This window comes from Malaclemys terrapin, chromosome 12 (genome assembly GCF_027887155.1).
Source record: "Malaclemys terrapin pileata isolate rMalTer1 chromosome 12, rMalTer1.hap1, whole genome shotgun sequence".
In the NCBI taxonomy this organism is placed as follows: domain Eukaryota; kingdom Metazoa; phylum Chordata; order Testudines; family Emydidae; genus Malaclemys; species Malaclemys terrapin.
The window spans coordinates 25287279-25409507 of NC_071516.1; the positions used below are offsets into that span (position 1 = coordinate 25287279).

A 122229-nucleotide genomic window follows, 5' to 3' on the forward strand; every position below is an offset into this window, starting at 1 on the left:
CTTATGAAGAGATTTAGCTCCTACCTTAAGTAGTTTACAATCTAAAATACACAAAACAGCCATAGGGGAGGGGGGAAAAGAAATCTTCTTATCCCCATGTTATAGATAGAGAAACTGAGGCACAGAGTGTTTAAGAGACTTGTCCAGGATGTCTGTGGCAAAGCTAGAAATTCAATTGAATTGCTATATCAGTGCAGGACAAGTTATCCCTTCTTGGGATGGAGGTAAATTAGGATGGTCTACACAGACAGACAGTTGGAAAAATTAATCTGGATTACCTTTAAAGTGCAAATTCAAAGTAGATTAGTTAAACTGCATTAAATCCCTACGTGGGTGCTCTTCATGAATTAAAGTGGCCTTAATTCAGTTTAGTTTCGCTTCCAAAGTGACACAATGGTCACTAGACACATACCCTGGTCTCTTATTTTGGGCTGAAATGTTGCATTTTCAGCCACAGGTGACTTTGGTAGCAGTGACAGTGTCCCAAGCCTGGCATGATCAGTAAAATGGTGCCATTCACAAGACAAGTGGTTCTGGATGCACTCTGGGGTATCTGGGATTGCAAATATTTGGGGTGGGAAATAGCCCTGTCTCAAGCCATGTTTCCTTTTCAAAGAAAATTTGCAGCACAAGGAGCTACCATAAAAAACTGGCAAAACAGAGGGGAACTTTTCTGTTACATTTCACACAAACAGTTTTCCTGTTCGATTGCCGTGTCCAAGCCTCCTATGGCCCTGGCAGTCTGGGAAATGCTGGTGTTTCACTAGCCAGAGGCTGGTTTTTGAGTGAAAAATTCAGTGGGTGAAATTCAGCCCTGTGCAGGAGGCATAGGAACCACCGAGGATGTGTGTGTTTGATAACCATTCTAGGGGGCAATACTGCCACGCCCTCATGGAGCTGTAAGAATGCAAAACAAACACGACCACAGTTTCCGTGCAACACAAGATTTCAAGCCACACAGCAACCGGCTCACAATAGAATTGCTACTAGGTGCGGAGCAGCCATGGGAGCCCCTGGCTCATATACCAGAGTGCAGCTAACCGCTCATACCCCAGTCCTGGGCATCCTCACTTCACCCCCATGCATGGGGCTGAATCCTCCCAGACGCACACTTCATGTCTCTCTGGTCACGTGGAAGTTCCTCACATCTTGCAGCTGGGGACCCAAACACACATATTGCAGGAGTCCCCAAACCTGCACAGAGCAATCTTGGTAAGAGGCCCAGTTTTCTCCCAACCCCCTCTATTCCCTAGCATTGTTTACCGACCCGGACCTCTGCAGCAATAGCCACCTACAAGTGAGAAGTATCGATCCGACTCCATAGGCATCAGCTTGGAGCCAGAGCCCAGTGTGTATGGAACACAAGAGACATCTCCACTTTCCAATTAAAAGCTAATTGTCTTTTCATCATTAACCTGCCTGTGCTTGCTCATTTTCCCCAGAATGTGTCTGGCACTAGATCTTCTTTAATAAGCAATAAACACTTGGCAGCACACCGAGCTACACGGGGATTGATGGTATTAGAAATGGCATTTCATACTTTTCAGGCTTACAATCCTTTAAATGCAGGGCCAGCTCCAAAACATGTGAGCCCAGATTCTGCACGGATTTACACTCCGGCCAATGGCGGCAGCCCCTGGAGAGGGCCCTTGGCTCATATCATTCTGGGAAAGGAAAAGCAATTCAGCATTTTGTTTTGCAGGTCACCCAGCTAGGGGATCCCCTGGCACCAGAGACAGGCATTTGGAGAACACACTGTCTGTCTGTCCCCAACCCCCATTCTGTGTGTTCCCATGAGAAGTTTAGGAATGCCTCTGTTTTTCCTTCCTGAAACAACCTATCATACGCAAGTGAGGGGCCATCCAGTCCCCAGAGCAGAAGGGTATGGGGGGGGGGCATTACCCCAATATGTGACTCACCATCCCAGAGCATCTCCATGTAGCATGATGTGGCATTGCAGTTGTTCTGCCTCAGTTTCCCCACAGCAATCTTCAGCCTACTTCCACCATAGAGGTATCTTGCCCTCTGGCCAAGTGCCATCAAAGCCTTTAATCACATCTGGGTAACAGATCCCGTTAGTCCAGGTCCAAAAACATCAACATGAAAGAGTCCTCTCCCCTGCTAGGCTCAGCCTTCAACCCCCTTTCCGGCAGTCGGGCTCCCACCAAGAACAGCCTGCGCAGTCTAAGGCCAGCTCCTACACACACCAATCAACCCAACCAGCCAGGGCACGTCTACCTTTCTGCCAAGGACACAGAGCAGGCCTCAGCCGCTTAGCAGCACCAGCCCAGCTTTTTGCTTCATACTGAAGTAGCCTGTCTGCTCTCCTCCCCCAAAGCCTGCCTGGATTGCTGGGCTTTCCTCCTCTTCAACCAGCTCCCCCCCGCAGCTGTTATTCCTTAAACTAATTACCCTCTCTCCTCAGGGTGGAGCAGAGGACACTTCCCCTGGCTCTTTTCCTCAGCTAGTCCATCCATCCACTTCTAGCAGCTTTCCCTAGGTATTTCCCCTCGTGCGGCTTCTGTCCCACACCCTGCAAAGGTGTAGCAAGGGCAGGTTAATTGGCTCTAGGGTCCCTGGCTCTTAAAGGGGCAGGCCACCTGTGACTCCCAACACTGGGAAAGTTTTCACCCTTCTTTTACTTACTCGACAGAGCCAAAGCACCTTTAAATCAGCCACACGCTCCAGAGGTTGGACTAAATTAAAAGCCAAGGGTGCGATCCAGTCCGTTGGGAGTTTTGCGGTTGGCTTACACAGAGCCGGGATATCACTCAAAAAGATCTTGTCCCCCGGCTCCAAAATCTTCTCCATTTTTCATCCTCCTCTGCTGGTTTTCCCCACAACAGAGTACAGACTGCCTGCCCTCCCTGCACCTGTAGACCAAAACCTCAGGCCAGGAACCCAGGTTAAATGATAATGCTGCTGCAATAGGGACAAACTTCCTGCAATAGGGATTTGTGGTCCCTCTTTGGGAAGTGGGATTCTGAGGAGAAATGGTTTGTGTTTCAGCCAGACAGCCGCATGTGCAACACACACAGGTTTGCTCTCTCCCCTGCCCATTGGGAGTTGCAGATGTGGGCTTCTTGTCTCTCCAATGCCCTTTAGACTCCGCAGCGGAAGCTGGTCTTCCTCTTGGCTGCTGCCTAACCACACAGACCCCTAAACTCACTCAGCACCTACATTTCCACTGTAAAAGTTTCTTCTGTTTCCAACTCCAGGCATGCACACTGCTGCCTCCGTTTAGGCATCCAGCCCCCTCTCTCCCGCCTAAGCCCCAGAGCAGTCCACAACCTGGGGGCAACAGGCAGCATGCCTATCGCGCCAGCAGGCGTGCTCAGAGGCTGGCCAGCTCCACACAAAACCGCGACTCCCTCCTAACCTTTAGCCCAGTCGTTAGAGAGAGCCAGGTTCAGATCCCTGCTTTGCCTGACAAGCAGGCATTTGAACAGGGTGCTCCTGCCAGGCTATGGGAGAGTCTCTCAATCTCTCTTGGTGAAGCTGTTTCACTTTCAGCTGAACAATGAAATATTAATTGGGCCAGAGGAGACAGCCTGAGACTCACGCTCTAGCCCAGGGGTTAGAACACTCCACTGAGCAGTGGCAGATCCCTGATCAAATCCCTTCAACTCATCAGGCAGAGGGAGGATCCGAGCCAGGCTTCCCACAGCCTGGGCGAGTAACCTAAGCACTGGCCTAAAGGTTCTGAGGGAGGCCTGTTCCCACCAGCAGCCATTTTGTGAGGCATCAAACACCCGCCTAACTCATTCGCTCTAGAACCAGCATAGCTGCCTAAGCCACCTGCCTCCAGGCAGCTGGGTCCCAGGTGGGGATCATACGCAGATAGATAATTCCCTGCAGTGGGGACTTAGACCCCAAACTCTGAGAGTGGGGTGAATCCCCCTCTCCCCGGCAGCTCCGCGAGGATGCTGCCTTTTGTAGATTGCCTTGCCAGAAACCTCTCTCTCTGCCCCCATTCATTGTATAGGGAGCCTGGGCATCTAACTCAGGATCCCATTGTTGTTCCAGTGATTTTCTGGGAGCCTCAAAATTAGGAATTGCGACACTCAAGTCCTGTTATGGACATGGGCCGCTTAGACTAGGCAATAGCCAACACGTTTACACCCGTGCTCAGTCGCTTTCCCTGTGCTCCTAGTGTCATTTAACCCTTTAAATACGTGGTTAGCTAACCATGGCTGAATGAGAAGAGGAAACCAGAATTATTCATGAGCAGCTAGCCCCTTTTTAAGGTGTACAACTGAATCTACACTGGGTTCAGAGTGATGATTAGGGAATATTAATTAATACATCTTCACACCTGATCTCTTGTTCTAGTGTTGAGGGCTTAGGACTGTTACTGGAAAGATGGGCCAGGTCTGAGGTCTGACTCAGAGGCTACATCATCTTGTACTTTTGACAGTATTTAGTTTTAGGTGTGGGGTTAAGGCTGGCTACTCCAGCACAGCTGAGTTACTGAGGTTCTGTAGATTAAAGCATAGCTGTGTTTTGGATTAGTCCACACAGCGCTGGTCAAACAGAGGTTTCAAGCATCTTCTGTAAATAAGAATCCAACCTGGATTCAGTGTTACAGTGATTCTGTCAACTCGTGTTTGGGCCAAAATTTAGATAAGGGATGGGTGTGTTATTTTTCTTCCTGCACCTATCCTTTAACTACCTTGGTATAGTTACAGTGTAGGCAAGGCAGAAGAGAAAGTTTACATTCTCCCTTGCCACCCTATCTTTTCAAGTGCATGGGTGGTGAGGGGGGCTGAACTGGTTAGCCTTGGAGACTAAAGACCTCTACTTATTGAGAGGACAGATACAGTGAAAGTGGTGAGACACAGAAGCTTTCCCACACCTTGCAGCAAAGTCAAAACTGCACCAGGGCACATGACATTAGGCCAGGGTAAATGAAGTGACCATCCAGAACCACAAGTTCAGGAGTGAGTCAGAACTCCACTCTCCATTGCAAGTGGTTAACACCAGATGCTCAAAACTAATTACACACCTCGTTGTGTCATACTATGCTATGGAGGGGGAGTGGGTGGGTGTCTGTGGGTGTGTAGCCATTTCTTCCTGCGCAACACAGCAACCAGTTTATAAACAGAAGCTGGAGGGCTGAAGATCTTTGTAAATGTGACCCATAATCGCAGATGCTGTTTTCATGCCTGTGGCTAATTTTGTACTAAACACACGAAGCTCGGGGCATGGATGTATCTATATTATTTCACAGGTCACTGGGGCACTTTGCACAGCCACTAATGAGGTAGAGGACTTTCTCCAGAAGCTCAAGCACCTACTGTGGACAAAGCATTTAAATCTCCATGCCTGGGATGCAGGAAGTGATCATCCCCCTTTATGCGGCTAGGAAAACTGAGGCAGAGAGGTCCACCAATTTGCCTACAAATCACACCAGACTATTGTGGGTTCTGTTTGCACTTGTGCAAGATTTCCTGCCTCTTTGTCCTGCAGCTTAACACAAAGCTATCCTCACACTCCCCTCTCCGCAAGTGATACCCTTCACTAGCGCTGGGAGAGAGTTCTCCCAGGTACTCCACCTCCTGCAGGGGATTAGCTTAGAGCGCTCCCAGCGCTGGGGCACTGTTTACACTGGTGCGTTACAGCACTGTAACTTGCTGCGCTCAGGGGGGTGTTTTTTCACACCGCTGAGCGAGAAAGTTGCAGCGCTGTAAAGCGCCAGTGTAGCCAGAGCCTACATCTTGGTGCTGCAAACGCAGAAAGCCCATGGCCACAGTGTATACCAGTTAATCCGAAGCCTTAAGCAAAAGCAGTTCTCAGCATGAGAGACCCAAGCTGCTGGATGGTGGAGGAAAGCAATCCTGACCGTCTCTGCTGGAGATGCGGCTGATATATCCCCTGCACAGGAGCAGGGCGGGTGGAACACCAAAGCATAGAACCCCATGCAGTCCCTTGGGCTGCTGGCGTTTAAGGCCCCATCCTGCTCCGGTTTCACTGATCTCCTCCCTTCTATTTTGTTCCCATTCACACTCTCCCTAGAGAAGCAGGACAACTCTCCACTTGTTCACAACAGGAGAGATGCTGGAACTAACCCCCTGCTCTGCTCGAGTCAGACAATCTGCTATTGGCTAGACCACCGTTAGGCAGCGCGGCCTTCCCTGGAAAGGCATAAGCACTCAAATCCAATACAGTATGTGGACACACAGAGCATTGGACCATGTCTGAATAAAGTGGCAAAGTCAGGCTGATGAAGCCCGACAGGAGGCAGATTTATTAAAACATATAAAAGGAGAGGGCATTTCCCAGGGGAGAGGTTCTGGCCCAGCCCGCTGCTCTTATATAACGTATGTATCAAACGTCTGTAGGAATGATTCTCCTAGGGTCAGATGGGAAGAAAGCTGTTAGTTCAAAATTAGAATCAAACCATCCTGAAGGACATGCCCCCTCCGACATCCTTTCTTCTGCTGGCCTCTGTCACCCCCATCACCTGTGATGATGGAGAACACTCTCATCCAAGGAAAGCCAGGAGGTGCAAGGTGAAATGTGCAAGGACCTTACACATTGCTCCCAAGAAGCCAGAGCAGAATCCAACTCAGTCTATTTTCTGCACAGCAACATCTCCACCTAGGTTAGGTAAATGCCTTGTGTCCATTTCAGAGGGCATGGCAGAAAGGGGTGGTGTATGGACAGCTTATTTCTACCTCTGAAGAAGACTACGAGGAGGGGGTATCTTTCTCGTGTGTGGGGGGGTATTTTCCTAACCCCCCGCCCCTGGTTAAGTTTTCCACAAACAATTCCAAAACTTACATCCCACTTATCATCCAGTATTTAGCACAATTTATTAAAATATGGATCTAGCAGGGAACATGGAATTCAGAAAAGGAAAAATAAACAGTGTCTTTGCCAAAGAGAATTCTTCTTTGTGTTCTTTTTCCCCCTCCTCTACTTAAAAAAAAAACGTAAAGCAGAGAAAAACCAACAATCCTTCATGATAAGATCAATGTCCTTGACGTGTGGCTCTGTTTTAATGCACCTAAGATCTGCCGAGCTTTCTCTTGCATGATGAGCTGGTCTCGGGTTCCACCGCAAGCCACTACTTTCCATGCACTGGACATCTAGCGTGGATGGGGGAGAAGAGAGAGAGATTTTAAAACACGCTTGTAGATTAAGATTTGGATTGCTATAGATGCTCTGAACAAGAACCCAGCCCTTCAAAGCACGCCGCCCAAAGCTAACTGACAGCCTTACAACCCCCCCCCAGGGGTAAAGGAATCCCAGTATTATAATCCCCACTTGATGGAGGGGGAGCAGATACGGGAGTCTGCAGCCCGATTTTCCCATGGGAGCAGTGCCGCTCTGCGCCTCAGAAGGAGCCAGGTTCAGTGACTGGCCCCAGATCACAGAGCAAGTTGGGAGCCCAGTGGGGATCTGACCACAGCGGCACCTGTGTTCCAGTCCCTGGCACAGCCCAATGGCCCTCAGTAAAAGATTAGAGGATAGAGACTCAGGGTAAGTCGTGCTTGCATCTCCCAAGTACACAGAGGCCGATTCTCCAGGGTGCTTGAACTTTGCTCAGTGCGGGACCCAAGGAGGAGAAGGGGAAGGGGCTTCACATCCCCTACTCTTGGGCAATCCAAAGGCTGCAGCACATGTTAGAGGAGTCTGAGGGCTGCCCTAACTTGGGCTCAGCTGCCGATAGACCCAGGAGGCTGTTGCAGCAGCCAGAAACAGGCAGGATGCAGAGGGGTCAGTCATGCCCCTTACGCAGATGTCTGCCAGTGAGTGGCGTGGAGCGAATATGTTTGCTCTGTGCTACACAGGGACTCCCCCTCTAGACCACAGGAATTCCCTGGTAGCTGAGCCATAAGCTTTACAGCCCCTTTACACTGGAAAAACCAACAGAGAATCAGGCCCCATGAGGACGGCATTTCTTAACAGCAAAGCAGCCACGGCAGCACCAACAGCTGCTCATCATCCAGCTGTGGCTCAGCTGTCGGGCTAATTTAGTTCCAGCAAGTCATTTTACTTAATTTCCTAATCACATTATCTCTTACTGCTAGCGACTCCAAGGAGAGCACTGAAGTAACCCCCAAGAGCCCAATACTGCAGATGTCATCTCTCCCTTTGGGATTCCACAGACGGGATTTCACAATACACATGCAGGGGCTCACTCCTTCCTTCCTCCCGCCAGCCCTCCCATGCTTTCAAGACATTTTATTCCTTTCTGCACCTTCAAATCTTTAGCCAGAAGTTATTTATGCAGCTGTCAGTGGCGAGAGCAAGGCACTCCCACACCACGCTGGGAGAAGTGGTTTATAAAACGGACAAATTAACTGCAAGTGGGGGTTTATTTGGGGTGGGAGGGGGTTGATTTGCTGTGATTAAGGACTGTTCATTCATCACACAAAAAAGGTTTTACAACACACAGATCTAATCCAATTACAAACATCTGAGAAGAAAGTTATCCCTTCTGGCTGACGTCTAGCTGGAGACAGAGTCAGAGGTAAGAAGCAGGGTTGAGAAGTTAATCACTTGCACTTGTGCTTCTGGGAGCTTTCAGGGGATCTCAAAGCACCTTAAACACTAAGCTGTGCCCCTGTGAGATGAGTCAATAGTATAGCCCCATTGTACAGATGGGAGAGGTTCAATCACTTGCCCCAAGACCGATAGTAGCAGAATCGTGACCTGAACCCAGAAGTCCTGGCTCCCATCGCTAGATAATGCCAAGTGGGGGCTGGTAAAGGTTTGCCAGGTTGTCTAATGAAACATGTCCAGGGACAGAAGTACGTACTCTTCAGAGAGATGCCATCTAACGGGCACCCTCCAGAAAGGGGTAATTTGTTTAGAACTGATGTCAGCCAAATGTATAGCCATTAACAGTCCCTCCAAAGCTGGCTGGGCACTGGGAGAAAAGAAAAAGGGGAGCAAGCGAAGGTCTTTAAACTACCCCTTGCTCACTGTTAGCTAGACAAGAGCCCAGTCGCCTCTGCAACTGGGCACACGTTTGGTCACTCTGGCTGTGCCTACGCTTGCACCTCCAACTGCGGGAGCCTTCAGACATCTTAAGTCACTGAGTTATCCGGCCCTGCTCAGAACAGGCCTAGATGACACTTTGACTGGAAGCCCCTTGGGGCAGAGTCCCTCTTTTAGTTCTGTGTCTGTACAGTGCCTGGCGCAGTGGGGGCCTGGGTCCAGAACGGAGGCTCCTGGGTGCTACGGGAACACAAGCAATGGTGGTCTGCTGTTGCTACCACTGGTGGGACTGCAGAGGTAGGGATGCAATGGTGGTAAAAATAAGTAAATTGCTGGCATAGGCGAGACCCCTGCTTCTCTCTCTCGCTAAAGAGCTGGGGCAAGATTCCAGCGCCCCCCTGGAAATGTAGTGCGGAGCATCATAAAGTGATCATAAAGCTTAGTGTTTAAGGTGTTTTGAGACCCCCTGAAAGCTCCCAGACAGAGGAATTTCTCCCTAAATTCCTGCACCTTAGTCACACTACACTAGGGACAGCAGGGTACCTGCTTGCCCAGCAGCGTCCAGGGGGGCGTCACCGACGAAGAGCAGACATTTTGTGCTTAAGTTTATTTTCAAATAAAGTTTTCATAAAGAGAAAATGAAGCACAGAAATGGCAAACAACTGGGTCTAAGCAGTTAGAGTCTGGCTGGCTGCCTCCATCACAGTCCGAGCACAGGAATAATTCCCACTCGGCTGCTTCCCCTCACCTGGGACTGTTTCCGCCTCTCATAATGCACAAGGGTCACCCCCTCGGCCCCACAACCTACTTCACAGCTCAGTCCACCCATGCCAGCACGTGGCTCAGCTCCTCTCCCTCCCTCACCCTGGAATAGTTGGCTAATACCTAGGGTCCTTCCAAATTCATGGCCAGGAAAAACACGTAATGGACCGTGAAATCTGGTCTCCCCCCACGAAATCTGGTCTTGTGTGCGCTTTTACCCTATACTATACAGATTTCATGGGGGAGATCCGCGTTTCTCAAATGGGGGATCCTGACCCAAAAGGGAGTTGCAGGGGGGTCACAAGGTTATTTTGGGGGTCACAGTACTTCTGCGCTGCCTTCAGAGCTGAGTGGCCGGAAAGCGGTGACTGTTGGCTGGGCACCCAGCTCTGAAGGCACTGCCCCGCCACCAGCAGTGCAGAAGTAAGGGTGGCAATACCATACCTTGCAACCGTTACTTCTGCGGTGCTGCTGCCGGTGGCTCTGCCTTCAGAACTGGGATCCCGGCCAGCAGCTACCGCTCTCCAACTGCCCAGCTCTGAAGGCAGCGCCGCCGCCAGCAGCAGCGCAGAAGTAAGTGTAGCAGTACCACAACCCCCCCACAATAACCTTGAGGACCCCCCACCCCCAACTCCTTTTTGTGTCAGGACCCTTACAATTACAACCCTGTGAAATTTCAGATTTAAATAGCTGAAATCATGAAATTTATGATTTTTTAAAAATGACCGTGAAATTGACCAAAATGGACTGTGAATTTGATAGGCCCTATTAATACCCGTTTGGAAAGCCCCATCACGCTGCTGGTGCTATGGAAACAATGTATGCTTAAAACTTCCTGAAGAGAGAACAGAATCCCGAACTCTTCCCTCAGGGCTTGCCTCCCACAAGCCACGTTGCAGGCGGGAGGTGGGGGGACAGGGCAGGTTATGCTAACTGCTGCAGTGCTGCTCTCACGGTACTGCCATGCAGCCAGTTCCATGCATAGAGTTCCCTCCTAAAGTTTTCTGGTGTGGGACTCTCACGATAAGCACAGTCGTTAAAGCATCTCCTGCTATTCCCAGTATACTCACAGATCACTCAGAATTAAACCAAATATCTTTTAGAGATCACTAGAGGGCTGACATTTAAGCCTGCAGTTAGAACAGACCATAATATTCCCAACAAATGAACCTCCACACTGCAATAGATGGATGGCCCATCTAATCTGCTATCCTAGCTCTGACAGAGGCCAATGGCTGTTTGCAGGAAGGTGGGAACTCTCTAGAGTGTACCTTGCTGTGCCTGACCAACCGGTGGTGGGGACGTTACCTTCCCCAGCCAGTGATCAGTTTAGGCCTCAAAGCACAAAGATCAAGAGCTCTTGCTACGGGATATAAAGTGCATCTCTCATGGCTACGAGCCTAATCCGTTTCAGAAGCTCACTAAGCCATTTGCCTCGGTCTATCCTGAGTCTCCCACTGGAGAGAAACATCTGGGCCACAGCTACAGGAAAATCCAGTTCCTGCAGAGGTGTCAGTAGCAACTCCAGGGTTAGGCGAGCACTGAGCTTTGCACTTACAAAGCAGGATATGACTGTGTCTTGGAAAACAGAACAAAAACCTCCATGGAAGTGGGGGTGCAGGGGGAAGCAAATTGCCCAGCAAATCAGTGGCAGAACCAGGAGCAGATTGCAGGACTCCAGATTGCTAATGCCCACATCTAATTCACTATAGCACAGCATCCCTACTGCTGCCCCAGGGAAGGTACTTTGGCTGAATTCTTTAAGCAGTATCCATTGATTTTGGATGCAAGGCTGAGATGCCCTGGGCCTGATGGTGAGAGATGCTGAGTTGATAGCGTTTTGATGTGTACTTTACAGTACATTGGTTTCCTAGGACTTTTTTCCCCTTCCTTTCCTTGATCCCTCTTAGCATCACATCTCCCAGCCATACATATCCCCCATCTACCATCAAACATCCCCATGCCCCACTAACCAGGGCAGCCGGTCAGCTCCTGAAAGCCAGGGCCTAGAGACTTTGGGGGGAGTAGAGTGTAATCAAACTTGCATCTTCCCAACAGCCTTGTTTTACATCATTATGTAATAACCTTCCACTGCTGCAATTCTCCTCTGGCACAGAACTGCAGGGTCCCCAGCTTGGAAGCACCAAAGGGATCACCAGCATAAGCATGGTGATTAGCCAGTTTGTACTCCCCATGTCTGTCTTCAAAGGCCAGAACCGGATCACGAATAGAGCTGGTTGGAAAACAGATGTTCCAACCCACAACAATTTTAGAGATTTTGAAAAAAGAACAACTCCAATCAATCCTGAATTGGGGCGAAAAGCCAAACTTCCAAAGATTTCAGGAAACGGAATTCCGGATTTTTGATTGTTTCAAGTCAATCAAAATATTTTGTTTCAGTTTTGACTCTTGTGAATTCCTCTTCCCAGCCCTGAGATCCAGAGCAAGTGATTCTGGGAATGACTGCTCTGAGTGGCTGAATATGAGCGTCACGGTAACAAGGAGGTAGAGAGTATCTTGGTTAAGAGGGAAGAATGGTGCTCCCTTCAGCTCCAAGTCCCAGCAGATGGCACTGCACAGCAATGCAAGCTAACTCTCCTCCCACAGGCGAGGTAGGGTCTCTGTTCCTATCCCCTGCCCTCTCAGGGGAAGAAAGGGTATGTCTACACTTCACAGCACGTCCAGGGCTGGCCCAGGTCGTCTACACTGCAGTTTTATAGCCCCGCAACTTGAGCCTGCGAGCCTGAGTCAGTGACCCAGGCTCTGAGACTCATTGCTGTGGGGTTTTTAATCGCAGCGGACACACGGTGACCAAGGCAAAGCTCAGCATATGAAGCCTGGGCAGTGAGTGGCACTAGCATTCTGAGCTGTTGTGTTGTTCTCCAGAGACAGTGCTCTCTGCTGACTCAAGCTACCATCTCCCTTTCACCAGTACAGGAGGGACAGGGTTTCTGTAACCTCCATGCCTTTCGGGAGGATGGCAGTGCTGGCATCTTACCGGAGCGGGTGGTCTGAATTGGCTTGGGATCTTCCTGGAGGATGAAGTCTTCTCGGTCTTCACCTGCACCTGCACGAATCCCCTATTGAGCAAACCGCTGTCGTCCTTGCTGCTTGAGGAGGAAAGGTTTAGAGACCTCGAGAGGAAACTCACGGGCTGCAGGAAAAAAAACAAAAACAAAAACCCATACGCACTAAGTTAATTTGCTCCCTTACACTGGAAAATGCCACTTAACTAGATCCGTTCACTCGTGTTCCTGTATTCTCCTGTCCATGCATTTAAACTGCGCTAGCAACAGCATGTAAGGATGCTAGCAAGGTTCTACATGCAGGGAAGTAATCAGAGTGTCACCAGGCGATTAGTTTTTCCAGACCTGACGCAGAGCTCTGTGCAGCTCGAAAGCTAGTCCCTTCCACCAGCAGAAGTGGGTCTATTAAAACAGGGGTTCTCAAACTTTTTTTTGCTGGGACCCCCTTCGAAAATATTTCAGGTTGTGATGACACCTCCACCCCCAATACCAGGCCACCCTTACTTCTGTGCTGCTGCTGGTGGTGGCACTTCCTTCAGAGCTGGGCGCCTGGCCAGCAGCTGCCGCTCTCGAGACCACCACCCCCCGATAGTCTTGCGACCCCCTTTTGGGTCGGGAACGCTGCATTAAAAGAAATTCCCTTGTCCACCTTGTCTGTGTACAAGGGCATGCCTATATTGCACCTGGGAGAGAGCCTCCCAGCCCAGCTCCATAGACTTGGGCAGCAGGGCTTGCGCTGGCATGCTAAAAACATCTGTGTAGACAGGGCTTTGACACTGTGGCTTGGGTTCTAAAGCCTCCCTGTCCCAGGGTTCAGAATCTGAGCTCCAGCTCAAGCCACAACTATTTTTAATGCGCTAGCGGCGAGCCCCCTACTGCAAGACTGTGGCCCGAGGCTGGGAGGCTAGTTCCCAGAGGTAGTATAGACAGACCCTAAGGCCTAGCAAGCGGAAATCTTTCCATTACGTGCATTTAACAAATTCGGTTAAGTGTGTGTGTAGATTTAGAAACTCCCCTGCTCTTTATGCCATCCAAACATGACAGCACTGGGCTAGCACATGGGAGCCAGAAAATGAAACCGGCCAATCTATTTTCACTGTCCAAGCCAGGCGCAGTGAGAGGTAGCATTAACAGCATGAGTTCGATTTATCATTCTCCCTGTCATAATAGTCAGCGGGTTGTTTGCTGTGTGCACTATACTGTTGTGTTTTTAAAATACATGGGCTGAATTCATCCTTGCTGCAACTCCCCTGAAGTTCATGGTGTTACACTAGGGGCTGAACGTGGACCTAAATCTGTATCTTGGCAAATTTATTTCCCTTTAACAAGCTCCATAATCAAATGTTGATCATTGCATCAAACTTAATGGGGCACAAGAACACCAAAATGAATAAGAACTTTACAAGTCTAATTAAATACACGAAAGAGCCACACGTCTGACAGGCGCTCTCACCACAATGCTCCAGTTATTTTGTATCTGATCCTGTGAATAACCAACACAGAATGGGCTCTTTTCGCTGCGTTTCGTCGTGTGTTGCATTTAGTGTTCCAGATATTCAGTTCTTCAGGGAGGAGAGGTTTACAATGGGATCAGAAAGCACAATACGTAAAACATTAAGTTAAGGACACCCCTTCTCCATTACGTTCAGCACCATGTGCATGACCTAGCATGGAGGAAGGAAGTGGACAGCCAGGTTTAAGCTGCACCATCCATATGGGTGGAGAAAAGAGGAAAGGGGGGGCAGTTTTCCTAGCAGGTCCTTCCCTCTTATCGTCAGGTTTATCTCACTGGCACACCTAAAGCCCCAGTTAATCCAGTAAAGTCAATCATATTTCATAGCCGTCCTCTGACATTTCTGATTGTTCCTGTGTTTCAGAGATGTTTGCAGGGGAATCCAACTCGCAGCCAGTCTCAAGTCTTCCTCTACATTCACACAGACATGTCTCATCATGCAAGCACACTTCCCATAGCATCTGTGTCCAGCCCTCCCTCCCCACCCTCATCTGAGCATCCCTGACCTGTGCTCTTTTGAAGCAGATGGACCTAGGCATGGTGGACACAGTCAGCTTCACATCCTCATCCACAATGTCCAAGGCGAGAGACTTCCGGACCTTCTTGATGGGACTCCTGTGCAGCTGGGAAACACAAGAGAAGCAAAGCAAGCAACCATAAGCGCTAGCCTGCAGGGGAGACAGAGCAATAGCAATGGGGGAAATGGGGCTCGGTGAGCATTTTCTAGTTCCGTACAGAGAGGGAAGGGTCACCATCACACATAACTGTTTGGGCGTGAGGGGCTGCGGACCACGGAGACATTAAAACATTTCCTGTGAACGTCACTGTGGTGGAAGAGACCAGAGACTCACAACCCCTGGCGGCTGAACACCTGCCTTTACAGAGCAGGGAGAAACTCCCCAGCTCCATCTAACCATGGGGCCTCAGGCCTATTCCAGGGGTGCCACCTCTAGAGTGCTGAGTGGGGAGTGCCTTTCCTTTGTCCCATCCACTGCTTGGCCTCTCTGCCAAGAGGGTGGGGTGGCTCATGGTGGGACAATTCATGGTGGGGCTGCCTGTCCACTGAGACCCACCAGCGCGTTTCATGCAGGCCAGCCCCTTTACAGCAACACCTCTAGGGCTACATTGGGACAGCAACCCAAAAGCAAAAGGCCCCCATGTCCCACTACCAACCCCATCCAATCTGCCTGGAGGCGGATGTTTTGAATGAACAAATCTCTCTCTTCTGAGGGTATTTTAAACAGTCAAACCAATTGTCCCAGATGCAGAGTACAGATCCGGAGACGTAGGGCTCGCCGTTGGTTGTGAGCAAGCTGGGGTACCTGTGCCATGTGGGTGGCAGAAAGTCACATCATGTCTGACATCGACAGACAGTGTAAATAACACGTTGTGTCTTTACTGTGACCATCACAACCCAAGTGAGGGCACCCGCTCTGCCACGGCTTTTATTGGTATGATTTCTAGCATGAAGAACAACCGATTTTAAAAAAGAAATCCCGGCAAGTCTAGGACGGGAAAGCCAGCAGAACAGGACCGGCCAAGACAGAATTTGCCCAGGAGGCCTGGGCTAACGTTCCAAGCCCTGGGAGAAGTGCCTGAGGATCCTTATTCCCTGCAGTGCTCAGAACCTCCATTCTAAGTCTGAGCTGAGAGATGACAACTCCAGTAGCACATCATGCCCAGCATTATGCTGGGGCATTGGGTCAGGACAGGTTAGGCCACAATCCAGAAGCACTTTAAGCACGTGAGTAGCCCACTGACTCCAGCAGGACTGTTCATGTGCTAAAAGTTAAGCATGTGCTCAAGTGCTCTGCAGAATCAAGCCCTTAGCGGGAAGGGTGCGAGCAACTAAATCACCAACTTCCCTGTAGCACCTGGGCTTTCCTCCGACTCTCCCACCCAATAGTGCCCTGGCCCAACCCTGCACGAGGAACCGGGCAGGATCACAGCAGGGGCAGCAGCTGTAAGTTGAGACACTCACTCCTTGTTTCCTTTTCTGTTTGTCAGGCTTCACGTCATCCTCTATGATCAACTCGATGCCAGCTTCGCTCCGGAGCACTTCCTTCAAGTCTTCTTCCAGGTGAGGGGTCTGCGGCTGGGGTGAATGACATTGGGGGAGGAACATAGCACAGGGTTTACAGTGCAGGCTACATTTATATGTCTGGATTTACAGTGCAGGTGAACCTGTGCTAATGCTGCAATTATGTTGTCAGTGGAGACTTCCCCCCACTGCAACTCAGTCTGCAGGGCCATTGTGCATTTCTTGGTGTGAATGACACAAGAGCTCAGCTAGCCCGGCCTCTGCACAGGCCCTTGATGCAGCAAGGATACAGGACCCCACAGCAGAAGCTTCAGGAGATCAAGTGCATCAAGGATCTCATATACTTGTGTGGCTGGTACCCACAGCCTGACTTCCCAGCTGGTCTACACAGCATCACTGGTTATTCTGGAATAGGCACCAGGTCTCCACTCGATGGGGAGTCCCAAACAACTGCTACACCCAGAAGAAAAAATCCATTTGATTGGTTTCTTTTTAGGCTCACGAAGGAACCGAAAGCTGCAGCATGAACACGGGGGTTTATAAAATATCTCAGTCCAGTGGTCACGTATGGGACCATATTCACCATGCCATTTTAGGACAGTATTCCCCACGGCCACCCCATCTCAGCCAAAGAATGTGCCAACACCCAAGCACCCTGTAACGTTAACAATGCAAACAGAAATTCCCAAAGATTGGCTGATGAGCCCTTTTGCACCACATATCCAAGGGCCCTTTCACTGGCAGATCATGCCAGAATAGTCAAGGGTGAATAGGAGTTTTTGGTGAATGTTTAGATAGAAGCCAGGCAGGGGGACTTTCCTGGCTCTAGTCATTGGGGGTCTACAGGAGCACAGCGAGTAGCACTGGACAGTGCTAGGTGGGGCATGCATGTTGGTTCAATACACACCAGTGGCCGTATCGCGCCATACTTTTCCAGGGCGTTCTTAAAAGGCGTGGGCGTGTGGGGCGTGTTGTCTGCTACGTATTTCTGATCTGGGGTGACAAATCTGTCAGCAGAAAGGAAGAGAGAGAAGGTCAGGAGCAGAACATGACACGCAGGTGTCCCCAGAGCATTCCCACCACAAGAGAGGACACATGCTCTGGCCCTCCAGCCCCAGGCTGCACTGCCTAGCCTAGCACATGCACTTCAGAAACACCCTGCCACTCAAGACACAGGAACTGGGGTCTTACATCACAATAGCAAGGATGGTGTGAACCTCCCTGGCTGGGTGTGCTGCAGGGGCTTGGGTGGGGGAGAAAAGCAGGTGCTAAAGAGCGGAATAGCAGACATGCCTTCTGGCAGCACCACCCATGCCGCTCTGACAGAGCCAGAGGTTATTCAGTTATATCTCCAAATCACTCTTCAGTCACCGGGGTGGGTGAAACACAGATCCTCACCCACGGCCCTTCCCTCTCCCACCCACCCCCACCCCCCACTCTGGTCTTGGGCACACAACAATGCAGGAAAGGCTCTGGCTCAGACACAGCTATGTAATGCAGGCAAGGCCCTGTCTATATTGGGGAAATTAACCAGCACAGCTATTCGGCCATAATTCAGCTATTCTGGAATAACTGCCCCGTGTGGATGCTCTTCTGGAATAAAAGTGATTTTATTGTGGCACAATTACTCTGCTTTGTGAGTGAAGTGATTATTCAGGGGCAGTGGCATAGACAGCTTCTCAGTGCAGGGGGAGCAACCATAAAAAAGGCGCCCCCCCTTGGCTCCTCCTCTGGCCACGCCCCCTGGCTCCTCCTCCGGCTGCTCTGCGCCCCCCCCCCCCGAACGGGCTCGGTGGGGGTGGGGGGTGGGCACAGGGAAAGGGGTGGGGGGCGGGCACTGCTCGCTTCTCCCGGGGGTTGGGGGGAAGCGGAGCAGTGGGCCAGACAGCAGCTGGCGGCCAGATCCCCTCTCCCCGGCAGCTTCCTGGTTCCCTCGCCTGGGCAGCCCAGCACTTTTTTCAAAAGTGGAGCCTGCTGGACCGCCGCTGGGCTCCTGCAGGCAAGGGGGGCGGGGGAGGCAGCATGGCCGGACTCCGGAGGAGCCATTGGGGGGGGGGGGCACGGCGGGCACGGCCGGAAGAGCGAAGCGGCCGGGCTCCTCAGCTATCGTGCCCCACGCTCAGCACAGCCGCCTCCTGCGGCGGCTCAGGGCTCGGAGGCCGAGCGCTCCGCAGCTGGCGGGCAGATCCCCTGCCGGGGAGAGGGGATCTGCCCGCCAGCTGTGGCGCACTCTGCCGCCGAGCCCTGAACCACCGCAGGAGGCGGCCATGGCGGCGATGTTGGGGCCGTGCTGAACGTGGGGCGCGATGGCTGAGGAGCCAGCCCCTTCACTCCTCTGGCCGCGCCTGCCGCCCCCCCCGCCCAATGGCTCCTCCAGAGTCCGACCGTGCTGCCCCCCACTTGCCTACAGGACCCCAGCGGCGGCCCGGCAGGCGCCGCTTTTGAAAAGTGTACTGAGGGGAAGCGGCTGCTTCCCCTGAACCCCCCCTAGCTACGCTACTGTTCTGGGATAAAGTGACTTTTAATCTGGAATTGAGTATCCACGTGGGAGAGTTACTCTGGAACAGCTATGCACATCCGTTACTCTGGGTGAACAAGGCTTAAGAGGGAAGCATGCTCACAAACTCTCTGTCAGGCAGAGGATACACCTGTAGACACCACACAGTGGGGCAGAGTTACAGGGGTCTGGAGACTTTTGGCAGCCAGGTCCTTAGCCCAGTAACATTCCCCAGACAGACACGTACCCAGAAGCAAAAGTTCCAACCCCGCATAGACAGAGCAGGTTCTGCCAGGCACTCTAGCACCAGGACTGGGCACTCAGTCTAATCCACCAGCCAGGCACTCGGTCTAATCCACCAGTGTTCCTTTCCCACAGTGGAGTGGCTCTGGGGAAGGTGTGAAATATTTCCCTGCCTTTGAAGATGAAGGGTAGAACATAGCTATAGAAATGGTTCCCACCTCACCATTCCAACTGAATGCCCTTCTGATCCATATGAGCAAGAGACACACCCAGCAGCATTCAGAAGAAACTGCTTTGGGTAGCGGCACTTCATCACCAAGAGCATATCCCGTTGCTTAATTGGTGGGACGTTCCCCTTCCAGACCCAGCCTCTACAAATGTGTCTTGCTCACTTTAAATGCTCTAGCCCACTTTATAGTCGGACACCTTCGCTCCAGCAGGTTCGGCCCACAATTCACTATTAAAATATGTTACAATACAGAAGCCCTCCAGAAAAACAGAATACACTTGTGGGACTCGAAAATTAGACAAAGCCCACTATTTGCAGCCCCTTTCTTCCCGCGGGGGTGCCACAGCTACAGGACACCACTCCTGGGACGGTTCAGCCTCCCTGTTATGTGATGCAAGCTGGGATGAGGCTGGGAGAGTGGGGGATGACTTACGCTGAGTTTTTCTGGTGCAGCGGAGTCTTGTCCCTGTGCAGCGGGGTGGTCACTATCACCTTCTGACTGCACACAGGAGTGGAGGTCAGGGACGGGTTCTCCAACTCCAGTGTATCCTGTTTGGTCCAGAAGTTTAAGAACTGCCAAGCGAGAGAAAGAAAGAAACACAGAGAACACACTTCACATCCTGGGAAATTCAAGGCTGTCACTGACCATTAGCTTATGCTAGTTTTACTGAATTTAAAAGAGGATCGCTCACACTGACTGATTACATGTATTTTTGCTACCAATATGGCAGACAATATTCCCTCCACAGATCAGAAGACCCGGACTTCGCTCTGATCCACACACAGTTTTTGAACCAAAGTAACTATGTCAGTTCAGCGTGTGATTTTTTTACCTGGTACGGATGTAGTTATAACCAGTATAAATGTGCCTTATACCAGTGCAGCTTATTTCTCTTTGCTTATGGGGACAGATATGCCAATATAAGTGTACCAATACAGCTGCATGTATCGCTTTGACTATACTGATGCCGTTCAAGCTGTACGTGTGTGTTTAGCAAGGCTCCAGTGGGTGCATCTTCACCACAGGAAAACGAGTGTTGGCTAACATGCGTTAGCACAAGGTAAGTCCTAGTGAAGACGAGGCAGTTTGTAGTTTTCACATGAGTTAGCAGCTTGCGCTCCGCCATAGTCTAACTCAGCCTGTTGACTCATGTTAAAACCACACACTGCCTCCTCTTCATGACGATTTTAACCCATGCTCGTAATTCCCATTAAGAGCATGCTTTTATTCCTAGGGAAGACAAGGCCAGCGAGGAAAACGCCTTCCAGGTGCCCCCACGCTCTTACCCCACTCGGGGCAAGAGTTATTTTTGTTACATTCATCGCAGGAGACCGGCCTTGTGGTTGGAGGAAGAGCCTGGGAGTCGGGAGATCAGCTTTCTGTCTCAGCTCTGCCACAGACTCACTGTGAGACAGCAGCTTGTGATCTCTGTGCCCGTGAAAATGTGTGATACCGAACTACCTCCCAGGAGGGCTCTGAGGTTATAGGCTTTAACATTGCCATGGTACTGTACAGAGAGGAGAACGAACCCATCAGGGGCCATCAGAGGGGAAAGATCATGAGACGTTCTGCACCAAAATCCACATAAGCTAAAAGGAGTAACTGGCTCTTATCCTCTATGCTGGTCACAGACCAGAGAGCAGCACGATCACACACAAGATGTGCATGGGGAGGTTAAACATGGAAAGTGTGGTAGTGCCTGAAGGCCAATTGTCCCCTGCATTCCTCTTTAAAACTCTCCTTTGCTGTGATGCCTCCAAAAATACAACCCGACAACAGTTAGGCAGATGGTGTGCTGAGACCACTGCCTGCCACGCTACCCAGTACTGCCTCAGGCCTGGTCTACTCTACAGCATCAGGTCAATACAAGGCAGTTTACATCGACCTAGCTATGGAAGTATCTACACTTGAATTTCACTCCCACTGATGTAACTGCCCAGCTACACTTCATAACTCCACATCCACGAGTGGCGCAGAGTCAAGGTCGATGTAGTTAGGTCAACGCAGTGTCAATGTAGACGCTGTGTTCCTTATGTCGACTGTTATTGGCTTTCGGGAACCATCTCACAATGCCCCACACTGACAGTACAATGGACACAAGTGCTCCTGGGGAGGATGCGCACCGCCAACACAGGTAGCAAAGCATAGACACGCACAAGCAATGTAATTACCGCAGCGGCTGGATGCCGACGTAAGTCAGGTCAACTTAATTTTGTAGTACAGACCTGGCCTCATTGTTCCCTGGTACTCCCTCATCTGTTGTCTCTCGTCTTACCCTGCAAGGTCTGTGGGGCAGGGACTGTCTTGTTGTTCAGTGTGCGTACAGCACCTAGCACCATGGGGCCCCGCTCTATGACTGGGACTCCTCAGTGCTATGATAAACAATAATACAATTCTGCTAAGCTCTGTAGGAACACAGAATAGGCAACAGTCCTTGCCCCAAAGAACTCACAGACTAAGGGAATGTCTTCACTGCAAAATTAACTCAGGGGTTTGCATCACAGAAGTGTAGACTTCAGGTCCTGGCCTTGAACTCATGGCTCATGCTGGCCTCACAGCAGAGGTCCAGCAGGAGCATGGGTCAGCCTCTGGCCAGCTGGCAGCATGCTGGGAAGATTTGGCCACAGTCTCTCCTGTTCAAGTGCTGTGGACATGCAGTGTTGCAGGCACAGCAAGCTGCGAGCAAATGTACGGTTCAGACACCATACCAGGCTGTATGAACTGGTAGGTGACCTCTGGTTCACAAGCAGGGAGTAGGTAACATGGCCCAGGGAATTGTGGGAAGGCACTGGAGGACTCTGCACTCCAGCGGCTCACGCCTGCGTACACACAGCTGAGTGGCTGTGATAGCAGCATGAGTGCTGGCAGAACTCAGGGTCAGCTAGCCTGGGTAAAAGGGGACCACACTCGAGGAGTCAGGGTAGGGCCAACATTGGAGTAAGAACCTGAGTTAGGGCTTGTCCTTGCTGCACACAGCATTCTCCTTACCGCAGCATCTGGTGAGGAGGAGAGGGCTTGGATTACAACACCGGCCCAAAGCTTTTGCCCCTAAACCTGGCTGGGTGATAAGCACATCGATTGAACAGAAGCAGCTTCTTTGATGGCTTCGGCCCTCAGGGTACTCCCCTCCCCATCGGGATGAGACACATTGCGTACACCACAGTGATACTGTGCGGGCGGTCCCGCTGTCCAGCAATAGGCCGGGCAGCTTCTAAGCAGTGGGGGTGGTGCCCCAGTAATTCTCACCCACAGTTTAACTGTGGGTGAAGATCTGAATGTGTGTGCCTCCACCTACCTAACTGCAGGCACGTTCTGTGCCCCTCATAAAGGGAGGCTGGGTTTCAGTTTAGCTGAATGTGTACCCCATTATTCACGTGCCCCATCTCCCACGGCATGTCTAATCACCACAAGTGGCCAGAGAACCCCAGTTCTGTGATTCAGCAGGGGAAAGACAGGCACCCTACACAAATTGCAGCGAGACTGGCCAGGGTCCTCCGGGGGCTGGTCCGAGCCTGTGGAATGAACTCCCCCCAAAACTAAGGATCATCTCAAACCTCTCCATTTCCCAATCCAAGGGTATTTCTTTGACCTTACCTTCTCTAACAAAAAGCAACAGATATATTTAGATTTAAAAAAAAAACCCACAGCCTACCAAAGCAAGACACTCCTCTGCACCCGCTTCTCCCCCAGGGAGAGGATGAGAAGAAACCTGTGCCCGATGTCTAGTCACGTAGCCCAATGGGCTCCTGGAAGGTGCTCAGATACGACTGTGATGAGCAGAGAACAGAATTCCATCGCTATCCTACACACTGGCAGTGCCCATTTCAAGGCAAGTGGCATGATAAATATTAAGCAAACAGAGCTGATCAGTATTGACTGCATTACGGCCAATAAATAAAGTACCAGCACAGACCCTCTAATTCACTCACAGTGTCCCAAGCAGACAGCAACAGAACGAGCTTTGCCCGATTCCCATCTAGCGACATACCTGGGAGGGGGAGAAGGGCAGCGTCTTGACCGGGGTGCTCTTGGGCGTCATGCTGTTACAGGAGTCTATGAAGGAGTAGCTGGTGTTCTCCGTGACGGGCGAGAGGGAGATCTTCCTCTTCTTCTGCCTCTTGAGCACCGAGGGCGGCGTGCCAGAGCTCACCTCTGAGCGGGGGGAGATGGGGATCAGCTCGCCCTTGCTGCTTTTGCTCAGGTCTGAAATGGTGTGGCCATCCAGGCGATACTCTGTCACGTGGGGTACAGGAGCTGGGGGCTTCCTGGGGGCTTGCCTGACCGGGCTGTTGCTGCTGCTGTCGCCAGCGGCTGGATCCTCAGGCAAGTCGAAGTGACTCAGGTCACACCACCCGTCTGGGTCCTGCCAGACATGAGAGACGGTTAGAAATGGCCAAGAATGAGCAGCGTTCTGAGCCGCCACAGGACACGACCTCAGAGACCAGTGCACAGGCAGGGCCTAGCAAAGGGCAGCGACCCCCAAAGGCTGAACATACGATCTATAAAAGACGTGGGGCCTGAGTCTGTCTTCCACACCCTATGCAGTCCTTTACACCAGTGCAAATCAGTACAGCAGCATTTTACATCCACTTCGCACTGCTCGAAGCAACTGCACTAAGAGACTGGAGAATCTGACCCTTGGGGTTCCCAGGGCCAGCACTGCACCCTCTGTTGCCTGCAGGGACATTTCATTTACATGCTACGTAAGGTCAGGGCTACACTACAAACTTCTGCTGGCAGAGCTGTCGGCCCAGGCACGAGGAGGCGTGATCCCTGACCAACACAGCTGAGCCAGCAAAAGCCCCTAGTGTAGTCACAGTTATATTGGCCAAGCTGTCTTTTTGCCAGGATAGTTTGTTTCACTCAGGGGCATGGCGGTATAAGCTAAGTCGATATCAGCTGCGTTCACACGAGGAGCGCTTTGCTGGTATTCCTACACTGGTAAAGCACTCCTCCTGTAGACATTGGCCCTTCTGAAGGCAGTGGCATCCTGCAATAGATTTTAAGATCAGCAAGGCCAAGAAACTCAAAAATTAATTCAAATGAATCCCCCACAACTGACTTCAGTTTGGGGCTGCATTTAGCGTCCATGACAGTAACAGACTTAGTAGCACTAGAGACTAGGGGTACGTCTATACTATGGAGACTATTCTGGCATAGCTACGTCGCCAGAGCTACACCAGCATAACCCCATAGCGTAGACCAGTGGTCCCCAAACTTTTTACCTCGTGCCCCCACACCCTCCGGAGCTGAGTGGGAGCGGGACCACAGCTTGCTGGGGGGGGGGGGGGGGGAGAGTGGGAGGGGCGAAGAAGGAGACGACGGGGGGCGCAGGCAGGGGTATGGGGGCGGAGGTTGGAGCCATAGCTGGGGACAGGGTCAGCAATCAGGGCCAGCATCCAGGGCCCTGGAGGCAGAGCTGGGTGGCGCTCCCTCCCCGCCCTCCACAGGGGCTGGCTCCAGCCCCACCTTCCTGAAGGTTCTTCCGCATCCCCCAAGGGGACCTCTGGTGTAGACACAGCCTACACAGACAGAAGGGGTTTTCCCATTGGTGTAGGAACACCATCTCCCTGAAGGACGGTAGCTACCCCAACAGAGGCATTCTTCTGTTGACAACACGGAGTCTAAACTGGTCGGGGGCTGGCAGCTATGTCATCCGAACTTTTAAGTGTAGACCAAGCCTAGGAAAATGCAGACAGTTTCTCTACAAGGCTGAGATTTTCAAAGCTGTGTAAGAGATCTGGAAGCCCAATTCCCATTCAATGTAATGGGAATGGACTCCCAAACTCCCCAGGCACTTGGACAGTCTCAGCCCAAGCATCTTCCACAAAGTTCAGTCAACGCCCCTCTATTCTACCTTGCTTCCTCCCTGCTACTTCAATCTTGGTCCCCATACAGCTTTGCAAATGGAAAAGACAGTCCTGATTCAATCCTTCGCTTCTTGCCCCACATCTGTATGGATCCAAATGGGGCCACGTTCCCCCCCAGTCTAACATCCTCCGTGAACGGGAAGGTCAGTCAGAGAAGCCAGCTGCCTGGAAAGCTGAATAGGGTCCATTTTAAACAAGATGGCCAAGTCCCATTGATATTTTTAACCTGCCCCCTCTGACATGCTCTGTGCAGCGGCTGTGAGGCAGGCTGGCCAGGGCTAGCCAGTCAATCACACTCCTGTGGGAAGGTTTATGCTTTTGCTGTGTAATTGACTTCAGGTGGAAACAAACTGAGGACTAGATTGGGACTTGGAAGCATTCCCAGAGGCAGTGGGTTTCCGAGACACCCCTCACAGTCATAATTCCTCCCTGCTCCTGGATGGTAGTGATTTACGGCTGGCCTATGCCAGCAGGAAGTATTGCCCCCTGCGCTGGCTCATCTGCTCTGACTAGGAAACAGGGACAGAGCTACAGCTCTGCCTACTGCCCACCATGCCCTACCCTGCCCCAGCCCGTCACTCCGGGGGGAAGAGCGCCCTGCCTCGCTGGTTCCCATGAGCCTGGGCCCTAATTACAGGTAACCCCTGCAGGAGAGCGGGGGGGGGGGGGGGGGGGGTGGTTCTTATTTGCTGGTGCAGGCATGGAGTCCCATCTTGGGATTGAAAGCAGGCGGTGAGAACCCACAACGAATTGCCAGAGGGCCCAAGCCCGGAGCCTTTAATCACACAAGCAGCCCCACTGAAACCAACGCATCGGCAAGGATCGCTCGGGGGCTGCGGGACTGGACCACACCATTTGCCTCCCTCTCAGAGGTGTATATTAGGAGATGAGACATTGCTCCCCTCTTACCGATTCCATCATATCCAGAGCTTCCGTAAAGGCTGGTCCCGACGTCAGGCTCAAGTAGTTGGCAGTGTCAGCTGCCCATTTGTATGGAAAGGTGCCGTCCGGTGATGCGTCTTCAGGCGCCACGTCCTTTGGGGCCCCCTCGGCATTGTCCTCTGCCAGTGCTGCAGCTGCTTGCTCAGAGGGCAGCTCCTGGAAACCAGTTGCTTCCTCCTCACTGGCTTCTTCCTCCTTTATTTCCAAGGTATCAGCAGGCCAGCTAGCGTGTAGGTTTTTCTTTGCAAACAGAAACACAAAAGCCATATATCAAAAGAATGCTAAGGTTGAAAAGTCAAGCTCTCAAGGTTAGGGAATGCCAGGACCGAGGTCCCCCGTGCAACCTTAGTTCAGCCCCGTCGTGCGTATGCATCGTGCTAGAGTCTTGTTAGCATCATATGGGAAATCTGTGGCAGAGCCAGAAATATAACCCAGCTCCCTGGGCCCCAGTCCAGTGTCTTAACCACAACAGAAGTATTGGGAGCATAAGCTTTCGTGGGTAAGAACCTCACTTCTTCAGATGCAGGACCTGCATCTGAAGAAGTGAGGTTCTTACCCATGAAAGCTTATGCTCCCAATACTTCTGTTAGTCTCAAAGGTGCCACAGGACCCTCTGTTGCTTTTTACAGATTCAGACTAACAGAGCTACTCCTCTGATACTTGACAGAATTATCCTTGTTCTTCTTACAGTCCTCTTCACCAAATGGAGGAGTCTTGTAAAACAATCAGTATGTGATCATGTAATTAAAGACTATGCCATACTGTACACACACACACACACACACACACACACACACACACACACACACACACAGTCACTGAATTAAGGTTACACAGGCACCCTTACGTCAGGCATTTCCTAACTTTAGAGAGAGTGACTTAATGTTCTTTTAATGTAGATTTTTGTATGTAATTTCCAAGGTTTAAAAAAGAACACCCCTCTACCCACACAAACATACATCATCAGCAGGGTCTGCACCCAGGATCTTCAGATCCACATCACAGACCCCTCCCATTTGAGCTCAAAGAACCAGCCTGTTATCCTCTATATGGACCAGCACCAAAGGATGAAACATGCACTGTGCCAGTGGCTTACACAACTACTTTCTAGACAGGATTGGAGTTTCGGGAATCAGCATTCTTGGGTTCTATTCCTGGTTGAGAGCGTGGCAAGCTAGTGGGTACAGACAGCACAGCCAGGCACATAGCTTTGGGACATTCATTCTGAAGAGCAGCATGGCTGTGGATGAATGTCTCTGATCTGCATTAACAGAACAATGCACACCTCACCATCAACCAAAATGCAAGATCTTCCACTGCAAGGTTTAATCAGCCAGCCGATTCGCTTGGTGCTGTACCTGGTTCCCGGCACTCTGGACACTTTGGCTTTCTTCGCCCTCCACCTCCACCAACAAGTACAGGGACTCAGAGTCTTTTGTTTCACTGAGGAAACCTCCTGTGTCCACTTTCCGTTTGATGGTGGAGTTCCAGTGGTTCTTCACAGCATTGTCAGTCCTGGAGAGAAAAGCCACAGTCAACAGGCATTTTAGAGCTGATGGCTCCTGATGAAATTAAGAATCCATATTCTCAGCATCCCTCAATACAGATATCTCAACAGCCTATCTGACTCTTAAGGCATTAACAACAGGCAAGGGCCCTACCTCCCAGGCAGCAGCTTGGCAATCTCAGCCCAGCGGTTCCCCAGAACTTTGTGAGCCTCAAAAATGATTCGGTCCTCCTCCTCCGTCCACGAGGACTTCTTCACCTCGGGGTTCAGGTGGTTGTGCCAGCGTTCCCGGCACTGCTTCCCCAGCCTGCCTTTCAGGTATTTTGCTATCAGTGTCCATTGCTTTGTGCCAAATTTTTTAACCAATTCAATTACCTTTAAACAAAAGGAAAATGAAGTGAATGAATGGATGGATATCGAGTGCACTTGTTTTCAGGTTTGCTTTTTCCACCTTCAGTGTCTCTACAGGGACCCATGGATGTCACACTGAGAGAGTTCTGTCTAGAGGAGAGTCTGCATGAACCATCACTCAGACCCCTGGGCATGAGTCTCCTTTACTCAGCACCTTGCGTTGTTATTCACACCAGTGCCACGTGTGTGTAAAATGTTGCCATTCTGTACGGGCATCAGTGACTATGCCAGGGGCAAGGCAGCAGAGAATTGAGCTCTGGGTGTGGCAGAACTCTTCACGGTACAAATGTGGGTGATAGACTTTAAACCATGTGCCTATTTCTGATCAGGTGACAAGCTGACACATGTCCCGAGGCTCCTCCTTCCATCTGTACCATGGGAAACTTGACTGCACTGACAAACTCCATCCTCTTTCTAGCTCTCTCCCTGATCCAGCGAGACTATATCCGCAGCATGTGAATCACGTGAGCATATTTAAAACTCTGCACCCAGCTACAGTGCCAGTATGGGCAGCCTGCGCTCTAATCACAATTAAATTATGTTAACTTAAAACAAACCAACATAGATGCCCATGCTAGCTCCAAGTGACGATGCAATCTTGTTTTTCTCATCTTCATCCACCCTGCCCTGTGTTATATCTGTCTGTTGTTTTGATCCTCCCTTAGATTCTATGCACTTTGGGGCAAGGAATCAGTCTTTACTGTCTCTGTGAAGTGCTGTGCAAATTGAGAGCACTATATACATAGTAATAATGTAGGCTACTTTCTGTGTTTATCCAGTCTTCCTTGGCTGACAGATTGTTGGCAGATTTTTATTTTTATAATGCCAAGCAAGGAGCTTTATAGACCTCAGATGACCAAGTCCCTGCCCCAAATCGCTTACAATCTCGTATAGATAGGCAACACACCTTGCACAAGCAGTCACAACTCCCACAGAGTTGCTGGGGCCGAGATCAGCTGCAATGTAAAAGGGGGTGGAAGAACATGAGGAAGCAGGTATACATGGAGAAGCAGCTTCATTTACCCAGTCTGGTAGAGATAACAGCGGAAGGAGACAAAGGGAACGTCGTGGTAAGTGAAGACGGCAGAGTCTAGGACACACCAAGGGTCACAGCCAAAGAGGAAAGGAGAGATGCTGGCAGTAGTGGAGGGCCCTAGCAATGAGGAGGAGGAGTTGAAATGCAATGTAATGTGAAGGGACCTGGTCACAGATGCAGGAAAGACAGCAGATTTTCACAGTGACATGCAGGAGGAGCGTACAGGCAAGCACCAGGGTGCACAGAAAGGAGGAAGCAGCAGTAATCAGTGTGAGGTGAGAAAGGCACAGACAAGGGGTTAGCAGGGGAGTTGGATAGGAAAGGGTAGATCAGAAGATACTGGGACAGAAAAAAATGACACAAGGTAGCAACTGTCAAATACATCCTTTTCTCCCACTGCTAGCCCCCCAAGTCCACACCTTGCTGGATCATTGCTCAAGCAGTGTGGTATGGGGAAAGAGGCGGTCTTTCAGATGAGCAAATCCCAGGGCATTTAGAGCTTTACAGGTCAAAAACAATGCCTTATTATGCAGCTTAGAAGCAGTTCACTGAGTGCACAGAAGGGTATAGAGTGCTGCTTTTTTGGGCTATATGTAAAAGGACTTCCAGACTGCAAATCCAGCGCCTTTCACGTCCTCCACACAGAGCAACAAACCCACTGACCGTGACGCTGCCACCAAGTTACCTTCTGATCCTCTTCCTTGGTCCAAGGCCCTTTAACCAAGTCTGGATTCAACACCCTCAGCCACCGGTACTGGCATTGCTGATCGGTGCGGTTCTGCGCAAGGGAATTAAGAGCCATGAGTTAGAACAGAGGCCACAACTACAAGACCAACACAGAGCAACTGAGGGAAACCTTCCATATTGGACTGGCTGTTTTATTTTCAAAAGATAACCAGGCTAGGAGTGGACAGCTCAGGAGAGCGACGGGAAGGGGACCCTGCCACCATTCACCTCACATCAGTGGTCAAGAGTGGTGATTATGTGACGGCTGAGATTGTGAGAAATGAGATTAGCAAGTTCTCAGCCCCATTCCCAATGGAGGTGTTCACACCACAAACATACACTGGCCCTCTTTTGAGCCAGGTCAGTAGAGATGGGCCCTAGAGACCAAACTCCTCTCTCAACCTTACAGATGGTCCCTGCTGGGCATGCCTGGGGCACACTGGCACATACATGGGTGGGGGAAACCTGCTCTGACACTGCTGTCCTTGTCAGGTGGATAAACAGAAGACTCAAGTCTCCAGAGCAGCGGTTCTCTGCTGGGACCGCCTTTGAAAATATTTCAGGCTGTGACACCAACCCCTCCGCCCCACTCCACCAACCATGACACCTTTACTTCTACACTGCCGCCAGCAACAGTGCAGCCTTTAGAGCTGGGAGCCCGGCCAGCAGTCGCCACTCTCCCAACCCCCCTACAATAGTCTTGCGACCCCCTTTTGGGTTGGGACCTCCAGTTTGAGAAACCCTGCTAGAGCCACCAGCCAGCATTGAAATCCCACAAACGCAGCTTCACTCACTGCCTCTGCCCCCCGGAACAAGATTACAAACAACCCCCTGCAGAAAGAGATTCTGTCCAAACGTGTCAACTGTGTCATTAGCATCAACCCTTCAGAGCTTGCCCTTCCAGTTCCCAGAGCTTCAGCCATATGCTCCCAGCTCCTTTCTCTCCAGCACACACTGCTCCAGGGGTGCTCCCATCCCATGTCATGTTGGCGACTGGAAGCTACTCTGTCAGCTGCTAGTCACAGACAATGCCCATGAAAGTAGTCCCCTCCTAGCTTAGCACCTCCGAGCCTTGGAGGGTGAACCAGACTAGTCTGTGTGGGCAAGAATCAGAGGAGACAAGCAGTGGGGAGAGGAAAGTTGCTTGAGCCCAGATCCACCCTCCCTACAACCCATCTTGTAGAGGACTCTGCTTGCTGCAGGTAAGCCAACCTCCTTCCCATCCGGCCTGTGGTGCCCCACAGTATTGCTATTGCTATGGACAAGGCTGCTGGCTCAGCCTGCCATCCCAAGCGTCTCTGCTAAGGGACATCCCTCACCAATGCATCCCTCCATGTGGCCGCCTGACACATTCGGACTGGAAATAAAGTGTACATTTTTAACAGTGAGAGCGAATAACGTGTCAAGGGTTGTGGTGGATTCTCCAGCACTGACAGTTTTTAAATGGGATGTTTTTCTAAAAGCTTTGCTCTGGGAATTATTTTGGGGCCGTTCTCTGGCCTGTGTCATACAAGGGGTCAGACTAGATGATCACAATGATCCCTTCTGGCCTTGGAATCTAGGAATCTGTGATGAGCAGGGGGCCAAGAGAGAAGCTGGGAACCAGCAGTTCAAGAAAATGAGAGACACCCAGCACGGGGGGTGTGGGGGTGACTACTGACAGGGCCCCTATGCCATGTGCTACCATCTCTACAGGAAGGAACGAGGTTTGCACATAGAACCCACCAATGCACAGAACTCGAGCACGTGGGCTATACACACACACCTTTGCCTTATGCAGTCAGAACAGGGTCTGTATCCTAGTGCACCAAGCATGGAAAACTGCGACAGACATCCCTGAGTTCTTGTCGCAGCTCCTCCCCATTTCAGATGGGTTAGTTATTCTCCCACCCTGTAGGGCTGCTCCGAGGGGTCATTATTATTATTTGTGTTAGCAGAGCACTTTGGAGCCCCAGTAAGGGACCAGGCCCCATTGTGTTGGGTGCTGTACAAACACAACACTAGCTCACGGCTGCAAAGCGCTTTGGGCATAAGAAGTGCCAAGTATCCTAACTCGCCCCGTCCCGCCTGCAGCTCCACTTACGGGAAAGTGACTTGCCAGGAACTTCCAGTCGCTCTGTCCAAACTGCTTCACTAGCGTCTTCAGCCATTCATCCTGCGAAGAGCAAAGGGGTCAGCTTTCACCCACACAAGCACAAGATGCTACAGCCACGCTGTTGTACAAGGGACACGTCACTAAGTATTGCAGCTGGAGAGATAAGGGCTTGAACCTTTGTCCTGCCATTTATAATCATGTCAAAAAAAAAAAAAAAAAACCCAACCCAAACCCAGCATCACTCCAGCTGCCTGTAGCAACACCCAGAAGGCAGGATTTCTAACTTGGGCCATAAATGGCTGGCATAAGTTTTTACGCATACAGGCCCAGGCTGCTCATTGAAAACAAGCGTTCAACTGCTGTAATTAAATACTGCTTTGGCGCACCTATGTTCTAACATGGTTTGATTCAAACTGCATGGACAGGGCCAAACTGTGCTCCAGTCAGTGTGTTTTAGGCCCAGTAGAGACCTAGGCTGAGAGCCGGGCTATGCTGTTGGATTACAATGTGGTAGGCCCTCGACATGGCTGGGCAGAGAGGACTAACCCCCCACACCATGCTGCAACCCTGCCCTTGGGCACAGCACAGCTCAGGGAGAGCTCCTGTAGTGCAGACAGTTCACCCTACAGCTTCTCTACACAGGAAGTCCTGAGGTGCCCTAGAGAGCAGGCCTTACTCCTACCTCCTCCCTCCTGCCACCTGCAGCCACTCTATCCCCACACCCTCGAAGAGACAACACACGTTCCCTGTTGTCACCTACCTCTTCATGAGTCCACTTGACCTTGCACCTGTTCTCCCGCTGCTCTGGCACGTCCGAGTCTGTGTCCTGGTAATGCAGCTCATCTTGCTCCTCACTACACAAAACCAAGAGGGTTAGTTTTGTTTTATGAGAGATGCAGCAGCTGGAACAAATACCCCAGCACAGCCCAGAGCTCTGCCTCTGCTCCTGGGCCTTTTCACAAAGTTTTGGCCAAACTTCCCAAACACAGCTGCCTCACCTGAACAATCTAGGTATCAAGTAATTACCTGCAAATAGGGGTTGCACTCTCTGCTTAGGAGAGCATCTTTGCAAATCTGGCTCTGTTACTGGCAAACAGTATCAAGGAGCACAGCTCAACTCCCCTGTGACACAAGCAGCTCTTGATGCCAACTGGCAGAGGCCACAGGGATGCATATGGGTTACGGGGATCCCCTGGGTCTGGTATTTACAGATCAGTTCACCAAAGAGTATCATGTAAAGTCTCTACTGAAAGTTGGTGTCACACTGGTTGTGTTGCCTGTGGTTAGTAGAGGTGGGGAGCTGGTCCCTGGCAGGTCCTGGCACAACTTCTTCTCGGTAAAGACAGGTGGAAGTGAGGTGCCTCACAACCCCGGGAAGCGTCACATCCCCATCCACCGCAGGGACAAAGACCTTTTAAAAACTAAAAGAAGATATGCAGCTTTTTACCTTTAGAGAGGAAGGACGGCCAAGTGGTTAGGGCGCTAGCCTAGTACTTGGGAGACCTAGATTCTCTCTGCTGCAGACTTCTTGTGTGACCTTGGGCAAGTCACTTAGCCGCTCTGGGTATGTCTACGCTGCAGCTGGGAGCATGCCTCCCAGGCCAAGTAAAATAGCTTTGTGGACATTGCAGCGGAGGCTCAGGCTGGCCACCTGAGCTTGGACCTTGGGGGTGGGGTAGGCTTGGATTCAGATGGCTCGCCCATGATGGAACATCCAGAGTCCATGCCCCTGCGTTTGAGCTCAAATCAGTAGCTTGAGCTGCTGCAACTTCATAGATTTCATAGATTCTAGGACTGGAAGGGACCTTGAAAGGTCATCGAGTCCAGCCCCCTGCCTTCACTAGCAGGACCAAGTACTGATTTTGCCCCGGATCCCTAAGTGGCCCCCTCAAGGATTGAACTCACAACCCTGGGTTTAGCAGGCCAATGCTCAAACCACTGAGCTATCCCTCCCCCCCCTGCTATTTTGAGCACGCTAGCTTGGCTCAAGTCTTTCTACCCAGGCTGGGAGGCAGGCTCCCAGCTGCAATGTAGACATACGCTCTGTGCCTCAGTTCCCCACCTGTACAACAGGGTAGCAGCACTGCCCTACCTCACGGTAAACACATTAAAGACTGCGAAACACAGAGATACTACCATAATGGGGGCCATATTAAGTACCCAAGGAAGACAGGTCACAGTTCAAACCCAGCCAAGGTGACAGTGAGATGCTTAGGATCAGTGAAATAAGTAGCAGTTACAGCACACGGGTCACAGTCAAGTACTCTGTAGGCATTGACCACCTCTTCACGAGCTGCTCACATTGCCTCCATGACTGCAGCCCACCTCCCTTTCTCTCAAGCGGGTGATTACATGCCATCGATCTCCACGGCAGCTTCATAGTCACATTGAAATAACATTAGGGAAGTATTTAATATGACTTACTAGCTAAGGAGGAGCAGCCACCAGCACCATGTGACCAGACAGCTCTTCACAGCTCACAGTTTGAGAGCCACTAGCCCAGTGCAAGCCTTTTGCTTTGTTTTGTACCCACGTCCAAGCCCATGACACAGGCCAGTCTCCAGCTCCCTTATCCAGATAGGTAGAGCAACTGGACTTGATCAGATAGGCTTAAGAGCTGTAATTTTTATTGAAGGAGGGAGGAAACAAATTGAACTCTTGATTCCTTCTCAATATTTAGGGAGCAAGAAGCTTTCATCTAAGCACACAATCTCAGACTGACTATGGGTAAAAAAAAAAGGCAAGATATTGGGTAGGCTTGGTCCTTACACCTGGGGCATAATATTTGTTGATAAAACTACTTAAGTGGGTATTCACCCACGAAAGCTCATGCTCCAATACGTCTGTTAGTCTATAAGGTGCCATAGGACTCTTTGCTTCTTTTACAGAACCAGACTAACACGGCTACCCCTTTGATACTTGACACTTTAGTATAGCTTGGTTTGCCTGTATACTATTGTCTTCATCCCAGTAACACACCCAGAGGCCAGAAACAAGAGCAGGGCCTCACTGGGCTGGGTGCTGCTCCTACCATCTGATCAGCGACTGTCCTTGCCCCAAGGACTTTATAATCAAACTGGCACCTTTCACCAGCCCCAAACTGACCTGATCACTTGAGAGTCAAAAAAACTTTTTTTCCATGCCAGACATGGCTGCTCCTCTCCCCACCCTCACATTTTGCAAGCAGGCCATTTTAAAGCAGCACTTTAACCCAGATCCCAGGCTGCCCCCCACTCTCTGATCGTATCCCCTTCCTAGCAGTCGTGGGGAGAATAATTCTGAGCATTACAGATTCCCCTGCGTGCTCAGCAAGATCCCCCATAAAGGGGAAGGGAAATGGAGGGAGTGGATTCTCTCCCCTGAAATACCAGGGAGGGGGGAATGGGGAAGGGGGGGTGCAATGCAACAAACCCAGCTTACCCCCCAGGGCGGGCACGAAGCTCGCCCCATTGCATGAAACTCACCCGCGGGTCCTGCGAGCCATCCTGCCCCTTTGTGCATTAAAAACATCAATCGCGAGAAAATCAAAGCGGCTCGCCAGGGGGATGCCGCATCCCTTGGCCCCGGAGCCGGCTTCTGCCGGGGGTGCAGCCCGGCGCCCCCCGGTTAGCGCGCGCGGGGGGCTGGACGCGGGGGGAAGCTCGCGCCTGCCCGGCGTACAGCTCAGGAGGCAACTTTCCTATCTCGCGCCAACTCCACCCCGGGGTCCAGCCGAGCCTGCGCGAGAGCGACGAGAAGCGCAAAAATAAAAGGAGGGAGAGGGAGGAACAAAAAAACCGGGGGGGAGTGAAAGAGGCGCGCGCGGGCCGCTTGCAAAAAACTCCTTCCCTTTCTCCTCCTCTCCCGCCCCCGACTCTTATTAAAGCGAGAAATAATGGATGTGAAATACAGGCAAGCAAAGGACGGGTGCAAAATACAGGCATGCATGTCCAGCTAGGCGTGCAAAAAGAAATGCAATGCATGCATCAATGCCTCCGAACGGCAGGCACCCTGCATATGGGGGCATCGGGTCTGCAAACCCAACTTCTGTTTGTTCCTTAAAACTGGGTGCGGTCGTGGGGGTCACGGTCTCCCTGTCAGACTTGGCAGACCTGAATGTACTTTGCATGGTAAGGCACCAATCCTGAAACCTGACCTACAGAGACAGATCTCTGCTCCCAGGCAGAAGCCCCATTGATTTCGGGGGCTTTCATGGGTCTCCTCTCTCCCTTCCTGTTATGGCCAGGCTCATAATGCCTCCATGACACAGCCTTTACATTCAGTCAGACCACTAAGACTAAATTCTCGCAGGGTGCCAATCCCATTGAAGTGGACAAGCCACTGGGCTACAAGTCAGGAGACCTGGGCTCTGTTCCTGGCTATGTCATTGACTCACTCTGTGACCTTGGCCAAGTCACTTAACACCCGGTGCCTCAGTTTCCCCATCTGTAAAACAGGGATAATGATGCCTACTCACTTTTGTTAAGGGCTTTGAGATCTACATGTGAGAAGTGCTACATATGTGCTAAATTACAGTTATTCCAGGGCTGAATATGGCCCTTTGAATAAAAAAGAAGCAGCTTTCTATGCCAGGCAACAGAAGATTTTCTCCATTTGTTTGGAGGGACGTTGTAAGGATTCATGTTTGCCCCGTGTTTGAAGATTAGAAGTCATATAGAAGAGCTATTATTTCTATTATTACTGTTACCAACATATGTTATTTGGGGTAGAGGTGGATTTACAGAGGGAAGACCACTAAAGGGAAGTCATTTTATCTTCAGAGGCCCATGCCTGCAGAGATGCATTTGCAGAGATGTTTACCTGCATTTTGCTGGGCAGCACTGAAGAAAGAAGGGTAAAGAATTGCACTCTTCTACATACAACGTCCTACGTGTACCCCGAACGACTAATTAATCAGAGCAGTCACATCTGTAGCCACTCCAACAATACAATAACAAAGACAGCACTGGTGTAAATGTCTGTACAGACAAGTTCACAGACAAAGGCTTTGATTCAGCAAAAGACTTAAGCATGTGCTTAAAGTTAAACATGTGTTTAAGCGCTTTGCTGAATCGTGCCTAAGTGATCAAACAATGGAAGCTCCGCATTCCAGATTTGCAGCATGATGGGCGAATAAGGTTTAAAAGGAGAACCATCACACAGCCATATATAAAAGCAGACCATCATACCCCATCCTTCTCTGTCATCTCTAAACACCTATTCACAATCTCTGAAAGCAGTCCCCACTGCCTCCAACCAACCTGCTGGAAAGAGAGAAGCTCATAGGACATGTTAAAGACCCCCATGGCACAGTCAAAACACAAGGTGGAAGAGTCAGAAAGAGAAGCGCCTTAAATCCATGCAAGCAGACTAAAAAACACCCATACGTGTAAAAGGGAGAGGTACCTTGAGTGCTCAGGTATGCAGGACACTGGTTTGTTTAATGGGTACCCAGGATAAAATAATTGAGGAGAGGATTCACATTCATCACTGATGTAATTGCAGCAGCTCCCAAACTCTTGTCCATGGACCACTTTCTGGTGACCTTTGGAGAGCTGGCGGGTCATATGCTGCTGCCTCCTCCTCTTTGTTTCCAAGCCGCTACATCACACTGAAGACAGCTAAAAACACATCAAAATACTTTCCCCATGTTGCTTTTACATGTAAACAGCTGCCGGAGTTCTATGGGGATGCTACAGGATTGCGAACGGAAGGGAGCTGGTCTGCACCTTTCCAAAGGCGAGAAGAGGTGTTCACAAGACAATCTCTCCATTGAGATGTGGGCTCCCCAAGGAAAACGTTTGAGTGGCCTGGTGCTGTAGGTTTATCTCCTTTGGGAGCACATACTTACACAGAACTAACCATTGCCAGCAGATGGCACTATTGCTCCTCACAAAAAGAGTTGCATGGGCACAGTTATCTGGTCCAGAGATACTCCAGCAGCTGTGTGTGTGTTGGGTAGGGTTACCATTCGTCCGGATTTACCCGGACATGTCCTCCTTTTTGTGCTAAAAATAGCGTCCGGGGGGAATTTGTAAAGCACTCACAATGTCCGGGATTTCCCCCCTCCCCCGGCAGAGCGAGTGGCTGGGAGGGCTGCAGGAAAGTCCCGGGCTGGACTCCGGAGCAGCTGGAGAGGAGCTCCGCCCTGCATTCTGAGCAAGTGTCTCAGCACAAAGTGCAGCCCTCCCCTTTTGCAACTGGGAGCGGTTTCTGCCATGCAGCGTAGCAAAACGGGAGCGAGAGCACTTTGTGCTGATACAAGGGCAGCTCTCCCCTGCAACCCGGTCCGGCCGGCAGCACTGTCCAGGGCCAGGAACCGGGTTTTGTTGTGCAGGGCCAGGGACCGGGTTTTGTTGTGCTGGGGAGCGCAGCCACGTGTCTGGCTGACACAGAGCCCAACACCCTGTTCTGAGCAGCAGGGTAAGGGGGGGCAGGAGAAGGGGCAGGGAGGTTCTGGAGGGGGCAGTCAAGAAACGGGGGGGGGCTTTTGGGGGGAGTGGAGAAAGTTTTGGGCAGTCAGGGTACAGGTAGGGGGTAGGGTCCTGGTGGGCAGTTGGGGGGGGGTCTTAGGAGGGGGCAGTTAGGGGACAAGGAACAGGGAGTCTTAGGTAGGGGGTGGGGTTCTGGAGGGTAGTTAGGAGCAGGGGTCCCAGGAGGGGGCAGTCAGGGGACAAGGAGCAGGGGGGTAGGGGGCTGGGAGTTCTGGGGGGGAGCTGTCAGGGGGCAGGAGTGGGGAGAGGGATCGGAGCAGTCAGGGGACAGGGAGCAGAGGGGTTTAGATGGGTTGGGAGTTCTGGGGGGGGGCTGTCAGGGGGTGGGGAGTGGTTGGATGGGGCATGGGAGTCCCAGGGGTCTGTCTGGGGGTGGGGGTGTGGATAAAGTTTGGGGCAGTCAGGGGACAAGAGGCAGGGAGGCTTAGATAGGGAGTGGAGTCCTGGGGGGCAGTTAGGGGCAGGGGTCCCAGGAGGGGGTAGTCAGGGGACAAGGAACGGGGGGAGGGTTGGGAGGTCAGGGGGGGCGGGAAGTGGGAGGGGCAGGGGCGGGGCTCCTCCCGTCCTCTTTTTTGCTCGCTGAAATATGGTAACCCTAGTGTTGGGGTTATTTCTATTTTTTGTGCATAGCACTCAGGAGTTCGCTACCAACCAGCTCTCACAATCGGTTCTTATTTCTGATGCTTGATTTCTGTGAATTAGTGTCTCCCCAAGAAGTCTATAACAGCACTAAATGGACAGGCTAAATATAAACCCTGCAAAAATATTGCGTTATTGATGCAATTCTGATATAGGATTCCCTCTGCTTACAGGCTCTGGTCCTGCAGAGACTTATGTTTAACTTTAAGCACCCCCAATGAGTTCAATGGGACTATTAACTGACATGCATAAAGCTAAGCATGTGTGCAGGTCTCTGCAGGACTGATGGGCAACCTCCCCCCAAAGCAGCTTCAGGTTGGTTGTTGACAGTATCATCACCATCAAGCTGAAAATCTGCCTCCTCCCAAATTAGCTTAATAGGAAACGACAAGGGCCTGCTAGCTAATTACCAGTGCTATAAAAGCAGCATCATTGCACAGCAGTATAGGAGTAGGGGTTGGTGAGAATTTCAGTGGAAACAAGTGGTGAGTAGTTCCTGGAAGAGACTCTTCTCCCCTCCTGTTATTTTTCAAATATTAGTGGTTTGGTTTAATTAAAATTTTCCTTAGAAGAATTCTAGGCTTCCAAAAACTGCCTGTACAGTTATGTACTATTACACAATTTTAGTGGATTTTACTCACTTCCTCTTGTGTTCAAGGAGCTCTTCAAACCTAATGTCAAAAGCAAATTAAAAGTAACCTCTAGATCTGGTTCTGCACCTGCTGCCTCCCTACCCCATCTTCTGTGTCTTGTGCCCCTTTCCTGCTGTTGCTTAAAAGCACTTCTCTTCTCTCCCCCACCCCCCCTTGTGTAAGGCCCACCTATATGTGGGTGTGAGGTAGAAGAAATATGGAAACAAACTAGTGTTGTCAAAAGTAAGGCTAATGATGATGATACTGCAGTTGGGTGTATGGCTCTACTGACTAGAGTGAGCTTCTCTGTAAGCACAGCCTGTGGACTGGGTACAGAGAGAATATATAATATGTTGATTAGTGAGATTTATCTGGCCCCAATCACTTGCAAGATTAGGGCTTAAAAATAAAGAGAGCTTGTTCTATAAGCTGTCAGTGTCTGAAAGTGATCCAAATTCAGAGACTTTTTAGTGTCCTCTTTTAACAGGAATAATAGCTGGCTAGTGTGTAATTTTTAATGCTCTCCTGATTTCATGGTGGGGGAGAAAGAATGTCCTAATACAGTTCTTCTTCCTTGCCCTGTCACGATCTGTTTCAACAGCAGTCTCGGGTGTGCATGTACGCCACATCTTGGTTTAATATTCTTAGTGGACTTATCGCTAGGACTAAAGCCCAACCCTGGACTATCTGAATCAGGGCTTTGGCTGTGCTAAAGATCCAACGTAGAATCTCAGATTGTAAAGCGAGACGGGACCATCATGATCATCCAGTCTGATCTGCCACATAACACTGGCCAGAGAACCCAGCCAATAACTTCTGCATCAAGCCCATAATGCCTGTTTGCGCTCGACCACCCCGGAGGCCAGGATAGTGCATAGCTTCTGGGGAAGGGCAATGAGATCTTCCTTGAGTGACTTCTCCCAAATCCCCACTGAGCAGCAGTTCACGTGACTGCCCTTTCCCATGTATTCTGCCCCTCTATCCCACTGGAGGACTTCAGCTTTGTCATCTAAGCTGATATGTTGAATACTGAGCTGCCCTTAAAGGGGCACTGTCCATTGAATGTGGGGTGTGTTTGTTTTGAAGCTTGAGTATTTATTTAAAAAAAAAAAAAAATCCAGTTCCTGCTCCAGCCTTTGGTACAGTGTGACTTGAGGTTTTAATCTTAACCTCTTTAGAAGGGATTTTTCTGCTCCCTTATCCAAGGCCTCTTTGGTAACAGATGTGCATGACAGCACATGGCTTTGCCTAGTCAATGCCAGGGGAATAGAAAGCTTCTTTCTAGCTGAAGGAAGCTGGTCATCTTAGGTGTTGTGTGTAAACTATTGTTAGTACAAAGCTTCCAGACAAATGTTATCTTAAAGTTGACTGTGTCCCTCAAGGGACACACTGTCCCTAAAATACACATGGCCAGATGAAAAGCCCTAGCCAGCACATGGGAATTACTGGTCTACTCTCTAGTCTAGAGTGGTGGGAGCTACAAATGTTTGTTGAAGGGTAACCATGTAGCAAGCAGCCCCAGTGGTGTGAGACCCTACTACACAGTAGGAAGCACAGGGAACTGCTAAATGGTCTTTAACATCAAACCCCAAATGACAAAGTGGGCTCTCCTCTGTAGGTGGTCTGAGGAGTCCCCTCTCTAGTCTGACTTTGCTTATAAGAATGGAGGGACACAAGGACTGGAGCCATTCAAAGCCAACCTTTAAAGAGGAACCAAAGCAGTATGAGTTTGTGGGGTAAAAAGCATGTTAGATGAGCTTTGCTAGCTATAGCTGATGCTCCTGAACCTAATGCTAGAAATGACCAGCTGGCAGGACAGTGGTACCACTTGTTTACATTCTTCATACCTTCCAAGCTTCCAACCTGTTAACAACCTCTACCTCTCTATCTAGTACCATCCATGTAAATCTTAAAGCATTCTACAAACACTAATTAGTCAAGCCTAATGACACCCTTGGGAAACAAGTCTTGCTCCCATATTACAGATGAGGCTTAACGCTCTTGTTCAAGTTCAATGTGCGAGTTTTTGTCCGAGCCAAGACTATCCCTTTGTTCTCCTGGCTTCTAGTCATCTACTCGGATGACCTCTGTCTGCCAGTGCTGCAAGGATTGGCAATGGGCGCTGTTTCAAAACCAACTGAAAGCTTTAAATGCTGGTTGGAAATATAAATGAGGAAGGTGGGTTTATAGCAGGGGCAGGCAAACTTTTTGGCCTGAGGGCCACATTAGGTTTCTGAAATTGTATGGAGGGCCGGTTAGGGGAGGCTGTGCCTCCCCAAACAGCCAGGTGTGGTCTGGCCCCTGCCCCTTATCTGACTCTCCTAACTGGCCCCCTGGGACTCCTGCCCCATTCAGCCTCCCTGTCCCCATCCATCTTCTCCCCCCCCCCCGCTCCCTGTCCTGACTGCCCCCAGACCCCTCCAACTGCCCTCCCACTGCCCCATCCATCCCCCCCTCTTCCTGACTGCCCCATCCAACCACCCCTTCTCCCTGTCCCCTGACCACCCTATCCAACCCCCCTCTCATTCCTGACTGCCCCCCAGAACCCTTGCTTCTATTCAACCCCCCCTTTCCCTGCCCTGACCCCTATCCACACCCCTTCCCCCTGACCCACCACCCCAAACTCCCCTGCCTTCTATCCAACCCCCCTGCCCCCTTACTGCGTTGCCTGGACCACCAGTGGCTGGTGGTGCTACAGCCGTGCCACCCAGAGCACCAGGACAGGCAGCCGTGCAGCCCGGCTGGAGCCAGCCACGCCACCATGCAGCACATCAGGCCGCAGCTCTGCTGCTGCCTCTAGACCATTGCACCAGGGGCGCAGTGAGTGAGGCTGTGGGGTAGCAGTCACAGCAGGGGAGGGGATGGGGGCTTAGGGGCTGGGCAGGAGGGTCCCAGGGGCCAGATGTGGCCTGTGGGCCATAGTTTACCCATCTCTGGTTTATAGTAACCTAGTTAATGTCAAATGCCTGCCTCATCCTTGAGTTTGCATGTTTAAAGATGGAAAAGCTACTCTAAGGCCTGGTCTATGCTACTGGTGTCAGGAGTGTGTGGGTTTCTAACCAGTACAGTTATACTGGTATAACCAGTATGGCTGCAGCTATATTGGTATAAAGGTGCCTTCTATCAGAACTTATTTTGTTTCCTGAATCAGAAACAGGCCTACTAGTGTAAAGTCTCTGGTATAACTACATCCATATTGTGGGGTGGCTTCTTTAACGATACATGGGGATAGTTAAAGTAGTCAGACGCTCTCTACTCTAGACAAGCCCAGAGTTAGGACTCTGGAAAAGGGACCCTTGAGAAGGATAAGTTGTTTTCCCTCTGTCAAGGCTTCCTTTACTCACAAAGTGTCTCTGTTGGATGCAGCAGAACAAGACTGAGTGACACAGTTTGGAGATCCTGTGATGTCTTCCACCCAGAGGAGCAGTACCAACCTCGTGACATTAAAGGAGATCTTGGAACATGGGTTTGTGGCAGGTGCTTCCAGCTGCATCAACTTTTCTCCAGGCATCAGCTACTACTTGGAGACTGACAGTACCTCTAAACCAGATGCCTGGGATGGCATCCTTGACTTGGAGAACACAACAAAAGGCAGTTCTCAGCTTGTCCTCAAGTGGCCAGAGTCTCTGAGCAGTTGTGTGAAGGGTGACCTGAATTGTGTGACCCAGGGCCTTTGTGATGGTCTTGCTTCCTTCTGCAAGACCCCCAGTGTTACAGTTGCCTTTGACTTGTCTAGTGTGGCTTCTGAATCCAACAGCAGAGCCAACTCCATAATAGATGTATTTTGTGATGCCAAGTCCTCCACACCATGCAAGGAAGAAAAGCACCCCAAATCAATGGAGAACTTGCTCTCTAAAAGCTCTGAGATAACAACTGACTTCTCCAGTCTCAGGAAGCCACCTCCACCCATCTGGGAGATCTCTGAGATTCAAGCCCCTCCGGACAACACTCTTTCTCTGGATGTAAGTGTAGAAGAGCTGAGGTCACTGGGATCTCTGAAACCAGATACCCCATCTCTGGAGAAATCTGTCTTTGCTATTACTTTGGCTTGGCCTGGTGCAGCTACCAAGAGACCTTGTGCTCCTACCTTCAGGTCTCTCAGTTATGATACCCAGGGGAGTGAGCCAGAGCCCTTAACTATTGCTCACTGCATGAAGCCATTTGACTTTGCAATCCCCTTTCTGATGACAGGTGGGGTGACAAGCCAAATGGGCCACAAAAATCAAAACTGCTCAAATGAGAGAGGAAAGGAGTGATCTTAGCTCAGTGGTCAGGCTAAGCACTAAGCTCTCTGACAACATTACTTGGGACTCTCTCTGGTAGTGCATGTGCTCTGCATTGTCCAAATGTAAGTGATTCATGGGTCAGGGTGTCTGCTGCACAAGAGGTCAGTGTATAAAGCCTGACTACAGTTGGGTGTTCATCTGTGTCCAGGAAACTAGCTCACCTGATGGCAAATCTCTGAAGACTCTAACAAATAGTTTTCAGCTGCAAATGTTGGGAACCATCCTGGGTGAGGCTCTGTGTTGCTGCAAGCACAATGCCCTCTCCTCTCCACCTGGGGAAGGGCTTCTTACCCTCTTTCTCTCTCCTCTTTTCTTCCCCCCCCCTGACCCCTTAAAAAAAATCTAGGGTGGAAACTTGGTGGGGCACTACTGGGTGGAGGAAGCTGTTCTGAATTCCTAGATAACCTTGGTGGGTCTTTTAAATTGATTGGATGTTGACTCTTGTTCAACAGCACTGAACTTAATTTGTGACCTTCATAGTGACCAGACTGCTTTGTAAAACTCTCCTGTTTTAATTGTGTTTGTAGTGTGCAAATAAAGAGAAGAATTCCATCTTGTGCATAGCTATTACTACTGGTCAGCTGGCATGCCTCAAGGTAGTGAGACACTCTACTCCTTTTTCTGAGGGAACACAATGCCATTGCTCTCCTTCAGCTCAGGTGTAGGTGCATGTTCCCATTGGTAATATTTATGGGGGAAAGCAGCCAACTGTTAAACAAATAGGCACATTTAACCTGCAAATGACTCTATCATGCAAGAAGCTTCAAAAATAAAGTACATGAACTAGAATATGTGACAATACAAGATCCTAACTTAATTGACCATGGGGGGGAATGGTGCAAAGACCAGTCAACTAGTTACTCTAACAGCTACATAAAACTACACAGGAAGGCTGGATTAGGTCAGAGTTCAGGGAGTAGCACTATACCTACGTTCATAGCAGTGGAGCATACAGCGCACACAGAAAGGATACATAGACTTATGAGTTTCTGCATGGGAGTCCAAGTAGGAATCTAAATCTAAACCCAGTAATTATTGGTAATTAATTGTAGGTGAAATCTCCCAACAAGACACTACTTCAAAGTAATTATTTTAGAGGAAGAGAACAGCTCATTTGAAACACGAGCTTGTTTTCAACCTATCCTAAACTAATTGGCTGAGTCACTGGGGGGGGGTGGCTCCATGAAAGGATTTAGGCCTTGTGACTCTCGCTGTTGTAACACTTCGCTTTTTAGATGCTTAGAAAATCACAGGAACAATACTGATCCATAAAACCAAGTTGGCCCCTAGCCTCCCTATACAATGAATGTAGAGAGAGGGGCATCTAAGAATAAGCCCCACAAGCCACTGTACAAGGGGTGGAGCTGCCTGAACTAGCCAGGGGGAGAGTGACATGAGACATACGTGCTGGAACTAGGGGTGCTGCAGCACCCCCTGGCTTGAAGTAGTTTCCATTATATACAGGGTTTACAGTTTGGTTATATAGCTCTTAGTGGGCACATACACACACCCCATACAAATTGTTCCAGCACCTGTGATGAGAGGGCTATATACTAAGCCCTTCTTTCTCTCAGAAATACATAGATACCAATCTCTCTGCTTCTAACCTACAGCTGGGAAGCAGCTGCCTGGTGTGAGGGGGTTTAGACACCTAGGGTATTTCTGGTGGAAATAAGTTAGTCACATGCCTTGCTCTACCCAATAGCTGGAGGAGGAAGTGATGCCACCTTGATGCCTAGCGTGGTACGTAGAGCACTGGGGGGGATATAGAGGAGACTTGGGTTCAATTCCCCTCTCTCTGCCAGGGGGGAGAAAGAATTTGAATTGGGAAGGGGTGGAGGGGGGTCCTCAGGAGGATGCTCTAACTACTGAGCTATGGGTTAGTCTGATGCAGGATTCCCTTAATCTTTCCTATTGTTCCACTGTAGATTTAAAAGAAAAAAGTGACTGGAGCAGGGGCATTGGACCTTGGCTCTCCTGCCTCCCATGCGGGTGCCTGAACCACTGGGCTATACTCATTCTCTCTGGCCCAAGGACCGTTCCACTGTGGATGAATATTTAAATACACACACACCCCTAATGGTTGAGAGAGACAATGAATGCTCTGAGTTTAAAGCCATAATGGGAATAACCACCTCCTCCAAATAAAGGTTGGTTGGTTCTGAATGGGATGTGATCCTGTAGGCATGCTCACAGACTGCCTACAGGATTGGGTCCTGCATGTAACTTAGGTGGCCAAATACCCGTCTTCCCCAGTTTGTGCAGTGTTCTAGGGCTTTGATGGGAAGTAGGCATCTGGCTGCCTCGAAACAGTGGTTGTCAACCAGGGGTACATGTACCCCCCTGGAAGACCTCTGCATACCCCCAGGGGTACATCAGCTCATCTAGATATTTGCCTAGTTTTACAACAAGCTACATAAAAAGTACTAGTGAAGTTAGTACAAACTAAAATTTCATACAATGCCTTCCTTATACTGCTCTATATACTCTGCACTGAAACAATTATATTCCAATTGATTAATTTTATTATATGGTAAAAATGAAAGTATGCAATTTTAGTAAGTGTGCTGTGACACTTTTGTATTTTTGTCTGATTTTTTTGTAAGCAAGTAGTTTTGTGAGATTAAACTTGGAGGTATGCAAGACAAATCAGATTCCTGAAAGGGGTACAGTAATCTGGTCTAAAGGAAGACTGTAGTGCATGTGCTTAGAGGCAGAAATATAGAGGTTTAGTTAATTCATACCCTGAAAATTTAGGTGCTTAGTGAGTTTAGGTGCCTACTGTGGTCAGTAGCAGTTCTGTGCCATCAAAATTGCATTAGGTATCAAAGTCCCTTTGTGGACTTGGGCCTAAGTGTCAAATTAAGCTCCACATCCTTTAAACCACTATTTAAACTACCACTGACCCAAAAACTTTAATAAGGGAAATTTAATAAAATTTAATAAGTCCCCGAAACTACAGTGAACAGAAGCGCGCTGCAGTAAGGAACAGATCACACTTATACAACAGATGGGCTGGAAGGGCAGGTTAATACCTGAAATTACTTTAACCCAGTTTAATAGATTGCAAAGTGATTGCCCCTCTAAAATGGGAAATACTTATTTCTTTATTCATTTCATCTTTAAATTCATGTATGATATTTCAGAATCTACAGCGCTTTGTCCATTACTTCAAGGTAGCAACTAGGTAATGTCATTAACACTACACCCCGCTTTGGGACAGGAGGTAAAGCACCCTCTGGCCATCGAAATGACAGTTCTAGATGGGCAATCTGTAGGCAGCTGAAATGGAATCTGGGCTACCCTGAGCAAGGCTAGCAGGTGGAATAACTTCACATCTCTGCAAAATGTAGGTGAATTGTGAGTTCTTTTGTGCAACAGTTTTGCACCCTAGATATTTGAAACCAGAGCCAGTAGGGTTCCAAATTCCATTTAGTAGGGTTGTACTTCCATACTGGGGGAAGAACCCCTCCCCCCTTTGTCTATATCACTAAGTGAACTGTTACCCCCAAAGCTGTAACTTTGGCAGGTGAAACCAGCCGGGTTGATTTGAAGGCAGAATGTAAGGTCTCTCTCTGTCTTAAGAGACATTTAAAAGTCTTATTCTGGACTCTTGGCATCTTTCCCCTACTTGGTCTCTGCTCACCTGCCGTGAGTACAGCCCGTCGGGGCGCTGTGCCCAGTTAAGTAACTGTCCTAACAGCAGCTGACTACATCAAGACTGATCCATCCTTAAGGCGGGTCTAAGGCATCATGGGAGATGCAAGACGTTTACACAAAGAAGCAAGATGGCTGATCTCACGAAAGAGGATTACTCCGGGGTCAGGCTTAGCGGGGGCTGCCTAGTTTGTGAACTGAAAGAGCCAAGACGTGCCGGGGGAAGGGACGCTACTGCACCACCTGAGCAGGGCCTGGCTGACTCCAGGTACAGGGCACGTAGGAGGGGCTGAATAGCGGAGCGGGAGATGGCAATAGACGAGGAGGAAACTCTGAAGTTGTCTTGTGGCTGCTGGGAGATAGCGGCCCCTTTGTGCGGGAGCAAGGGGAACCGGCTCAGGGGCAGGGGTGGGACGTGTGTGTGCACGAGCATCCCGCTGTATCTCTGCGGGGGGTGGGAGGAGACGGAGAAATAATGTTGATACTAATTGAATTCACCCACTCGGAGGAGTCCGTCCCCATCGTCCCTCCTGGCTTCATCCTCTCTGGGGTTAGGGGGCTGCACGTTTCACGCACGAGAGCGGGGCCGGCACAACACGTGCACAAGCCCGAAACCTCCTCTGGAGACCCTGGTGGCGGCTGGGGCTTGTGTGCGTGGGAGACTCTCTCCGCTCTGGCACTAGCGGAACAACACTCGCCCTCCCCGGGCGGCTGGACGGGGGCAGATGAGCGTATGCAGCCGGGAGGACAAAAGAAAAATGCAGTTACCTCAGCAGTGTCCCTGGGAAAGTGTGAGTGGCGGAGCGCCGCAGGAGAGCAGCCATGACCTGTTCAGCATCCTGCAGGCTGAAGTGCTGCGAGCCCAGGTGCCTGCGTTATCTCCGCCCAGAGCAAAGCCCGGCCAGGAGACGGGATGGACAGGGCATCCCGAGAAAACGGGCCAGGGCCCAGAGGCGGCTTAGAAGGCGCCCCCCACCCGCAAATGCCTACACGTGGGCAAGGAGAATCAGCCCGGCTGCGGGGCGGGCCGCTGCGGATCCCTCTTCAGGCAGGAAGAAAAACAGTCTGAGCTCTATGGGAGCCTGGCAAGGACAAAAGAGCAGCTCTGCTCTTTGAAGGAGGCTGCGTTGACGACGGCTTGTTTCCCTTGTTGCAAATCACAGTATTGGCGAGGGGCCCCACTGCGACGGGCAACCCACACGCCCGTTGAAGATAAGACGAGAAGTAACAGGATTAATGTGCAGCACGGGACATGGGTTAGCTATTGGGGAAAGAGGTCTTGCTGTAAGGGAAGTTAAGCGCTGGACTAGGCTGCTAAGGGTAGCTGTGGAATCCTGGCAATTCTATGTAATAACACAGATAGTCCCTGAAGAATTTACAATCTACATAAAGAAGCCAGGTTGGAGAAGTGGAATATCATTATCCCCATTTTACAGATGGGGAAGTGACTAGCTCAAGGGCATGCAACCCCCAGAAAAGGTTTCAGGTCCCTCTTAAAATCTCTGTTTTACAGATTGGGCAAGTCACTTCTCTTAAGTTTCCCTAACTTACACAGCCAGGAATAGATCTTGGATCCCATGACTCAGAGTCCTGTCCTTTAATACTTATAACAGTGGTTCTCAGCTCAAACTATGGGTCATGACCCTATTTTAATGGAGCCCTAGGGCTGAAGGGCTCAGGCTACAGGGCCCCTGCCTGCAACTGAAGTCTTTAAGCTTCAGCTTTGCTCCCCTCCATCCAGGGTGGTAGAGCTTGGGCTTTGGCTGCCCCATACGGGGTGGCGGGGCTCAGGCTTCGGTCCCCGCTCCTGGGGTCACGGTGCAATGAAGTTTAAGAACCCCTGGCTTAGAAGTCAGAGCATCTTCTAAGTGTTTATAAAGCAGCTGAAGCCTTTTCTCACGTAAGATTAACCTTAGGGCAGTTTTTAGTCACCTTCTCTTGTGAAGTAGGATTTTGCAATATAGGAAGGTGCTGGGGCATACAGAGTTGACGTAGCTTGGTGTATTATTTCTGTAATCACTTCATATGGCCCTTGTGGAAGGAAGTGGGTTTCTTAGGAACTTCTCACGTGATCTTTGTTTTCAGGGGCACCTCTCATCTTACTTCTAAAGTTCCCTTCATTCCATACCGGTCTAGTATCCTCTCATTTTCATTGTAAATAATTTTCATCAACTGACAGACACAAGAAACAGAGTACAAATAGTCACTTACATTGACAGAGGGAAACCTACAGCATTTTAAGTTTTGTGCAAGAATAATTTTGGTGTCTCTTATTATGGATGAATTCAGCATTCTCTGCATCCTATATTTGGGCCTTGACAGATGAAGAGGTATGAGGAAAGGGTGGAGGTTCCACAGAGAAGCACTGATTCTTGCTTGTGGATGGCTTTAGGGATAATGCATTATACGGTAGTTTATTCATGACCATGGAGTTCTTTAGCAGGTGTGAGCTTGAACAGTATCTTTGTTCTCTGCCACCACTCCCTGGATGACTCCAAGTATAAGATCTCTTTAAATAGTCATTTAATCTGCAGTAGGTCTTACCCATGTCAAACCTCCAAGTTACTACACTCACTTTAGTCAGAATCATGGCTAGGGTATACCGAGCCCGACTGAAAAGAGAAAATGCTCCAGCAGTTAAACTGATCAGAGGCTAACAGCTGAACAAAAGCATACCTTTTGCTAACTGAACAGTCAACCTCCTGCTTTGGTCCCTAAGGAGAGAGGTGGGAACATATGAAGAAGAAAATACACTCCTTCAGGCTAATGTAAGGGGCTGTGATGCAGTAGGCCCCACAAGAGTAGAAATGAGAAGTCTGTTTCTGAAAACAGCACTCATTTTAATTTCCTTGTGGGTGTGATGCAGGTTATTCTGCAATGCTCCTTTACAAGTAAAGCATCAGGCTGGGGTGCAGTAACTGACTCACTACAGCAAGGAGGCATTTTCTTATTCTGTGGCTATGTTTACACAGGCATATATCACATCCATAACACATGACTATGAGGGCCTGAGTGTACACAGGGCTCAGGTACTTCAGGAGGGTTAGAAGACAAGGTAGAAAAACATCTACATCCTGTCTACATAGTAATCTCTGCTTGTGCGGAATTATAGGCTGATTTTTGCAAGTATAATAGACAAAGCCTGTTACACTGAAGCCTGTCTGTGATTAGTATCTAACAAATAAGGAGTTGCATGTTGTACAGTTAGTGAAAATCAAAGTTAGAGTGGTTACAGCAGTTCTACTACAAATCCCTGCCCTCTGACTGGCTACTGCTCTTAAACCACCATCCACATGGCAAAACAGCTATGATGGTTTCAACTTCTATTAGGTGAATGAAATGAGAAGGAAGAACTATATAATCATGAGATTTCAGTGTAAGTGGAGGGATTCCTGGTAGAGGTGGCCAGGAGCCACTGTCTCTCCATGGATGCTAGTTCTTTTTTTAAAGGAGAGAAGTGCATTATTATCCCTATCTACATATCAGCCTAGGAAGCTTAATCTGCAGGTTATAACAATTTAGTGAAAATGCCTCAATTTATTTAAAAGCTCACTACAGTAGGCCCATGAGCAAGGCAAACAGGGACACCAGAAATACTAAAGGATAAACCCTAGCTCTTGGGTTAGTCACACACTGCTTTTTCTGCATTCTCAGAGCGCTCTGCTGACTATTATTTCTAAAACATATTATTGCAAAAACAAGCACAGGTGGCAAAACACCTTTTAAAAGCTTTCTAAAGGAAGCATTTGTTTACAGTCTGAAGTATAAACACAGAAGAACAGCACAGGCTGGAGCTATCTATCACTCCCTAAATACCAGTAGGATTGGGCAAAAGTTTAGTTCAGCTGGAGCCTGTGATGCTTTGGTGAATGGTATTAATACAGTCTTGGAAAGCTTAAGGTGGTTGTGTAAATCTTCAGCTGGATTGTACCCACCAGTGTTTTGGGTGAACGGCGTAACAAGTTTATAAAAACACAAAGCACAGCAGCCTTTTTTAAAAATGTGATTTCTGATCAAGCATGATAATCTTCCACCACCACCACCGAGTTGTTAGGGCAGACGGGGACACTATGGAATTTAAAAGTTCTACCCTTGTGTAAAGAGTAAAGGATGCTGGGAACCATATTCATAGCTGGCGTAAGTCTATGAAGTCAATGGAATTGCCACTTCTGCCAGCAGCATATAGTGCATATTTGCATAGTGTCAACAGCATGCTAGGTGTTTTAGGCAGGAAAGAATGCTAGCTTCTCTTCCTGACAAGCAGTGTAAGTTGTTTTAGCACCCATGTTGCGGGGAGGGAGCACAGGGCAGCAGCAGAAAGAATAGGATTTTCACTCATCTTCACTACACCACTAGAAGAGGACAAAGATGAAAGGCCTTTCAGAAGAAGCAACTTTGAAGGTAGTGATAGGGCAGACCAGGACTACAAACAGATGCCAGGGATCACTGACTGCATGGCAGACAGGAGGGGAGAAAGGAGGTGGTTACTTGTGTGGGTTTGGGCCTCAGATGCATAATACACAGTTACATAAATGAGGAAGGGGCGCTCTCGTGCAGTGCCAATTACAGGTTTAAAAACGATTAAGAAAAAGAGATGTGTAAAGGGGGGCAAGGACAAGTAGCTGGTTATTAACACTGGAAAAATGCTAAACCTTTTCACCATTTATGCTCTTGGTTTTCTTGTTTGCTTTACATTCACCTTGTACAATTAGAGATCAATCACTTCCACTTTAATTTCAGTTTTTATGCGGTAACTCAGAGCTTGTCTACACTTACCCAGGATCCCTGAGCAGCAATTGATGCATCTGCGGTCGATCTAGACCCACTAAATTAACCACAGATCACTTTCCTGTCAACTCCTGTACTCCACTGGATCGAGAACTGTGGGGGAGTCGACGGGAGAGCATCTCCTGTCGACATCGCATAGTGAGGACCCTGTGGTAAGTAGATCTAAGCTACGTTGATTTGAATTACACTATTCACGTAACTCAAATTGCGTAGCTTAGATCAAATTTCCCCTGTAGCATAGACAAGGCCTCACTGTTGCATTAAGCAGGTGGTAAATAGCCCATGGATAGAATAAATCCATGCAAAAAGTATGGTGTGGCTTTTTGGTTTTGAAAAACACCTTAAATTGTAGAAATTAACTGTGTGAAAATGTTCCTTTTAAATCCTATGTAGTCTTCCACATGGCTGCCCCTTCTAAATTTACATGGTGTCTTGCATTTTAAAAACACTGATCCAGAAAGAATCTTATCTTTGCCTAAGTATATTTCTTCCCCTCTGTTTGGAAGCTCATATTTTCCTCTGTAGTGACAAACCTACTTCTTATTTTCATTCTGGTTGACAGCCAAGAGGAGGCAGCCACAGGGTGAGAGATTAGCATATGAATTCTACGAGTTTCAGTCCCAATTCTACTTATGGCTACATATTCTGCTCTCCAGCTCACAAAAACAAACAATCACAGATGAGTGGCCTCTCTTCTACAGTGCAATTAAAAAACTGCAAGCGTCTGTAAAAACAAACATTTTATACTAAAACAAATTCTGCAAGCAGGCATTAGAGACCGAAAGATAAATACCAGAGACCGAAGTAGGGTTTGGAATGAAATATTTTCTTAACATAAGAATATTTCACAGATTACAGAATTATAGCTCCAATAAAAAAATAGAAAAGATTAAATATGGAATGTTTGTTACATAAAAAGCTTTTGAAAATTATTGCCACTTACAAGGCAAACCCTAATTTGGCATTTTTTTTTAAAAAAAGTACCAGTTTAAGACTTTATACATATTTACAACACCCAAAGGTTCAAAGAAGAATGCCTCAATCAATATATTGAATAAACAAATAGAAAAATAATTTACACTGAGGGAGGTACAGTAAATATTTTTGCTAAGGTGGTCAGTCGGTCTCTCTCTCTGACAGGAAAAGCCCGTGCTCAGTAACCATTCTGGAATCCAGCTTCACTTGTGTCAATATCATGTTCCTTTACAGGGGTGGGAGGAAGAAAGGACATTTAATATAAAGTAAAGTAAATACCCTTTAAAGGTGGAGGTTTTTTTTTTTTTTTTTTTTTTATACTTTTACTGATGCAGACTTGGAAGCCCTATTAATGAAACAGCTGATCAGAAGGGGAGACAATCACAATTAACCCAGCAGCCCTGAACTTTCACCATCAGGAATACTCTATTCTCAGTTACTGAGACCCAGACCTTCAAAGGTATTTAGGCTCCTAACTGCTTTTGATTTCAAGGGGAGTTAGGAGCCTAAATACCTTTGAAGGTCTGGTTCTAACATCCTTGGTATGAAATCTGCATTACCATAGTATTATCAGACTGTGTAAATACTTACCCAGGACTCCTTTGTTACCTGCACAAAAAACACAATTGATAGTACACCTCTACCCTGATATAACGCTGTCCGCGGGAGCCAAAAAATCTTACCGCGTTATAGGAGAAACCATGTTATATCGAACTTGCTTTGATCCGCCACAGTGCACAGCCCCCCCCCCCCCCCCCGGAGCGCTGCTTTACCGCGTTCTATCAGGGTAGAGGTGTATTTCACTGAAATCACCTGAACTGTGTATCTATTGGTCTGTTTGCTTAATACCCCTATCAACACAACAGCTCCACAAACGAGGCTCTTGCCTTAAGCCAACAATTTTAGAAAAGGAAAGCTTGCCTTACACATCTGTGTAAATTGAGTTTATGTATCAAGTCAATAAGGTAACTCATTTGTGATTCTTAGAGACACATCAGAGTAGTAAAAACTTATGGACAGTGCAGGTGACTTCAGCCATGTTATTGTGCGGTCTGAGTTATACAAAGTTTGCTGACAGGACCTCCATGCATCAGTACTCTAGCGTACACAGCAAAACAACCACCAATGAAATGAAGTAATTCTAAAATAGGAGACTGCATTAATTAAGCAATACACATAGTAGTTTCTGTACTTGGTTATCAGTAGTCGGGATCAGGCTTCAGTCATCAGCACATGCCCAGCTGCTCACCATAGGACAAAGGCCTCAATGTAGCAACAATCACTGGGCCTCTTGTAATGGAGGCCAGATGGGCCAATTAACCTATTAGGCTGCCAGCTGGGGGAATTAAGGCTGAAAGCCTAATTAGAGGTAGCTCACCAGTGCAGAAATAGGCAGGGCTTCTATAAAGCGAGGGAGCTGATACAGACAGGGCTCAGGGAAATGACTTGCAGTCATTCCCTGGGAGTAGGGAAATGTGTTTGGGGCTACAGAGGCAGATCGCCTGCAGTTACTCCCTGGAAGGAGGGAGTTTGGGCTGGTAAACACGAGGGGAGATGGGAAGCCAGAGAGTACAGCTGAGAAGTAGAAAGGTGTAGGAAGGAGTCCAGGGGTAGTGTCCCTGTACTGGAACCCAGAGAAGTGGGCTATCCGGGGTTCCCCTACCAGCCATTGGGGAAGTGGCACCATTAGGGCAGTGCATGAGAAGACTGTCTAATCGGTATGGAAAAACGTTGGGTATGTCTACACAGCAAAAGAAAAACTAGTGGCTGGTCTGTGCCAGCTGACTTGGGCTCTCAGGGCTGTTTCATTGCTGTTTAGACTTCTGGGCTCGGGCTGGAGCCTGACCTCTGGGACCCTTCCATCTCAAAGGTCCCAGCCTGACCCCAGATGTCTACAGAACAATGAAACAGCCCCCCAGTCCAAGCCCGAGTTGGTTGGCATAGGCCAGCCAACGGTGTCTAGTTGCTGTGTAGACATACCCGAAGATACCCCAAAAGGGGAAGACTATAGTGACCTGGCTGGAGGACCAAGCCACGAAGACGGAGTACTTTGAGTTGCAAGGAGCGAGAGAGAGACAGTAGGGCATGCAGGAAGCAGCAGAAGGGGGCATCAGACCTGAATGAAGCTAATCCCCAGACACAGCCACAAAGAGGCACCCTTAGTTGTGAGTAGAGCACCCCGGGACAGAGGGTCATACCTAATATCATACTCTCCATTCATTAGCTGTTCTATTAAAACAATGTACCTGATTCAACTTCTTGAACTCCACCACTTGGAAGAAGATGTGCTCCAAGATATGCTTGGCATCTTGCTGCTCCTTTGGGAGTTTGTTTGTTACCCCTAAGATATCACCACATTTTCTGACATAAAACTCCAGGTCGTCTTCAGTACCTAACAAGGACCCACAGAGTGAGGAAGACAAATCACACACACATACACGGTTTGTGTGGTTGAAGTTACGCTGCTGATTTCTACTTGCAATTAAGCACTTGGGGAATTAGCCCCTTTAAAAAAAATTATTCAGTAGGACAATAGACTGCATCTTTGAGGCAAACAGCTGGCACTTTATGGCACTCTTCAGTTATTGAGATGTGTGTAAAAGCTTGATAACCTGTGACATAGGCTTATCATTTCTACTTGAAAATGAAGAAGGATGTGGAAATCATTCATGCATAAAGACATGGACCAGAAAACAGAAGCAAAATAAGAGACCCATTAATATCAAATCAGCTGCAATCCCCCACACTGAGATTCACAGCAGGATCAGGGATTCTGCCTGGCCCTAGTAGATCATAACACTTTAAAGTATTTTTTTAGAGTAATTTCCATCACAAATTACTGAGAGAAATCTAGGATCCTTTAACATTTATGGCTCCAAGAATCATATCTTAGCTACCACAAGTCTGGAAGTCATTCTGGACAATGATTGGGAAAGGAAGGCAGGACACACAGAAAAAGAAGAGTCATGCTGCTGTTAACATTTTGATCTGCAACAGTGCATTATGCCATGCATGTGTGAGGAGGATATTTTCCATGGACTTGATTTCCAGAGATACTGAGAACCCCTAACCCTAGATGAAATCAATGTGAAGCTGTAGATGCACCGTACATCTGAAAATCAGGCCCTATGTTCCTACTGCATCTAAAATGTCTCAAGTTATTTTGCTAAAGTTTTCCTCAAAAGAATGGGACTTCTGTATAAATATGAATGTAATCCAACTTCAGAAGTTTGCCTTGCTTACATTTGTTCGTAATCTGCGCAAGACGAGCTTTCTCAGAGGAGAACGTTTCATCTAAGTCAAACAGGTCCAGACTGGGAGGAGGTAATTCTCTGAAAGCAGGTGGGAAAACCTGCAAGAGAAGATTTAATGTAATTGACTGTCAAGTGTTTTTCTTACATGCTGTAGAAAACTAGGAGACAGTTTTCAACTTGGATATCAGTAGAGCCTTTTGAAAAATCTACGATAAGCCAAAACTCCACAATGAACTGAACATATTTCAAAACTTCATTTGTATTTCATATAGGGCTGTCAATTAATCGCAGTTAACTCACACAATTAATTTTTTTGAGCTAATCATGATTAATCGCAGTTTTAATCACACTGTTAAACAGAATACCGATTGAAATTTATTAAATATTTTTGGATGTTTTTCTACATTTTCAAATACATTGATTTCAATTACAATACAGAATACAAAGTGTACAGTTCTCCCTTTATATTATTTTTTATTACAAATATTCACTGTAAAAATGATAAAGTAATATTTTGCAATTCACCTCATATAAGTCTGTAGTGCAATCTCTTTATCATGAAAGTGCAACTTATAAATGTAGAATTTTTTTTGTTACATAACTGCTTTCAAAAATAAAACAATTATAAAACTTTAGAGCCTACAAGTCCACTCAGTCCTACTTCTTGTTCACCCAATCGCTCAGACAAATACGTTTGTTTACAGTTGCAGGAGATAAGACTGCCTGTTTTTTGTTTACACTGTCACCTGAAAGTGAGAATAGGAGTTTGCATGGCACTGTTGTAGCTGGCGTCGCAAGATATTTACATGCCAGATGCACTAAAGATTCATATGTTCCTTCATGCTTCAATCACCATTCCAGAGGACACGTGTCCATGCTGATGATGGATTGTGCTCAATAATGATCCAAAGCAGTATGGACCAACACATGTTCCTTTTCATCTGAGTCAGATGCCACCAGCAGAAGGTTGATTTTCTTTTTTGTGGTTAGGGTTCTGTAGTTTCTGCATCAGAGTGTTGCTCTTTTAAGATTTCTGGAAGCATGCTCCACACTTCATCCCTTTAGATTTTGGAAGGCACTTCAGATTCTTAAACCTTGGGTCCAGTGCTGTAGCTATCTTTAGAAATCTCACATTGGTACCCTCTTTGTGTTTTGTCAAATCTGCAGTGAAAGTGTTCTTGAAACGAACTACATGTGCTGGGTCATCACCTGAGATTGTTATAACATGAAATATATGGCAGAATGCGGGTAAAACATCAGGAGACATACAATTCTCCCCCAAGGAGTTCAGTCACAAATTTAATTAACACATTTTTTTAATGAATATCATCAGCATGGAAGCATGTCCTCTGGATTGGTGGCCGAAGCATGAAGGGGCATACAAATGTTTAGCATATTTGGCATGTAAATACCTTGCAATGCCAGCTACAAAAGTGTTATGCACACGCCTGTTCTCACTTTCAGGTGACGCTGTAAACAAGAAGCGAGAAGCATTATCTCGTGCAAATGTGAACAAACTTGTTTGTCTGAGCGATTGGCTGAACAAGAAGTAGGACCGAGTGGACTTGTAGGCTCTAAAGTTTTACATTGTTTTATTTTTGAAAGCAGTTATTTTTTGTACATAATTCTACATTTGTAAGTTCAACTTTCATGACAAAGATTGCACTACAGTACTTGTATTAGGTGAACTGAAAAATACTATTTCTTTTGTTTTTTAACAGTACAAATATTTGTAATAAAAAAATATAAAGTGAGCAGTGTATACTTTGTATTCTGTGTTGTAACTGAAATCAATATATATGAAAATGTAGAAAACATCCAAAAATATTTAGTTAAATGGTATTCTATTATTGTTTAACTTAGTATATTTTATTATATATTAGTAGTATTAGTATTATTGTTTTAAAAAAAATTAAAATTAATTGCGCGGTTAATCATGGTTAATTTTTTTAATCACTTGACAGCCCTAATTTCATAAAAATAACTAGATAGTCTACATATTGCCTAGGCACAAGCATGCCAGCACCTCTCCTTTTTCCCATTTCATTTTATTCTCAGTTGTTTTCTTTTTAAATCAATAAAAACCAAGGACAAGAACTAGATCCTCTTCTGGCCTGGTTATTCCTATACAGGGGCCAAGAAACAGCTAGAATCTGAATTTGCAGTTTATCGCATTCTTCTACTCAAAGCTGGGACAAAATATGTGTCTGTCCCCTCCACCCCCTTTCTACAGTCAAATTAGCAAGGGGTTCAGTCTCCAAAGCCTGTGATTCCTCAGAAAATGAATGATGCCAAGGTCTGCAATGCAGGGCTCCCTTCTGTAGAAGCTGTGATCCCATCAGCTGTTCTCCTGGCCACTGTTCCCCAGTGAAGAGTTTACTAACAGAAGGCATTCACTTACAGCCAAATCTCCACAGGATTGATAGGTGGTCAAATATTGAGCCTCAGCCCCCCGTCTGCCACATAGCATCTGTTAGACTGAACCCCATGGAGTCAGGCTGAAGATGTTGCACAGCCAGTACTCCCATTTTCTCAGCCAAGATCCACTGGGTCTTGAAACTATTTTCTCACAGAAATAAAGGGTAACATAGGACCCAAGAATATGGACTGTTATGGGCAAGACTTTAAATTCCCAACTGTCAAGCAAGTCACTTTGGTTGCTGTAGGAACCCTTCATTCAGCCACGCTGCTCATACAACTAAGGGTACGTCCAGATTACCCGCCGGATCGGCGGGTAGCGATCGATCTATCGGGGATCGATATATCGCGTCTAGACGAGACGCGATATATCAATCCCCGAACGCACTCCCGTCGACTCCAGAACTCCACCAGGGTGAGCAGCGGTAGCGGAGTCAATGGGGGAGCCACGGCTGTCGATCCCGCGCCATGAGGACGGGACGCAAGTTGAAATAAGATGCGTCGACTTCAGCTACGCTATTCCCGTAGCTGAAGTTGTGTATCTTACATCGACCCCATTCCCCCAGTGTAGACCAGTCCTGAGGCATAAACACTAATGCCATATGCAGTATTTTGTATCACTGAGTATATGTGCAATAGGCAACGTTAGCTGAGGTTGACATGGGATTTAACTTTGAATTGCTTGACTTTTATGCCATTTGGCATCACAACCAGAACCACTGCATTAATACTGATTGCTCTTCATTCATGTCTCACGTGACAATAAAACCATCTGGACAATATGAATGTTTGAATTTTAGACTGAAATATTCCAGAAAGGAAGGTTAGTGGTTTAAGTGATCTGATTTGGAAAGCTGTTCTTATGAGACCTTGTAAAAATTGTCTGGAAAGAGACTATGAACACTACTCAAAAATCACTAAAAGCTGTGGTGTCCAACCTGCAGCCTTATGTCCCTCAAAGGCCACTGTGTAAAAAAGGAAATATGTATTTTGTTACAAACTGAGAACGTGCTCCCTAAGCCACACCTTGTGATTTTTAAGGAATGGGAATAGGAGACACTTTTCCCAAACACCTCCTACAACCCGCCTCACATCTGCGGGAACAGCTCTGATGTGAGCTCAGCAAGGAGGGGAGAAAGGAGAGAGTAGCTCTGGCTGCTCCACTACCTCCTTGTGGGAGCCCTAATGAGAGCAGGATGGGAACCTGACTGCCTCTGCCTGAACCTAGGGAAAGAGTTAAGATACAGACTGTGGCCTCAGGACCTTTCTGAAATAACATTTGGCCTTCAAGTTGGGCACCACTGGCTGAGAGCAATATAAAGCAACTAGGGAGACCTGTGGAAATACTAGATGTATGGAGCATTTTAACATCTTCAGGATTTAGTGGGTTCTGCTGGCAGCAGGTCTCTGCTTACCCCGTGTGCACTTAAGGTGTTTCATTGTTTTCAATCATATGATCTGACTGAACACACATTCATAGGATCATAAAGAGTGCCACTTCATAAGAGACATGTGCTAAGGCATTCAATGGTTAATGCTCTACTGTTTCTCTGTCTCTTCCATATAGTTCTTTATAACAAAAAGGTTCACATTACAAGGTGGATTCTATGCATCTCAGGGGTCAGTCAGGAGCTCAGTCATGTAAGATTACTCACAGCTGGCTGGAGTGCAGGTAGTGGAGTCTCAAACTGAGGCTGAATGAGCTGGAGAGGTTCATGTTTCACATTCAGCTGTTCATAAGATCTACAATCAAGAAAAAGGCAAAGTCTGAGGGAGAAGATAATACATTTTCATGTATAAGATACAAACTGTGAATTTGAATTTGCCCAGGACACCAAGGTTAACACCCTATTTGTGAAAATATGTCATGGGTTCTTTAATTACCACAATGACACAGTAACTTTGATCTCCGCAACAACTACAAAGCAATTGCTTCTAAAAAAATGGGCAAGCACCCACCCAAAAATGGACAATGCAGATAGATTGCTCAGCTTTTCTATTTGTAACCTATGGCATGTTTAAATCCAAGTATCCCAGGGTGAAAATTCAGGACATCCATCTAATCAGCATCTTACAATAATAAATTAAGAAAGTGAAAGTGTTTCCTTCAGTATATGTATGCTTAAAAACACATCAAGAGGAAATGCAGAATAAGACCAAACACACAAACACTTCATAGGTACTAACTTGATAACTTTAGGGAGGGACGTTGTATCCAGCTGATAAATTGACATATCAAAGAGCGTTGTGAAATCTCGTGGGTTCTCGTCTCCCTCTTGTAGACACACTCGTAGTCGCTCAGACAGTGTGGCTATATCTGGAAGCATTGTATAGTCTGAAATCTGAACACCATGACACTGCTATGAGTAAGGGGAACTACAGGAAATAAGCTCCTCCTACCTTGTACTTGACTTAAAAAAAATAAATAATTTTTTCTACATAAGAAAACTTCAGTTTACACCCTTTTCCTCCCAAGAGTCTTCACAATGCAGGCCACTGTATTTCATTTAGGAATGTCACAGAGAACTATTTAGTTTTATGTGAAAAGAAAGTGAACATGAGCACCAGCTCGCCCCGCTGCAGGTGGAAGCTAGGGTGCCAGGCCAGTCAGTCGGCTGTCCCTGCGGCCCTGGCTAGGCGCAGGGGCGATCAGAGAACCTCTGAGTCCGGGTGTGCCTACCCCCACCCGCAGGTGCTGCCCCTTCAGCTCCCATTGGCCGGGAACCGCAGCCAATGGGAGCTGCGGGGGTGGCGCCTGTGGGCGCGCCACTGGCAGCATGCACCGTGCATAGCCACCTGGCCACATCGTGGCCGCTTCTGGGAGTTGGGGAGGAGCCTGCCTTAGCCCTGCTGTGCCGCTGACTGGGACCTGCCTGAGGTAAGCGGCGCCCGGCCAGAGCCTGCACCCCTCACCCCCTCCTGCACCCCACCTCCCGCCCCAGCCCACTCCCAAAGAATGCACACCCCCTCCAAACCCCCTGCCCCAGCCATGAGCCCCCTCCTGCACCCTAACTCCCTCTCAGAGCCTGCACCCCAACCCCCTGCCCAAGCCCTGAGCCTGCTCCCACACTCCGAACACCTCAGCCCCAGCCCGGATCCCCTTCCGTGAACCCCTCATTTCTGGCCCCACCCCGGAGCCTAGGGGAAGCTCCGAGCTGCTTTCCCCTGCAGTGGCCCCCGGTAGACAAAAGGTCCATCCCTGCATTAAAACAGATGTTAAAATCAACAGAACTACATGATCAGCAACAAATATTTTCAAACCAATGTGTACATTTTATTTTACAGTAATGGGTGTCTTGCACCAAGGCAGACAGGAATCTTTCTATGCCCAAGACACATGAACTGTGATCTCACATGTCTTGTCCATGTATTGCTGCTTCAATTGCAGAAGGGATGCTACATTTGAATTTCCTTGTCTTTCACTTATCAAGAGGAGCTGAAGGCAGCTCCCGCCATGGTGCTCTGAAGTCAATGGACAAAGACTGCTGTTCTTCTAGTTCCTGAAGCACAAGAGTGTGGGTGTGTCAATTCTACTGCTAATTAATAGATTGCAAGCTTGTCAAATTGACGTTCAGACTAACTCGTGTGTGTTATTTATAGAGCAATTCCCCCTTCCCCGTGTGTGTAAGGTATTTTCAAGTAAAAGAAAATATATTCATATGCAACATTTTTCAAAAGTTACCCCAAAATTGACAAATTGGCTGGTCTCCACTCAGCTACAGAAATGTTCTATTTGCTACATGTTTGCCCCTGAAGTGTGAGGGCACAGAGCAGAAATGCAAAAGTATCAGACTTGAAAAGTCTCCACAATAAAGTTTAAATTAAACTAAAAAAATCTGGCAAAAAGGAATGGTAACCAGTGGCAAATAGGATGCAAACACCTCCATGACTGACATTTTATGATGAATAACTATCCAAATACTGCAAAGAATCCTAATCTACATGTGGCAAAAATGCCAGGGATATCTCCAAAATTGCCCCCAACAGTTTCAGTTTTGAGACCTTGAAGTTCATTCACTACAACATTTGGATGCGATACCAACAACAAAAGTCACATTAGAAGTTACATTAAAATACTGTTTGTTGTTACATATCTCTCTAAAATGTTGAACATTTGAGTCCAGGAGCCAAACTCAAATATCTAGGTAAAAGCTTGACCAGAACATCAGGGTTACTATCCATGGTGATGTCTCAAAGAGCATAGATAATGAGGTCTGAATCTTGATCTGAGAGACTCCAGATTATGGGGGTTTAAGTAAGACTGTAACTGTATTTTAATGCCTTCTTGTTATCTTCATTCAGTGGCAACTGATACGTTATTACTCATTTGATTTTCATTTATTATAAATGTTTGCTTTTTTTAAAGAGTAACAAATTAACCTGTTAGAGAGAGATCTGACTTGCCAAGTTGCTGTCTGAAGAGAATTTTTAAACCGGAAAATTAAACAAAACTCTTAAGACTGGGGTAGTCAAATATTTTTTGTCAATGTCCAGATTTCTTAGTCAAGGTATAGTCATGGTCCAGACTCCAGAGAAAATAAAATAAATAATAATAATATGTAAATGAAAAGATTTAGGGGTCCACTCAAAAGCATCTGATGATAAGGATTTGGCCTGCGGTCCGCCTATTTACTACCCGATCCTAAGGGATCTGTAATAAGAACATGGATACAGCCTTGAACTATGGGGTGCTAGGCAGGTACTTCTGTAATTCTGGTCCTAGTGGATTAAAAGATTATTAGCTATCACACGATGAATGTCTCTTACCTCAGGGTCCTCTGCATCAATCTGATTTAAATGGATGTCCGTGGTTGTGAGCCACTGGAAAAGTACATCCTGTGGAACCACAGATGCGTATTAAGTTTTTGGAGTGTCGAATAATTTACTGTAATGCTAAAACATTTAAAAACTCCTTGTCAAATCCACCCGATGGACGAGATGGCATAAATGTGAAAGAGACGGATAAAACAATAAAGAATATCGGGGGGAGAAAACCAGTAATATTAAGAGTATTTGTATTACTTACCAAAGCAACAAAACATGGCAAAGAGTGCACTTTATACTGGATGCAGGTGAATTGCAAGGGAAGAGGATGAAAACCAATTCAGTTCATCCGCCTGAAAAATGTGGGCTGTCTGAAGTTCATAAGTGCTCTTGAAAAATGCAATAATGGGTAAATGATTGCGGAATTGTACTTTTATAAGGAATATTTGAATAGGAGAGATTACCAGCTACTGTACTTGGGCAAGGACTATGGGGACAAACTGGCAAGTGCAACTCCATCGACTTCAACTGAGTTGCATTAACTTAGAGAGGTTAATGTGGCCTTATGTTTTTAACGTGTATTTGTATAGCAATGCAAATCATGACAGTCCTTCATCAGCCAGCCAATCAGAATACTCCTTTCATTATATTTGTTTTAAAAGGACAATGCATAGAGAGGTTAATGAAGCTCAAGATGCAGTTACAAATGAACATACAAAAGAAGTCATGTTACAAAGAAACACATACAGAAACTGAAAGAACATGTAGAGACAAACTGCCTAATAATCTGGATCAAATAGAAGTGTGTTATCTAGTGGCTAGAACAAGGGAATGATTGTAATACCAAAATTCTCTTCCAAGTTCTACCCCTGAATCTTTGCATGAGCAATGGCATGTTATTTAATTGCTCTGTGAATGCCTATGTCACTTAACATGATGCTTCCTTTAAAAAAAAAAAACAAAAAAACAAAAAAAACCACAGACAAGGATGGTAATACATACCAACCTTTGTGAAGCACTTTGTGATATTTAAACAAAAGGAGCTGTAAGTGCAAAATAATATTAATAATTGTGTTGCCACATTTCTAGCTGTGACAAATTTCAACTATTTAATGACCAAAAAACCCTACTGCATATTTTAAAAACACACACAAACATAATCATGGTCGAGAGAGCAGAAGCAGCAAAAGCTTTCCAGAGTTCCCCTTTGCAACATACACAGTTGGGTTCCCAACTGCTATCAATGCCTTTGAAAAATCTCCCTCACTATTTCAATGCTAAGTCTGGTTCTCCATCCCCCAACTATTTCATAGTGATGCTAGTATCTGTGCTCTGGGAACAAACTACAAGGGTTGGGTGTGCTTGTGAATGTTATGAAAAGACTAATTATAATTTAAAAATATATTTTAAAAGTCTACCATGATCTTGCTGTTTTCTTCTTTATCCAAATATTGGTCACTGAACATGTGGCAAGATCCCAACACTGCCATCTTTCCACCTTGGTTCTGTCAACAAAGTTAACATATAAAAAAGAAAAGTCAGATCACAAATATTCAGAGGATTCATACCATGCTCTAAACTATTACATTATTTTAATTAGAGGGAAATGGGAACAAGAAGTAGGTATGACAACTTGCAAGAGGACAATCTCTTGACTGTGTAGCATTAGGATAAAATAAATGCATTCTTTTAGCAGGTTTATTCTTTTATTAACATTACCCTTAGAAGTAATGCTCTGTATTTATGGGATTAGAGAGCTATTTCATGGGCATTCCACAAAGCAGAGCAGCAAATAAGATTACATCAACAATAAGCAAATAGTATGTATTTTATTGTAGTTTTTGTCTCCTTAAAAAAACAACAACTCATCAATAGAGCAAGAAAGAATAAGATCTTAACTGAGATTAATACATAGCTAATCTCATGCGCACCTTTCTTGAGTAGTTCAGAGTCAATACCTGCAAAAGTGAGGCAGGCGTGCATGCAAGTCAACATAGCTTTCAAAGCCCCAGGCTAGCTAACAAAGCAAAGGCACAGCTCTTTATAAGTAGAGTTACAAAAAATGCAGACAAGTATATTTTAATTAGCTGAATTTAAAATGTCATATAAAGAATTATGTAAGATGACACCCCCCACCCCAGAAATAGTAAGTTTTCAAAACAGCACAACCACCAGTAATATTTCTTCTGGGCACCAAGATTAAAATTCATAGCAAATAATATAACCATAAAAACTGCTGTTGTAAAGAATTTGCTTCAAATAGGGTTCCAGTTTACTTGTACTGAACAAAGGATAAACATAATGGTAAATTTCTGAGTATGAACGGAATGCTTGTACTTTCTATTTAGCTCCTACTTAGTAAATGACTCCAGGAAAGGAAACAACCTAAAGCAAGTGACTTTTATCCCTAACACAGTGGTTCTCAAAGCCAGTCTGCCCCATTGGCCTGGAGCGGCGAACCACGGCCAGTGGGAGCCGCGATCAGCCGAACCTGCAGACACGGCAGGTAAACAAACTGGCCCGGCCCACCAGGGGCTTTCCCTGAACAAGCGGCAGACTGGCTTTGAGAACCACTGCCCTAACACATCCTCAGCTGTTACCGTTTCATAGAATCATAGAAATGTAGGGCTGGAAGGAACCTTGAGAGGTCATCTAGTCCAGCTCTTTGTGCAGGACCAAGTACACTAGATCATTGTGACAGGCTGTACCCCTATGTACATCCTCTTTACAAAACCATTATACATTTTGTACAAAGTATATCTTCTGAGGTATCACTTGAAAACTAAATCTGCTGAACATTACTGTCCTGGTAAAAATGTGTGGCAACACTGTATGTAAATTTGTAAGATTCTACTGTATAATATTGCTGTGCCAAGTTCCAAAGTTAGAAAAACAGGCCCAAAGCAGTTTTTCAGAGTCAAAAAACATACTGACACCCCAGCCAAGTATCAGCATAATCAAATGGACTATCATGGGCTATCACCTGGTTAAGAGGCCATTCTTTGGCAGGAAGAATGGTAAGAGCGAGAACTTTACATATTGGCAATGGAACAGCTGAGGGGTTTCTGTGTAAACAGACTGACTGTAACCTGAACCCCAGCTGGAGGTAATCCTCAAAGTGGGGAGAAGGGTATAAGAATGAGAAACAGAGGCTCCCAAATCACCTCTGTCTACTCATCTCTGCTCACAGCAGCAACAGCACCTGAAGAAACACTGAACTGTGAGAGGGGTACTGGTCTAGAGGCTTCCAGCCAGTAAAGACTGTGAAAAACACAGGGTGAGAAAAACCTTTGCTTTGAATCCATTTAGCTTGCTAAATTAGATACCAATTCTGACTTTTATGCCTCATTATTTGTAATCACTTAAAATCTATTTTTCTGTAGCTGTTAAACTTGTTTTATTATTTTATCTAAACCTGTGTGTGTTTGGATTGAAGTGTTGGGAATCTCCACTTGAGATAGCAAGGTTTGTGAACATCATTTTCCATTAATGAAATGACAGACTTTATACGAGTTTGCATAGTCCAGTAGAGAGCTGGGCAGTACAAGATGCACATTTCTGGGAGAAGATCTGGGACTGAGAAGTTGCTGGCATCACCCTGAATGTAATTAATGAGTGACTGGCCACAGCATTCATGTAATTCAGCTGGAACTGATTTTATATGTTAGAGGCTGTGTGCGCGAGCAGGAGGGATTGCTCTACCAGCAAAGCAGTGTAAAGGGCATGCCAGGTTGGAGATTTGAGGGGACACAACTGTTCAACAGGTCAGATTGTACCCTCGGGAATGTCACAATCTTCCATGACAGGTGTTTGTCTAACCTGTTCTTTAAAATCTATAATGAGGAGGATTCTACAGCCTTCCTTGGAAGTCTATTCTAGTGCTTAACTAGCTTTATAGACAGACAGATTTTCCAAATATCTAACCTAAATCTCCCTTGTGACAGATTAGGCCGGGGTGGGCAAACTACAGCCTGCGGGCCGAATCCAGCCCACAGGATTGCCCCCCATGGCGCTATGGCCCCCGCACCGCTCTCAGAAGCGGCTGGCACCACTTCCCTGCGGCCCCCGGGCGGGGGGGCAGAGAGCTCCATGCATTGCCTTGCCTTCAGGCACCGCCCCCCCGCAGCTCCCATTGGCCAGGAACAGGAAACCGCGGCCAATGGGAGCTTCCGGGGAGGTACCTGGAGGCATGGCAAGGGCAGCGCACACAGAGTCGTTCCCCCCGCCCCCTAGTGGCCATCGCGCTTCCTGGAGTGGTGAGGCGTGGGGCCAGAGCAGGCATGCAGGGAGTCTGCTCTGGCCCCAGTGCGTGCCGCTGCCACCCTGGAGTCACTTTAGGTAAGCAGCGCCGGGCTGGAGCCCAAACCCCACCTGCACCCCACCTCCCAACTCCCTGCCCTAAGCCCCCTGCCTGCACCTGGCACCCCTCCTGCACCCCAACCCCCTGCCTTGAGCTCCCTGCTGCACCCTGCACCCGTGTACCCCAACCCCCTGCCAAGCTCCCTGCTGCACCCTGCACCCGTGTACCCCAACCCCCTGCCCTGAGCCCCCGCTGCACCCCACACCCTTCCTGCACCCCAACCTCCTGCCCTGAGCCCCCTCTTCAAAGTGTATAAGCATACACTCCATTCCACAATCCAAGTCACTAATGAACATACTGAATAGTACCAGACCCAGGATTGACCCTTGTGGGACTCCACTAGATACATCCTTCCAGTTTGACAGCAAATTATTGATAACTATTCTTTGAATACAGTCTTTCAACCAGTTATGCACCCATCCTATAGCAATTTCATCTAGACCACATCTCCCTAATTTAATTATGAAATCAAGATAGATCGTGTCTATTGCTTCCTCCCTATCCACTAGGCCAGTAACCCTCTCAAAGAAGGAAATTAGGTTGGTTTGGAATTATATGTTCTTGACAAATCCAACCGGCTATTCCTTATAACCCTATTATCCTCCAGGTGCTTACAAACTGATTGTACAGTAATTTGTTCCAGTACCTTTCTAGATATCAAAGTTAGGCTGACTGGTCTATAATTGCCTGGTCCTCTTTGTTCCCCTTTTCAAAGATAGGTACTATGTTTGCCCTTTTCCAGTCCTCTGAGACCTCATTGGTCCTCCAATGGTTCCAAAATTGCTTCAACTAGTTCCTTAACACCCTAGAATCAAGCCCTGCCAACTTGAATACATCTATTTTGGCTTACACTCCTTCTTCCTTGTTAATATTAATTGTGTTATGTATCTGGTCACAATTTACCTTTTCAGTGAAAACTGAAGCAATAGGCATTAAACACTGCAGCTTTCTTGATGTTGTCATTTAAGCGCTCTCATTCCCTGCTACGCAGAGATCTACAATTTCCCTCATCTTTGTCTTGCTCCTAATGTATTTAAAGAACCTCTTCTTACTGCCTGTTATGTCCCTTATTAGATTTAACTCATTTGGGCCTTAGCCTTTCTGATTTTGCCCCTACAAGCTTGTTATTCTTCTGTAGTCCTCCTTAACAATTTGTTCATTTTTCCACTTTGTGTAAGATTCCTTTTAGATTTTCAGGACATTAAAGAGCTCCTGATGGACCCATGCTGGCCTCTTACTATTGTTCATTTCATTCCTTCACATTGGGATACTTTGTTCTTATATCTTTAAATAGTGTCTCCTTGAGAAACTGCCAGCTCACCTGAACTCGTCTTTCCCTTACATATTCTTCCCATGGGACCTTACCCCTGTGAGTTTGTTAAAATCTGCTTTTTTGAAGTCCATTGTCCTTATTCTGCTGCTCTCACTCCCTCCTTTCCTTAGAAACATGAACTCTATCACTTATTAATCACTTTCACCCAAACTGCCTTCAACTTTTAAATTTGCAGCCATTTCTTCCCTATGTGTCAGAATCAAGGCTAAAATGGCTGTCCACCTGGCTGCTTCCGCTACCTACTGAAACAAAAAGTAGTCCCCAATTCATTCCAATAAATTTATTGGAAATTTTGAATTTTGCTGTATTACTTTTCCAACAGATGCAAGGGTAATTAAAGTCCCCCATTACTACCGAGTCTGTGTTTTGGATATTTCGTTATTTGTTCTCAAAATGCCTCATTCATCTCTTCCTCCTGATTTCCCTATTAAGTTTATCTACTGTTCTTCTATTATTTATTGCTATTCTTTTCCCTACCTCACTTCTCTCAAACAGATTATATATTTTCTTTCTAATCCTTTTCTCTGCCCTGACAGAGATTCTACCATTGTCTTCAGCTTCATCTTCCAGCATTTTGTCTATAATTTCCTCCAGCTAAATAGAAAAAAAGAAAGCCTAATTAAAGATCAGTTCTACTCCCTTGACTTTCATGCTATTTTCTTATATCAAAAGGGAGATTGCCAGGGACAGTACGTGATGAGAACTCTGATGGAAACAACATTTTCTTACCCCCTTTGAGGAAAGAAGCAGACTCTTTAGAAGATCATTAGGAATTTTGTTGAGAATCAAGGGCCAGATTTCTATATAGTCGAGCATGCTACTGTGCTCACAAAATATACAAGCCCTTTCACTTGTGCAGTGAAATCAGATCACACACACCAATTATGAATTAAATGGATGAGCATGCACAGTTATCTGATTTGCACATGCAATTGTGTGCCTAAATCAATTTAGAAGACTGGCTTCAGATTATCAGGTTCTCATCTCACAGACAAGTTTTCATTTAATTTTCTCACTATATCGAAACCAAAGAAAACTTACACATTCAGAAATTTTGGGAAGATAACATTCACTAAATTTAATTAAAGAGCTTTTAAAAAATACATTACACACTTATGCCCTGTCTCCTTTGTGACAAATGTGCTAGCAGCAACTGTGTTTAAATTCACATTTCTGATCCAGTTTCCTTGGCCTGTATGGTCTAGAATTTTTTTCATCTGACAACCCTGTTAGAGTTCAGTTATTAACTGATGCAACAGTTCAGTTATTAACTGATGCAACTGGGGGTTGGGATAAGCACTTTACGGTTTAGTCCATAGCACAGTTAAGTCATTATGGTTCTCAGATAAAATATTCCTGTCCAAGGAAAGAGTGCTAAAACTCAGCTAAAACAACAGCAGTGCTGAAACGCAATTCGAACTGGTAAGGTTCTAATCCAAGGGGGATCAAGGCTTTATATGACTTGATGATTAACATATTACAAAAATGTATGTTTGTGCATGTGATTTCAAAATGACCACATGTATAAACACTTGCTCCATAAATGTAAGTAGGAGTGGTGGGTGAGAAAACTGTTCCATCTTTGATTGCCATGGAAGTAGGCAGGCTGTGATTTGGCAAGTGCTGCCCCAGTCTCCCCTGTCTTAAATGGGCTGGAAACCTTGTAATAATAGGACTTCATGCATTTTTACTGCCTCTAATACTTTATGGGGTCTATTTTACCCATAACATGCATGTGTAACTTTGTGCACATTTAGGGGAGAAGTCCCTACATCACTAAGATACCAAATATAAAATTTCATTGTAACATATTAACCATAAAATTTAAGCATCACATAGTACTTATTATGGAGAAATGTTTGCACACTAGCAAGTACCAAACCAAAGCCAATGGCTAAGATCATGGATACAAAATCTTCTAATTTCCAAGAGTCCCTACCTCAAAATTGTCTACATGGAGCTGAACTGATAATCTCACTTCCTAGATGGTTACTACAATGGTGGAAAGAGAGTAAAACTGGAAATAAAAAACAAAATCTAAAAGTACATAATCTTTGGTTATCAAACTTTTTTCTTCTTTGAACTCTGTGCAATAGAGCTTTACACAAAAAAGAATCAAGAATTGTCAAGCAGGTTCAAGGGTTTGTAGGTGCATTGGGAGTAGAAACAGGCGTATATACATTTGCCATATCATACTGTTGCATTTCTTTACTGGGGGATGGATAGCTTATTTTATGCAGTATTGTACCTTATAATGGTAAAAAGCCAAAATGGGTCTGTTGAGTGGAAAGCAGACAGATCCTGTGGACAGAACAGCCACTGCTGGTTTCATCACATTCAGTGTGGCACCAAATGGATACACAAAAGTGAGAGCCCTGCAGAAAATACAAGCATTTTATTAGTGTCTGCTAAATTTCAGAGACTAGATTTGTTAACTTTAGATTTGTCGATGATATTCCTGATGTTCAATCCTGCATTGTTTGTTTGTAGTTAGAGGCATTAGCAATATTAACCAAGCTGAGACACAGATTTTCAAATGCATAAGTTGGCACACGTACAAATCATGGTCTGTGTGCATAAATCCTGACTTGTGTCACGGACAGTGCAGGCTCACAAAAGCACACTTTCGAAACCTTGCTGACTAGAATAAGATCTGGGACTCTTTCTAGAGTTTTTTATGGTTGGAATTCTCAGTAAGTTTAAGTGTAACCTTTTGGTTATCTTTCAGATATTCCTAGATATGAGAAACAAGTAGGGGTAATTAACTCTCAAACAAATAAATGCTCTGGAACATAACTATACTAAATCTTTCTACACTTAAATTCTTCCCTGTGATGAGGACCATAATGAGTATAGCCCCCAAAATAAGCCATAAGAAAGAACACAATTAGCTACAGTTTTTATGGAAAGGCTGATGGTTCTTCAGTATTCTTCTGCCCTACAGCAAAATAAAGGAACTACAAGGAGAAGGAAAGAGGGAAACCCACCAAATTTTTCAAGTGTATGAGTTTCCCTGGATTAATACCTTCCTCCCCCCTGCCTGCCTTCTACTGAACTCTTCTTGCCTATGCCTAATCCACTCAATTCTACAAGTCTGCAGGGTACTAAGGATGGGGGTCACCATTTTATGTCCTTTAAGCCTTTTCAAATCCACATACAAGGTTGATTTAATCATCACAGGTCTGGACAGTAGGAATAGATGGGACTCCCTTCAGAACCCATCATTGTTACTCTTATACTGGCTGGCAAGCGTTGCTAAAGAATTCACCCATTTAGGCTTGAAACTCGAGAAGCAAGAAGTGGAGACCAAGAAATGCATTAGGACATCTCAATAGAAGCACTGGGTACTTCAGTCATTGCCCTGGCCCGGTAATTTAACACTTTGTGACTGTGCTAAATTTTTCCTTTGAAGACGCTGGTGAGGAAAATACACTTACTGTGAGTCATTTCCACTGTTGTCTTCATCTATTATCCCAGGCACTGCTTTCCCTGCAGCTCTGCTGATTTCCCTAGAAGAGGTAGAAACACAAACCTGATTAAAGTTACATGGATTTGCAATAATGTTACTCACAGATCTATATCCCCAAAACGATTACCTATTCAAAACTCCATTGGCGACCAAGGCTTCCTTAGGATGAAAGTACTTATAATATACATTTCTCACCACAGCATCTTAAAGAAAAAAAGAAGAAATTTAAGTCTTTTATGGAGGCAGTTTGTCTAGTGCTTAGAACATGAGATTGAGAGTAATGAGATGTGGGTTCGATTCCTATTTCTAATGCTATAACCCTGGGGATTATTTGGTTCCCAGCATAACTTGGAACAGCCTTAACCTATGGCCCCTTTTTGGACCTGCAGCTTCAGGCATCAAAAGACAGCGGGAACACTTATTTCAAAATTCAGGTGAAGATATGCAGATTAATCACCTAAAATGCAGGCACAATCATGTGTCTACCTGCTTCACTTGAACCTGCAATTATTTGCAAGCGCAGACAGGGAGGCTAGGTTTAAAACAAAAAAATCTAGTTCAACAAGTTCAATCTTTTATTATGGGTCTTAGAGGTTTCCAAAACTATGATGAACTCAGTACCACTCTGGTGCAATAAAAAGTGAACCCACTAGCCAACTGACACTGAAACATCTGAAAAATGTCTTATTTGGTGAGGACACACTGATTATTTATACTTGGACATTGCAAGAACAGCTGATTGGAATTTTACTAGGCTACAAAAAAAATTCACTGCTGGGTTGAGAAGGAGTATGGAATAACTCAGATCACAGAGTATCTTTTTCTCCCCTAATAGATATGAGCCTTCTTTTTCCTCAAGTGTTTATAATGGAAGTGGCTTTGAAACCCTAATTTCTAATAAGAACCATACACGGTTTGCATCTACAAAAGTTCAAGTTACCATTATTGACCATGATTCCATACTCTTCTAACAAGAAGTTAATGTTGGTGTCGTATCGGGATTCACCACCTTCTCCCAGCATCACCAGGATATCCCCACCCTCTTCTAGATATTTCTTCAGAACCTCAAACTAAAACAATAAGATGGAAAGAACACAAGAATACAGTCAGAGGCCCTAAGTACAGAACTCCAAAGAACTATATGGAAATGAGGCATAAGTGGTTTCAGCTACTTGCAACCAACTTGACCCTAAAAGATCAAGAAGCGTTCAAATCTAAATGTATGTAAAATAGGCTTTCCAAACTACAGTGCTATTACAGAATGTTTTGGGCCACCTTTCTTCTGGGTTCCTAGACAAATCTGGAAGCATAACTAACCTGCAAACCATTGTTGGCTTTTTTTCTTTTTTATGAATATTTCTTACCTCAGCTGCAGTGAACTTCTCTCTGGGCCCTGCAGTAATCCACAATTTTACCCCAGCTAGCTTCTCGGATGTGATCTCATCTTTTAAACTATGAATAAGTTAATAAAGACACACATTACATTGTAATTTTAGATACAGTCCACGACTGAATCCTGGGTTGCCTTTACTAGGCAGAGGAACGCAAAGCAAGTCACTTCAGTCAGTCACTTTACATCTGTTTACTCTGGTTTTAAATTTGATATTTTATTATCCCAAATAAATAACTACAAATTTGAACTGATGAAGAAGGAAAATAAGTATTCTAGAAAGACACTGTGGCAGATCCACAGCTGATGTAAATTGTTACCGCTCAGTTGACTTCACTAGAGCTATGGCAATTTAAATCAGCTGACAATCAGCCCCACTCTCTTATTTTCCTGTGTTTTAATTCTGATTACAGCAGGTGGGTGACCAATACCATAAACTTGATGTACAAAGGCTAGGGTTCAAATTATCTTGACACTTTTGCCTATCAATAGATATTTCATGCAGTGCAGATTAGTACACACACATTTGGAACCTCACCATTATCAGCTAAGCTCTGTCCTCTCCATTACCACAGTATCTGAAAGTTCAAAATAAAAGTCCTCCAACACCATGCAACAGCAGAGCTACAGCTAATGTCACTGGGTAGAACCAACGGAAATAATCTTTTTAATTTTCTATTAACATTCCCAAACATTTCTATATTATGAATTACCCCCCAAAGTCAGCATTAAAGTGGTCCCATCTCCAATTAGCTTACATGTAATTACTCATTGATGTCAGTTTCACTCTTGTGCTACAAAGCATGAAAAAGAAAGTTGAAGAAACTCCCTCACCTCTGTATCTTCCATTTACTACGAAGCCTCTTCTGTAAGGACTTGTAACCACTGTTGACAGTGAAAATCTCCTTTTTGGATGCATTGAAGACTATGGTGTTCCGAAGCTCTGTCTCCATAGTGACCTCAAGAATGAAAGGAAAGGAGAGAAGCAAAATTAGAAAGGAAGAGCAAAAAAGGTACTATTTCAGACCAGTCTCTGAATAAGGAATACATGCATGCAGGTGCTGGCTGGCATGGAATGTGTTGGTGCAGGAATGGAACATCTGAACTAGAGGAATTAGGCCTAAAATCTCTTTGCTGTTGTTATTTAAAACCTTTACTGCAATTTTAAACAACATATGGACAGAAGTATGAAATAAAACTAAAACCTACAAGAAATATCCCTACGCAAATAAAAAGGAAAGACAACATCCCAAGAAGTACCCAAGCTTTCTCATTTTGTTTCCTCAATATATGTAATCAAAAAGTTTTATTAGATTCACTAACATTTTGTACTGGAAAAAAAATGACAAAAAACAACCAATATTAAAATGAGAGCTACAATCTTTAATGTTTTTCAAAGAACAATATGACACCCTTGAGCTAAACTATTTGGGACAAGGACCTTGTCTACTTGCTGTAAAGTAGCTACCATGCTGTTGGAATTCTATAAGTAAAATTAATAACCACAGGGCCGGCGCAACCCATTAGGCGACCTACGCGGTCGCCTATAGCACTACAATTTGGGGGGCGGTAACCACGGCGGTATTTCAGCGGTGGGACCTTCTGCCGCCTCTGAGGGGGGCGGCATTGCGGGGTGGCGGAAAAGCTGGCAGCGCTCCTGAATAACCACTACCTCTGACCCCTCGTACTTGTAGTAGTCTCTTGGAAGTCAGGGTTGAAGCATAATCGCAGAGAATCAGATTGTTAGCTGGTTAAACTTAGATTATGTTGATACTAGCATTTTCTGGCAAGTTTCTCGCCATTGCACTACTAACCTGTAGCAGCAAAGGCATTTTTACCACTGAGTCGCCTAACCCAGGTCTAAACATAGAGCTAAATCTTTGGGACAACAGGGACGGTCTTTTTGCTCTGTATTTGTACAGTGCCTAGCACAATGGGGTCCGGATTCAGGGCTGAGGCACCTAAGTGTTACTGCAATATAAATAATAAAGCTATCTCCATACTAGAGGGGAGCACAAGGCGTGGGGGGTAGAGGGGAAGGGCATAGAGCATGGGGGTGGTGCCCCTTCACCTACCGTCTCCATGGGCAGGGTAGCACAGTGCATAGTGGGAGCTACCCCGACGCACTGTCTCCACGGGAGGGGGAGGTATACGGTGACCTGCTCTCTCTATGGGACGGAGTGGCACAGTGCGTGGGGATGGGGGCTACCCCTTGACCTGCTGTCTCCATGGCCTCCCAGCACCTCCTCTGAGTGCCCCTCCGTCGCCCCGGGAAGGAGTGGGGCGCGAGAGGGGAGGAGCCCGCTGGCCCCACACAGGAGGGAGGAAGGAGTGAACTTCCAGGCCTTACCCGCGGAGTTGCCACCATCTTCCTGCGCCCCGCCGCCGACCTCGGAGCGGTAACTAAGGGCCGCTCCTTACCTAGCAACCGCCCTTCTGCGCGCGCGCAGGGAACGAATTCAACAGAACACTCTGGCAACCAACGCGGCGGCCGGAGCAGGCTTCACGTGATGACATCACGCCGGCTCCCCCCACCTTTCCAGGGGACGGGAAAGTGGCACCTACTATTCCCTGGGACGGGGGTGGAGTTGGACTCTACCATTGTAGATGGGAGAATGGCATGTGCTATTCTCTGCAGTGGACCCGGTAGCTCCTGGTACTCACGGAGCGGCGTGACTCCTTCACCCGCTGTGAACGCCAGCTGCTGCGTGCAGCGCTGCTACCGGCACCCTGCTCCCCGGGCTGGGGGTGCTGGAGTGGAGGGCTCGGGAGCGGGCACCGGGCCAGGGTAGATGTCTCCCACCCCAGGCGGTTAGCCAGATAATGCCCTTCTCACGCGGCGTGCAGGTGCTGTCCATTCCCCCCTCTTGCTTGGGGGGGCTGTAGTAAGCCATCACTAGGCGGTGATAGTCTCCGAGCCACAACTGCAAGTGTGAGAGTTTTAAGTTGGTCACACAATTGGGGGGGAGCAGCAGTTGATGCTCCAGCAAATGGACAGCTAGATAGCTCACTGAAAACCCTGTGTTTTTCCTCCCCGCCCCCTCCCCCAGATTGCAGACAAACTGGGGAGGTGATAAGTTAGAGAGCATTCACTTTAAAATAGGACTTCTTTTATTAAGATCTTCAATATGTACAATAATGGTAAAATTGGGCAAGATAAAAAAAATTCTGTTCTCTTTTCAATGCAAGTATCACAAGTGCTCTAGCATGTCAACAGAGCTTCTAGAGCAGAAGACAAGGTGCTCATTTGGACCAGTCTTTAGAAATCCAGGTTTTTTATACTAACATTGTCCATGTGTGGACCAGTAGAGGAGATTCTCATAACACTATCAGACCTTATTCCCCTTTCTTCTCCCCACAGAGACAGAATAATGTTTAAAAAAAACAACAACCCAGACACCAGCATTTAAATTAAGGCAAATGAATAAATTAGCCTTTAACACACACATATCAGAAGAACATCAGGTTCCATTTAAATTTGGGAGCCTTTTTTAAAAAAAACTCCCACCTACATCATCTGGGCACTCAGATTGGTAGTTGCCCATGGGGTATTCCATAGGTACTAGTACACATAGGATTTGGAGCACTTTCATACTTGGGAGATCTGAATTCTTCCTAATGCTGGTGGGAAACCACCTCTCATTCCTAGGGTGTAGAGCTCCCAATCTGGAAGAGTGGAATGTAGTTTAGTCCAACACTCAGATTATGCACAAACTTGTCAAGTGATAGCTTGACTGAAGTGGCTACATCAAAAAGACTCCAAACCAGATCCTTAGCTGGTGTAAATTACTGTAGCTCCATTGTAGTCAGCAGAGCTATGCTGATTTACACCAGCTAAGGATCTTGCTCTTCCTTTACAAGAAGAGAGGGAAGATATTACTAAACACACATTAGTACCAGTCAGTTACCCTTTGGCTTGCTGTTAACAGATGTTACTGAGGAAAGTTCAGGGAGTTTTGCTTGATGTGTATATTTAAGTAAAGAATCCAATGCCATCTTCCCATCACAGTGACTTGTCACAGCATAAGGACAGGCCTGGTCTACACCTAAACCTTAGGTTGACCTAGCTATGTCACTCAGAGGTGTGAATTTTTCATACCCCTGAGAGACGTAGTTAAGTTTGTCGACCTAAGCCCCAGTGTAGACAGCCCTAGGTCAAGGGAAGACATCTTCCATTGACCTAGCTCCTGCCCCTCAGAGAGGTAGATTTACTACAGCAACAGAAGAACTCCTTCCATTGCTGTGACTACTCTACAGTGATGTAACTGCAGCGCTCCAGCTGTGCCACTGTAGCATTTCTAGTGTAGACATACCCGTAGCATGAACAGATTTCCTCCTCACCATTGATAGAGCAATCAGACAAGAGGGAGGTGACAGACTAGCTACGTGTATGAAGCACAGTTACACAGACACTTCCAAAATAAGTAGGCCAGTTGTTATTGGGTAAGTGACTTGTGGTGTGGTTTTAGCATGAATGATGGCACCAAGCTTCTAAACATAAATAAGACCATGGAGTTAACTTCAATTCTGTAGGAGTAAAATCTCTAACTAGAACGATCAGCAGCCTCCCTGCCAGAGGAAGGAAAAAGCATTGTGCATCACAGTGAAAGAGTTCAGGTCCATTCCAGTTAGTGTGCTAGTCCAACTTTCTTTAACAGTCATGAGCAGAGGACAGTGCCACTTTTAAAAACAAGACCATAAGTTAAAATTAGGTTTCCCAAATCCTATTTAAAAACCTGAAAGTCCTCATCAGTCGGTGCATAAGAAAACCCTAAAAAAGCATCTGAGGCACTGGAGCAGCTGGCTGCTAAGTCAGGTGTCCGGGTGATGGAGTTTGAGACCGCTTCTTGTGTGAACTCTGGGTCAAAATGTCGCAGATCAGCAGGACCAGACTAAAAAACAAACAAACAACCATATATAACATCATTTCAGATGAACAGGCCTAAGCTTTCAGACAAGTTATTTCTTTAGACAGAACTGTTTTAGACAGCTGTGACCAAACCTTTATTTTATACTCCCACAAAAGAGACATTAGCTTACAGTTCAGGAAGTATATTTAAACAGCACTAAAGAAGTAGTCATCAACTAAGACAACTAGCAGTGGGGCAGGGGAAGAGGGGGAATTTTGCAACACACACAGTTTCTTCTCCCCCATCCTCTGTCCCAGAACTTGCCAACTACATCCCCCGATAAGTGGAGCAACTAGAAGCGGTGATCATACTATGGGAAGTTGAGGAGGAACAGACAGGCAGAAGATGCAAGTTACTTTTATGTTTCCAGAGGAGGAGGAGGATTTCTCCCCCTCCTCCCTCCAACCCCCCACATCTAGAAGCAGCTAGAACATTTGAACAAGGGACCTTTGACCACTGCAATCTCAGTTCCCTTCCCATTAAAGTTATGCAGGGGAAACCTGCATCAGCCACCACCACTTACCACATTGGGGTTGAAGGGAGGAGTGATCCTCTTGTGATACAAGTCATCCCAGTTTATTGGGCTGAAGAACACATGATTCTTGATCTCAAGCTGCAAAGAAGGGTGGGGGGGAAATAATCAGTCTCCTGCCACCTTCCTCCTCAACCATCCCTTTTCCAACAGTCACTCAATAGGCACAGGCTCCCCGATAGTGGATGGTTGTAGCTTTACAGCTACGTACAGCATGTTGGAAAAAAACAAGCTGTAATGTTCCTCATCTTGGCAGACTGGAGTATTCCCAACACAAAAGACTTCATGAGTTTACTGTATCCTCTTTATGGTACAGGGACACTACATGCTGGCAACCCAGCCCTTCCTCACACCTTTAACCATGACAGCATAAAGTCCCCTCTGCAGGTCTTAACATCCTGTGCCCAGTTCTGAGCCACAGCTTCCTGTTGTGTTGCTAACACGGAGCTTAACCCCTCTCCCTGTCCCCCCCCCCCCCACACACCTCCAAAGCCCCACCTCAAAGTTGTATTTAGATACTCCCCTGAAGAGATTGCAATTCACAAGTCGCACACAAGCAATATCATGGTGCTTTGAAAAGTAGCCAAGCCAAGACTTATGGGACACTGCAAGGTAGCTAGGTCCAAGGCTTGAATAATGAATGTTTACCCAGAGGGAGCTTTCTTTCTGCTATGGAAAGATGTCATTCCACTTGACACTGAAGTCTTCCTAAGACTAAGATCAACCAATGTAGAACAGATATGAAAGAGGAGAGGGGCTTGGAGGAGGGGTGAGGTTGGCTGTGTATGATGAGAATAGGTTAGGATGGGAAACACCACGTACAAAGTCCATCTTGGCCCCCAGCCGCCTCTTCTGGTCCTTGTGAAGCAGTCCCTGTAAGATATCACAAGCTGCCATGGTCTTGGTTCCTTGGATCTGGAGTGGCTGGTGTAGAATATTGTCATACATCTGAGACACATCCCGGCTGTAAAAGGGAGGCTGATAGGGAAGAGAGGAGAAAATCAGCTACATAAGACATGAGATACCATAATGAAGCATGCAAACAATTTCACAGCTGTGAGAGACAATCCATCAGATTCCTTTTCTACAGTGTGCGCGAGGGAGAGAGACAGACTAAATGCTTTCATCTCAGTAATATTAGGATGACTATTTCAACTAGTACTTTAATTTTGTTGGGATCGTCCATGTCATGGTACCCTATACATGGAACTACTGCTTTAGTGGCCCATAGCCTTCAAGAGGTCATTGCTTTCTTTAAGGAGAGTCTTTTTGCTCTCCAACAAGGTGCAGTGTGTGATTTTAAGACTCACCAACCCAAACAGCATCTCATAGAGGACAGCTCCCAGACACCACCAGTCTACTGTTCTGTCATAGGGTTGTTTTCTTAGCACTTCTGGGGCCAAGTACTGTGAAGAGTCAGAGAGCTTTGTTTGAGACAAATTACAAAGGCTTCCATGACTACATATTCTGGATTGCAGTTAATTAATCTCTAAATAAAAGCATTAGGGAGGTTCGGAGCTGTGATTTCCATCAGGTTTTTTTTTTTTTTTAGAACTTCCCCCTGCCACAAGACTGGATCTAGAGCTAAACTTTTCTTAAAGTTTGAGAAGCTCCCATCTTTCTATATGCAACTTGAGGAAGGGAGTTTTAGCAAAACTCAGACCAGTGGTGTGGCTCTTTGCCCTAGATGTACAGCTATTTCCAAAATCATGAGTGGCTAACTAATAAGAGTACAATCTGGGAAGTTGCAGATTTCCCGTCCCTGTATCTAGCATGAAGACACCTGTTATGTCAAGAGGTACTGGTGACTTCCTCTTTGAGACTGGGTGTGAATGTACCCTTCCATAAACATAACTGTTCGGATAAGTTAATCAGAAGCCCCCTCATCTAAGATCAAAGGGGGTTGTGAACCCGCCCAGGAGTTTGGACTGAGTGGATGGAGGGGTTTGCTGAGTAAGGGGGAAGAGGTAGAACACACAGAAACTAAGAAAAGACAGAACAGAGAGAGGCAGAAGCATAAAACAAGAAACCCAGGCAGGAGCTGCTGAGGACAGCATGACCCTGGAGAAAGCCAGGGAGAGTTTTTGGGTGTGTTGGCTAACGAAGCTTCGGGCTATAAGCTAAGGGTTTGGCTACACTTGCGAGTTAGAGCGCATTAAAGCAACCCCATCCACACTGGCAAGGCACGTAGAGCACTCTGACTCCAGGGCTAGAGCACTCCTGGTACTCCACCTCGGCGAGAAGATTAACGTTTGGTGCGCCTTGGCTGAAACGCCCAGATATCAGTGTGAATGAGGTGTTGCATTACTGCGCTATGATCAGCCTCCGGAAACGTCCCATAATCCCCTTAAGTCAAGTGGCCACTCTTGTCATTGTTTTGGAATCGCTGCAGAAATACGGATATGCCCTTTGAAAGCTCCATTTCTGACAGCCGGCTGCTTATCTGCTCTGGGACAAAGCAACCATTACTGTGGAATGCTGAGTGTGAGAGAGAGAAGCGGGGGAGTGGGAGTCTGCTGCTGTCTGAACTTACAAGACAGCATGCTGACATGCTCTCAGCCCCCCAAAAACCCACTCTCTCTCCCCCACCTACATACAACACACTCCCTGTCACACTCCACCCCCTCCCCATTTGAAAAGCATGTTGCAGCCACTTGCATGCTGGGATAGCTACCACAATGCATTGCTCTCTGTGGCCGTTGCAAAAGCTGCTAATGTGGCCACGCCAGTGCACTTGCAGCTGTCAGTGTGGACAGATTGCAGCGCTTTCCCTACTGTGCTCTACGAAGGCTGGTTTAACTCAAAGCGCTCTACATCTGCAAGTGTAGCCATGCCCTAAGAAACTGCTTAATTTGTTCTTGGTCCCTCCTGCGTTCAGAGAAGCAGAACTTTGACACAGTTGTATTTATTTACAAAGCAACACCTGATTATTGTCAGTTTCTACTCCCATCTGGAACATCCCTAGGGCCCCAAACTTTAACTAACTGCTTGGTTCAAAAAGAGGCAATAACATCTAAGGGAAAGCTGGGTTCATTTCACGGGGTGGGGGGGGGGGGAGAGTAGTCCGTTAACAAGAGACATTTGATGAATGACCGAACTGGGAGCAGAAACGCACATCAAGGAAGTTACAGAAGTGTCTGCGAGTGGCCTTAGCCAGCTCCACAGACTGTACTGGTTAACACCGCCCAGTAGGGGAGTTTTATGCCTTCAGTGCTGCTACTGGGGGGCATGGATCAGCGTTCACGTCGCACTCCCCATCAGTACCCGCCCCAAGCCGGGAATGCTAATGATCCAAAACGCAGACCAAATTCAGTGGCGAATCCTGATCACGGGCCAACTGAGGCACGTCGCACATACGCTAAGAAGAAGTGCTGCTACTTACATATTGTAAGAACCACATGCAAGATTTCAATAGTGCTTTACAAAGACAACAGCACACCAGGCACATTGGCATGTAGCTATTTTACATGCTAGCACTCTCAGCATAGAGTAAGAAGGAAGAGTCAATACACCTAAGCTTCCACAGAACTTTTACTGAATTCATATCATATGGCTCAGTTTGTGGGCCTCAGCAGTAAAACAGGTGCATATCCTCAGTCGCTGTCCTGAGCTTATGCACAGCGGAGGGAGTTGAATGGAGCGTGCCTGTAACATGGCAATGGACCAGCACTAGATTCAGGTGCATAAGCAGCTTTGTGTTGTTTGTATTCTATTTCTCACAGAAAATTCTGCAAGGAGGAGAATGGGACTGGAGTAGCAGCAAATACACCACAAGTCTCCCTTCCAGTTGCCTCCAGGGAGTCTCATTTCTACCCAACACTCTAGTGAACCAAATCCAGGCTGGAGAGTTACTTAAATCTGGCCTGCTAGTGTTAAGGAACCAGAACCCACCTATTGAATGCAGCCCCCTGCAGTCAGCCCGAGAAGCAGCAATGCTTCTGGCATTTCAGCTGCATTTGGGTGAGTGGGACAGAAAAGTCAGGTGAGTGGCAGGAAGCATTCCCTCTCCTATCCCAAGCAAAAAGTATTTTAAATTGTGTCCTTCCCCCATTTTACCTTGCCACCATTTTACACCTGTGCTGGAAACAAAACTTCCTATTCTTCTTGGTAGCATTTTACAGCCACTTTGCAGTGGCGATGTCACAAGGTGCAAGGCAGCAGAGAGGGTCATAACCTGCGTCATCAAGAGACACTGATGACAATGTGACTATTAACTTGGTGTTCTGTGAATTAAGGGGCAGCAGCAAGTAAATATCTGGAACATTGTGCTCATAGCTACAGGAGTAAGTATTATAATCAAGCTATAGAAGGTCCTGCTTTCCAGTGTCAAGGTTGTCACCATGGCTACTGGAAGTCTTGCCAGGTTCTGCAGGAACTCCCATTCCAGAATCAGCAGGATTCCCCCCTCCCCAAAAAAGTTGCAACATTTTAAAAGCAAGTTTATTCAACATACTAATCAGTTTAGTAAAAGCCATCCTGTCACAAGTTAAAATAAGGCCTTGTCTACATGCAAAAATTTTAATGCTTTAACTATAATAATGTAGTGAAAACAGTACAGCCCTGTCCCTCCCTCCGCCGCCCCCCAGTGTGGACAGTTTTATCAGTGTAAAGTTATATTGATGTAAGCACCTTTATATTGCATCCATACTAAAACTGCATCCATACTAAAATGTTAATACCAGTACAAAAGAGATCTGTGTGTAGACCAGGCCTATCTCCTGTTAATTGAATGCCCTGGTGAATTTCTCCTATTTGGATGTTTAAATCTTGAAACCTGATACCTGTGGAGCAAAGTTTAAAATGAAAACAAACAAACAAACAAAAAAAACACATGGTAAGGACATAAGAGTCAGTCAGCAGTTTCTGCAAGGGTGACATTGGAAAAAAAATCATTATTAGGTTTCAGAGAGGACACCCAGTTGACACGAGTAAGCTTTCTAGAGGCAATGGTTCACAGTCCATTGGTCCAGTCTATACTTGGGCCCTGCTACTGACAATGGTCATCAGCAATGGATCTTCCTCAACCCTTCTAAACCCCATGGCAAGAACAGACATGTTTTCAGCACCATTCCAGGGAACAGAGACTAGGCCATCCTCAAACACATCCTATTAAACTCAGGCCTTGTCATCACTTCTAAAACCATGGGATAAATTAACACATGCAAGGTATCCTGAGGTAAAAACCACAGGGAAGACACTTTAGTGTGGACCTCACCTAGTTTACCTTGTGGTAAAACCAAAGTGCCTTGTCTTCACTGTGTTTTTACCTCAGGATACCTCGGACACATTAGTTGCCCCAAGGTAAAGGCTGTTTTTCAGCAGTGATAATCTCCCACCAGTTGCAGTAGGAATGCAAGTGGAGGGGAGGAAGGGGAAGAAATGGGGGATGGCAGTGTTACATTGCTAAAGGGAATAAGGCTTTTGTAAAAGGGTATAAGAACTCGGTGGGACCCAAACTGGTATGACAGCAATGGGGAACAAACAGGAAGTTTTAGCCTCATTGGTTCCTTTCATGCAACATGCCAGCATATTCAGCACCATGCATGTCAAAAAAAGATGCTGAGACTGTCTCAGATCTTGGTCCCCGATTTTTCAGTGATGCTGAATACACACAGCTCCGATTGACACCTCTGTGAGGAGCTGAGCACCTGCCTCTCTAATGTGTCAGGCAATTAGTGCCTAAGTAATTCCCAGTCAACAAGAAAGTTGACAAGTTGACCATACTGTACCTCTGGGGTGCCACAAAAAGTAGACGTCGTTTCCTCTGGCTCCATTCCTTCTTTGCAAAGTCCAAAGTCTGTCAGTACTATGTGTCCCTAAAGAGGAGAAGGGATTTCAGCCTAATCAAGCTCTCCATACTGGGGGTGCATGGATTTCTAGCCCCCTTTGCTGTTTTCATGTGCACCTTTCAGCTTCGCAACTGCTGGGCATTTATACATACAAACAGATTGAACAGGAAATCTGAGGGGAGACTTCTCACAAATATATGGTTTAAATGTAGGCTTGTAAGGATTTGATTTTTATCCGTAAACGTCAATTTCATTGTACCCACAAACAGATGTAAAAATATACATTTCTATCTGTAATAATAAAATTTACACTTTTTTCAGTTTTAGAAAAATGCTGCTTGAGAACTTTTTAGAGTTTAAGGATATTTACCGGTACTTTGTATATTTTGACATGTGATACTGACAATCTGTGTTTTAAAATAGTTATAAAGCTTTAACTTTTTGAATCTCAATGTCAAGTATCATTAAATAATTATCTGACCTCCCCTCTGTGTCTGACCCCGATAATTTCCTGCAACTGTGAAAATTTAAAAATTGATGTCAACATTATTATTTTTTAAAAATTGAAATAAACTTCTGCCACGTCTATGCATAAGTATCTATTAAACTGGCCAGACTGATCAGCATAGCCCTGCGATCAGTTGAACAATTAGCCCTCCATCAGTCCAGGGAATTGCTTGGTTAGTGGAGCTTTACAATGCTCAGGTCTACAACTGCCATATGGGATATTTAAAATGCTTTTCCATGGGTTAGTGCTCGGATATAACAAAAATGCTAACATCTGAGCTCTGGGAAACTACTGAGTAGCAGGAGGGAGTATGTGTATGCAGAGTTAATATAGCTGCTTGCTTTACAAGTCAGTGTTGTGGCTCCCCCTACTGAATGGATGTGGGGTATACCAGGTTATTTGGGGGAGGGGGAGGGAAAAGGGAGGCAGTAATTACTCATGGCTCCTCTCTGTCATACCCAAGCTAGCGTGCACGAAAAATTGTAAAGAGAATTCAGGAAGCAGGCGTGTTTGCAAGAGAGCCGAACATACCTGGCAGTCCAGGAGGATGTTTTCAGGTTTTAAGTCCCTAGAAGAAGAGAAAGGCGTGATGCTGAACCAGATTTCCCGAAGAGCTCAACACACAACAGCTCCAGTTGAAAAGAATGGGGACTGCAGGGGACTGAGAAATGTTGATAGTCTGGTGCACTGAGATCTATGAGAACCCCGTGGCCATCAGGAACTCTAGAGTTATAGCTCCCGCAGCAGCCGTGAATCAGCATAGCATGTGTTTGATATATAAATATTAGTGTTTTTGTAAGGCTAGAGAGGCTGCTAGGCATATGCTATAGTATCTGGTCGCACAGTGTGGCAGTTACAGCTGCTGCAAGAAACATCTTTAATTTCTTGACCTGAGATTTGCCTCTCATGTGTTGTACTAAACTACCTTCTCCTCCCATTTAAAACAAACCAAGCTAACTTTGCCCCCTCCTTCCCAAAGCCAAAGCCAAAGCCCCATTCAAGGACTGAAACAGGGGGGAGGGATAGCTCAGTGGTTTGAGCATTGGCCTACTAAACCCAGGGTTGTGAGTTCAATCCTTCACGGAGCCACTTAGGGATCTGGGGCAAAAATCAGTCCTTGGTCCTGCTAGTGAAGGCAGGGGGCTAGACTCAATGACCGTTCAGGGTCCCTTCCAGTTCTATAAGATAGGTAAATCAGGGGATGGGTTATTTCCCTGGAAGGGGCTCAGGGAGGTGCTACAGGAGAAGTTCTGAAACATACAGGAGAGCCTGGATCAAGAGCATAGTTCTGAAGCCTAGTTTAGAAGGACAACACAGCCCTGCCCATTAGTTCTGCACTTTGCTTTTAGGAGTGCCCCTTGTAACATGCCTGCACGGTTACAATATCAAGTAGTTTCCTGCCCCTCCTCAATATTTTACACACACTTAGGTGCAGCCAAGGGGGGGGGGGAACAGGAAAGAGGGAGTTACTAGTGCCTGCTATACACACCAGGGACATGCACCCTACCTGTAGATTATGTTCAAGGAATGCAGGTACCCTACTGCACTGGCTACTTCAGCTGCATAAAAGCGGGCACGAGGTTCACGGAAACAGCGCTCTCTCTGCAGGTGGAAGAAGAGCTGAACAGAGAGGAAACAGCCTGTTGGTTACTTGGGAGCAGTCCTCTCCCATCATCCCGTCCTCCTCCCCGCAGTGTTGCTGCCATTTGCAGGGACATTCTGAACAGCCCCTTTTCCACCTTCTGTTCACTCCCATTGAAAGCTAACCCCTCTCCCCAGCACTAACACCTCCTTCCCAAGAAGGAGAGCTCCAGAGGCAGCGGGGCTGCTAATCTCAAGCCTTGGCTTGTTGAGACAGAGGTCTCCTCCTACAAAGAGGCGATGCTATTTGAATGCCAGCCACCGAGTGACCACTGTGGTTTGCAGAGAGTAAACTGTGCCAGCCACACAGAATTAGCTAGAGCCACGCTGCCTTATTTAGCAATCTAAAGGTTTTCCTGGATAGGTGCAGTCATGCCCCCCCAACATCACCATTACAGTCAACCTGGTCACAACATAGTCATGCCTCCACCTCGCTACAATGTGTAGTGCAGTCTGTAAACAGGCGAAACATCAGAGACAATGTCTGGCAATGACCCATCTAAGATCCCCTCCCTTCTATAAACTGTAACTGGGCAGGGAACAGCCATGTTCAACCAGGCCTCGTGATGGAGCATAGAAAAAGCCTTTGCTGCTTCAACATTTGCTTTCAGTTGAGATTCAGGAATGGGAGAACAAGCGGTGCCACAGAGCAGCTTCCATTCGCTAGAACAGGATGGACGAGAGGGACTCACACTAGAGTTTTGGCAGCTAGCTATAGTCAGATTTGACCCCCAGTGGTTTGAGACACTGCCATTCCCCTCCCTCACCACCCTTGCCTCAGATGTTCTTTCACTGATGGGCAGCCCGACCTCTGCTGTGCACCAATAGGAGAAGGCCCACATGTGACAGATTGCAGCTGAAGCCACAAGACAAGCAAGAGAGTTAAGAGAGGTGTGTGTGGGTTATTTTACAATCTAGATCAGAGAGTGCCTATGGGACCAGGCTACTGCATGTGGAAGATTTTGCCAGATGTTATTTCTAAGGTGCTTGGCACCAGAGTCTCATTCAAAAGGTAGTGTTCCTCAGATAGGTCTCTGACTGGACTGATGAATGCCACAGTAGTGTGCGTCCAGTCTGAACAAGGCCATTTCAGAAACAGGCATGATGCTGCTTTAGCACAAACATCCACAGCTTGGTTCCTAATGGGAGACAAATAGAGCCAGGACTGTTAATGTACAGTGGGAGTCTAAAATGACAGCTGTACACTTGCACTCACCTCTCCCCCATTGACATAGTCTAGCACAAAGTAGAGCTTCTCGGAGGTCTGGAAAGAGTAGTGGAGGCCCACCAGGAAAGGATGTTTCACGTTTTTCAGCAGCACATTGCGTTCCGCCATAATGTGGGTTTGCTGCGCAGAACCAGGCAAAGATGTGTTAGTAGGTCAGTTAGTGCCGTTCCAGAGTCTGGCAGGCGAGTGGCCACCTAGGGCTGGGAAATCTTCAGATAGAAGGTTCTCAACAAGCTCCCGATATTGTTATTCATTCTGAGGCCAGCTGGCCATTCCTGGGGGGTGAGTAGGTTCAGTAGCCGAAAGGTCAATACCCAGTCCCTCTGAAGGATGCCTTGGAGCATGACTGAGCCAGCAAGCAAAGGCTTGTTGAGCAGGATTCCACCAGAACCACGTTTGACAATTTCTCCCCCTCCTATCTCCCTGCGGCACATCACAACATATACGTACTCCACACTGTGGTACACCTCCCGGGAACACAAGACACAATGCCTACAACTGCGAGTACTCATCAGTGAAGTTAATGGGGCTACTCACAGCAGTAAGCACTATGCTTGCTAGTAAGTATTTGCAGGATCAGGCCCAGGGTTTGGGGTGGATGCAGAAATATTGTTAACAGTTATAGTGCAGACCTAGGAGCTGGGTGGGCAAGGACTGAGCAGTGGCAGAGCTTGTTTGCACCATGCTCAAGCCATTGCTGTTCAGTTTTAGGGTGATCAGATGACAGAAGTGAAATATCGGGACGCTGGGGGGGGGGAGAAGGGCGGAGCAAAACAAAAAACAAAAAAACAAGTCGGAGCAAAAAAGGGAACAAGCCGCCCCGACCGCTGCCTTGTGCACACTGACCGCACTCGGACCCTGCCCCCACCGCCCAGCACCAGAGGTGCGCTCAGGCCACATTCCCCAGCCCCCTCCCTCCGCCCACTCTCGGTCAACTGCCACTCGTCCCCTCCCGCTCCGCTCAGAACGTACCAACGCTGCAGATGGGGGTGGGGAGCCGATGGCCAAACACACGCCTCCCCTCACACCCCGCACTGGGGCTGGGCCGGCACGCCTGGGAGAACCCGACTGACGGGATGCCGGGCTACTGGCCCTTTAAAGGGACGAAGAAGCGTCTGGTTCGCGGCCCACGTGCGCGGTGCCCACAGGTGCGGCCCCATGGCCCTGCCCGAGGGCCGGCCCCAAGAGCATTGCCTCCACCCCGGCCTCCCCATGGGTCTCCCGTCCCTCGCCGCCTGTGGGCTGCTGCTGCAGCATCACCCTGCCCCGCACGGGCTACCCAGAGCGGCATCGGACCCCCCGCCCTCCCTCCCTCCCTCCCAGAGCCTGCCTGGCACAGTCCCCCGCCCCCCGCAGTGCTAGCCTCAGCATTCAGCAGGCAGGTCCCATCCGGGGACCCCAGCGCCCACTTACTGCTGCACTCTGGGTTTGTGCAGCGCTTGCGCTCGGCGAAGTGCCAGTCCAGGTGCTTGGTGGCCAAGCAGAGGGGCCACTGCGCAGGCAGGAGCAGGGCAGAGCAGGGCAACTAGGGCGAGGAGCAGGAGGGAGAAGCGCGGCCGTGCTGCAGCCATGTTCGCAGGGCTGGCGGCGGGGGGAGGAGGGAGCGTCCCTCTGGCTCCTGTCCGCGTAGCTCACGCGCGGGTTGGGTTGAGGGGGGCAGGGGCGGGGGGGCTCGCTGCCCGCGCCTACACGCCCCGCCCCTGCCTCTGTGCGTGCCTGGGGAGTGGGGCTGCAGCACTCTGCAGGCGCCTGCCAGCCGGCGGGAACCAAACTGCGCTGCCCCAGGGCTCGGAAGAAGAGGCGAGCGGTGCCAGAAGTGCCGGGTTGCCGCGGTCCCCCGATATCGGGACAAAGTGCGTCCCGACCGATGTAAGTTCAGGATGTGGGCAAGTCCCCTAAAATCGGGACGTCTAGTCACCCTATTCAGCTTTCCTTTCATCTGCACCACGATCCTCCTGAAAAAGTGAGGATCAGTCGGGGTGCACACCAGCGGTGACTAGAGCAAGCAGCACAGACACACTAGTATGATGCCTTGCTTTTATCATGAAGAAAAAGCACCAAGAAGAGAAGTAAAACCCTCCTCCCCCCGCCAGAGGGCTCGTCTGTAACGTACCTCCTTTTTCTTCAGGATGGATTTCTTCTGCAAGACTTTCACAGCATAAGATATCCCATCAGACTTGCGTTTGGCTAGGAGAACCTACAGCAGAAGGGTGAGATGAGGGTTATGGGCGCTCTACTCCATTCCGATTTCATAGAACATCAGGATTGGAAGGGACCTCAGGAGGTCATCTAATCCAACCCCCTGCTCAAAGTAGGACCAATCCCCAGACAGATTTTTGCCCTAGATCCCTAAATGGCCCCCTCAAGGATTGAACTCACAACCCTGGGTTTAGCAGGCCAATGCTCAAACCACTGAGGTATCCCTTTATTTCGTTAGTGTTTCACACCACCTTTGCGACTAGTGCAGGTGACTGCACAAGGGGCCGGGCTAGGATTTTAGAGCATGAGAAGCCAGCCAGATGTTTTCTCCTTCCATCCCTTGACAAGGGCACACAGTAAACTAAGCTTCCCCTTAATTCCCCAGCTACTTTCCCCTCACTCCACCCAGTATCCAGCTAGAGCAGTTTCAGAGCACAGAGGGAGAGAATCCCCTTTCTAGAAGATCACTGTCACCTCACAAAGCACAGACATGCCCAGGGACCCTCGCCTAGTTGTGTGAGAATGTGCCAAGATGAGCAGTATTTCAAGTGCTGCTCTTATACCCTCCCTCCTACTACCTTTGGGGTACTACCTCTGGGCTGCTTGGAAGAAAAGTGGACCAAGAAATCATCCTGGCTCTCAAGCCTTGCCAGGCAATGAAGATGCAAAACACTGGCTAGCCTACTGCCTTCGACCTACCCTAGTCACTTGTTTAGTGCTACAGGCCTCTGTTCCTAGGCCTGTTTCAGCACTGGTGATGGGCTACTCAAGGAGGGGTACATGAAGCCCACTCCGCTGCTGGTGGAAACTAGTTCAGCAAGGGGAAAGAGGAGACCATGCAAGGAGGCCTTCAGAAACCCACGATCGACCCCAAGCTACACCCACTTACTTTTCCAAAGCTTCCTTTGCCAATAACTTTCAAAAAATCAAAGTCCGTTGGCTTGGCACTGTTGGACAAGGAGACAGCGGGTTACCACCCATTCCATGGGCTAAATGTTAAGTAACGTTTTTTTCAAAAGTACTCAAGGAGGGTCAGCCCTGGAAGATGGGTGGGAGACATCATCTTCATTCACTAGATAAGCTTCCTTCCCTCTTCCAGCCACAAATGCAGCAATCCAGCAGGTAAAGATGTTGTATGGTGCAATACAGACACACAAGGGCAGCAGTGGGGTGAAATCCCTAGCCAAGTATGCCAGACAGCTGGAGAATCTACTCTCCTGAATATGACAGTGGCAGAGAAAGCTGTTAAATCCTCAAATGCACCTGAAGGTTAAGTGCAAATGAAGCTCTTTGCTTTCTCTCTCCAAAGACTGGGAGGGGCTCTGGCTGATAAAGCAGACAGCAGGGAGATGCAATAGAATCAAAATAAGGAAGAGTCTCCCTCCCCCACCTAACAGGGAACCAAAGTACCAGGTGGAAGCAGCAAAAGGCAAGGGGCTCGGGGGGGGGGGGGTGTGAGGCATTAGAGTGCGGACAGGAGATGAGGATCGTGACCTCAATCAAAGTGACAAAGCAGAAATCTGAACATGTGACTAGCTATGGCTGAGCCCCTAGAGAGCTGACCTTTGAGATACAGGCTATAACGGTGTCCACCTGGGCCATTTGCTAGTTATGATTTCTTTGCTCAGATGGAGCAAATCAGATGGGTAACCAATCAGTTATTTCACTGTAAGGCTAACCTTGTGCACCGGGTTCAATACTCTCCCATGTAAACGCAGGCTACTTACTTCGGATTAGCAGAAGGGCCAAGGTTGATGTTGTCAGTCGGTGTCGGAGGCTGGAGGGGACACAGACATTAAGCAATTAGTCAGCATTTCCCTGAGAAGGAACATGGGATTCCAGTGAAGAGTTGCAAAGCAGACATGTTTTCACTTGCTGCAGGAAGTTATGTGTTACAACCCCAAACAGACACGGTCAGCCTATTTTTGAGTCAGAATCTCAGTCAACAGTGGCCCTTAGACTGGAGCAGTTGGCTTTATTTCCCCCCTCCTCTTCCCCGCCCCCCCCCCCCCCCACACACACACACACACCAGTCCCCAACTCCTCCAAGTTCACCAGCGAGAGTGGAACAAATCTTCTGGCACCTGGCTGGATAAGTCCCTCCAGAAGGAGGTCCGTCCCTGGACACTGTGCACAGGAAATGGGGGGCAGGGTTCGGGGGAGGGGGAATCTCATTTCTCTTCCGCACCTAAGCTCTACTCATGTCCTAAAGCAACAGCATCAGTCAAATCCCATGCACCCAGGCAGGCCCCACATCTGCCTAACTTATTGTGAGGGAGTGATAGGAGGAGGTTTAGCTGCTGGCATGGTTTGTGTGAGACGAACACCCTGGGCGTCAGGAAAAGTAACGTGCGGCATTACACTCACTGGACCCTCTTTGCACGCGAGTCACACAGGCCGTAGGAACGTATGGGTGATTGCCACCATCTGCGCCGAGCAATGAACTCATACGCAAGCACAGGTGGGGAGAGCTCCCCATTTCTGTAGCACTTACAGACCCCATTGCTAGAGAGATTGCAGGGACCCTAGACACCTGCCAAGCACGCCCAGGGCTGGAATTCAGAGCCAGGAAATTAATCTTCCTACAGCCTGACAACAGCACTAATCCAGCCCATGGCTCAGGCACCACTCAGAACTGAAAGCTACGCTAAAGCTCTGGAATTTTGCTTTTCTCTGGTGGCACGGGGCAGGGGTGGGGGTGGGGAATAGAGCCCATTCTCTTCCTGCCCATCCCCCATACACACAGGTCCTTTCGCTCCTCTTCCCCACCTCTAGCCACAGGGGGATTTTCCCTGTCCCTACACTTTACAGGGAACCAGGCCTTCATGCTCCTTGCACTCCTGCTTCCCGCAGTGTCCTGGTCAAAATCAGAGCAGCTCCCTCCTCTCCATCCAGCATCACCCATCAGAGACCACAGGGACAAGGCAGGCCTAGAAGGAAGCAATCCCAGAGGCTACCAAGGCCAACAGGAGGAGTGTACTGGTTTTATAGGGTAGAGTCTGCAAGGACCAAAGCCTGGGGACACCCCCCACCCTGCCAAAACACCCTTTGCAATGAGAGATTGTCGGGTGGGAAGAGACAGACAGACAGACAGACAGACACACACACACACACACACACACACACTCTGAGCATGGGGTGGAGCTAAAGAATCCCCAACCATGGAGGCGTGCAATTGACCTGCCGAGCTGCAGAGGAAGTGAGGGGGGTCTATAGCCCTGCCAGGGGATCAGCTGGAGGGACAGTCACAGATGAAGCACAAGGACCCTGATCAGCATGGACGCACTGCAGCCCTGCAGAATTCTCGTGGCAGGAATGAATCAAATATGCAGGTGTGGGGTTAAGAGTGCCCAGCCTGATGCGGTTTTTTGGGCACCGTGTCATGGCTCAAGATCCACAGTCAACTTGATGGTGATGCTCCCAGTGTGGCTGAGGAATCCTGGAGCTGGCTCAAGGGGATCGCGAAAGTGGGGTGCCGTGAGTCACCTCCCACCCATGGCAAGACAAGGGTCATCTCTCCCCCATACCTAGAACAGAACGATTCCAAACAAACTGCTCTTTGCCTGCAGAGACACCCCAAGCTCCTCCTTCTTTTCCGAGAGGAGAGAAGGATTAAGGCTAAGTTCTCCAGCTCACATTTCTCCTACAAATGTCTCTTTCCTCCCTGTTACAATTAACAGTAATTCTGCATAGGAGCCAGCAAGCCAGAACCTTACCTGAGGGCTGTTATCCGGGTTTTTGGAACGGTCCATTAAGAAGGCAACTCTTTCAGCACTTGAAAGAAAAAGATAATAATAATACAATGAACCAGCAAGGAGACTGTTCATCAGCACTTAGCCCTTAACCCCCAGCCTGTCAGGGTTCAAAGCCAGCCTTCAGCACACGGAAAGCAGGCACCCATTAAGGGGACCTGCATGATCTTCCCAGATGAGAATGGATAGAGCAGGAAAAAGGATTTCCCCACCCAGTAACTTGGGGCCTCACAGATCATACTTCCAGCACAACGTTTGGAGCCATGAGGCCTGATTCTTCATTGCCCTGCAGCTTGTATAGCTGCTTCCACTGGTGCAGAGGGGAGGACAGAATGCGCTCTCTCTCGTTGGGTAGCAGTTAGTGCCCTCACTCTGCACCCATGTAAGTGACAGCACAAGGTATTTAAGTGCCCAGGATCAGCCACAAGACTATCTAAAACTCAATTATCAGGCCAAACTTTTCAGGAGTGGCCACTGATTCTGACACTCTGTGTTTGGGTGTTTTACATGTGACGCCTAGCACCTCATTTTCCCAGCTGTTGAGCACCTGAACCTTCCCATTGGCTTCAACTGAAAGTCAGGCCCTCGGGGCCTCAGATTGAGTGCCCCTCCCCCCCAAAAGGCACCTCCAAAAAAGTGGCCTCTTTTGAAAAGAGCCCCCCCACCCCCCGTTCTACTGAGCTCAGAGTGCAGACGGGAAGTTCCTGCTGCAACAGACCCAGCCAGAATTCCAACACAGCCAGTGTCTCGTCAGAGCAACTCTGGTTCGGCCAATTGCTGCAGAGAGAGCTAGCCCTGGGGTAGTGTGACCCTTTCACACAGTCACGCTCCACAGCCTCTTCAGAGGGGGGATCTTACTGCCTAACAAAAACCGTGACCATCTAGTGCAGCGGCCCAGGTGAGGACTCTTAGCCCACCATAGAAGTTCAAGCAGGTGCTGAGGACAGCGGGGATGCTACGCACCCCTCGCTTTCAGCCTCATGATGTGCTGGGGCTCAATCCCCCTCTCCAGACCCAGACAGTCCTTTTGGCTCTGCAGGGAAGCCAAGATAACGCAAGCTGGGTTGGACCACCCGGCTTTTCCCAGGACGGTGCTGGCCCAGTTTTGATGCCATTTCCTAAGCCAGCGTAGACCAGGTCCACACACCTGACACAGTTTTACAGACTTTACTAGCCCAAGTAGCATAGCAGGCCTGGACTTGGGGGAGCTCTGGGCTGCAGGAGCCAGGCCAGCATTAGCAGGGACACCTTTTAGGAAAGAGCCGTGCTCAGCGGTGGTTCCGAGCCACCAGCTCCAAATGCCACTTTGGATTGACAAGCGCAGGAAGGAACCAAAAGAGACACTTTGTAGCTTGGCCCTCTCTAGTTCCTGGGAGCTGGTTGTTTGTGGTTGGGGGTTATGTAGATGAGAACAAATGGAGCCAGCCCCAGCCCCCACTTCCCTTTCTAAGCCCTCCCCCTCACACCTCACCTTTAGCGAAGGTTAAATAATATCAAAACCAAGCTCCTTCCCCACCCCCCGAAAGCTTCGCATATTGTCTTGGAGGAAGCTCTGCAGACATATGGGTGGGTCCATCCATCTCTGGAGCATTATCCAGGCCCATGAAAATCCCCACCCCTCTGCACCCCTTGTAACCAGCCAGCCAAACCGCACACTGAATACCCCCTAGGTCTCCCCCCACACACACACACCCAGTGTGATCTCTCACAGCAAGACGTTCCCCTCTGCAAAAGGCATGGGCCACCTGGACTCCCAGCAGCTAGAGAAAGCCCCTCCTCCAAAGCAGAATCAGTGCCATGGCAGGGGACGCTCCTTGGCTGTGCCTGTTTGTGCTGGAGGCAGCTCCCAGAGCCCTGCCCACAATTCTGGCCCGTGCCAGCCCACTCCGCTCACCAATTATTGTCTAGAGCAGAGGTTAGCAGGCTGCGTTTTAAAGGGCTAGTGTCCCATTGAGAGGATTTTATACTCACTAGGAGCAGAGCCTGGAGCCCGAGGCCTTGATGGTCTGTTCTATCCTCTCGCACCCGTGTTTTATAAGATCTGCAGGAAAGAAAAGTTAGAAAACTAATCTGATTAGCTGGCGGCAAGAGCACAAAAACACAAAGACCTGTTTATTCCTAGCTGACCTTGCCCTGCTCTTCAACCTCCTTCCCCCCTCCACCCACACACCAGAGTAGCCAGGCACTTATAGGAGCCAGGACAGCTTCCCCCACCTCCATCAAAAACCTTTCCTCAGTTTACAAGCTAACCAATGAGTGCTGATAGCTGGGGACCCCCCAGAGGTCTGGTTTGCATAAGCCTCCCCCACAAATCACCTCTCAGAAAAATTCCCTGGGTCTTAGTCTCCCAGCAGGGGGGGAAAAAATCACAAGACAGATGTGTTTACACTGGCATACATCATACTTGGCACTAGCATCACCCCTTTCATTCAGGGCTCTCATAGCCCTTCAAAGCATGAATCAGGCCTCACGACATCCTCAAGTGAGCCTCGTTATTCCCCACACCCAATCATGGCACTGAGGTGACTTGCACAACAACACACAGCAAGCCAGGGTCAGTCAGGATTAAACCCTAAGAGGGCGAGATTTTGTTGTCCTGCATCTTGTGTCATCAGTCGCACCAGCACAAAGCACGTGTCAAATGCTGCCTGTCTGATTCGGTGGCATTTTACTGTCACTTTGCAATAAGTGCAGGACAATGGAAGAGGCGGGCCCAGAAATCCTGTCTCCTGGTCCCCCATCCTACAGGATCCAAAAATGGAAGCATTTTTGCAAAATTGTGTACATATATATATATATATATATATATATATATATATATATATATATATATATATATATATATATATATACACACACACACACACACACACCAGGTTTCAAAGAGGAATGATTGTTTTGGTTAGCTAATAAATACTTTCACAAAATTTCCGGGCCTTCAACTTCAACCCCCGCCCAGCTTTGCCACGGAAAATAGTGGGGGAGAAGAAGAAAAGAAAGGAAAACCAAAACTTTTTTATTTAAAAAGAATCTTTAAAACAAAACAAAACAGAAGATTCCTTTTTTTAAAGAAAAAAAAAAAAAAAGGAGAGGGCATTTCCAGGAAAAATAGTGTTTCATTCAAAACGTGTTGAACAGCTGTACTATAGGACAAACTCAGCAGCACTGGCTGCAGATGTACAAGCCCTCCTAAGCTGGGAGTTCCTTTAGCTCAGGTAATATGTTTGGAGATAAACATGAACAAATGATACTTTGCAGAAGATTTCAGAGTAGAAGCCGTGTTAGTCTGTATCCGCAAAAAGAACAGGAGTACTTGTGGCACCTTAGAGACTAACAAATTTATTAGAGCATAAGCTTTCGTGGACTACAGCCCACTTCTTCGGATGCATATTTGCAGAAGATGTTTCCATATTGGCCTAAACACCAGGCTGGGAATTTGGCAGGGGAGCCAATTCCCTGAACAGACAGGCATAGTTGTGAGCTGAATAGTTGTTAACAGGGCACAGTCCGCTGGTCTGGGACCCAAGATTTAGATTTAGATGATATAACAGACTTTACAAGCTCCTACTATAGATTTGGGGCAGGGGAAATGGAATGAACCTTTATGTAGTCATTTCCCTGCAGCATTATGAGCCCAGTAAGACAGCAGCATTGTGCTGTTGCATGAGAACAAGAAAGTGATGCTAGGTGTCACGCCTGCTGTTGCAGTGATGGCTGCATGAACATCTTCCCAGGTGCCCAAGGACCATACCCCGTTTGCATACAGATCCCCCCCAACATAAGTGCACTGGGCTGTAACATTCACCGGAACTTTTATCTCCTCTGATAAGCTAAGAAAAGTTCATTTGATTCCACTACCAATAAAAGTTTGCATTAGAGTTTGTTTGCCCTCCCCTGAGGTTACCAGGATATCAGAGGGCTGTATTTTATGATGCCATGGACCAGGCTGCTTACTGGAAGAGAGCCACATAACCCGGCCAGATATCACTGTCAAAATGGAGAGCAATATGAAGAATAAACCAGTTTTGCAATGGATAACATGGTGACCACTGGCTTTGAGAGCACAAAGGGAGCCCCTGAATAGCAGAGCACCTTAACCCAAGCCACAGGATTGGTGGAATGAGAGGCAACTCAAGAAGCAGCCATCCTTAAAGGGCAGGGAGGAATTATAAGGATGCAATAGTCTTTCATCTCTGGGGTCTATGGACTTGCCTATGCAGTAACTGGGACTAAAATAGTTAGTTGTAGTTGTCTGATGCTAGTCTGTGCATGGATGCTCTTACTGTGAAATAAAAGACCCCTATTCTGATATAATTTAACACAGCCAAAAAAAATCAATTAAAGTTATCAGAATAGTGTTATCTTACCCTGCAATAAGAGCATCTACGCAAACGAGTATCAAAACCAAAGGAGTTCGCACAAGTGGTTTAGGTATTTCTGTTCCAGTGACCACTGCAGACAAGCCCCGCAGCCAGCTTTTGAAGACAGCTCAGCACGTTGGGTCTGGAGCTTTCCTGAAAATCTGGCCCATGAGCCCGATTCTCCTCTCATTCACATCCGTTCACACCCATGTAAGCTCATTGATTTTACTGCTGATTTGCACTGATGTAACTGAGCGCTAGGTTCAAATTCCAGACTCAGGTCATAACGGAGAAGGAAGTGGTAGCTCCTAGCTTAACCCCTAGAAGGCAGACTAGAGGGTCTCTCCAGGTCACTAAGGGGAAAGGGTTCTCAGGACAAATTTTTTGGTGGCCTAAGAGTGCGGCCACCAACTCTTGCTGGTGGATGCTCTCACACTTTTTCCTAAAGTACTTAATTAGCTTTAAGAAAAACAAATAAATATGCACATATACATGTCCAAATCATTGTAATTTATTTATTGCTAGCTAGTAAGTCTGCTGTAAAAAGTGATATTAACAAACATAGAAGTATCACTTTTCACAGCAGACTTACTCAAGCCTGGCAAGCCTGGGGACAAATTAAGCCCTGGATGGGGGGTCAGGGTAGGCAGTAGGGGCCAGAGGCAATGGAGTTGGGGGGGGCAAAGGAGATAGTGGGGTGCCAGAGTCTGAAGTCCCGTAGCCAGAGCCCAAAGCCCCGTGGCCAGGGGACAGGGATGGAGCCTGAAGCCAGGCAGCCGGAGCCTGCCACCCCACCACTCTAGGGGTGAAGCCCAAAGCCTGAGCCCCACCATCCCTGGGGAGGTGGGGAACTCACCAGCTGCCTGCTCCTCCAGCGTTGGAGACAGCTGTCTCCAGAGGGGGGCAGGGCCCAACCCCCTGCTTGCAGCCCCAGCAGCCACCACTAAGGCGGTGCATCCAGGAGCAACTGGAACGGGGAGGGGCTGCTGCTTTGCCTCTCCTCCCCCCAATCACAGCCCAGGAGGCCGTGGCCGCAAGAAAAGCCATTGGTGGCCGCATTTGAGAAACGCTGGACTCTACACTGCGTTAAACCCAGAGCACCAGGTCTCAGAGCCCAGATCAGCTCAGCTGACTTAGGCTTGTGAGGCGCAGGCTGCAGGACTATAAAACTGCAGTGCAGACAACCAGGCTTGGGCTGGAGCCTGGGCTTTGACACCCCGTGAGGGTGGAGGGCCTCAGAGCCCAGGATCCAGCCCAAGCCCAAATGTCTACATTGCAATTTTATAGCCCTGCAGCCTGAGCTTGCTGATCCAGGCCAGCTGTGCCGCGCGCAGGTCTTTTATCGCAGTGTAGACGTACCTGTACCACAAGAGAGCTAGTCTCCTCTAGAGTTGGCCAAAAGTTTTCAACCAACTTTTTCCCCTTTGCAGATTAGGTTCTCCCCATGCACTCCGTGACCGTACGCTGATTTCAGCAAATTGTTTTGCTCAAACAACCTAAAACATTTTTCAACTTTTTTTGAAGTTTTTTGATTTTGATGTTTTCAAAGTGAAACATGGAGACTTCAATTTGAAACAGCTTTTCTTCATTTCAAAGTTAAACGGTTTAAAATAAAACTAGAAGTAAGAAAAGAAAAAAAACCCTCAAGAGCTAAACAACATTTTGTTTGACCCAAAACATATTTGTTTGGTTTTTTTACGTTTCTCAACAGCCAGCAAGCCAAGAAGACACTTGGCTCTGGTCTCCTCCTGCAAGGCGAGGCACAGGACGAGGCTAGTGAAGGTTGGCTGGCTCAAAACAGAACAGTATTGGCAGTGCGGGGCAGAGTCTGCACAGCTTCTGCCCATTTTAAGGTCCTCTCCAGTGGTTTCTTGCTGGAATCAGTGAAACTACTTGACAAGTCGCTATGGGAGAACAGCAGCGCTAGCTTTGTATCTATCAACTGGGCCACTCAGGGACCGGGACCGGGACCGGGACCGCACCTTCTTATGCATGTAAGAAACACTATGCAGGTCTTAGTTCGAGGTCATCCCTGTGCACATAGAACCATTTTCAAGGCACCTATTGATATGGCTGTGATCAGCGCCAGGCCTGCCATCCCTCCCGGCTTGGTCCACATACATCCCTTTTCTACGAGGTTTGCCTTCTCTTAAGTCATCTTAATCCGGGAGATTCAAACCCAAGAGCAGGTACACAGGCAATCACCTAAAGCCTGGAGATCTGCCCAGCACACTTAAAAACTAAAAATAAGCCCAGAAATAGGTCACAAAGATACAGGAGAGATCGGTTCGAAAAGGAGAAAGGCAAGAACGTGGCAGCCTCTCTTGGGGCTGCAGGGAAGCTTGAGGCATAGCAAAAGCCCCAGACTGGATAAGGCACATGAATCCCAATGAGTTCACTTACATAACAGGAGCCCTGTACTGGTGGGAGACTGGCTGCTGAACCCACCCACCTGTCCATCTTCCCCTGCCCCCTCTCCCCCCCAGCCTACTGCTGAGAGAGTCACCTTCCACAGACCAGAGGCACTTCAGAGATGGCCAGCACCTATTCTCACAGCAGCCATGCCACCGCACAAGTTGAAGCAGTTACTATAGCTAATAACAGCTCCTGCAAAAATACAATCTGTTCAGAGCACAGTTCAAGCAGTGCCTCCTCAAAACCCTCTTTCCACAACTTCACCAGCAGTGACCCACATTCCCGTGTCAGTCTATTATTTAATACTCTCCCTATATATAAATCACAAACATGATTCTTACCTTGCAAGAAGAGGCAATCTCCTCATAGCCTTGTTTTGTGCGAGCCCCACTCCCTACCCCTCTTCTCTGATGTCATTTCTCCCTCCTCATGTCCGATCTAACCTCATTGTAAACTCCTTGGAGCAGGGACCTTGCCCTTATGCTTGCCAGGAAGTGGCAGTAAGGACGGGGAAGCTGTAACTGTGCAGGCAGTTTGTACTGTGGAAGAAACATCAGGTTTAAGAGCCTGAAGGTCTGAATTAAAGAGGGGTGTGACAAGTCACCAAGCTCCTGCAGCTAACCAGAGAGAGGTGTGGTTACTGACACAGAGAAAACACTAAGATGTGTAAAGCCAATCCACGGCTTTCCCAGAACACTGGTTCTCAGCCAGGGTATGTGTAAACAGATCTTCCAGGAGGTACATCAATTCATCTAGATATTTACCTAGTTTTACAACAGGCTACATAAAAAGCACTAGTAAAATCAGCACAAACTGAAATTTCATAGAGTCAATGCTCTATAGAATATACACTGAAATGTAGGTACAGTATTTATATTCCAATTGATTTATTTTATAATTATAAGGTAAAATGAGAAAGTACGCAATTTTTCAGTAATAGTGTGCGGTGACACTTGTATTTTTATGTCTGATTTTGTAAGCAGGTAGTTTTTAAGTGAGGTGAAACTTGGGGTACGCCAGACAAATCAGATTCCTGATAGGGGTACAGTAGTCTGGAAAGGCTGAGAGCTGCTGCCCTAGAACATAAATAGAGACAGTCTGAGCACAGAGTTGTTCCCCAGCTAAGGAACATTGTACAAGTGCTCGGGAATGACCAGCCATTCCTCCAATGTTTGCTTTAGCTGTCCAACCAAGGCTCCGACTTCCCCTGCCACGTATCTAAGAGATAGAGACACCCAAGGCCAGACAGCTCAGTTACATTTTCACCTCCCCAGAGTTCAGTGGGGTTTGCAGAGCTCAGGTCTAGGAACTAGCCAACAGCATGAGGAAAGGCTATAAGCAAAGGGAGATAGCTTCCCTTTTAATTGGTTAGTTACCCATCCCACAGATTCTGGCCTGTTCACATTTGCATGGAGCTTTGTTCTGAGCAGGCGCCCCCCACAATAAAACACAACCCTTGTGATTCCTCGACAAAAAGGTCGCAGCTGCAGGGCAAGCTCTAGCTCCGTGCTTTGCGCAGGGCACCTCGTTCCCATGAGGATCAGCACACAGACAGGCAGCCAAACTCCCCCGCATCTTAGAACAGCGAGACAAATAAACCTGACAAGCCAGAACAGCAGCCGGGTGTTTAAAATCTCCAGCATTTTGCAAAAAACATGAGAACAGGAAAGGAAGCATCAAGAGCACAGACACACCTGTCATCACTTCTACCAGCAGAGCCAGCATCCTGGAGTAAGGGAAGCAATCCACAGCAGGCTGGTTCAAAGACATCTCAGGAGCCAGCTTTACCATCCTCTTCAGCACTCACACCAGTCAGCTGCCCTCCCTGAGCATGTGCCTTTTAAAGGCTGTAGAGAAACAGCAACTGCTGCTACAACGGTCAGGCCTGCCCCAGGAAATTAACACATCCTCCTTCCTGCCAGGGCTGCTGTCTCTATCCCCTCTCAAGGGGAGGAAGCTAAGAAAGGAGTGCAAGAGAGCTGATCTGCTGTTAAGACACCCATGCTGGGAGAAATAAGGCAGAGCAAGGTTTGAGACCGGCATGTCGGTGATGATGAGGCAGAGAGGTTTTAATGGAGGATGGGCCTATTTGGTAGGAACCAATGAAATGCCTAGCAGGCATCCGAGTTCAGATGGCCAGTATGGGACAGTGCAAGAGAGAAGCTGTCTCCCACTCCCCCCACCTCCCCTTCAGAACACACAAATCACCCCTGGCCCCTGATTTTCTGCTTACTGTGTCATTTAACCCCTTCACTGCTGGATTACCTGCCACATGTTCCTACCCACATTTGCAAGCTTGTTCTGAGTTTTCCCCCCCCACTGTGGCCAGAGTTCAGCCGTATCAAAATGGTGCCCCAGTAATAGCTCCTAGTATCACTACCGCCAGGCAACCCCCTAGCGCAGCTAGGCAAAGCTGCTCTAAGGCACGCTTGTATTGGTGTAGCTCACTCTGCTGTCAAGGAGCACTGGGTTTTCCAGTTTGCTGGCAGTTCTGAAAAATTGGGGGGGAAAAGTAGTTTCAGGTTGACCCGAAAACAAACATTTTTGGAATTAAAAAATATGTGTTTTAAGGTCAAATGAAGCATTTTATTCACCACAAAATGAAATGTTTCCTTTAGATTTCAAGTGTTTTTTATGTTTTCACCTTTTAAAAAAAAATAGAATTAAAGGAAAATTCAAAAACATCCAGTCATTTTGACCCCCCAAAATCAAATCATTTCAACTTTGGGAGATTTGTTTGTTTTTCAACATGAACAATTCAGTGAAACTGATGTGAATTCACAAAACATTTTGGTGCTGCTGAATCTACCTGTTTTTACAACGCTCGGGGCTTGTCTGCACGTACAGTGCAACAGCGGCGCAGCGGCCTCGGTAGTGCTTTAGGCCACGTCTACACTGCCACTTATGTCAGCAAAACTTACTTCGGTCACAATTCTTCTCCCGCTGACATAGCTACTGCCGCTCATTGGGGTGGTTTAATTATGCTGACAGGAGAGCTCTCTCCTGCCGGCATAGGGTGGCTACACAGGAGATCTTACAGTGGTACAGCTGCATTGGTACAGCTGTGCCGCTGTAAGGTCTCTAGTGTGGACATAGTCTTAGTGAAACTCTCCTATCGGCATAGGAATGTCTTCTCCTGTTCCTGTAGTTAATCTACCTCCCCAAGAGGCGGTAGCTATATTGGTGGGAGAAGCTCCCCCATCAACATAGCGCTGTCTACACGGGGGGTTAAGTCAGTGTAAGTACGTTGCTCAGGGGGGTGGATTTTTCACACCCTTGAGTGATGTCTTTATTCCGATATAGATCTGTAGTGTAGACCTGGCCTGAGTTCTAGTCTCAGGAAGGATTCACCTACACCACCACAGACTGTGGCTGCTAGCTGCTTTGCTTGTCTACAGGAGGGGTTTGCTCTGGTGTAGCTCCACCATTGGCTGGCAACTTATGGCTGAAGTCCTCACTATGACAAGGCCTTAGATCTGGGTGGGCTTCCTGATACTCTTATAAATGAATGGCTGTTCTCTTAAAGCTGCAGATGGACCATATAGGTTACTAGGTCAACTGTGTAGGAGACAGAGTTGCTATTTGCAGATGGCTGTTTGGTGGCATGTATGAAATGAGTTTGCTGGGCCTCAGTGGCAAGTGCCCACATCACAAAAACAGACACGTTTGCAGCTAGCACCCTGGGAGAGGTTAAGTGCTGCAGGGGCCATGGGGACTAACCTACCCTAGGGGATATGGCTGCACCACAATTGCTAATGCTGTTGGGTCACACATCAACTAAAAACTATACATTGTAGTAGAGCAATGCTTCCAGCTCAGGTTGGAGGTGCATTGGAGTGACAGTTCACACACACGGTTACTACCTTTGCTGTTACCTAAGTTCTGCAAAAAGGAAAGATTTCAATTTCTAGGGCTATCAATCTGGCACTTTTCACCTGAAGTAAATTCACACACGTGCACACCCACAGAGAGAGAAACTGCTGCCAGAAGCATGAAGTGAAGGAGTTAATAATCTTCTGATGTAACAGAAACAAAGCAGAAGTGGAGGGGGAAAATACCCATTATCAAGGGGCTACCATCTTCTCCCATTTCATTAAAAATAAGCATCTTCCCTTTGATTCCACTCTCATTGCCAATAAAATGCACTGGTCTCAGGTGACAGAGAATGTCATCCTAAAATAATGTGCTTTGCATTGTTTTTAAGGTAAAATGCTAAGTGAGTACTGGGGACATCAAAGCATCAAGGGTGTGTGATACTATGCCCATAAACTCAATGAGAGTAGAATCACACCTTATGAGACAAAGTAGGAAACATTCCCTCCCAGAGGGTGTAAAGGTCTAACTGGGGTGGGGGGCAAGGACAGAATTATGATTTTTTTTCCTCCAGAGTTTCAGCTTTCATTAGAAAAAAAAATCTGTGTCAGTCATGATTACCAAGAAAACCTTCCATAAGTGACCCAAGTATAACTGATACAGCAACCTCTTCTTGAGTTTGAAGAGTGGCTGACACAATAGCTTTCAGCCCCCTTCATTTCAAAGGGGGATAGCTCAGATACAATGATACTTTAAAATGTCAACATTGTTAACTATTTTGCTGCTTATCACGTAAGAAGCGAAAGGCAGTATCATATTGCTTGAACCTTTCTTATTCCCATGAGAGCAAATCCTGAAGTTCTTAGCTAAAAATCTACAGCAATTAGAGCCGATCAGGAAATGATTATTTTTTCCCATGAAAATTTTTGACAAACATAATTTTTGTCTAAATTTTTATTCGGAACAATTCTGGTTTTTAATCACAAAACTGTATACCAAACATTTTCAGGTTTTCAGCAATCAAAAAACCAAAATGTTTCATTTTCAAATCAAAATTTTCTGGTTCTCCCCCCATCCCAATGAAAACCCCAATATTGTTGATAAAAACATCTATTTTTTCACAAAAAGTTCTCTTTTGTCAAAAAGCCACTTTCTGTCAAAAAATGTTGTGGAGAAAAAAATTTCAGCCCGTGCTAATCGCAAGGTGTAAGGGTGTAAACATGTAACAAACTGGAAAATGGTGATTCTACTCCTGTGCCCTCTCCCCCATTGACTCTCTGGTCTATTTAGATTGTAAGCGCTTTGAGGCAGGGGCTGACACTCTGTGCGTACAGCACCAAGCACAAGGGGACCCTGCTCTAGGGTAGAGGCCTGTAGGTGCAATCATAATTCTGGCCTTAAATGCTATAAGTATGACTAATCCAAAAGGGATAAACACAAAGGCACTGCCACTGCATCCAACTTTAGGAAATTAATCCAGTCAAAAGCCTTTACACATTACATATTTTTAATTGTGATTTTTTTCCCTTCTATCTGAAAACATACATTTATGCTCTTCTGATTTTTTCCTTTTGACTCCAGTTCCCCTACTGTAACCACTAGGCCATGCCAAATCCCTTGTAAAGGCGTGCTCCTTTTGCACATGCACACACACCATTTTCGTGCTCCCCTTGTAGGTGCAAATGAGGCACAGGTGCCTGAAACTGTGACTCCAGACGAGCAAAGGCTGGGGAGGCAGGATGAGCCTCTCCCAAAGCTGAGGAAGGAAATGAGCACAAGAAAGGATTGGGGTAAAAGAGCAGAAAGCCAGAGGGTTCCTAAAACCATGGGCAAGGGGGGAGTTTTGACTCTTTAGGAACTAACGGGAGCTCAGGACTCTGAGAAAATAGTCTCCTGCCAGCGAGTGGGATAAAGGAAGCAGGAAAGTTGTGCATAAGGGAGAATTAATGGGACTAAAAGAACCCTGCCCCATGACTCAGGGCATGTTTACACTACAAAAATCAGTTACCTTAAGTTAAGTTGACGTACACCCACCGCAGCAATTACAGTGGTGGTTCACGTCCACACTGTGCGGTGTGTGTGACCTCAGCAGAGCGCATCCACTGACTTAACTGTGTGGGGCACTGACAGCTGGAGCCCCACTGCCAGGGGCTGACAGCCCCAGGGCTGGGGGCTCCAGCTGTGGCGGGGGCTCTCCCAAGCAGCAGGGTTCTAGCTGTGAGCCCTGCATAGGGCTGGCAGCCAACAGGCGATGTAAGCAATGCAGTGTGTAGAGGGACACTGCAGCACCCTAACATCGATCTTACATACGCCTCTCATGGAGGTGAAGTTATTAGGTCGGTGTAGTGGGCAACTTACATCGGCAGGCGCATCATTATAGTATAGATGCTTGCAGAGTTAGGGTGAGGTAAGCTGCCTTGTGTTGACCTAACTCTGTAGTGTAGACCAGGCCTCTGGGTCTGTGTCAGCTGCCCCCAGAAATCCAATCAAGAGAGCTCTCTTCCTCCTTCCCAATGAAGAGGAGAGGCATTGCCAGTCTGACCCCAGGGCAGGTTTCCCAAGGTCCTTAATACTAAGGCTATGGCTACACTACGCAGCTTTTAGCGACACGGCTGTGCCGCTACAGCCGTGCCATTAAAAGCCACACCGTGTAGCTGCTGTTTGTCGGCAGGAGAGAGCTCTCCTGCAGACAAAAAACTTCCACCCCTCACGAGTGGCAGCAGCTTTGTCGGCAGGAGGGCTGTTCACACTGGCGCTTTTCGTCCGTAAAACTTTTGTCGTTCAGGGTCTGTGTGTGTATATGTTTTTTAACACCCCTGAACGACAAAAGTTTTGTGATGAAGTGCAAGTGTAGACAAACCCTTAGTCTTGGTCTACTCTTGAAAGTTATATCAGTACAGGAGCGTGAAAAGCTACACCCCTGGCCTGTGTAGTGATGCCAGCATAACCCCGAGTAGACACAGCTAGGTCAACAGAAGCATGCATCATCATTCGGGACGATCATGTTCTTATCTTGATGGAAACCCCTTCTGTCAGCGTAAGCCGTGTCTACACTACAGGGTTGTGCTGGCAGACCTATGCCAGTATAGTCTCCATAATGTGGGCACACCCTGAGGTTCAGGGCCAAAGGCTTCCAGCTCAGAGAGAGCTGAGGCACACTCAAGGCCGATGCTGCTGCCATTTAAGGTCATGGCCTCGGAGAGCCGTAGGACCTGACTGACAGGCCTTGTCTGCCGTCCATCCTGGGCTGGAGGCATTATAAAGCTACAGCCCACATACTGTGCAGCACAGCCCTGCTTGCAGAGTCACCCAATACAGCTGTGAGGTTACTGTCCTGACTCATTGTCTAGCAATATTACAACCCTCCCTCTGGTCTACATTATGTCAGGCCACAGAAAAACTGCAGGGCTGGGCTTAAAGCCAGTCAAGTGACTGCCTAGAACCGCTGAGCTTTGGAGAAGTTAGGGGGCTCCCGCTGACGTCAATGGGCTTGGGTCAGCGGGCTGGGGGGCAGTCGGTTGTGAGTTGCTGAGGTTAATGCAGGGCCCTAAAAGCAACTCACATCATGTCCCAGTTCCCGTCATCACCTGTTTTCTAGCCCCGATACTGAAGTGGGAGGCAACTCCCAGCCTCATTCCCCCCTCCACTCCCTCCCACCACCCTGCAGCTTGGGTCCCCACAGCTCCCACAGCCAGGCCCGGAGAGTCACTTGACTTTTGAGATATGTACCGGTCAAGTTCATTACCCTTAGTCTTCCCCAGTGCTGTGGAGGGGGTCTCTGGCCGGGGCATGGGCATAAAGTCAGCCCAGAGAGATGTACGCTGCCTGAGAAACTCTGCTAGCAATTCAGCAATCGGCACCAGGCGAGTAGGTTCCACTTCCTCAGGGCCCAGGAGGCAGGTAGACGTCCGGCAGGGAGGCTCGCAGAAGCTGTGTGGTTTCTTGGCCTTCCCCTGCAAAGATGAAGGTCAGGTTACACAGGCTGGAAGCCAGCAGAGCACATGCCCAGAGATGAGCTAGCATGCTCAGAACATTAGCTCCTGGTCTCAGGAACATGCCCCAAGAGGCTGCCTTTACTACACACCATCCCCTAACATCACAGTGGGTATTGATTGTAAACCTCTTACCTTGTCTGGGAATCAATGTGTTTGGTAAATCCATGGGGTTGGGCTTTTCTGTTACCTGGCAAGGACTTGATTATTCAATTGATCTGATTAGTCAATAGGCCAAATTCATCCTTGGTGCAACTGCGCTAACTTCAGTGGGACTGCACCAAGGATCAGGCCGGCCCAGCTGTTTGTATAGCCCGGTGGAAATGGAAAGAATGGTGTAAGTGCAATGTACAATTAGTGAATCATTAGTAACTGTTCTTGTGTATTGATTATAAGGACCGGTTCCCTTCTGTAGTCAGCCTGGAGCTGGGAACTGGCCACACGCCTGATGAGGCAGCACTCTCCTGAGACAGGGGCCAGCCAGCCACAGAGGGCTGCTAACCTACATGGCTGAAAGGCTGCCATACAGGTGTGTCTGTAACCCTGCCTGGGACAGGCCTATTAACTAATCAGATTAATTCAGAGGCTTTAATAGGTGCAGTCCTTTTGATTTCCACTTACCCCAATTGTGACTCTGGCCCCTGAGCTCCCATTTCTCAGCCCAGTATCAGGAAAGGCCCCATGACGGCATAAGGCCTAATCAGCAGAAGTGAGCTATAAACTGTGTCTGCACAGACAGGTCTTCTTGCTGAGGAATTATATTGTTTGTGCCATGCCTGCAGCAGGGAAGGTGAGAGAATGTGCCATGCCTTCTTCCCCTTCGATACCGACTTAATTGTCAGAAGAGGAACAAGGCTCTTTAATGATTAAACATTGCAATTAAATATTAAACAGCCAACTTCTTCTTCTGACGTTAAGGCAGCAGCTGACCTAGATGGGAGTTGCTTTACAGCTTATGCTACTGGGTCCTCTTGTGCCCGGGCTATAAACCAGACCAGGTCTCAGACAGCAGCTGCTAGCACCCAATGCCTTTAAAGTGCCGTGTGACTCCATCTGAGCCAACAGTGTTGCCCTGATGTTTATACAGGCAGCGTGATCCTTAAAAGATTTTAAACCCGTCACCTTTCCCCGATTATTAAATGAACAGCATGTGGTATCAGCGAGCACTGGGACACAGCTTTGGCACATACAAGAATGAGCTCTGGACCCCCTTGGGTATTTATCAACCACAACACATGGGTCTTCAATCAGCAGTTATTAGCTCATAACACCGGGTGAGTATTTCATCAGATTAAGGGCATATTTAGGAATTTGAATCTCTTTGCTGCTCCCTTGTTTACCCACATTTACTCCTGCTGTTGTATTCATTGGAGACCCCCCTTGAAATGATTAGACCTGCCTAGCAGGTAGGGAAGACAGGCATGAAGAGGTTAATTTGTAAGCATTGCCATCTGAGGCCCTGTCTGTACTAGGAACGCTTACCTCTCCACTGCAAGACAGTTGGAGGCAACATCTGTTCCTATACAACTCAGTCCAGCCCAACCCCCGCCCCCGCACAGAGAAGTACTCACATACATAAACAACTCATGCACTTAAAAGCAAGGTCAATACATAGCTGCTTCGGTGAGAGGTTTTTAAAAACCACACCCCTGACCAGCATAACTCTGATGACCTAACTCCCAGTGTAGCCACAGCTATGTCGATGGAAGAATGTTTCCACCAATGTAGCTACCATTGTTCAGGCACCAGGTGTTCCTACATGGAAAAGCTGCTTTCATCAGGGTCGGCTGCATCCACACTACAGGGTTATGCCGGCATAGCTATGGCGACATAGCTATGTCGGTGTAGTCTCTGTAGTGTACACATACCCTTACATAGAAACAAGCACGTACACACTCACACACATCCTCTTCCAAATATTGTGCCCACTCCTTCAGAGGCTGTTTTATAGAGAACTGCATTCTTAGACATCCACTTATATAATAATATTAACCATCATCATTAAGAGGAATGACACTGCCCACATGAACCAGAATCTACATGGTCCAAACAAGATTAATACACATTTCTTTAGCATACAAGATTAGTTACTTGCAGCCAGCCGTGAAAAGATAACCTACAAATGCTTAATGCGCTTCTGGAAGGTACTCAGATACTACGGTGCTAAGGGTGGTATAAGAACCTATATACAATAGAATAGCAAGGTAATTTCTTAAAAATGGGATATTGCCTATTTTTGCCTCTTTGTGAGGAATAAGAATGATTGAGTGGATTTTTGTTGATGGGTAGGTTTTTTTAAAGTATTATTTTCTATTTTGTTTTACCTTAATTATATCAGGAATATCAAAAATCTGGTGCCCCCTGGTTTTTCCTGGAGGACTTGCTGGAGGTCTCACATTAATACTGGGAGATTTCTCAAACCTTAATTAAAGGAGTGCTGTTGACATTTTCACATAGACTTTTTTTCTTCCAAGTGTTTATTAGGTGTTTGGCTTAATGTTAACATTAACAAAAGTAAGCAAACAAAGAGTTTTAAACAATCTGCCTCCCCCCTGCACAGTTGTTTGACCTTAATCAATAGCTTTCCATTTCTCTATAGAGTTTCAGGGTAGATAAGATCTGAACTGCTAATGTAAAATGCAGGAGATTTTCTAACAAAGCTTCTAGGTCTTCTTCACTCAGCAGAAAAATGTAAAATAGGGGCACCCAGCTGTAATGTTTCCCCGCGTGTGGGACACCTTGTTAAATAACCTAACTCAAAGGGCCACTGCACAAGGCCAAAATTCCAGCTCAATCACAGTCATAAAGAAAAGGACCTAGGGGCAGCCTTTCAGCAGCACTCAGGACCTGATTTCCAAGTGCTCAGCACCCACCATACAGAGCAGATTTTCCAAAAGGGCTCAGCACCCAGAGGTTGCTACAGTGATACTTAGGGGCAAATATTCAAAAAAGCACAGGACCCTAAGTGCTAAAACCTGGCCCAGTTGAGGGTGCTGAGCCCATCTCAAAATTCCAGCCGGGCCCACTCCCTTCCCTTTGTACTAAACCCCATGGTCCTTCTCACATGCAGCACAGCAGACCTAGGGGATCTGCCATTTTACGGTCCAGATCCCTTCCCCCTGCTGCACAGGCACCAACTCCTCCATCAGAGGGGAGGATGTCAGTCTGACTCTGCCAGTTCTAACTCACAAGGCATGGGGGAGGATGTTTTAATGCCCTCTCCTCCCTCCCCCCCAAAGATCGGTCACTGTGAGAAGCAGTTAGTGATGGTCGCTGTCAGCAGGAGGATGCTGAGCTAGATGGACTGTGGGGCTACTGCAGGCTGGCGTTGCCCACCTTCCTATGTCTATAGGGATCGGTCTTGGGCTGACCAGTCTAGAGTGGACCAAGCAATGCTTAAGCTGTCGACAAAAGCCATTATCCCAAGTGCAGAGTTAGCCCCACTAGGGGTTAACCCCCCAACCCTGACAGCTTGTGCCCTGCTGCTAGCTGTTGAAATAAAGTAGAATACTTGTGTCTGTGCTTCAATCCCCCGCTGTGCTTGACAACACCGTGTCCCCCTTATTCCCTGGTGGGCTGGTGTTGAACTCACTCATGGTGCAGTGTTAGAATGAGGTTGTGCTGTTAAAACGGGTGGGGGGGGGTTGAACTCCACTCACCCTACACACACCAGCGGGACAACCAGTTGAGCACCCGTTCCAGAGGGGCTGAGAGGGAGCCAGCTGAAAACACAGCTGAAAATCCTAGTGCAGACACAGCCCTGGCTGTCATGGTTAAGGGCTTGTTTTCTCGGCCCTGGCTGGTTTGGATTGCCCTGGGGGTTTAGCTTTGTATCCAGGCATCCCTGCCCTTTCTAATTTTTAAATAGGAATTTACTCATATCATGTAAAATGCCTCTTGCTGCTTCTTATTGAAAATGGATCCTGGAAAAATCAGCTCTGAGGGGCAGACAAAACAACAAGGGTGATGGGGGGACGTGACAGGAAACCTCTACTCTCAGCACACGGTGGCTGTTCCCTTCTGGGCAGGGCCGGCTCTGGCTTTTTTGCCGCCCCAGGCAAAAAAGCCTCCAGCCAGAGCGCCGGGGGGAGGGCGGCGAGCCCCGGCCGTGGCCCCGCTCTCCCCGGCGGCCGGAGCACCGCGCCGCCCCCCTCCAGGTGCCGCCCCAAGCACAAGCTTGGTGGGCTGGTGCCTGGAGCCGGCCCTGCTTCTGGGAGAGAGAACACACAACACCACTCTCCAAAACAAGAGAAACTGTCCCTCCCAAAGCAGCTTTTCCCACCTCTGCTCAATGTTGCTGAGAGTTTGATCATTTTGAAGAGGGGAACAAGCTTCTCCTGCCTGCTGCTGCCACCCCTGTAGCAACAAGTCTGTGCCCAAGGACCAGCCCTCCCCAAAGTCAATTCTCTGGCCCTAGATTCTGACACCCATAGGTGCTGGAACTAGGGGTGATGTAGGTGCTTCAGCACCCTGTGGCTTGAAGTGGTTTCCATTATATACAGGGTTTACAGTTTAGTTCAATGGCTTTCAGCACCCCCACTATATAAATTGTTCCAGCACGCCTGCTGACACCCCTGTATAGGACGGTGCATGATCGAGGACCAGGCTTCCCTCAAACCAGCTCCTTCGTGCGCCCCAGAATGAGGGACCATCAGGGAACAAATAAGTAGATAAACCAAAACGTTACCTGCCAAAAGGAGAAAGTCAACCAGGCAGGGCTGTCTGGTCACGCAGCACTGGAGAAAGCCGAGTGTGTAACTAGTACCAGTTGCATAAGGGTGTTATTTACCCCTCTCGCTCTCTGTTTTTGTTTTGGTGAATTAGTCTGAAGGTCAAAGGAATATTCTCAAGGAGTGGCTTATGCCAGGAAGTAAATTATTACCCTGCCATTGCTCTGAGGGGACACAGAGGTCCTGGAGAGCCACTCAGGGGTGGGGTGGGGAGGACAAATCTCCTGCTGAAGAATTAGAGGGCAGTTCACCACAGAAGAAAGAAGTGAAAAAGGTCTGAACAAAGTGCTCTGTTTTCCGAAGGCAGGTCACATGCTGGGCACTAGCTGAGGTAATTAGGCATGTGTCACCTGCTAAACGCTGGCAGCAAGAGAGGCAGGGGAATGTCAGGAGTCCTGAATCCAGACACAATCCATCGGCTAACAGCTAGGGCATGGAAGTGGGATGACATCAGTGGAAGGTCCTCATCAAATGCTGGATTCTCCTCTTCTCATGGCTCCCTAATAGCCTTGCGATTTATAGCCCCCTACGAGCCTCCTGCAGCCCTGTATGGAATCGTCGCAGGTGTACAAAGAACCATGACAAAGTGAGGGTTTGGTGTTATTTTTATGGAGATAAAGAGACTCCTGAATGGGAACATAAAAGGCTTTCCCACCAGAAAGATTGGTGTGTCCAGCTCCGGGCTGTATGTTACAATTACAGCTTGGCAGGAAATGCCTTTCCCATATAGGGAATATTTTGGAGATGTCAAAAAAAGTTTCCATCTTGAATTGGGACAAAAACTGACCACAAAAATGGTTGCAAAAATTCCATCTGGGTCAATCAAAACATTTTGCTTTGATCATGTTAAATACATTTTGTTTTGATTTTGAGCTTGTTCCTTAAAAAAAAACAAAAACAAAAAAACCTAACATTTCAAAACAAAAAGTTGTTTCAACTAGAAAAAGTCCCCAAAACTTTTCCGCTTGAAGATGTCAAAACAGGACTTTTCAACAACTTTGAAACTTTTTTCTCAAAAGTTATAATACAAGTCAGGAGACTCATCAAAACCCGTTTCGCAAACAGTTTAGGTTTCGATTAATCCGCATTTTTCAGAGAAAACAATGGTTAATCAAAAAATTCCTGACCCACTCTCGTTATAATGCGCTGCAAGGACACAGTGCTTTGTGGGGGCAGCATACAGCAGGGAACCAATGGATTAAGGGACACAGGTTACAGCTGGGGAAGGTTGGACTTTGCAGCTAGTCCAAACTCTCTGATGCACTGATTCAAGATGCTGGATCCCAGCACCCCAAACTCTGGGACAGTTTAAGCCCCTCTCAGAGATAGATTGTACATGCTTTGTTCTACAAGGCTTGGAATCAGTCAGACTTGGCTGTATTCCCTGCTGCCGCAGATGACTGGGGAATAGGAACTCCCCTTTGGTAAGAAAGCTTGATGCCCAGAGTTTCGCCTTCACAGAGTGATCAGTGGTTGCATTGACCCTTAGGGCGTTGTTTAACCTTGCACCAATATTTCTGTCTGAGCTTCTTGAACATGGCAGCAGATGCTGGTATGCAAAGGAGATCTTATCATGTCAGACAGCTCAGCAATTGCTTAAAGGTCTCTCATGCCCCACGCCCGTGCTGGGGGCGTTAAGGGGCTGGTACGAATCATGGTATCATGGCTTTGGAGGCACAGTGGAATTTTCCACAGTCTTATATCGAGGCCCTGCCCTGCCCTTTCTTCACAGCAGCTGAGGCACCACAAGAACTCTGGCCTGAAGGGGAAACGCCCCCAGATGGACATGTGGCGTAGTTGTAGCCATATCAGTCCCAGGATATTAGAGAGACAAGCAGACTCATAGGGTCAAACGGAGAGGGAGCCGCAGAGCACACTGATGGGAGATGGGGCTCCTCGGGAGCAGTCGGATTTGCAGTCTCTCCACCCAGGCCTGACTTTCCTTGGCCCTTTTGGCAGTTGTGCCATCTACAGCATTCATGGGACCTCTGAGATTTCTGAGCTGGTCCAAGAAATTCTCTCCCTTCCCGCCCTCCCCCCCCCCCCCCCAAACAGTCCCAGGCCAAAAGCTTGAGGTGAGGCAGGATAGGCTGAGTGCCCAGGAGAAGCAAGAGCAACCAAAGGGCAGGGTGATTGTGTAGTGTTGCTTCCTCTCTGGCTCTGCTACTGAGGAGACAGAGCCCTGAGCTACCAGCCCCTCTGGCTGTGCTATTGTAGGGGCAGATGGGGAACTTCATTCCTCTCTGCTCCCGTTGTGGCCTTCTCCCTTTCTTGTCCTTGCACCATCTCATGGGCTCCTCTAGGCTTGAAGCACCTTCTCTCTCCTCGGGCATGGATCAGCCACCCCCTCTGCAGTCAAGCCTCCCCTTACTCTACAGGACTTCTGCACAGCCTTCCAATGGGCATCTGCCCCAGTCAGAAAGGGTGAAGAGAGACTGCCCCCCATGGAGAGCAATTCTGCTGTATTCCAATGGTGCAAATCCAGAGCAACTCCATGTCCTTCAGTGCTATAACCGAGATCAGCCTCTGGCCCTGGACTTCATCTACCATTGTCCTCCATATGGTATGTGCCTGGTCTTTGTACTCCTGGCCTAATTTTAATTGGTGGCGGGGGCTGTGCATTATTCTGTCTTAAATGGCATCTTGTGCAGCAAGAGGCGGTGTGGGCCAGTAGACAGAATACTATGCTGAGAGTCATGAGACCTGGTTTCTATTCCTAGCTCTGTTATATGACCTTGGGCAAATCACTTTTCCTCTTTGTACCTCAGTTTCCCTTTCTGCAAAATGGGGATAAAGACACTTACCTTCTTTTGTAGAGCACTTGGAGAGGTCTGGCTGAAAAGGGCAACACGTGGGCTAAGAATTAATAACCAGGCACCAGCTTTGTATAACTCCATCGCTCACATTGATTTATTGTATTTTAAAACACTGACAAAAACACATCACATCTTGATTTGTTTGTTTGTTAATCCTCTGTATACTCAGGACACAAAGTTCCAGAATAGCTGCACCAGCGACGACGAGAGTATTTTCGTCATGAAAACACAAAAAAAGGTGCCAATCCCCAAAAAACAAAAACAGAAATTAAATGAGTGCAAAATGAATGAAAGTGCAAAAAAGCTTCGTTGTCATAAACACGCGCCTTCCAAAACACAAGCCCCTTTCCCCCCAACCAAAGAACAGCAAACCCCACTCCCCAAAATAAAGGGCCAGGGGGGCTGGGCAGAGCCGGGCTGCCTGCTTCTACTAGTACCCTTTCCTTGGCACCAAGGGATAAACCGTCAGCCCAAGAAATTATGACAACAGGAAGAAGAAAAGCCAGCCATGTAATGGCTTCCAAAGGCTTCCTCCTCCTCTTTCTGATTTCTGCCATTGCACTCGAGTCCAAAGGTTCTCTTTGAGTTCTCCTAGCTACCTAACCTCCTGGACAATTTGGATTTATTTTCTTTTTAAAAAGTGCTTGAAGTCGGTGCAGAAATAGCTTGGATCTCATAGTTCTGGAAAGAAGCAAGAGATGGGACACCCCACTCTTTTCCCCCATGAGTTCCTAGCTAGTCTGTTTCCCGCCCCTCCACCCCCCCACCCCCCCAAATTTTCTGACTAGCAAGATGCTGCCCCATTACCAGTGTGTGATTAGGAAGGAATAAATCCCTCCCTGGCAGCTGAAAGCTGCTCCGCTCAACCCCCTGATCTGCAGAACCACCACCCAACCCATCATCAAGAGACACCGCCACTTTTGGGAACAGACCTGAATTGGACATGGGACCATGTTGCCTTACAGGGGCCTGAACCAAACCCCACTGAGGTCCATGGTTCCGTTTGCTCCAACTGGCCCCATCTCAGACTGTCCATGTGGTGATAGGCCCGCTGCTAGCTCCAGGCTAGCCAAGGGAGGAGCGATGGGCTGTCTAGCTGACAGGTTGTCATTAAAGAACCAGGCATCAGACCTTCTGTCTGCCATGGGAATCTGGGAAAGAGGTCTGCTGCTCCCTTCTCCATCCCCTCACGTGGGAGGGGCGGGGAGGGCAAGAATAAATGGAAGAAAAGGGGGAAGAGACTGAGTGTCCCAAAAATCCTATAGTCAGCCCTGCTGACTTGGAAAATTCCTCATGACACTGGGTAGACACTTTCTGGACAGGACCAGAACACCCCCCACTTCACCCCACCCGGCCCATGTTCTACCAGGCTGCTGCAGAAGCGAGAGTTGCTCCCATGGACACTTTGTATCTGGTAAAAGTCGTACAAATCCTAGAAGTGTGGGGACTGTGCTCTTCTCCCGTCCCATGGGCCTGGCTGCTGGGCTGGCTCGGGGATTATGGAAATGAAAACCAGAGCAGGGGCCAGCCCCACCGCCTGGCTGAGCTCACACATAATGCTGGCAGCCTTCCCAGGGCAGCAGAGTGTCACAATCACAGTCAACGTAGCTGTTGTCAGCACCCAATGGCAACCGTCACTGGGGGCTGTAACATGAGAGGGGAATTTGCTGCCGTCACAGGGGCGAAGGACTGGCTGATTGTCCTGCCTGGCCCCAGCAGATAATTCTGTGCCACCTCTGCTCCACCAGGTCCCAGTCCCACCAACTTTCCTATGCTTCCCTCAGGATGGGCAGGCATAGCCAGAGGCTGCAACTCAGAAGTCCATTTGAGACATTTTTAGCTGCTCTAGCCTCCCCCAAAAGGAGCGCTGAGAAGACTCCTGGGCCAAGCTCATCCCTGGTGAAACTCTATTGATTCTGAGAGTGCCACCAGTGAGAAATTTGGTCTGTTGGGAGATTAAGGACTGAGACCCTCAGTGGGGGCTTTAGCTTTTCCTATGCAGGGGCCTCAAGGCTCCCTCAAGCTGGTGGGGCTTCTAACTAGTTTAAAACAGGGAGGAGATCTTGGCACGAACGCACCGCAGAGACCGATGGTGATTCTGAGGAGGCGTTCAGAACAGAGGATAAAGCTCCTCCTTCTCAGCCTTCCCATCGGGGTCAGGGAGAAAGCTGGGCAGGGAACGTTTTTCCCATTCAGTTTTTAAGATTTAAAAAAATATTTCTGGTCTTCACAGGGACAAAACTGAGAGCTTTCAGAGCTTCTCAAAAAGAGAGCTCCACCCCCAGAATACGCCATAGCCCCATGGCAAGGGCACTCAGCTGGGCTATGGGAGATCCAGGGTCAAGTTCATGTGTATCCTAGCCATGGAGGTTATGAGGAATTATGGGATCTCTCTCTGGTTTTGACCAGAAATTATATCCTGGATCTGAGGAACCTTCCCGCCAAAAGTTTAATCAGAACTGGTATTTTCCCGCCAAAAGTTTCAATTTTGATGAATCAACATTTTCTGACAAAAAACCATCTAGATAGATAATTCCCAACCAGTTCCAATCAGGGAAGGGCTGTCCTTCTGCTCCCACACTCAAGTGCTGCCACATCTCAAGAACCATATCCCTTCAGTGAAGAGAGCGTGCCACAGAAAACGGAGTTGGACAAACAGTAGAGGAAATAGCATCAATAGATTTTCTCGCTCTCTCTCACATACACACACTGCTTTGGGTTTTTGTTTTTTTTAAGAAAAAAAATAACATTACAAGCTTTAATGGTATATAGCCCTTGGCCATCTATAAAATCTGTATTTCTCTCACCCAGACCAATTCAGAAGCTTCATACCTCAAAGGTCAGGAAATAGTCAACCCAAGAGGGGAATGGACTCATGGTTGAGGCAGCAGCTAAGCGAGTGTGATATAAGAACGCTGTCATTAACACAAACACACACACACACACACTCTATCTCACTTCACATTTCCAGTGAGGATTATCTTTCTGGAGAGCTCTGACCCAAGAGAATTCCCCCCTGAGAGACCATTCCTACAGGTGAGCATACCAGTCCAGTCCAGTCCGGTCTGTGTCCAAGGTTACATTGCAAGGAGGTGAGAAAGCCGTTCAGGTAAATCTTCTAGAAACTGTATGCAAGGGTTGGATAGGCACAGTTTGACCGTGGAGCTCTCAGGTGGCTACAGCCTACAGTCTCACCAGTAATCAGGAAGTTAGTTTCACAGGAGCCCAGAAATCCATCTGAAAGTCTGTAAGGTGTCAGGTAGCCAGAGAACAGCTCACCCAGTGTCTCAATAATTGAACAGGAGATTTAATCCCATTGGCCATTGAGATTCTAGGGAGACAATCCTGGGTGGACATTTACAGCTCCCGTTCCCTTCAAAATGGGCCCACTTATTGGAACAGCCTTCACAGGAACCAAGCACTCGATCTTTTGTTGTAGCTTCAAATGCAGAGCACAACTCAGGCATCCAACACTCCTTTCCAGTGCCGAACCCAGAGTGCCCCTCCGGCATCCAGCCAGCACGATGCCTGCTTAGCTCACCTTTAGCTAAAAGAGAAATGTAGTCACTTAGCAGGTTGAGATGCAGCTGATGAGAACAGGAGACTTCTTCCTTTCTTTCTCTGCAGTAGATGCTTCCTATAAAGACACTGGCTGAGCCTTGTGCAGGGATATAATGAGCTAACCAAGAGACTTGCTTGCATTCAGGATGAAGTTTGGAAATATTTCAGGGAAGGCTGACATGGAGAGTCTCAAAGCTGAAGCCATATTTGTATCCCGAGGCCGCTCCTCATCTTCCTCTCCTCCCAACCAACAACAGCCCAGGAGAAGAGCTCCTCTTTGGACGTGGAGGCTGGTTTGGCACCATTTACTGAGGATCAGGCTGCATCTATGGAAGGACTGGGTCCAGAGCCCACAACTCCTCTCCTCCCATTTGACTTCTCCCCACAGACGAACATAGGGCAGCATTTGAACGGATGGAAGAAAATGAAAGGGAAGGAAAGAGAACTTGCAAAACAAACCCAAACGCTGAACAAAAAAACCGCCATAAATTGTGTAAAATCTCTCATGAATAGCAAGCAGCAAACATTGGAATGGCAGGTCAAATGTGACCCCAAAGAGTCAATAATAAAAAGAGTCAAATGCTGCATTTCCATGGGAAGCCTAGCATGAATTTGACCCATATGTACATGAAAGTGGACTTCATATGCCATGTTGCTATGAGACATGTTGCTGGTGCATGTGGTAGGAGCTCTCATCCCTGTCTTCAATGACTGGGGGGAGGGGAGGGAAGCAAAGGAAAAGGTCGATTCCTTTAAGGAATTGGAGACCTTGGGAATGCAAGTATTTCTAACCTGACAGAGGGGGATTGGGGACTGTGGTCCCTCTGCCCAGCCTACACCTCTTCTGATTGGTCCTTCAGGAAGCTTTTACGTGGCTGGAGTAAAGGCAATTGGTCGCACGCCATCACACACCCTGCACTGACCTTTTCTTAGACGATCCCAAGAGACAGTCTAGTTAATAACCAGCAGGTGATTGTCATTTGAAAAAGCAGTTTCCAAGTCTTGTCCCAGGGGGACGTGTGTCAAGTAGTTAAGGACAAAAATGTGGCCCACCTTGACTTTCTTACAGTTTGATGGCGAAGGGCTGCTGAGATCTGAAAATAAAAACCTCACCACTGAGACAGAAAGGAAAAGGCCACTCTGACTCTGCAAAGGATGTTTGTGCTGCAGAGCAGCCACCTACCCAGCAGAGGGGGCACAACTTAATTGACTAACCTTATTCCCAGAGCTGTGCTGACGTGGCTGGTATGTTTATACTTAGACTGTAAGATCTTTGGGGCAGGGACTGTTGTGTTCTGTGTCTGTACAGCACCTAGCACAGTGGGGTCCTGGTCCATGACTTGGGCTCCTAGCTGCTACTGCAACACAAATAATAAACAGTAATAAAACACTGACCCCCCCACCCCAGCAGCAAAGAGATCTGCAGCATAAATAGCACTATGGGCTCGTTCCCCATGAGAAACAGAAGGAAATGGAAGAAAATTCAAGTTGGCTTCATGGCGAAGGTGAACCAGGGCGGGGGCAAAGCAAAGTTACTGCCCAGCTTCAAAGGGAGAGTCACAAAAACTGGAGAGGAAAGAAATGGAATGTTATCAAAAGCTACTTGAGAATGTCCCTTTGAAAGAGCGTTAAATACCCGCCCCAACGCAGTGAAATATGCTGGGAAAATCCTCTTCAATTGTTAAGAAAAGGGAAA

At 47.7% G+C, this 122229-nt stretch overlaps 4 protein-coding genes across 11 annotated transcripts; 1 reads left to right on the forward strand and 3 right to left on the reverse strand.

Annotated features, from left to right (window-relative positions):
- Positions 1-6796: 6796 nt before the first annotated feature.
- Positions 6797-53064, reverse strand: MYBL2 (MYB proto-oncogene like 2). 3 transcript variants are annotated; one of them, XM_054045782.1, is made up of 15 exons: positions 48304-53064; positions 37234-37448; positions 32609-32702; positions 31837-31908; positions 29713-29805; positions 27735-27955; positions 27432-27588; positions 26041-26313; positions 23250-23624; positions 19694-19833; positions 17199-17298; positions 16232-16345; positions 14757-14873; positions 12710-12865; positions 6797-7091 (listed from the first exon to the last, which is right to left on the reverse strand). In XM_054045782.1, exons 2-15 carry the CDS (start codon positions 37392-37394, stop codon positions 6963-6965), a joined length of 2202 nt encoding a protein of 733 aa, XP_053901757.1. In that variant the 5' UTR covers positions 37395-37448; positions 48304-53064; the 3' UTR covers positions 6797-6962. The 3 variants fall into 3 exon arrangements, with proteins under 3 accessions (XP_053901757.1, XP_053901758.1, XP_053901759.1); XM_054045783.1 differs by lacking the exon at positions 37234-37448; XM_054045784.1 differs by lacking the exons at positions 37234-37448; positions 48304-53064 and adding an exon at positions 35313-35523.
- LOC128846583 (uncharacterized) lies at positions 39423-44374 on the forward strand. The gene is made up of 2 exons (XM_054045789.1): positions 39423-39445; positions 42959-44374. The coding sequence occupies exon 2, from the start codon at positions 42997-42999 to the stop codon at positions 43846-43848; it is 852 nt and encodes a 283-aa protein (XP_053901764.1). The 5' UTR covers positions 39423-39445; positions 42959-42996; the 3' UTR covers positions 43849-44374.
- Positions 53065-53128: 64 nt separating the features above from the next.
- On the reverse strand, positions 53129-76784 carry IFT52 (intraflagellar transport 52). 3 transcript variants are annotated; one of them, XM_054045787.1, is made up of 14 exons: positions 76637-76784; positions 75121-75245; positions 74261-74348; positions 73837-73966; positions 73024-73099; positions 72865-72936; positions 71676-71802; positions 65153-65239; positions 63738-63806; positions 61158-61312; positions 60626-60713; positions 56542-56650; positions 55545-55690; positions 53129-53524 (listed from the first exon to the last, which is right to left on the reverse strand). In XM_054045787.1, exons 1-14 carry the CDS (start codon positions 76652-76654, stop codon positions 53477-53479), a joined length of 1338 nt encoding a protein of 445 aa, XP_053901762.1. In that variant the 5' UTR covers positions 76655-76784; the 3' UTR covers positions 53129-53476. The 3 variants fall into 3 exon arrangements, with proteins under 3 accessions (XP_053901762.1, XP_053901761.1, XP_053901763.1); XM_054045786.1 differs by lacking the exon at positions 76637-76784 and adding an exon at positions 76362-76384; XM_054045788.1 differs by lacking the exons at positions 74261-74348; positions 76637-76784 and having other exon boundaries at positions 75121-75226.
- A 590-nt stretch (positions 76785-77374) lies between these two features.
- SGK2 (serum/glucocorticoid regulated kinase 2) lies at positions 77375-114434 on the reverse strand. Of its 4 annotated transcripts, none has more exons than XM_054046151.1 (15): positions 114114-114434; positions 109180-109387; positions 96817-96886; positions 94810-94867; positions 92821-92870; positions 91983-92040; positions 91008-91091; positions 88883-89014; positions 87533-87645; positions 86557-86593; positions 85458-85544; positions 81039-81134; positions 80551-80706; positions 79720-79809; positions 77375-79178 (listed from the first exon to the last, which is right to left on the reverse strand). In XM_054046151.1, the coding sequence occupies exons 2-15, from the start codon at positions 109229-109231 to the stop codon at positions 79011-79013; spliced, it is 1251 nt and encodes a 416-aa protein (XP_053902126.1). In that variant the 5' UTR covers positions 109232-109387; positions 114114-114434; the 3' UTR covers positions 77375-79010. The 4 variants fall into 4 exon arrangements, with proteins under 4 accessions (XP_053902126.1, XP_053902127.1, XP_053902125.1 ...); XM_054046152.1 differs by having other exon boundaries at positions 109164-109387; XM_054046150.1 differs by lacking the exons at positions 109180-109387; positions 114114-114434 and adding an exon at positions 103316-103418.
- Positions 114435-122229: the final 7795 nt, after the last annotated feature.

Excerpts from the sequence above, each read along its gene's own strand:
- MYBL2 (XM_054045782.1), bottom strand. The coding sequence starts at position 37,394 with ATGACCCGCCAGCTCTCCAAAGGTCACCAGAAAGTGGTCCATGGACAA. Across the intron at positions 27,589-27,734 it reads GCCAAGCTGCTGCCTGGGAG|GACTGACAATGCTGTGAAGA; the intron begins GTAGGGCCCTTG and ends TTTTCTCTCCAG. Across the intron at positions 17,299-19,693 it reads CTGCACCAGAAAAACTCAGC|ATTTGTCACCCCAGATCAGA; the intron begins GTAAGTCATCCC and ends TTCTGCTGACAG.
- LOC128846583 (XM_054045789.1), top strand. The coding sequence starts at position 42,997 with ATGTCTTCCACCCAGAGGAGCAGTACCAACCTCGTGACATTAAAGGAG.
- IFT52 (XM_054045787.1), bottom strand. Across the intron at positions 72,937-73,023 it reads GCCAATGGAGTTTTGAATAG|GGAAATCAGCAGAGCTGCAG; the intron begins GTAATCGTTTTG and ends TACCTCTTCTAG. Across the intron at positions 61,313-63,737 it reads TTGATGCAGAGGACCCTGAG|ATTTCAGACTATACAATGCT; the intron begins GTAAGAGACATT and ends CATGGTGTTCAG.
- SGK2 (XM_054046150.1), bottom strand. The coding sequence starts at position 103,412 with ATGGTAAAGCTGGCTCCTGAGATGTCTTTGAACCAGCCTGCTGTGGAT. Across the intron at positions 89,015-91,007 it reads CCATCCTGAAGAAAAAGGAG|CAAACCCACATTATGGCGGA; the intron begins GTACGTTACAGA and ends GGTTCTGCGCAG. Across the intron at positions 79,810-80,550 it reads TGGGGGCCAAGATGGACTTT|CTTGAGATCAAGAATCATGT; the intron begins GTACGTGGTGTT and ends CCTTCTTTGCAG.